The sequence below is a fragment of the Neovison vison genome, chromosome 7, assembly GCF_020171115.1.
Source record: "Neovison vison isolate M4711 chromosome 7, ASM_NN_V1, whole genome shotgun sequence".
Classification (NCBI taxonomy): Eukaryota; Metazoa; Chordata; class Mammalia; order Carnivora; family Mustelidae; genus Neogale; species Neogale vison.
This window is the reverse complement of record NC_058097.1, coordinates 191,124,349-191,268,527: the sequence shown is the minus strand read 5'-3', so window position 1 is coordinate 191,268,527 and position 144,179 is coordinate 191,124,349. Positions and strand designations below refer to the sequence as shown.

Below are 144,179 nucleotides of genomic sequence, written 5' to 3'. Positions count from 1 at the left end.
AGTTCTAAGGCTCTAATATACAGCATGGTGGCTCTCCTTAATAATACTGTATTGTTTACTTGAAATTTGCTAAGAGTACATTTTAAGTGGCCTTCATGAAGAAAAAAAATTATGTGAGGTAATAGATGTGCTCATTAGCTTGGTAATGGTAACCACTTCACAATGAATACATATATCAAATCATCACATATTGCATCTTAAATATATACTATTTTGATTAGTCAATTATACCTCAAAAAGCTAGAATAAAAAAGAATTTTATACTGTATGATTCAATTTATATAACATTTTGGAAAAGATAGAATGATAGGAATAGAAAGGGATCAGCATTTGTCAGCATAGGGTTAGAGGCTAGGGTAGAAGGGGAGTACAATGATGCATGGGGAATTATTTGGGGTGATGAAACATTTGTACATTGGTTGCGATGTGGTTACATAACTGTATGTGTCAAAATGTGCAGAACTTAGACTAAAAAGGATGAATGATGTACTGTGAAGATTACATCTTATATAATAGTGAAAAAAGGCAGATTTTCCACATTGAAACAACAGACACTTGGAAAGTAGAAGATAAGATTCTATTTGCAAAACAACATAAAATAAGTTTACTTAAAAAGACTAAATTTACAAAGAAACATACTGGGTCTATATGAACACCAAAGAAATCTTGTTAGGTGAAAAGAACTACCCGGTTTTTGGATGAGAATTTTTAATTCTCTAAAGCTAGTAATTATTCCTAAATCAACTCATACTGAAAACACAAACTAAACATAACTTTTACTAGAGTGTCCTAAAAATTTTATTTTCAAACATAAAAAGTTTAAAGAATAAATATGGCTCTGATAAGGAATGGTAAGAAGGAGTACTAAGCTTATCAGATATCTAAGTGTCTTCCAAATTAAGTGTAATTACATTATGTCTTAAATGGCAGGACAAAATCAGTATATATCTCTACAAATGCCTACCTAGAAAAATAAGTAAAATTTAATCCCTAATTGAGAACTTACATCAAAGTGTAGATGGATCAAAAATTTAGCATATAACACCACAAAACAATTGAACAATTAGTATATGTGCTGCCGAAGCGAGCACACAATTGAACAATTAAATGTTGAAAATCATGTGGAAGAATATTTTTTAACATTGAAATAGGGAAGTCTTTCTGAGAAAGATACAAGGTCAAAGAAAGTATTAATAGATTTGATTATGTATATATAAAAGTATTTCTACATGGCTAAAGATATTCTGTACAATATAATAACATCCAAATTAAATCATAGACTAGAAAAACACTTACACAATGGTGAAAGGGATAATGTCTTTAGTGCATGATTAAGTCATAAAAATTCATATGGAAAAGAGCAGCAATCAAACAAAACATGTAAATGTCAATAATAGATAATTCACAAAAGATGAATACAAATAATTTTAAATACATGAATCAAATTCAATTATATTTACTGAATTTCAATTACAGTAAACAAATAAAATACAATATTTTTAGCAACCAGAATCTCAAATACTAAAAACATTCATCAAGAACTTGTTGAGAATGTGCACAAACTCTAAACTGAGGGAAGTAGCATAGTTTGGTATAAGCTTATGGATGGCACTTTGGCAATAACTATGAACAACAGCAATTTTAAATATATCTACCAATTGATCAAACAATTGCACTGCTAAAAACTCATAATTAGAAAATCTCTAAAAGAATTCACTGCAAAGCTATTTATCATAGGAAAAGATTCAGGAAAACAGGACAAGTACTGGAAACACTAATGTAGCTATATCTTTATTAAGAATTTTTAGGCAGTAGAAGGAATCTAATAATGAGTTATATCTGTGCACTGGTATGGAAAGATCTTCAGGAGGCCAAGTAGTAATTACAAAGGTTAGACACAAAGACAAACACATGAAAATGTGATTTTTTATTAGCAAAGATTATTAATTGGATAATCTTAGGAACAATAACAATCTTAGTACAATGATGCATATGGAAGAACAAGGAGACTGGTGAGGGACAGATAAAATGTTCATTCCATACCATTTCCTCTTTGCAAGAATTCTATTTTTAATATTTATTTTATCTATTTTTTGCTCAGGTATATCTTAAAAGTAAAATGTTACACAAAAACTTCATATGAAAAGAAATTAAATAGAGAAGATAGTCTATATAAAAGAAATATTTTAACAATGAAAAGAAAGAAGATAAAAGACAAGATACTGACCAGAAATAGAATTATGAATGAGACAAAAAGTAACAAAAGTAAACATAGCAATTAATTATGAATTAGTAAAACTCTATAGATATTTGACTCTTTCACTGCACATTATTTGTTGACTATGACTGCAAATGCATTTACAGTAAAATGGACTTTAACATTTGTGGAGATTGACACTAATGTTAAAATGCTTCATTCATGATAGATGATGCACTTACTTACTTCACAGCATTTGTCATCTCATAATTTCTCAGTGTTAGATCAGTGAGTTCAGTATTGGGGTTATGACTCTAAAATATACACTTGTCGATGAGGAAGGTCTTAGCAGGTCTTACATACATGAAAATACATGGAACAAAGAATAAGACCACCACAATGATGTGGGAACCACAGGTCTTGAGGACTTTCTGCCTCCCTTCTGAACTAAAGTTCTTTAGAGAGTGCAGGATGACACCATAAGAGATGAGCAAGAACACAAACAAAATAGTGCAAATCTTCCCTCCATTGGCCACCACTAATGGGTCAATGACATATGTGCCAGTACAAACCAATTTCATTAAGGGGTAGATGTCACAGGCATATTAAAAATACAGACTTATTAAAACTTAATATAACCATATAAAAACTTCCTCACTAATTCATTACCTATTGTTGAATCCCTGCTATAAAGGCATTACACCCTTACATGAAGTCTTACAAGGTATTATGAATCTGACATTCTAGCAGGAAGTAAAACTTATTATAACACAATCATCCAGTTCAATCTTTAATTATAAATAACTTAATTACTTTGAAAAAAAAAAAGGGAATTCAGAATCATTTTGGGAATACTTCTGCATTCTCAGAAAATGGACCCAATGTAGAGATTCTTCTTGTGGTAGATAATATACTTATCTACTAAAAGATATAACATTTCTACTCCAGAGCTTCTTCATAGCATTTGTCATCTCAGAGTTTCTCAAAGTGTAGATCAGTGGGTTCAGCATGGGGGTTATGACTGTAAAAAACACACTCAATGACTTGTCAATGGGGAAAGTCTTAGCAGGTCGTACATACATGAAAATGCATGGAACAAAGAAGAAGACCACCACAGTGATGTGAGAACCACAGGTCTGGAGGGCTTTCCGCCTCCCTTCTGAACTAAGATTCTTTAGAGAGTACAATATAAAACCATAAGAGATGAGCAAGAACATAAACACAATAGTGCAGATCATCCCTCCATTGGCCACCACTAACAGGCCAATGACATATGTGTCAGTACAGATGAGTTCCAGTAAGGGATACATTTCACAGATGAAATGATCAATGACATTAGGACCACAGAATGGGAGCCCATAAACAGTGCTAACCTGAATTACTGAATGCAGAAAACCTCCAACCCAGGACACTACCAGCAGCACAACACACACCCATTGCCTCATGATCACCAAATAATGCAAGGGCTTGCAGATGGCCACATAACGGTCATAGGCCATCACTAGTAGAAGAAAGACCTCTGAGCCACCAAAAAGGTGTTCAGTAAATAGTTGAGTCATACAAGATTGGAAGGATATGGTATTTTCTGCAAACAACAAACCTGAAATCAATCTGGGGCAAATGCAAGAGGAATAAGTGACATCCATAAAAGACAAATTAGCAAGAAACAAGTACATAGGAGACCCCAGGGTCTTACTGACTGCTATAGTCACCACAATGAGCACGTTGCCCACCACAGTCAAAATATAGAAGAGCAAGAACATAACAAAAAGGACCTTCTGTTCCTTTGGATCCTGGGTGAGACCCAAGAGGACAAAATAAGTTACATTGTTTCTTGGGTCCATCTAGTCTGGATGGGAGTGACTTCTTGTATTAGAATCAGGTGATCTACAAAACAGGGGAGAAAGCCTTTAAATGTGTTATAAGGTTAATCTTTTATTGATTCATTCCATTAAAAGATTGTGTAAAAGATTGTAAAAAAAAATAGGCAGGAGTACCTATTTGTGTCACAGACAGTGTGATTTCCAAGTTGAACAAGTCATGGTTTCCTACACTCAATGATAGCATACATAACAATATTCAATGAAATAAGTGCCAATATAAATGTAGTCATAGAGTGCAAAGGTCAAGGGTAAGAATATATCAACAAAACAGCAATCAAAGATGGCTTCCAAGAGGAAGCACTCCTTCCTGAGATTTAAAGGAGAAGTGGAAGGATAAGAGGGCAATGGATCCATGCAAGAGTGCACAGTTTATAAAGTCACAAAAGTGAAATACTTGAGACCCATTCAGGGTAACTGACATATTCAAAGTGAGTGGAACAAATTAGGAATAGAAGTTGCTGCCCTGAATTGTTTCTTCCCTCACTGAGATTTCTTTCTTAGACTTCTTCTTTGGTTGGATATGCCCTTTTTCCTTGACCAGTAAATGTGGAACCTTTCCAATGTTGGGTCTCTCCTTCAATTTTTAAACTTCATATGTGCAGCATCTCCAACTCTGAACATCTCCAATTGGATATTAATTCAGAAATTATAAAACTAAATTTCTAATTTTCAGTCACAAATGTAGGTGTTTACCATCTGACTAAATGGTACCACCTTCCAAATCATTTTCCAAACAAGAAATATCACCATGCATTTCATGCCTTTCTTGCTCTCATATCACATATTGATAACTTTAACAAATCTTATTATACCCATTGAAATAGATCACAAAGTTGGTTATTTCCCTTATCTTCCCACTTCTGGCCCACTGCACTAGACATCTGCATTTCATTCTGGCCTCCACCAATTTTTTTTTTCCTAACACAGCCCAAGTGATCCTGTTTAAATCTGATACTGATCTGATCAGTCCACTGCTCACAACATCTGCAGTGGATTCTACTCACTCACTCACAATTTAATAAATCACATTTCATATTTACAGTAACAGAAACTGTAATCCCCATTCCACAGTTGAACAAACTGAGATTCTGAACATCTATTTTTCCCAAGTTCACCCATTTTGAAGTGGTGAAACTAGAATTAGAACCAATTGTGCTTTATCTCAAAGTGATCTAACTTTTACATAATGAAGGTACTCACACAATTGCAAAGCCTGGCTTCCACTATTTACTGTTAGTCTTACCTTAGGAAGACAAGTCCACAGTCTGAAGTAACACTTTTTACTCATTCACAAGAACCTAGAATTTTTTTGTCATCCAGTTTAACAAGAGTGGACAGAAAGCTGCATTGTTATTTGAGGACCTATTTTATTTCATTCAGTTGTCTGTCCATTCTCTCCGTGGAGTCTTCCGGTTATTCAGAAGATTGCTTTTATTTATATTGTAGATTACTTCCTAAGAATTCCAGGTTCCACAGAGAAAAACAAAAATTTAGCACAAAAATTTTGGATGATTTATCTAAAAGACAAGGAAATCCTATCCTTACATAAAAAGATAGCAACCAGACATTTCCAACGGAGATTTTTCTCAAGTAATTTCTTTCATACTAATTTCTTTATTCATCTTTACTCTGTCCTTTTGCTTAGCTCAGATTGGTAGACCTGGTATTTTTAAGAAACATTCTTGTGTTTTTTCATTAGATAATGCTTTAAACCTAACAGAAACCTCCTCAAAAATGTGTACCAGTTTTTAGGAGCATAGCATATCTTCCCAATATGAGCAAAGAACACTGGGCATATTATCCCTTCTAACCACATTCCTCGTTAGGCCTAGAATTGGAAAGTCTCCAAGACTGATTCTTCCTTAATTAAATTCACTGGGAATTTCCAGAAAAACTCTAAAAAATATCTCTATAAAAATACTAGGAGGCCAAATCACATAATTAGGGTCAGAAAGATGTAACATAAAAATACAGCTTTAGAACCATTGTAAAACTACTTCTAGTCAAGAATAAAATTTTAGCCCAGTCATACTGTGTTAGGGAAAAAATTTTTCATATATTTTCCCACTTGTCATAGTAAGTTTTTCTTTCCTTTCACTTAATAGTAAATTTATCTTGCCCTAACGTGTGGTTAGATGTTCTAGATATGTGTTTATATATAAAATAACTATTAAACTATTAATTTCTTTAATTTGGAGCTCCAATCTACTCCAGAAACCGTGTTACGAATGGGGATACAGTAACTAAAGAAATAGGAAAATTATGTAAATGTTCCTTCATGCATGGACCTTATATTCTTATACTAGAGTCAGACAGTAAATATGGGGACAATTTACTAAACTAAACATAGTCTTCACTATGGCTAATAACAGAGCAAACAAAGTATACTCAAGGAGATTACTGCTATGGAAAAGGTGACCAGGGAAGGCCTTTCTTCAAAGGTCATGTTAAAGCTGAGATGTAAAGCTAGTAGCTACCATCAGAAACACTATTTTAGGTTGAAAAATTAAGTGAACATTCTAAGTAATGTGTTCTCACTTCACTGATGGCATGACCTATATGTAGAAAAAGCTAAAAATTTCATAGGGATTTTATTCCAATGTTATTGTGAAATGGAGTGGTGAGCAGGGACACTCTTATCTTTTCCTTGATTATAGTGGAAAAGCTTTCAACCTTTCCTTGCTGAGTGTGATGTTAGTTGTGGCTCTGTCATATATTACCATTATTACATTGAAGTACATTCCTTCCATACCCAATTTGTTGAGAAGTTTTTTATTTTAATCAAGAAAATAAATTGAATTTCTGTGCGACCATTTAATAATCCATAGAGGATTAAAAAAACAATTTCTTTTACTAGAACATCAAAAAGAACAAAATACTTAAGAATAAGCTTAAACAAGGACCCAAAATTCTTCTACACTGAAAAACTGCACAGTGTTGTTGAAAGATATTCTAGAAGACACAAATAAAAGGGAGGAAAGACACTCGTGAATTTATATGGTTCATGGTACTAAGTTGTAGTGTTAGCTAAAGCAATCTACAGATTCAAAGAAATTCCTCCTAAAATAAAAAAGAAGTGTTTTTGCAGAAATAGAAAAATCTATCCTAAAATTCAGGTGGAAACTCAAGGCATGCCAAGCAGACAAATAACCCTGGGGTAACAAACAAACAATTGGAGGACTTCCTGGTTCTAAAACTAACTACAAAGGTATGGGAATCAAAAGGCAGACACAACAATGGAATAAAATACAGATCCTAGAAATAAACCTTTGCCTGTGTGTCCAAATGATTTTCACAAGTGACAGAGCATTCATTGGGAAAGGACAGATGATTCCAAAAATAGTATCATGAAACTGGATATCCACATGCAAAAGAATGAAGTAATTGAATCAAAATGGATAAGAGACCTAAACTACTACCTAGAACTATGAAACTCTTTAAAAAAAACTTCATAACTTTGGATTTGATAATGATTTCTTGGGTAGGACACCAAAACCACAGACAAGAAAAGAAAAAAACACATGAATTACACTTTATCACATTTAAGAACTTTTGTACATCAAAACACACTATCAACAGAGAGAAAAGGCATCCCACAAATGAGATAAGATATCTGAAATTGATTTATTTGATAATATGCTGGTATCCAGAATATATAACAAACACACATCTCAAAAACACACATAAAAAAGAAAAAAAAAAAACACCCTGATTAAAAATGAGCAAAGGACTTCAATAGGCATTTCTCCAAATAAGATATGTGATGCCATATAAGCACATGAAAAGATGCTCAATGTCACTAATCATGAGGGAAATGCATTTCAAAACCATAATGTAATACTACTTCACACCCAACAGGAGAGTTATGACCACAAAATGTAAAAATTGTAACACACGTAAGACAGTGGAGAGATCAGAACAACTCTCCATTGCTGGTGGGAATGCACAATGATGTAGCTGCTATGGAAAATGCTATTGTACTTCCTGAAAAGATAAGCAAAAAAAAAAAAAAATCATATGATCCACAATTCCACTTTGGGGTATATATACAAAATAATGGACATCACAGTCTCAAATAGGTATTTCTGTAGCCATTTTCATGGCAGTATTTTTCATGATAGCCAGAAAGTAGAAGCAGTCAAAGTGTGTACAAAGTGTGATAAATGTATGAACAGAATGAGGTATATTCACATAATGGATTATTATTCACTCTTAAAAATGAAGGATTATGCTGAGTGAAATAAGTCAAGCAGCGAGAGACAATTATCATATGGTTTCACTTATTTGTGGAGCATAACAAAAAGTATGAAGGACAAGGGGTGTTAGAGAGGAGAAGGGAGTTGGGGTAAATTGAATGGGGAGGTGAACCACGAGAGACTATGGACTCTGAAAAACAATCTGAGGGGTTTGAAGTGGCAGGGGGTTGGGAGGTTGTGGTACCAGGTGGTGGGTATTAGAGAGGGCACAGATTGCATGGAGTACTGGGTGTGGTGAAAAAATAATGAATACTGTTTTTCTAAAAATAAATAAATTGAAAAAAAATTAAGAAAATTCTGACACAGATTAAGACATTGATATCCTGCAATTCACTCTGCCAAGTGAAATGAGACAGTCACAAAAAGACAAATATTGTATGATTTCATACACACAGGTACTTAAAGTAGCCAAATTCATAAGAAATAAGAAAACAGAACGGTGGCTGCCTAAAGCCTAGAGAGAGGGATTGGGGAGTTAATGTTTAATGAGTGTGGAATTTCAGTTTGCGAAACTGAAAAGGCTCTGGAGGTGGGTGGTACTGGTGCTTGCATTACAAATGTCAATTAAATTAAATTAAATTAATAAGCATCATGACGATGTAAATTGACTCAATGTCACTAAACTATGCTCTTACAAATGGTTAAAACCGTAAGTTGGAGTACCTGGTGTAGCAGAATAGTAGGAGAACCCTAAATTCGCTTCATCCATGGAACACATCCATATAACCTTCAAATCATTCTGAATGCCCAAGAATTGACCTGAGGACTGATAGAAGAAATTATACACAGCTGAAGGGAGAGAAGAAGCCATATAAAGGAAGGCAGGAAGTGTGAAGACATGTTTTGTTTTGTTTTTTTAAATTTTTTATTTTTTATAAACATATATTTTTATCCCCAGGTGTATAGGTCTGTGAATCGCCAGGTTTACACACTTCACAGCACTCACCAAAGCACATACCCTCCCTAATGTCCATAACCCCACTCCCCTTCTCCCACCACCCCCCCCCAGTAACCCTCAGTTAGTTTTGTGAGATTAAGAGTCACTTATGGTTTGTCTCCCTCCCAGTCCCATCTGGTTTCATTTATTCTTCTCCTACCCACTTAAGCCCCCATGTTGCATCACCACTTCCTCACATCAGGGAGATCATATGGTAGTTGTCTTTCTCCACTTGACTTATTTCGCTAAGCATGATACGCTCTAGTTCCATCCACATTGTCGCAAATGGCAAGATTTCATTTCTTTTGATGGCTGCATAGTATTCCATTGTGTATATATACCACATCTTCTTGATCCATTCATCTGTTGATGGACATCTAGGTTCTTTCCATAGTTTGGCTATTGTGGACATTGCTGCTATAAACATTCAGGTGCACGTGCCCCTTTGGATCACTACGTTTGTATCTATAGGGTAAATACCCAGTAGTGCAATTGCTGGGTCATAGGGCAGTTCTATTTTCAACATTTTGAGGAACCTCCATGCTGTTTTCCAGAGTGGTTGTACCAGCTTGCATTCCCACCAATAGTGTAGGAGGGTTCCCCTTTCTCCGCATCCTCGCCAGCATCTGTCATATCCTGACCTGTTGATTTTAGCCATTCTGACTGGTGTGAGGTGATATCTCATTGTGGTTTTGATTTGTATTTCCCTGATGCCGAGTGATATGGAGCACTTTTTCATGTGTCTGTTGGCCATCTGGATGTCTTCTTTGCAGAAATGTCTGTTCATGTCCTCTGCCCATTTCTTGATTGGATGATTTGTTCTTTGGATGTTGAGTTTGCTAAGTTCTTTATAGATTTTAGACACTAGTCCTTTATCTGACATGTTGTTTGCAAATATCTTCTCCCATTCTGTCAGTTGTCTTTTGATTTTGTTAACTGTTTCCTTTGCTGTGCAAAAGCTTTTGATCTTGATGAAATCCCAATAGTTCATTTTTGCCCTTGCTTCCCTTGCCTTTGGTGATGTTCCTAGGAAGATGTTGCTGCGGCTGAGGTCAAAAAGGTTGCTGCCTGTGTTCTCCTCAAGGATTTTGATGGATTCCTTTCTCACATTGAGGTCCTTCATCCATTTTGAGTCTATTTTTGTGTGTGATGTAAGGAAATGGTCCAATTTCATTTTTCTGCATGTGGCTGTCCAATTTTCCCAACACCATTTATTGAAGAGGCTGTCTTTTTTCCATTGGACATTCTTTCCTGCTTTGTTGAAGATTAGTTGACCATAGAGTTGAGGGTCTATTTCTGGGCTCTCTATTCTGTTCCATGATCTATGTATCTGTTTTTGTGCCAGTACATGCTGTCTTGATGATGACACCTTTGTAATAGAGTTTAAAGTCCGGAATTGTGATGCCACCAACTTTGGCTTTCTTTTTCAATACCCCTTTAGCTATTCGAGGTCTTTTCTGGTTCCATATAAATTTTAGAATTATTTGTTCCATTTCTTTGAAAAAGATGGATGGTACTTGAAAAGGAATTGCATTAAATGTGTAGATTGCTTTAGGTAGCATAGACATTTTCACAATATTTATTCTTCCAATCCAGGAGCATGGAACATTTTTCCATTTCTTTGTGTCTTCCTCAATTTCTTTCATGAGTACTTTATAGTTTTCTGAGTATAGATTCTTTGCCTCTTGGTTAGATTTATTCCTATGTATCTTACGGTTTGGGGTGCAATTGTAAATGATTGACTCCTTAATTTCTCTTTCTTCTGTCTTGTTGTTGGTGTAGAGAAATGCAACTGATTTCTGTGCATTGATTTTATATCCTGAAACTTTACTGAATTCCTGTACAAGTTCTAGCAGTTTTGGAGTGGAGTCTTTTGGGTTTTCCACATAAAGTATCATATCATCTGCGAAGAGTGATAATTTGACTTCTTCTTTGCCGATTTGGATGCCTTTAATTTCCTTTTTTGTCTGATTGCTGAGGCTAGGACTTCTAGTACTATGTTGAATAGCTGTGGTGATAATGGACATCCCTGCCGTGTTCCTGATCTTAGTGGAAAATCTTTCAGTTTTTCTCCATTGAGAGTGATATTTGCGGTGGGTTTTTCATAGATGGCCTTGATGATATTGAGGTATGTGCCCTCTATCCCTACACTTTGAAGAGTTTTGATCAGGAAGGGGTGCTATACTTTGCCAAATGCTTTTTCAGCATCTATTGAGAGTATCATTTGGTTCTTGTTCTTTCTTTTATTGATGTGTTGTATCACATTGACTGATTTGCGGATGTTGAATCAACCTTGCAGCCCTGGGATAAATCCCACTTGGTCGTGGTGAATAATCCTTTTAATGTACTGTTGAATCCTATTGGCTAGTATTTTGGTGAGAATTTTCGCATCTGTGTTCATCAAGGATATTGGTCTATAGCTCCCTTTTTTGATGGGATCCTTGTCTGGTTTTGGGATCAAGGTGATGCTGGCCCCCTAAAATGAGTTTGGAAGTTTTCCTTCCATTTCTATTTTTTGGAACAGTTTCAGGAGAATAGTAATTAGTTCTTCTTTAAATGTTTGGTAGAATTCCCCCGGGGAAACCATCTGGCCCTGGGCTTTTGTTTGTTTGGAGATTTTTAATGACTGTTTCAATCTCCTTACTGGTTATGGGTCTGTTCAGGCTTTCTATTTCTTCCTGGTTCAATTTTGGTAGTTTATATGCTTCTAGGAATGCATCCATTTCTTCCAGATTGTCAAATTTGCTGGCAGAGAGTTGCTCATAGTATGTTCTTATAATAGTTTGTATTTCTTTGGTGTTAGTTGTGATCTCTCCTCTTTCATTCATGATTTTATTTATTTGGGCCCTTTCTCTTTTCTTTTTGATAAGTCTGGCCAGGGGGTTATCAATTTTATTAATTCTTTCAAAGAACCAGCTCCTAGTTTCGTTGATTTGTTCTATTGTTTTTTTTGGTTTCTATTTCATTGATTTCTGCTCTGATCTTTATGATTTCTCTTCTCCTGCTGGGCTTAGGGTTTCTTTCTTGTTCTTTCTCCAGCTCCTTTAGGTGTAGGGTTAGGTTGTGTACCTGAGACCTTTCTTGTTTCTTGAGAAAAGCTTGTACCACTATATATTTTCCTCTCAGGACTGCATTTGTTGTGTCCCACAGATTTTGAACCGTTGTATTTTCACTATCATTTGTTTCCATGATTTTTTTCAATTCTTCTTTAATTTCCTGGTTGACCCATTCATTCTTTAGAAGGATGCTGTTTAGTCTCCATGTATTTGGGTTCTTTCCAAACTTCCTCTTGTGGTTGAGTTCTAGCTTCAGAGCATTGTGGTCTGAAAATATGCAGGGAATGTTCCCAATCTTTTGATACTGGTTGAGTCCTGATTTAGGACTGAGGATGTGATCTATTCTGGAGAATGTTCCATGTGCACTAGAGAAGAATGTGTATTCTGTTGCTTTGGGATGAAATGTTCTGAATATATCTGTGATGTCCATCTCATTCAGTGTATCATTTAAGGCCTTTATTTCCCTGTTGATCTTTTGCTTGGATGATCTGTCCATTTCAGTGAGGGGAGTGTTAAAGTCCCCTACTATTATTGTATTATTTTTGATGTGTTGCTTTGATTTTGTTATTAATTGGTTTATATAGTTGGCTGCTCCCACGTTGGGGGCATAGATATTTAAAATTGTTAGATCTTCTTCTTGGACAGACCCTTTGAGTATGAAATAATGTCCTTCCTCGCCTCTTATTATAGTCTTTGGCTTAAAATCTAATTGATCTGATATAAGGATTGCCACTCCTGCTTTTTTCTGATGTCCATTAGCATGGTAAATTCTTTTCCACCCCCTCACTTTAAATCTGGAGGTGTCTTCAGGCTTAAAATGAGTTTCTTGGAGGCAACATATAGATGGGTTTTGTTTTTTTATCCATTCTGATACCCTGTGTCTTTTGATTGGGGCACTAAAATCACATCTCTCAATAGTTACATTCAGGGCAACTATTGAGAGATGTGATTTTAGTGCCATTGTATTGCCTGTAAGGTGACTGTTACTGTATATTGTCTCTGTTCCTTTCCGATCTACCACTTGTAGGCTCTCTCTTTGCTTAGAGGACCCCTTTCAGTATTTCCTGTAGAGCTGGTTTGGTGTTTGCAAATTCTTTCAGTTTTTGTTTGTCCTGGAAGCTTTTAATCTCTCCTTCTATTTTCAATGATAGCCTAGCTGGATATAGTATTCTTGGCTGCATGTTTTTTTCGTTTAGTGCTCTAAAAATATCATGCCAGCTCATTCTGGCCTGCCACGTCTCTGTGGATAAGTCAGCTGCCAATCTAATACTTTTACCATTGTATGTTACAGACTTCTTTTCCCGGGCTGCTTTCAGGATTTTCTCTTTGTCACTAAGGCTTGTAAATTTTACTATTAGGGGATGGGGTATGGGCCTATTCTTATTGATTTTGAGGGGTGTTCTCTGAACCTCCTGAATTTTGATGCTTGTTCCCTTTGCCATATTGGGGAAATTCTCCCCAATAATTCTCTCCAGTATACCTTCTGCTTCCCTCTCTCTTTCTTCTTTTTCTGGAATCCCAATTATTCTAATGTTGTTTCGTCTTATGGTGTCACTTATCTCTCAAATTCTCCCCTCATGGTCCAGTAGCTGTTTGTCCCTCTTTTGCTCAGCTTCTTTATTCTCTGTCATTTGGTCTTCTATATCGCTAATTCTTTCTTCTGCCTCATTTATCCTAGCAGTGAGAGCCTCCATTTTTGATTGAACCTCATTAATAGCTTTTTTGATTTCAACTTGGTTAGATTTTAGTTCTTTTATTTCTCCAGAAAGGGCTTTTATATCTCTGGAGAGGGTTTCTCTAATATCTTCCATGCCTTTTTCAAGCCCAGCTAGAACCTTGAGAATTGTCATTTTGAACTCTAGATCTGACATATTACCAATGTCTGTATTGATTAGTTCCCTAGCCTTCGGTATTGCCTCTTGTTCTTTTTTTTGTTGTGAATTTTTCCGCCTTGTCATTGTGTCCAGCTAAGAGTATATGAAGGAGCAAGTAAAATACTATAAGGTTGGCAACAATCCCAGGAAAATATGCTTTAACCAAATCAGAAGAGATCCCAAATCGTGAGGGGGGATTTCTCCCTCCTCACGATTGAGTGAGGGATCTCCTCTGATTGGATCTCTTCTGATTGGGATCTCTTCTGATTTGGGGATAAAAAGAGGTTCAAAAAGAAAGAAAGAAAAAAAAGAATTAAAAAAATGAGATTGAATTAAAAATTCAATCAAGAATTTAAAAAAGAATTAAAAAAGAGATTGAAGAGATTGGGATCTCTTCTGATTTGGGGATAAAAAGAGGTTCAAAAATAAATAAAGAAAAAAAGAATTAAAAAAAGAAAACGAATAAAGAAAAGTATAAAAAAGAATATATATATATATATATATATATTAGATAAACTAGTTAAAAAAGAAAAGAGTAAAAGTTAAAAAAAATTTTAGCAGAAGAGGAGAAAAAAAATGAAAAAGAAAAAAATTAAATTAACTGCAAGACTAAAAAATCACAGGGAGAAAGCCATGAGTTCCGTGGTTTGTTTTCCCCTCCTCTGGAATTCTGCTGCTCTCCTTGGTATTGAAACTGCACTCCTTGGTAGGTGAACTTGGTCTTGCCTGGATTTCTTGTTGATCTACTGGGGGAGGGGCCTGGTGTAGTGATTCTCAAGTGTCTTTGCCCCAGGCGGAATTGCACCACCCTTATCAGGGGCCAGGCTGAGTGATCCGCTCGGCTTTGCTTTCAGGAGCTTTTGTTCCCTGAGCGCTTTCCGTAGAGTTCCGGAGGACGGGAATACAAATGGCGGCCTCCTGGTCTCCGGCCCGGAGGAGCCGAGAGCCCGGGGCCCCGCTCCCCAGTGTGCCCTCAACGAACAGCTCCTAGTAACTCCTGTCTGCCTGACCTCCGGCCGCGCTCTGAGCTCACCAAGCCTGCGACCGGTTCAAGGCAACACCGAGCTGTGAGCTTACTGTCGGCTCTGTCTCTGTAGCCGGCTTTCCCGTTCCAATATCCACAAGCTCTGCAACACTCAGACACCCCCGATCCTTCTGTGACCCTGCGAGACCTGAGGCCACGCCGACCCCGCGTGGGCTTCGCCCCGGTTTAGCCTCTGGAGCGATGTCCCTCAGCGGAACAGACTTTTAAAAGTCCTGATTTTGTGCTCCGTTGCTCCGCCGCTTGCCGGGAGCCAGCCCCTCCCCCCAGGGTCTATCTTCCTGTCGCTTTGGATTTACTTCTCCGCCAGTCCTACCTTTCAGAAAGTGGTTGTTTTTCTTTTTCTAGAATTGCTGTTCTTCTCTTCGATCTGCCGATGGATTTGCAGGTGTTTGCAATCTTTAGATAAGCTCTCTAGCTGATCTCCTGCTAGCTTAAGTAGTCTCAGCCTGCTACTTTTCCGCCATCTTGACTCCTCCTCCGAGTCTTAATCATTTTAAGAAGACTTCTACATATTCTGAAAATGGGATCCAATGTAAAATAATTCTCTTCATGGTGGATAATACATTTATCGACTAAAAGACATGATATTTCTTCTCCAGACCTTCTTCATAGCATTTGTCATCTCAGAATTTCTCAAAGTGTAAATCAGTGGGTTCAGCATGGGGGTTATGACTATGTAGAACATACTCAATGATTTGTCAATGGGGAAGGTCTTAGCAGGTCTTGCATACATGAAAATACAAGGAACAAAGAAGAAGACCACCACAGTGATGTGGGAACCACAGGTCTGGAGGACTTTCCACCTCCCTTCCAGACTAAGGTTCTTTAGAGAGTACAGGATGACACCATAAGAGATGAGCAAGAACGCAAACACAATAGTGCAGATCATCCCTCCATTGGCCACCACTAACAGGCTAATGACATATGTGTCAGTACAGACCAGTTTCAATGAGGGGTACATGTCACAGGAAAAATGGTCAGTGCTATTGGGACCACAAAATGGAAGCACATAAACAGTACTAACCTGAATTACTGAATGCAGAAAACCTCCCACCCAGGACACTACCAGCAGCACAACACATACCCACTGCCCCATGATCACCAAATAATGCAAGGGCTTGCAGATGGCCACATAGCGGTCATAGGCCATCACCAGCAGAAGAAAGATTTCTGTTGCACCAAAAAGGTGCCCTGTAAATAGCTGAGTCATACAAGCATGGAAGGATATTGTATTTTCTCCAGACAACAAGTCTGAAATCAATCTGGGAGAAATAGAAGATGAATAAATGACATCCATAAATGATAAGTTAGCAAGAAATAAATACATAGGTGAGCCCATGGTCTTACTGACACAGTCACCACAATGAGCAGGTTTCCTACCACAGAAAAAATATAGAAGAGCAAGAACATAACAAAAAGGAACTTCTGTTCCTTTGGATCCTGGGTGAAGCCCAAGAGGACAAAGTAAGTTACATTGTTTCTTGGTTCCATCTAGTCTGCATAGGAGCTGACTTCTCCTATTAGAAGGAAGTGATCTACAAAACAAGGGGGAAATCTTTTAAATGCATTACAAGATTAATCTTCTATTGACTCATTCAATTAAAAGAATGTGGAAGGCGTATCTGTTTGTGTCAAATGTGTAATGGACGTTATAATTTCCAGTTGAACAAGCCATGGTTTCCTCCCCTTGGTGATAGCATACATAATAATCATCAATGAAATAAGTGTCATTACAATAATAGTCACACAATGGAAAGATCAGGGGTAGGAATACATTAACAAACATCAGTCAAGGAAGGCTTCCCAGAGAAGCAACGCTTTAGCTGAGTTTCAAAGGAAAAGAGGAAAAACAAAAAAAGAAGGCAAAGGAATTCCACACAAAGGTGCACAGTTACAAAAGTGAAATACTTGAGACCGATTTAGGGTAATTGACATATTTAAAGTGAATGGATCAACTAGGAATGGAAGATCACTGCCTTCCCATGTCTCATCCCTCACTGAGATTTCCTTCTTATGGTCTTTGGTTGGATATGTCTCCTCTTCCTGACCAATAAATGGGAAAGCATGTCAGTGTTGTGCCTCTCCCTTAATTTTTGAACTTCATATATATATCTCTACCTACGAATATCTCCAACTGGATATCATTCCAGGACTTATGAAATTAAATTTTAATTTTCTACGATAAACATAGGCGTTTTCGGCTCACTAAATGGTACCACTTTCCACATCATTGCTTAGACAAGAAATATCACAGTGTCCTTCATGTATTTCTTGATCTCATATCACATACTGATACCTTTAACAAATCCTTTTAACTCCCTTTAAAATATATCATGAACATAATCATTTCCCTTCCCCCCTCACTTCTCTCTCACTGTACTCTGGATCCTGCCACATCTTTCACCTGGCATTCTGTCTTCCTTCAGTTTGTTGTACTGATGCAGCCAAATGGTCCTTTTTAAATCTGATTCTGATGTATCGCTCCACTGCTCACAATACTACAGTGGATTCCAATCACTCACTCACAACTTAATGAATCACATCTTCTATTACAGTAAAGGAATTGTAATCCCTATTAACTTCTCCAATGTCACACAGTTTTGAGTGATAAAACTAGTATTAGAATCCAACTTGGCTTTATCTCAAAGTTATCTACATTTACATAATAAAGAAAAGTTATACAATTGCAAAGCCTGGTCTCTGCCATTTTTTGTTTGTCTTAACTTGTGTAGGCATATCCACAATCTGAAGGAACACATTTTACTCATTCACAGGGACCTGGGATCTTTCTATCATCCAGTTTGACAAGAGAGGGCAAAAAACCTGCATTATTACTTGAGGATATATTAATTTCAATCAACTCTCCAGCTATTTACTCCATGAAGCCTTCCAGTTATTCAGAAGGTTGCTTTCATTTACATTGTAGATTACTTCCTAGGAATTCCAGGGTCTGCAAAGAAAAACAAAAAATTGGCACATTAGGATAATTTATCAAAAAGACAAGTAAGCCCCATACTTACACAAGAAGGGAACAGCTAGTCATTTCCCAGGGAGATTTCTTTCAAGTAATTTCTTTCCTACTAATTTATAAATAGGAAAGATGACACTTTAGTCATCTTTATTCTGTCCTGTTGGCTTGCTCAGATTAGCTGATTTAAGATTTTTAAAAGACATTCTTGTGCTTTTCATTAGGTAATGCTTTAAGCCTAACAGAAACCTCCTAAAAAATGAGTATCAGTTGTTAGGAGCATAGTATCTTCTTCCCAACACAACCAAAGACCACTGGACATTTTATCCCTACTAATCACATTCTTCATTAAGTCCTAGAATTGGAAAGTGTCCAAGACTGATTCTTACTTAATTAAATTCACCGGAAATTTCCATTAAAAACTTTTAAAAATATCTCTAGAAAGATACTGTTAGGCCAGGTGCCTGGGTGGCTCAGTTGGTTAAGTGTCTACCTTGGGCTTAGATCATGATCTCAGGGTCCTGGGGAGCTGGCATCCTGCTCCCTGCTCAGGGAGAAGCCTGCTTCTCCCTCTCTCACTCTCCCTGCTTGTGTTCCCTCTCTCACTATGTCTCTCTCTGCCAAATAAATAAAAAAAATCTCCAAAAAAAAAAAAAAAAAAAGATACTATTGTAAGGGCCTGCCCCTCCCAGAGGAACTTGCTTGTGGACCCCAGATGTAGGGGCAGGGCAGGCCCGGTGGAGACGTCCAATCGGTGGGGCACATGTATATCCACTGGGGTGAATTGAGATTCGATTGGCCACCTGTGTAGGGGCGGGGCTCAACATACCCCCTAAAGGTTGGTGTGTGAGGCTGTCAGGGGGAAGAAGCAGGAGAGCTGTCGGAGGAAGAAGGTGGAAGCAGGGGAGCTGAAGAGTCGGCGGGAGCAGAAAAGGCTGTAATAGCTCTTGTAAGAGTTATAACCGCCACCAGCAGTCCCACCTCTGGCGGCCCAGAGCCACCTGCCACCCCGACCTGCCTGCAGTCGAGCCTCCAGCAGCCCTGAGCCGCCTGCAGCCTCCAGCCACCTGCAGCCCCGAGCCACCAGCGGACCCGCCTCCAGCGGCCCCAAGCCGTCTGTGGCCTGGCCATTAGCGTCCCGATGCCTGCAGCCCTGAGACGCCAGCGGTCCCAACACGCCAGTGGTTCCCAGACACCAGCGGTCCCGACACGCCAGCGGTCCTGACACCAGCAGCCTCGGACACCAGTGGCCCCTAGCCGCCAGCAGCCTCACCATGAAATGCCTCGTCACCCTGAGCCGCAGCCTGGCCAGAGCTGCATCGTTCCGGGGAGTGGCTTGATCCTTGGTGAGCGGCCCTGTGGGAGCAGCATCATCAGGGAAGAGGCTTCCTCCAGAGTGGCCTCTTTTTGGGAGCAGCCTCATCCGGAGCAGTGGCCTTCTCAGAGTGGCATCATGGGGAGCAGAGTCTGTGTCATCGGGGTTGTCCTTGTCATCGTCGCTGTCATCGTTGCCTCTTCATCGTCGGGAGCAGCCTCGTCCTGGGAATGGCCTCGTCCAGAGTGGCCTCTTCTTGGGAGCGGCTCCGACGGCCTCATCTGTGGAGCAGCCTTCTTGGGAGTGACCTTGTCGGGATCATCATCTTCGCCTTTTCGTAAGAGACAGCCCTGACCGGTCAGTTTGATTCTTGATGCTTGGTGCAAAATAAAGCTTTGCTTGACCTTCGTTTTGTATCAGTCTTGTTCCTTTGATCACGGACCCTAACACTATTAGGCCAAATCACATGATTAGGATCAGAAAGAGGTAACATAAACAAACAAACAAAAAACATACCTTTAGAACCATTGTAAAGCTACTACCAAGTCAAGAACAAAATTTCAGCCCAGACATTTTGTGTTAGGGAAGATTAATTCATCATGTATTTCCCCTCTTATCATAGCAAGTTTTTCTTTCCTTTTATTTAATAGTCAATTTTAGTGTGGTTAGGCATTTTATTTATTCACAGATTTAGGCATAAAAACTATTTGTTAAATTAATAATTTATTTAATTTGGAGTTCCTATTTACTGCCAGGAAACATGCTGTGTTTATATATATATATATATTTATATTTATATATATTAAATATATATATAATAAATTATTATTTAATAATATTATTATTTAATATTAATAATTAATAAAATAATAATATTATTAAATAATAATATTAATAATATTAAATAATATTAAATAATATTATTAATTATTAAATATAATAATTAAATTAAATATTAAATATTTATATTTAATATTAAATAATATTATAAATATTATTTAATATTATATAAATATTAAATAATATTATAATATTATATAAATTATATATATTATATATATAATTATATTATATAATTATATATATTATAATATTATATAAATATTAAATAATATTATTAATATTAATATTAAATAATATTAAATAATAATAATTAATAAAATAATAATATTATTAAATAATAATTTATTTAATTTGGAGTTCCTATTTACTGCCAGGAAACATGCTGTGGCAGTTTCCTGGCAGTAAATTTTAGCAACTAAAGAAATAGAGGAAAAAATTATACAAATGGTCCTTCCTACATGGACCTTATATTCTCATGAGAGTCAGACAGTAAATAAGGAGACAATTTACTAAACTAAGCACAGTCTTCATCAAGGCTAATAAGCAAACAGGGTACTCGGAGATTTCTACTATGGAGAAGTTGATCAAGAAAGGCCTTCCTTCAAAGGGAATGTTAAAGCTGCAATGCAAAGGATAGATAGTGGCTATGATCAGAAACACTGCTATAGGTAGTAAAATTAACTAAACATCCTAATTTGTTCTCATTTCACTGATGGCATGACCTATATGTACAAAAGGCTAAGTTTTCACAGGAATTTTTAGCCCATTGCTATGTGAAAAGGAGGTGGGAGCGTGGGCTCACTCATCTTGTGCCCAATTATAGTGGGAAAGCTTTCAACCTTTCCCTGTTGAGTATGATGTTAGCTACAGATATGTCATATATAGCCTTTATATGTTGAAGTAAATTCATTCTATACCCAGTTTGTTAATATGGGGTTGTTTTATTTCTCTCTGTAAATGATTTTTATTTTACATTTTAAAATGTTTACAGAGCATCTAATTTCTTGTTCTACTGGCAAAAATATAGAGAGTTTAAATTATTTTTGAAACTTCTTTCAAAGTTTAAATTTATTTTTAAGATAAATAAAATATTTTATTTTGCCTTAATTTACCTCTTCTCCTGTGGATTCCATTTCTTTATGTAAATTGGTTTCTTTTTATTTCTTTTTTCTTTTATTTCCCTTTTAAGTTTTTAAATTTAAATTCTAGTTCGTTAACATACAATATAGTATTAGTTTCAGGAGTAGAATTTAATGATTCATCACTTACATATAACACCCAGTGCTCATCACAAGAAATGCCCACCTTAATACTAGTCACCCGTCTAACCCATCCTCCACCCTCCCCCCATCCACAACCCTCAGTTTGTCTCTATAGTTAAGAGTCTCTTATGGTTTGCCTCCCTTTCTTATGTCTCCCCTTCCCTTATGCTCACCTGCTTTGTTTCTTAAAATCCACATATGAGTGGAATCATATGGTATTTATCTTTCTCTGACTGACTTATTTCCTTTAGAATAATGCACTCTAGATCCAACCACCTCACTGCAAATGGCAGAACTTCATTCTTTTTGGTGGCTGAGTAATATTTCATTGTGTGTGTGTGTGTGTGTGTGTGTGTGTGTGTGTACCCACACCATATCTATTTTATCCACTCATTAATCAATGAATATTTGTGCTCATTCCATAATTTGGCTATTGTTGATAATGCTTCTATAAACATCAGGATGTATGTGTGCCTTCAAGTCAGTGTTTTTATGTCCTTTGGGTAAATACCTAGTAGAGCAATTGCTGTATCATAAGATAGTTCCATTTTAAGTTTCTGAGAAGACTTCATACTGTTTTCCAGAGTGACTGTACCATTTTGTGTTCCACCAACACTGTAAGAGGGTTCTTTTCTCCCATCCTCACCAACACCTGTGTTTCTTGTGTTGTTCATTTTAGCCATTCTGACACGTGTGAGGTGGTTTTTCATCATGGTTTTGAATTGTATTTCCCTAACGATGAGAGCTGTTGAGCATCTTTTCATATGTCTGTTAGACATCTGGATGTCTTCTCAGCATTTCTTGACTGGATTATTTTGTGTGTGCTCAATCTGATAACTTCTTTATATATTTTCAACACTAACCCTTTATCAAATACGTCACATACAAATATTGTTTCCCATTCCAGAGGTTGCCTTTTAAATTATTTCCTTTGCTTGCAGATGCTTTTTGGTGAAGTCCTAATAGTTCATTTTTGCTTTTGTTTCCTTTGCCTCTTGACATGTGTCTAGTAAGAAGTTGCTGCATCAGAGGCCAAGGAGGATGAGCAATGGTCATTGCTGCCCATGTTTCCCTCTGGATTTTGATGGATTCCTGCCTCACATTTAGGTCTTTCATCCATTTTGAGTTTATTTTTGTGTATGGTATAAGAAAGTTTCATTCTTCTGCGCGTGGCTAATTTTCTCAACAACATTTCTTGAAAGACTGTCTTTTTCCCTTAGATATACTTCCCTGCTTCGTTCAAGATTAGTTGACCTAGAATTGAGGTACATTTCTGGATTCTCTATTCTGTTTCATTGATCTGCTTGTCTGTTTTTATACAGGTACCAAACTGTCTTGATGATTATAGCTTTTTAATACAGCTTGAAGTCTGGAATTTGATGCTTCCAGTTTTGGTTTTCTTTTTCTTTTTTTTTTTTCTTTTTTCTCTCTTTTTTTTTTTAAGATTTTTTATTTCTTTACTTGACACACAGAGAGAGAGAGCACAAACAGGGGGAGTGGCCGAGGGAGAGGGAGAAGCAGGCTCTCTTGGTATTCTTTTTCAACATTACTTTGGCTGTTTGGGGTATGAACCCACTGTTGACACCAACAAAGAGACCAAGAGGGAGCACCTGGGTGGCTCAGTGGGTTAAAGCCTCTGCCTTCAGTTCAGGTCATGATCCCAGGGTCCTGGGATCGAGCCCCACATCGGGCTCTCTGCTCAGCAGGCAGCCTGCTACCCCCTCTCTCTCTGCCTGCCTCTCTGCCTACCTGTGATCTCTGTCTGTCAAATAAATAAATAAAATCTTTTTTAAAAAAAGAGAGAGACCAAGAGAATGAGTGTCCATGTAGATGAGTTTCAGCCAAAGGTTTATGTCATGCACGAGTGGTCTATGACAGTGGAGCCACACACAGGCAGCCACACTGTGAAGAGAACCTGAATGGTTGCAAGGGCAAAGCCTCCAGCCCATGCCAACTGAAAGAGGAAGCCTTATCCCCATCACTTGTGATAATTTCATAATACAGAGGTTTGCATATGGCCACATGGATACTCAGCAAAGACGTCAGCCACCCACTTCCTGAAAGAGATGGTTTTTCTTAAAGCAAAAGTGCAAAGCAGCATTTCAGGGGCCATGGATGAGCAACAGCAGATACCTAGAAGGCATAACTCACACAGGCAGAAATGGAAGCAGTACACAAGGTCATGAAAGATAACTTGTTGATGAAAAGACCTACTCATGGATAGCAGTTCTCAGTACTAGAAAGCAATAAACTCTTCCTAAATTAATCTTCTTAAATTGAATCTTCTTAAAAATAAAACTGTTTTGTATCTAAACTATTTTAAACTTAAATTTTAATTATTTTATTTAGACTTGTTTTAATTTGTCAATTTATTTTAATGTTAAAAAAAATTATTTATCTTACTTATTTCAATATAAAATCATTTTTTTATTTTAAACTTCTCTTTGAAATGTAAATATACAAGAATAGGCATAAATCTGAATAAAGAATGAGGTATATACAAAATGTGTTATATATGAAAGCAATTTTATTGTGTACCAACTGGGAATGAATAGAGATCAATGAAACAGAATTAAATCTTAGATGGGATCCAAGTGTATATGGAGCTTTAGATATAATAGGACTTCAAGTCAATGGCAAAAAGAAAACTGTGAAACTATTTTTAAAAACCCTGAAATTTAGAAAACCAACTAAAAAATCCATACCTCTTTAATGCCTATATAAAAATAAATTCTAGATGGATCAAAAGTTTTAATGTAATTATGCAGGCTCAACAATGCTTTAAAATTAAGAGCTAAAAAAGCAGTTGAAGAATATTTTGGTGGGTGCCTGGGTGGCTCAGTGGGTTAAGCCGCTGCCTTCGGCTCAGGTCATGATCTCAGAGTCCTGGGATCGAGTCCCGCATTGGGCTCTCTGCTCAGCAGGGATCCTGCTTCTCTTTCTCTCTCTCTGCCTGCCTCTCCATCTACTTGTGATTTCTCTCTGTCAAATAAATAAATGAAATCTTTAAGAAAAAAAAAAGAATATTTTGGTATGAAGGAAATGGGGAAAGTCTTTTTAAGCAAGATATATAAGCCAAAAATAACTTAATATTAAATTAATAAGGACATTACTTACATGCTAAAAGCATTCTATAATGTATACAAGTATTAAAACACATCACAGGTTCAATTACTTGAAAAATATCAATTACTTATACAACAGTAGAAGAGATCATTTCCTCAGTAAAAGACAGCACTCACTAATATCAGTATGGAAAAGATCAACAATTACACAAAACAGATTTTAAAAAAACAGATGATTCACTAAACACATGAAAAGACACCCAAACTCAATAATATGAGAAAGATTGAAAGTTTTTTGGTTGCCTTATACCATAAGTATGTATCTGGGGGTGGTTGTGGAGAATATGGACAGAAGTACTTTCACAGACTGAGCAACAGAGTAGCTATTAGTACAATCTCAAGGACAACGGTTTAGCAATAAGCTATGAAATTCAACATTTAGCTATCTGACCATTGACTCAAATACATTCCTAAAAAGTCCTCTCCTACGAACTCATATTTCTCATATTCACAAATACACAATTATAAAATTCTTCATTACAGAAAAAAGTAATAACATGAACAGGAATGGAGATATTTATTTTAGTATATATTTGCAAGTGAGTAACACGGAGTATAAGAAAAATGAAGAGATCTATATAGACTAGTATGGCATATCTTCAAGATGTCACAAAAGATTTCACTTTTATGTGGAATTTAATCAACTCACCAAAACAAACAAAAACAGACTCATAAATTCAGAGAAAAAATGCCTGCTGCCAAAGGGAAGGGAGAGGAGGGATTGGGGAAGTAGGTGAAGGGGCTGAAAGGTACAATATCTGGGGAATAAAATAAATAACTCACAAGCACGAAAAGTACAGCCTAGTGGGTATAACCGATAATATTGTTGCGACTTTGGCTGGTACCAGATGGTAACAGATGGAAGCTACACTTTTCATGATCAGCAATCTGTAATGTACTTTTTGGTTTATTGCGTCCCAGGTTTCTTTAAGAACAAAGTGATGATGCAGGGATTAAAAAAAAGAGCATCCTTGAACTTTGACTTCCCTCCAAATAGACCTCTCAAACTTCCTGCCCCCACATCTTTTGTGTTCCCAAATCCTTTATCAGTAAATGAAGAACTTGATCCCAAAGACCTGAGACAAACCCCAGGTACTTGTTCCCTAGCTCTCCCCTCTCCTCTGCCTCCCCTCCAATTCCTGGGAAGGGCACCTCAGTTTGAAAGCACGGGAGAGCCCAGAGTGGTGACAGACACTGAGGGAAAGGCTCCACCCTCAGGGAAACGAAGCGAGGAGTATAGGGTAGTGAAGTGGGGGTCCCATAGCCTGGGCTACCTAGCCGGGCCATGGTGCTGGAAGAAAGGATGCGGGTACCCCTGAAAAAAGAGACCCAGCAGCAAAATCCTATCCTGGCCAGTAGTCCCTACTGAAGACCATTGCAGAAGTATACTCAGACCACATTCTTCTCATGCCCTAGCTTCTGGGCAATGGGGCTGATCTGCACCTGGGTGGGTTTCAGGCACTACAGGAACATGTTCTCCAGGTTACCTCATATGGTGCTCCAGACTTGTTCACTTGCTCTTTCATTCCTGCACAGGGGTCCCTGCTTTGTATATCTCCTGCAGATTTTTGTTTTTGTCAGCTTCCACCACCCACTTCTACAGCAGGGGCCACAGCGTACATGTGTTGTAGAAACTGAGCTGCTGAGGCTCAAAGGGTCAGATAAGGTTATTTGGCAAAACACCTTCCCAAAAGAATCTTCAGGATGAGCCCCACATGGGCCTGGGTATATCCTAGAGTGATCCTCTTCTGCCTCAAGGGCTTGGCAAATTGCTTCAGGTCTTTCAGCAGAACTTTGATGTCCTGGGACTCTGCAGGGTTTAGCTCCAGCTTTTCCTCTGCTCAGGGAAAGAATCCTTGGAGCTGGCTTTCCACTTCAGCTCCTAACTTGCCCTCCCCCTGAGAGGTCTCCAGTCTGCCTTGATGCACCCACTCCACCTTAACCTCATGGCCACAGAATGCTGTCCTTCTGCAGAACTCATATGGCAGGAAGGCATAGGGGAACCCCCCAAAATTCCACATCTGACCCAAACCCTGATTCTATTCCTGACCCACCAGGAGGGTAACAGATGGTCAGCCAGGTGAGAGGATCAACCCAGTAGGGCTTTAGCACTCCTGGCCCATCCGATCCACTCCCATCCCCTTGTGGATACAAGCATGCCAAATCAGAGGCCAGACATCCTGCCATGGGGAACAGAAGGAGCCCAAACCAAGGGGTCTGGAAAAATGAGGGATCTCCAAGAGATTGTTCAACACCTCTCTCCCTCCCTAATCCCACACACTATCATAATGTACATAACTGTTGAATCACGATGGTATAAACCTGAAACTGGTATAATATTGTATGTCAGCTATATTTCAATCAAACATAAATCAATAGGGGTGCTTGGGTGGCTCAGTGGGTTAAGCCTCTGCCTTCCACTGGTCATGATCCCAGGGTCCTGGGATCTAGCCCTGTATCAGGTTCTCTCTCAGCAGGGAGTTTGCTTCCCCCTCTCTCTCTCTGCCTGCCTCTCTGCCTACTTGTGATCTCTATCTGCCAAAATAAAATCTTTTAAAAAATCAATAAACAAAGCTATTATAAAATTAAAATTTTATAAATTTTATTTGTAGAATTTATAAATATTTATTAATAAATATTAAAATAATAAATTTATAATTTATTATAAATTAATAATATGATAATAAAAATAATAAAAATTATTTTTATTTATAAAATTTTATAGATTTATAAAAATTTCTATAGGAAAGCATTTACATACACATTGAAAGACTCACACATAAATATTTAAATTTACACTTGCATTTGTAAAGATTACCTGATGAGTTTAAAGATACAGATCAAGCAACTGCCTCTGGAGAAGAGAATTGGAAACAATGCTGAGAGTAAAACAGAACTTACTCTTACACTGTATCTCTTTTTGTAAGGTGTTCAATATTATTATTTTTATCTATTTTTGGCTATTAACTTCAATTTTTCTTATGTAAACTAAAAGTATTAATCTAAATATTTTTATGTAAAGCAACCAAAAATTAATAAGGAAAACTCTACATAGCATTATTTCAAATAATATAAAAAGGATAAACTTAACTGATTGAATCTAAAAAAAAATACTGTGTCAGAAAAAATGTTTTTAAAAAAATTTTAAATAACTAAAAATTAGTGTAATCATATAAAAATGTCCTCAGTGATTCATTACCTAGTATGAATTCCTTGCTATAGAAGCATCACACATTTCTAATTAGAGATTGACAAGGTGTTATGGACCTTACATTCTAGCTTCAAGGGAAATTTTTCACTTTAGTAATAATTTACTTATAATTCTTACAAATAAAGGAAGTAAAAATCAAACTTAAGAGGACTTCTGCAGTCCAAAGATATAGATCCTAAAGGCAAATAATTCTCTTCATGGTGAATGATACATTTATTTACTCAAAGATATAATATTTCTTCCCCAGAGCTTCTTCATAGCATTTGTCATCTCAGAATTTCTCAGAGTGTAGATCAGTGGGTTCAGCATGGGAGTTATGACTGTATAAAACACACTCAATGATTTGTCAATGGGGAAGGTCTTAGCAGGTCTTACATACATGAAAATACATGGAACAAAGAAAAAGACCACCACAGTGATGTGGGAACCACAGGTCTGGAGGGCTTTCCGCCTCCCTTCTGAACTAAGGTTCTTTAGAGAGTGCAAGATGACACCATAAGAGATGAGCAAGAGCACAAACACAATACTGCAGATCAGCCCTCCATTGGCCACCACTAACAGGCCAATGACATATGTGTCAGTACAGACAAGTTTCAATAAGGGATACATGTCACACAAAAAATGATCAATGACATTGGGGCCACAAAATGGGAGCCTATAAATAGTGCTAACTTGAATTACTGAATGCAGAAAACCTCCAACCCAGGACACTACCAGCAGCACAACACACACCCATTGCCTCATGATCACCAAGTAATGCAAGGGCTTGCAGATGGCCACATAGCGGTCATAGGCCATTGCCAGCAGAAGAAAGACCTCTGATCCACCAAAAAAGTGTTCTGTTAATAGCTGAGTCATACAAGCATGGAAGGATATTGTATTTTCTGCAAACAACAAGTCTGAAATCAATCTGGGAGAAATAGAAGATGAATAAATGACATCCATAAATGATAAGCTAGCAAGAAAAAAGTACATAGGTGAGTCCAGGGACTTACTGACAGTTACAGTCACCACAATGAGCAGGTTTCCCACCACAGTCAAAATATAAAAGATTAAGAACATAACAAAAAGGATCTTTTGTTCCTTTGGATCCTGGGTGAGGCCCAAGAGGACAAAGTAAGTTACATTGCTATTTGGTTCCATCTAGTCTGCATTAGAAACTGACTTCTTTTATTAGAAGCAAGTGATCTACAAAAGAAAGGGGAAAATTTTAAATGCATTATAAGATTACTCTTTTTTGACTCATTCAATTAAAAGATTGTGGCAAAAGTACCTGTTTATGTCACATGTGTCACAGACATGGTGATTTCCAAGTTGAATAAGCCATGGTTTCCAACACTCAGTGATAGCATACGTAATACTCACCAATGTAACAAGCGATACTATAAAGATAGTTGCACAGTGTGAAGGTCATAAGCAAACAGCAGTCAGAGAAGGCTTCCCAGAGGAAGCAATGCTTTAACTGAGTTGCAAAGGAAAACTGAAAGGACAAGAAAAGAAGGCAAGGGAATTCCATGCAAAGGTACACAGTTTATAAAATCATAAAACTAAATACTTGAGGCCCCTTTAAGGTAACTGACATATTTGAAGTGAGTGGATCAAACTAGGAATGGAAGCTTGCGGCCCTGGATTGCATCTTTCCTGAGACTTCTTTCATAGGATTGGTTGGATATGCCCTCCTTTCATGACCAATAAATGAAAAAGCACTCCAGTGTTGTGTATCTCCCTTAATTTTTAAACTATATATATAGATAAATAGATAATCTGTATTTTTATATATAATATACATATTATATACGTATATAATTATATACGTATATAATATGTATATTATATATAAAAATACATACTATCTAGATATCTATCTATATAGATATAGATATAGATGATATAGATATAGATATAGATATAGATAATCTCCAGAGTTGGAGACTATATATATATATATATATATAGTTGGACATTTCCACTTGGATATTAATTCAGTACTTTTGAAGCCAAATTTTTAGTTTTCATCAATAAACGTATTGTGTTTCCCATCTAATTAAATGGTACAAACTTCCATATCATTGCTCAGACAAGAAATATCGCCATGTCCTTCATGCCATTCTTGCTCTTGTATAGCTTACTGATACCTTTAATTAATCTTATTCACCCCATCTAAAATATATCACTAACTTAATCATTTCCCTCCCCGCACCACTTCTGGTCCACTGCACTAGCCTCCCACAACATCCCTCCCCTTTCATTCTGGCTTCCATCAGTTTGTGGCCCTGACGCAGTCCAAATGATCCTTTTTAAATCTGATTCTGATCTGATAATGCCATTGCTCACAACAACTATAGGGGATTTCTCTCACAGGCTCACAACTTAAGGAATCACATTTCTATTATAGTAACAGGAACTATAATTCTCATTTCATAGTTGAAAAACAGAGGCTCAGAACATCTAATTAATTTTTCCAAAGTCATTCATTTTTAAGTGATAAAGCTAGAATTGCAATCCAAGTTTGCTTTATCTAAAGTAATCTTTTACAGAATAAATATACTCACACAATTGCAACGCCTGGTTTCCACTATTTACTGTTATTCTTACCTTAGGTAGGAAAGTCCACAATCTGAAGGAACACTTTTTACTCATTCACAGGAACATGGAATTCTTCTATCATCCAGTCTGACAAGAGAAGGTAAAAAGTTGCATTATTACCTGAGGACATATTTTATTTCATTCAACTGTCTGTTCGTTCTCTCCGTGGGGTCTTCTGGTTATTCAGAAGGTTGCTTTTATTTGTACTGTAAAATACTTCCTAGGAAATCCAGGATCCACACAGAAATCAAAAATTTAGCAAATTAGGAGAATTTACCAAAAATAAAAGGAATTCCTATTCTTAGATAAGGAGATAGCAACCAGACATTCCCGAGGGAGTCTTTTCTCAAGTAACTTCTCTCCTACTAATGTCTAAATGGAAAAATACCATTCAACTCTTTAGTCAACTTCATTCTGTCCTGTCAGTTTGCTCAGATTAGCTGACTTGATATTTTAAGAGACATTCTGTGCTTTTCTTTAGGTAATGCTGTAAGCCTAACAGAACCCCCCTAAAAAATATATATCGGTTGTTAGGAGCATAGCATCTTCTTCCCAACACAAGCAAAGATCACTGAACATTTTATGCCTTCTAACCAAACTCCTCATTAAGTTCTAGAATTGGGAAGTGTCCAAAACTAATTCTTGCTTAATTAAATTCGTTGGGAATTTCCACAAAAACTTTAAAAATATCTTTAGGAGGAAGGTATTAAGTCAAATCACATAGTTAGGGTCATAAGAAATATATATATCCTTAGAACCATTGTAAGACTACCACCAATCAAGAATAAAATTTCAGCCCTCCCATGTTGTGTTAGGAAAAATTAATTTATCATGTCTTTCCCCACTTGTCATAGCAAGTTTTTCTTTCCTTTCACTTAATAGTCAATTTATGTTACCTTGCAGTTTGGTTAGATGTTCTAGATATTTATTCACAGATTTAGATATAATAATTATTCAATTGTTATTTTTTTATTTTAAAATTTTTAATTTTAAATTTGGAGCACTTATTTACTGCCAAGAACCGTGCTATGAGTGAGGACACAGCAATTAATGAAATAGGCAAAAATTATGCAAAGGGTCCTTCCTCCATGGACCTTATTTTCTCATAATAGAATCAGACAATAAATAAAAGAACAATTTAGCATACTATTCATAATCTTTTCAGTGCTAATAATAAGGAAAACAAGGTACTCAGAGAGAATTCTACTATGAAGAAGATGATCACTGAAGGCCTTTCTTCAAAGATAATGTTTAATCTGAGATAGTTGCCAACATCAGAAACACTGTCACAGGGGCGCCTGGCTGGCTCCGTGAGTTGGGGCTTCTGCCTTCAGCTGGGGTCATGGTCAGGGGGCCTGCTTCCCTCCAATATCTGCCTGCCTCTCTGCCTACCTGTGATCTCTGTCAAATAAATAAATAAAATATTTAAAAAGAAAAAAAAATAAAGAAACATAGTCACAGCTACTAATTTTAAGTAAAAAGTAAGTGAACTCACTTCACTGATGGCCTGATCTACATGTAGAAATTGCTAAAAATATCACAGGGATTTTTATTCCAATGCTTTTGGGAGAAGGAGAGGTGAGAGTGGGCACTCTCATCTTATTCCTGAGTGTGGTGGGAAAGCTTTCAACCTTTCCTTTTTGAGTGTGATGTTACACATGGATCTGTCATATATGGCTTTTTATGTTGAGGTACATTCCTTCTCTACCCAATTTGTTGAGAGGTTACTTTTTTCATGAAAATATATTGAATTTCTATGTTACCAATGAATAGCCTAGAGAGGATTAGGAAAACAATTCCTTTTACGACAACATCAAAAATAATAAATATTTAAGAAAAAACATAAGTAAGGAGGCAAAAGTCTTCTTCAGTGCAAAACTATAAAATGTTGCTGAAAGATAATCTGAAAGGTACAAATAAATGGAAAGACTTTCATGGACTGATATAGTTAATGCCATTAAGATGTCAATGCTACCTAATCTGATCTATAGATTCAATGTAATCCCTATAAACTCCCTATCAAAAAAGAAATGTTCTTTGAGAAATAGAAAAATCCATCCAAAAACTCACATGGAATGTCAAGGAACACAAACAGAGAAAATAATATTGGAAAGAAAAAGAGGGAAAAAAAAGAACAAAGCTGGAAAACTTCCTGGATCTAAAACTTACTACAAAGCTATGGTAATCAAAAGAGTGTGATACTGACATAAAAACAGACATAGTAATGGAACACAATTCAGAGCCTAGAAATAAACCTTTGCATATGTATTCAATGATTTTCAACAAAGATATCAAGAGTAGTCATGGGGTAGAGACAGGTGGTTCAAAAAATGGTGCTGTGAAACTGGATAGCCGTATAGACAGGAATGAAATTGAACCCTTAATGCATATCATATGCAAAAATTAACTCAATATGGATCAAGATCTAAAATCTAGCTAAAACTATAAAACTCTTACAAGAACACATAGAAGAAAAACTATGACCTTGGATTTGGCAATGATTCCAAAAACACAGACAAAAAGAAATAGATAAATTGTACTTTATCAATATTAAGAACTTTTGTGCATCAAGCAACACCACCAACAATGTGAAACAACACATAAAAGTGAAGAAAATATTTTCAAATAATATATTTGATAAGGTATTAATATCTAGAGTACATAAGGAATTTCTGCATCTTAAAACACAATGAAGGGCACCTGGGGGGGGGTGATTCAGTTGGTTGAGCATCTGCCTTAGGCTTGGCTCAGGTCTTGGTCCCAGGCTTTTGGGATTGAGCCCTGCATCAGGCTCCCTGCTCAGCGGTGAGTCTGCTTCTTGCTCTGCCTTTTCCCTTAGTTTGTGTGAGCTCTCTCTCTCTCTCAAATAAATAAAAAACTTTAAAGAAAAATAAATAAATAAATAAAATTAAAAATATAATGAAATAAAGAACTAGATTAAAACAAAGAACTTGCATAGACATTTCTCAGAAGAAAATATATAAATGGCCTGTGGGCACAAGAAAAGATCTCAGTATCATTAATCATTAGAAAACGGATTTTAAAATCATAATGAAATATCACTTCAGACCAACACAGATAACTATTAAAGAACACACAAACACACATAAATGTAGGAGAGAATGTGGAAAACCTGAATAATTGTGCATTACTGTTTGGAATGTCAAATGATATTGCTCTATGGAAAATGTTATGGTAGTTCTCAAACACTTAAAGAATTATTGCATGATCTAGCAATTTCACTTCTAGGTATAGTCCCAAAGTAATGGAAATTAGGAATTCAATCAAATATTTCTACACTCATTTTCATGGCAGTATTCACAATAGCCAATAAGAAGAAGCAACCAAAGCATTTACTCGCAGGTAACTGTATAAATAAAATGAGGTGTACACACACAGTGGAATACTATTAAGCCCTGAAATATGAAGGAAATTCTGACACACAACAAAACATACTAACCTATAATAGATTCTGCTAAGTGAAATAAGGCAGTCACAAAAAGACAGGCACTGTCTGTTCCTACTTACACGATGTACTTAGCATATCAAATTCACAGATCATATGTAGAACAGTGGTTGCCTAGGCCTCAGGGAGAGGGAATGGCAATTAGTATTTAATGGGTGTCTGGTTTCAGTTTGGGAAAATGAAAAAGTACCAAAAACACATGGTGGTTATGTTATTATAACATAGTGAAGTAACTTAATGCCCCTGAACTATGAACGTACAAATGGCTAAAACTGTACCTTTGCCACATATAGTTTACCACAATTTAAAAGCTAAACTTAAAAACTAAGATAACTTCGATAAGCAGTAAATGAAATATCTATAAAAATCAGTCAAGGAATTCGCAAAATAAAAGGATGTAAATTATGAGGTATCACAATCCCAGCTATGAAGATATACTACAAAGCTGTAGCAATGAGAACAGTATGTTACTGGCACAAAATTAGACACATAGTTCAATAGACAGAATAGAGAACCCAGAAATAAACTCATGATTATTGGAAGTTAATCTACAAGAAAGTAGGTAAGAATATGTTGTGAGGAAAAAACAGTCTCTTCAACAAATGGCACTGGGAAAACTGGACAGCAGCTACATGCAAAAGAATGAAACTGGACCACTTTCTTACACTATACACAAAAATAAACTCAAAATAGATTAAAGGCCTAAATGTGAAACCTGAAAATGTAAAAACCTTAAAACAGAGCAATGGCAATACTGTCTACGGCACTAGCCACAGTTACATTTTTCTAGATATGTCTCCTTGATGAGGGAGCAGAAGACTAACTGAGGACAGGCAGAAGCTGACAGTCCACAGCCCACCACTCCATGGGATATATGTGACAGTCCTCAGGCATTCCTGGCTGCCCTAAAGGAAAAACAAAATAATTTATAGAGTTTGCAATACAATCCTGCAAGACATGAGTCTCCCTAAGTTTACAAAAATCTTAGCAATTTACAGGAACGAAACATTTCTATCAACAGTATAGCTTCAAGAAGTGAATGTAAATACAATTAAAGGTCCTCATAATCTGCAGCCCATTGACAGAAACTTGAAGCAGGTGAAGTGAAATTTTTGTTCCTCCAGGAAGCTCCCAACTCTTTTACTGTTAATGCCTTACTAGAAGGGAAAACAACTTTAATTTCACAAGGCCTCTGGTATCCTGTGAGTCTTCTTTAACATACAAAAATCCTTTTGAAACCACCTTTTTCCTTACCTCCCCCAACTCCCAAGTACATAATCAGCCACAGCTCACAAACCCTGGGCAGATTTTTCTCCCTATGGGTCCTGTCCACATGTTTTAATAAAACCGCCTTTTTGCACCAGAGACATCTCAAGATTTCTTTCTTGACTGACAGCTCCAGAACTCACCCCACCAAATTTCACCTATATTCTAAAACCCGACCATCCTGAGGCAAAAGAAAGAAAACCATAAATAAACTACTGGTATTACATCGAAATAAAAATCTGCACAATGAAGAAAATAATGAACAAAACTAAAAGACAACTTAGGAATGAGAAAAGATATTTGCAAATGACATATCTAATAATGGGTTAGTATCGAAAATACATAAAGAACTTATACAACTTAATGCCAAAAAAAAAACCACACACACAAATAATCCAACTGAAAATAAGCAAAAAGCATGAACAGATATTTCTCCAAAGAAGACATAAAGATGGCCAACAAACAGATGGAAAGATGGTTAACATCACTCATCATCAGGGAAATCCAAATCAAAAATACAGTGAGATATCACCTCACACCTGTCAGAATGGCTAAAATCAAAACACAAGAAATAACAAGTGTTGGCAAGGATGTGAAGAAAAGAGAACTGTTGGTGAGAATGCAAACTGGTGCGACCACAGTGGAAAATAGCATGGAAGCTCTTTAAACAATTGAAAATAGAATTGTCATATGATCTAGTACTCCCACTACTGAGGATTCACCCAAATAATATGAAAACAAAATTTTTTGAAGATTTATTTAGTTCTTTATTTATTTGAGAGAGGGAGAGATAATAAGAGAGAGCATGAGCTAGGAGAGGGGGAGAAGCAGGATCCCTGCACCAGAGAACCTGACCCAAGGCTAGATCCCAGGACCCTGCATCATGACCTGAGCCAAAGTTAGATGGGTAACTTGATTGAGCCACCCAGACACCCCAACAAAAACACTAGTGTGGAAAGATAAATGCACCCCTAGGTTTTTTGCAACATTATTTACAATACCCATATTATGGAACTGTCCATTGATTGATGAGTGGATAAAGAAGTGGTATATATATACAATGGAATATTATTCAGCCATAAAAAAGAATGAAATCTTGCCATTTGAAACAACACAGATGGATCTAGAGGTTATAATGCTAAATGAAATAAGTCAGTCAGAGAAAGACAAGTACCATATGATTTCACCCATGTGGAATTTATGAAAGAAAACAAATGAGCAATGGGGGAAAAAGAGATAAACAAAACAGACTCTTAAATATAGAGAATTGGTGGTTACCAAAGAGGAGGTGGGTGGGGTGATGGGTGAAATAGATGAAGGAAATCCATAATACACTTATTGTGATGAGCACTTAGTATTGCCTAGAATTGTTGAACCACTACAGTGTACACCTGAAACTAATATAACACTAAATGTTAATTAGCTGGAATTTCAAAAATACATAAACAAAATGGGAAAAAAAAATTTTAGAGTACCACAAAAAAAGTTGATCTCACTGATAGGTTCATGATGTGAACACAAACTATAGCATAATAGCTAAAGTATATGCAAAGATTACTGGCTTCAGAGACACCTGAGTAATTTTTCCAAAAGTAAATATGTCCTCCAACAACAAAACTGGTAAATTAAAATCTCCAGAGCTGTATCCTGACAATCTGGATTTTATGAGAACTCTAATTCTCTCAGTATATTAAACTTTGACAGTCAATTCAACAATACATGTATCTAAAATAGGGTATTTTTACAATGATAAATAATTTGTCCCTGACCCTTCCTCCCAGTGTCTATATGCTAAAATAAATATACTTCGGACAAATAGTGTTCATGTGCCTCTGTAACATAGAAATTACCTTTTCTCTGTTCCATTTAAGAGACAAATTTATCTTATAAAGTTATGGATATCTCTTAAACTTACCATTTTTACCCTAGATCTTCCTCATGACATTTTTCACCTCCAAATTTCTGAGTTTTCAGGTTTAAGTTTAACAAAGGAGTTACCATGCTATATTACACAGCCACAGCTTTATCAGTGGAGAAGATGGTGACTGGGTGCAAATATATAAATATTCAGGACACAATACTAAGACCACCACAGTGATGTGAGAGACACAGGTGGACACGGCTTTATGTCTCCACTCCAAGCTACAGGTACTTAGTGAGCATACGGTGACCACCTAGGAGACCATCAAGAGGAAAATTTTCACAGGCAGATGAACCCACTGTTGACATCAACAAAGAGACCAAGGGTATGAGTGTCCATACAAATGAGTTTCAACCAAGGGTTTACATCATGCATGAATGGTGTATGACAATGGAGCTGCACACAATGCAGCCACACTGTGAGGAGGACCTGAATGGTTGCAAGGACAAAGCTTCTAGGACATGTCTCCCCAAAGAAACAGCCCTATCCCTGTCACTTGGAATGATTACATAGTACATGTGTTTGCAGATGGCCACATGGATAGTCAGCAAAGATGTCAATCACACACTTCCTGAAAGAGAAGGTTTTTATTGTAGCAAAAGTGCCAAACAGCATTTCAGGGTCATGGATGAAAAACAGGAGATATCTAGAAGGCATAACTCATATAGGAAGAAAATGGAAGCAGTACCCAAGGTCATGAAAGGTGACTTGTTAAATGAAAAGACCTGCTCATGGATAACAGTCTCAGTACTGGAAAGCTATAAACTCTTCTTAAATTAATCTTAAACTGAAACATCCTAAACATAATAACTGCCTTTGTTATGTAACTAAACCATGTTCAACTTTTTTTAACTTTTTTTAACATTTTTAATGTTAAACATTTATCTTATTTACATATAAACTTATTATTTTAAACTTGAATTTGACCCAAAAATATGCAAGACTAATTATAAATCTGAAAAAGAACAGAAAAGAGACACCACTAGGCTCATCACATATCAATATGTGTTATATATATGAAACATATATTGTATCTCAACTGGGACTTGAATAAAGACATCAATAAAACAGAATAGTCCTAAATTGGATCCAAATACCAATGGGACATTAGAATATAATAGGATTTCAGGTCAATGGTAAAAAGATAATTATACAACTATTTAAAAGAACAACTAAAAATTAGAAAAAAAATTCAATCCCCAGTTAATCCCTTTATCACAATAAATTCCCAATGAATCAACAATTTTAATATAAGACCAAAAGAAGTACTTAAAAATTAAGTGCTAGAAATAGCTGAAGAGTATTTTGGCATGAAAGAAGTAAGGAAAGTATTTTTAAGCAAAATACAAAGCAAAAAAAAACATTAAATGTAAAATGTAAGACAAAATATAGACTTTGGACTCTGGGAAACAAACTGACAGTTACAGAAAGGTTGGGGGGGGTGAGGTACCCCAGTGATGGGTATTAAGGAGGGCATATGTTGTGATGAGCACTAGTGTTATACAAAACTCATGAATCACTGAACACTATATCAAAAACTAATAATGTGCTACATGTTGGCTAACTGAACATAATAAAAAAAAAGTAGTATACGGAAGTTAAAAATATCACATATACCTAGTATAAAAAAAGTTAAAATATCACAAGTCAGAAAAATAATAATTATATATACAACAGTAAAAAGGATCATTTCTTTAGTACACAAATGACTCATAAAAATCAGCATGGGAAAGGTCAACAATTGAATGAAATAAGCTTTAATAGATGATCCACAGGAAAAAAAATACAAATCGTGCTAAATATATGACAAGGTGCTCAAACTCAATTACACTAAAAGGATTTTGAAAAAAAGGATATAAAAATGAAATAAAATAATTTTAATCAGATTGTTCAAACAATTATATGAGAAGGATTTTAAAGAAAAGGATTTTTATTAAAGCATAAAAATGAAACAAAATATTTCTAATCAGATTGTTCTATGCCTTAAGTATTTATAGGCACACGTTGTTGAGAATGTGGATAGAAGGACTCTCAGTTGCAGCAATGTAGCTGTAAGTATCACCTCAAGGATGGCAGTTTGGCAATAAGTGTGAACAATGAGATTTAACTATGTGACCATTGATTGACTCAAATACATATAGCAACAACTGTACTCCTAGGAACTCATCTTTGCACATATTCAAAAATATATATGTATTGCAAAATTGTTTGTCATACTGAAAGTTTAGGAACGATCCAAAGAGAAATGCATACATTAATTTCAGTATATATTTATATGGCAGTATTACCAAGTATAAAAAAAACTAGATTTAGATCTGTATTGAATGGTATGGAATGTCTTCGATGTTGCAGATGATTTCACTTCTACCGAAAATCTGAAATAAAAAAAATAGAAACAAAAACAGACTCAAATACAGAGAACAAACTGATGACTGGAAAAGGGGAGGTGCTGAGGGGACCAGCAAAATAGGTGAAGGTGATTAAGAGGTACAAACTTCCAGTTATAAAATATTCAAGCCAAACGGTATAGTGCAGCATAAGAAATATAATAAATGCTGTCCTAATACCTTTGTATGGTGACAGATGGTGACTAAGCTTATCACGGTGAGCATTTTGTCATCTGTATAATTGTCAGAGCACTATATTACTTGAACCTAAGACAGTATGGCAAGTAAATTTCAATTAAAAACAAAAATAAAAAGTATATTAAAAAATCATAAAATTAAAAGTGTATTTAAAAGCAGATGTTGCATAAGCAACAAGCAGGGCAAGATGTAATGAGCACTGGGTATAATATGCGATTGATGAATAACTGAACTCTCCATCTGAAACTGATGACATACTATATGTTAATTAATTGAACTTAAATAAACTAATAAAGAAATATTTTAAAAGATGTTACATAGTAAAAGAAAACATTTACATACACAGAAAAAATACACATACGTATAATTAAATGTACAGGCATTTGTAAAAGATTATTACCTGACAAATTTTAAGAAACTGATGAAGTGACTGTCCCTAGGGAAGAGAACTAGAGACCATGCTGAGAAATAAGTAAGAAATTTATGCTACACCTTATCTTATTTTCTAAGATTCTCATTTTTGCTATTATTAGCTATTACACTTCAACTTTTCTTATATAAGGTAACTGAAATTTAACAAGGAGGACATTCCATCCATGACTGAATATTTTAAATAGTGTAATAAAATGACTAAATGACAAGAATATAATTAAAAGGGCACCTGGGTGGCTCAGTGGGTTAAGCCTCTGCCTTCAGCTCAGAACTTGATCTCAGGGTCCTGGGATCGAGCCCCACGTGGGGCTCTCTGCTCAGCAGAGAGCCTGCTTCCCCCTCTCTCTCTCTGCCTGCCTCTCTGCCTGCTTATTATCTTTGTCTGTCAAATAAATAAATAAAATCTTTTAAAAAAATTTAGTGCAATCTTATAAAAATTTCCTCAGTAATGCATTACCTAGTTATGGATTCCTTGCTATGAAGGCATTACTCCATTCTAAGTGAAGTGATACAGAAGACATTATAGACCTTATATTCCAGCAGGGAAGAAAGCTTATTATAGTACAGTCATCTAGTCCATCCTTTAATCATAATTATCAGAAATTCTTTGAAGAAAGGAGAGTCAGAATCAGATATAAGAAGACCTCTGCATTCTAAGGAAATGAACCCTAATGCCAAATGACTCTCTTTGTGGTGGAAGATATGATCATTTACTACAAGATATGATATTTCTTCCCCAGAGCTTCTTCATAGCATTTGTCATCTCAGAATTTCTCAGGGTGTAGATCAGTGGGTTCAGCATGGGAGTTATGACTGTATAAAACACACTCAATGATTTGTCAATGGGGAAGGTCTTAGCAGGTCTTACATACATGAAAATACATGGAACAAAGAAAAAGACCACCACAGTGATGTGAGAACCACAGGTCTGGAGGGCTTTCCGCCTCCCTTCTGAACTAAGATTCTTTAGAGAGTGCAAGATGACACCGTAAGAGATGAGCAAGAGCACAAACACAATACTGCAGATCAGCCCTCCATTGGCTGCAACTAAGAGGCCAATGACATATGTGTCAGTACAGACCAGTTTCAATAAGGGGTACATGTCACAGAAAAAATGATCAATGACATTGGGACCACAAAATGGGAGTCTATAAATAGTGCTAACTTGAATTACTGAATGCAGAAAACCTCCCACCCAGGACACTACCAGCAGCACAACACACACCCACTGCCTCATGATCACCAAGTAATGCAAGGGCTTGCAGATGGCCACATAGCGGTCATAGGCCATCACCAGCAGAAGAAAGACCTCTGAGCCACCAAAAAAGTGCTCTGTAAATAGCTGAGTCATACAAGATTGGAAGGATATGATATTTTCCCCAAGGAACAAACTTGAAATCAGTTCAGGAGAAATAGAGGAGGAATAAATGACATCCATAAATGATAAGCTAGCAAGAAAAAAGTACATAGGTGATCCCAGGGTCTTACTGAAAGAAACAGTCACCACAATGAGCAGGTTGCCCACCATGGTCAAAATGTAGAAGAGCAAGAACATAACAAAAAGTACTTTCTGCTCCTTTGGATTCTGTGTGAGGCCCAAGAGGACAAAGTCGGTAACATTGTTCTTTGGTTCCATTCCTTGGCTCTCTCTATTCCTTATAGGTGCTGATTTAAGTTATCAGAAACAGCTTCCCTTTAAAAAAAAAAAGGGGGGGGAAATGTTGTTTAACATATTATAAACTTAATTTTTTATTTATTCAATAAACAATGCACATGGAAAATCTATTTATGCCAAACCTGTCATAACTGAATCACCCAGTTGAACACAACATGGTTTCTTCCTCTCGGTGATTTCCTATATAGGGGACAGATCATTACATACCAGTTTAACAGTCACTGTAAGTACATTCATGTAGACTAAGGGTTCTCTGTGCCAGAATATATAAATCAACATCGGATCTGGGAAGGCTTCCAGAGAAAGCAGTACTTGAGTTGAGTTTATTTTTTTTTTAATTGTATTACGTTAGCCACCATACAGTGTATCATTAGTTTTTGGTATAGTATTCCAAGATTCATTTTTACATAACACTCAGTGCTTTAGCTGAGTTTTGAAGGAGACATGAGAGAAAAAGAGAGGACAGAAAGGAAATTCCATGAAAGATGCACCATGTAAAAGTCATACATAAAGTGTAATTCCTAAGTGAAGAATCACTTAAGGTAACTTACACATGCAAAGTGGGAGAACAATTTATGAATGGCTCTCTGTATACAATTACATAACTGACATTTCCAAATAGGTATCAATTAATTATTTATTAAGATAATCTTTTCATTTTCCACAATAAACCTATTCCTTCCTAAATGACCTCCATCTCATTATATGGTACAAAATATTTTTCATCACATTATATGTGTACAAAATACACACTATGTGTGTGTTTATAATATATACACACCTATACATATATATATCTAAATTTATATATGCACATTTATATAGAATCACATTTAATGTACCACATTTTATCTTTACAGTAGCAAGTATTTTCATCCCCATTTTATAGTTGAAGAAATGGGCTTAAAATACTTAATTTTCTCAAAGTCATACACCCTTCAGTGACAGAGATGGAATTAAAAACTAATGTCAATTGACTTCAGATCTCCTGTGATTCCAAAGAACCTTTCAACTTTTCAATTCTTATAAAATCAGGTTTTTTTTAAATTTTATTTTTTTCCAATTTATTTATTTTCAGAAAAACATTATTCATTATTTTTTCACCACACCCAGTGCTCCATGAAAGCCGTGCCCTCTATAATACCCACCACCTGGTACCCCAACCTCCCACCCCCCCCGCCACTTCAAACCCCTCAGACTGTTTTTCAGAGTCCATAGTCTCTCATGGTTCACCTCCCCTTCCAATTTACCCAAATTCCCTACTCCTCTCTAACTCCCCTTGTCCTCCATGCTATTTGTTATGCTCCACAAACCATATGATAATTGACTCTCTCTGCTTGACTTATTTCACTCAGCATAATCTCTTAAAATCAGGTTTATAAGAATTTATTTGTTTATAAGAATTTCCTGCATAATAAAATAATTCACACAATTGAAAAACCTGGCTTCCACTATTACCCCTCCATGGCTTACTTTTTGAAGGCTTGTTCACACTCAGCAAGAGGACTTTTTAACTAACTAATAAAGACCTGGCAATGTCTCTTCCATTTGGTGTCACTACCAAGGACAAAAATCTTCATTAGTCCTTACGAATATTTTTGGCTTCACATGACTATGTATGTCCATTTTCTACACAGAGGCCTGTAAGTACATCAGAAAATTGTTATTATTTATTGTAGATCTATTTAAAAGAAATTCCATGATGCAAACAGAAAAACCAAATATTCCACATTATTATTAATTAGTAATAATAATAAATTATATGATAATATAATTATTATAAAAATATTAGGGTAATTTATCAAGGCAGGCAAACCTATGTAACACAAGAAGTCAATAACAGGCTCTTTCAAAAGGGAAATTGTTCCCTAGAAATGAACTTATTTTTAGTACTCTCAAAAAAGAAAAATCACCATCCACATTTTGGAGCCATTTTATTCTGTTAGTATGGCAAAACTAATTGGACTGAGATCTTGAGAGGACATTCATGAAATCTCCTCCTGAAAGAGTTGTAACAGTCCTGAAGAGAACAGTGTCTTATCCCCAGTAAAGATAAGTATGACAGGTCATTTTTCACCTTCTAACCAGATATATCATCGAGTCATACAATTGGGAGTATGTCCAAGACTGACTCTTGCTTTATTTTATTCACTATGATTTTCCCCCAAATTTAAAAAATTTAAAAGAGCATCTGTATGTAAAGATACTTTCAGACCTATTACATTACGGAGAAGTTGGACAAGAATTACTGCTGAACTATACAGTCCCAGAAAAAGAAACCAGAACAAATTATGCAAAAAAGGTGGGACAACTATCCAAGGGGTAACATACATGTAATGGGAATACCAAGAAAAGAAGAAAAAAGTGAAAAGAACAGAAGCAGTATTTGAAGCAATATGACTGAGAATTTTCCCCAAAATTAATGTTGAACCCAAGTCTCTGGAAGCTCAGAGAATACCTCATAAGATGAATGTCAAACAAACAAAACACCATATAGATGTATGTCATAATCAAACTTCAGAAAATCAAAATAAATTTTCAAATCATGAAAGCAGCCAGAGGAAAAAAGTTCTTACCTGTAGAAGGGTGAGTATCTGACATTAAGCTCTTGTAGTGTAAGTGCTTGACATTAAGTTTTTGATTGCCAAAGCATCCACTTCAAAAGGCATCCGTCGTGAATAAACATATTGCCAGCTTATGACACAGCTACTAGCAAAGCAACAGGATAAGGAATTAAGTCACCTCCATTCATGAAGTTCCCTCTTTCAGAAAGCCCTGGGTAACTTCAATAAATGACCACTTGAATGACCCTGCTTCTCCTTTTCCATGCTCTAATTCCCACTCTTATACTTTAGCCAATAAAGACTGAACCCACGAAACCCTAACTACCTCCCCACCACCTCCAGACCCTAATAAAGGCAGAGGACCAGGTCTGTGCTCTCCTGCTCTCTTTACTTGCAACCTGCGGTGTGGCACTCAGATATGCCATGCACCCTCTGGGACTAGTGCAAAATAAATCATACTTTGAAGTTCCCTGATCATTTCTACTGCAGTCAAGTGTATCCTGCAATCATAATAAGAACCACAAGAGCCGCTCTAGCCACAACACCTCAGCAGGGGAAATGTCTGTGGGGAATTACTACAAGTAATATGGGCCCAGGTGAGTGCCACAGGCATTCCTGGACAACATCATCACTAGCAGTAGTTTGGGACCACCACAAAGAGCAGAGGCAAGGATTATATACAGCTTTTCCTCAGAAACCACGGAGGAAAGAAGTGGATGGAGTGAAGTATTTAGTGTTGAGAGAAAAAACAAACACCAACCAAAATTTCTGTGCTCTGTGTATTATCCCTCAAAAGTGAAGAAGAAAAGTCAAACTCAGAACCAGAGTAGAACATTGGTTGCCAGGACCTGGAAATAGGGAAAGGGGAAGATGTTGATCAAAAACTATAAACTTCCAGCTTAAGATGAATAAAGTCAGGGTATCTAATAATTAGTATGGTAACATAGTTAACAATATTGTGTTATATATTTGAGAGTAGATCTTAAACATTCTCACTCAAAAAAAGTAATTATGTGAGGTGACCAATGTTTTAACTTAACTTTTTGTGGTAATAATTTCACAATATGTATGTATAACAAATCTCATTGTACATGTTAAACTTATAAAATATTATATGTCAATTATATTTTAATCAAGTTGAGAAGAAAAAAAATCTATACCTGGATGTTTCTAGCAACTTTATTCATAATTGTCAAAACATGAAAGCAACCAAGACACCCTTTGGTAGATGAGTGGATAAACAAGCTGTGGTACATTCAGACAATAAATATTATTCAGCTCTAAAAGAATGAGCTATTAAGTCAGGAAAAGACATAGATGAAACTCAAATGTGTATTACTAAATGAAAGAAGCCAATCTCAAAAGGCTACATACTGAATGATTTCAATGACATGAAATTGTGGAAACTATGGAAATGTGGAAAACTATGGAGACAGTGAAAATATCAGTGGCTATCAAGGAGTTAGGAGAGAGGGAAGGATGAACAGGCAATGCACAGAGCATTTTTAGGGCCATGAAACTACTCTTTATGATACTACTGGTGGGTACAGGTCATAATACATGTGTCCAAACCCATAGAAGGTACAGCACCAGGAGAGAACCCTAATGCAAAGTATGGACTTTGTGTGATAGTAATGTTTCCATATAAGTCCATCAGTTGTAATAAATGTACCCCTGTCATATGAGAGGTTCATAGTGGGAGAAATTTGCATGTGTGGGAACAAGGATTATACAGGAACTCTCTGTACTTTCTTCTCAAATAACAAGAAGCTGAAAACATTCCTAAAAATAAAGTTTATTAGTTTTTTAAGGTGATGTGTGTCCAGTAAGAGGAAGCATGTAAGTGCATGTGGGTAAGCTGGACGGCCTGGGGACCTGCATTAAGTGCCAAGGTCCAAACAGACAGAGATATGAGGCAAGATGGAATGAGTGTACCATTTTGAACTTAGCCATTGTGGATTTTAAACAGAATCCCAAATATGTTGGGGAGAGTTGACCAGGATTAATTAGTCTTCTTAATTATAATAGCATAACTTTGAGAACCTTATTTTAAATATCTCTAAGCCTCATTTTTTAGCTTTAAGAGAATAGTATGTACTTCTGGGAATTATAATGACTGGATGATATAATGTATGCAAAGTGCTTGATGCATGGTAGTACACAATATATTTGGGGGTGATTTTTTAAAGGATTAGGGTCACTAAAGTAAGACAAGCATTTTGTTTCTTATTGAGGAAATCTTCCTCCTAATAAACAGCTCAAAGTTAAGGCAGAAGAGATATTTGGGAAGTGCCACTGCATCAAATGCTACACTATACTAACGAACAAGGTGAAAGACCATGCTGTCCATTTGTGTTTCTACTTCAGCACTAACCACAATTAAGCACAGCCCCTATTTGGGAAAAATAAATGATATGAATAACTGTATGGTATCAACAATTTTCCTGCTCTCAGCTTCCTTGTGGTCCTTTATTTCTGCTCTTCCCCCTAGATGTAGGACAGAGACTGGGACATCCTTAAATTCTGTGGAAATTAAAAACTATGGGAGAAATGAAATCCATTTTGTGACCTCCCATCTTCCACTGTGCACATCCAGAGTATGTGGCTGCCCAAATATCTCTTATAAGCATCCTGCACATGTTAGTTTCCAAAATATTATCCACTTTCCAATGTAAAATCCAAAGAACCTCATTTGCTTTCCCTGTCACCCTGCCACTTTGGTGCAGGCATGTGATGGGTTCTGTCAACCAACAGTATGTGTGCAAGTCTTGGATTGGAAGTCAGTTATCTAGGGCTAGATGGTTCCAAGCATCAGAGTGGCTCTCAGGTCAGTAATGTGTGTACCATCACAGGGCTGGCTGATCCTGATTACGGGACAGGCAGTAGCTACCTTAGCATGCCAGTCCAGTCAGCTGTGCTTCTACGAGTACTTCCTGATAGCTCAGCCTAGAATCTGTGATTCCCACTCTTCCAAATAGCCATAAGTTATTTAATTGCATATTATATATCCCTTCTACTTAAGTTAGCTACAGAGATTCTGCATCATTAGCTAAGAACCCCAGCTGATCTACTAACTGATGTAAAATTCTCCATTTCAATTTATCACCAAGAATGAAAAGTCACCAATTTCAGGAGCTCCCAGTTAACAAGGGTACCGTTTAAAAATGCATTTATTCTTAAGGGAGTTAAGTGGAGATGGTGGCCTTTTATTCAGTAAGCATGTAGGAAGTATTTACTATGTGTCAAATCTACTCTAGTTGCTGGAAATACAGTAGTGAACAAAACAGCCAATGCATCTTGTTTCATGGAACTTACATTCTAATTGGAAGAGAGAGAGAATAAATGAGTAAATCAGATAATCAGATGGTGAAGATGCTATAGAGAAATTGTGAGTGATGTGACAAAATAACTCAGGGAGATAGAGAGTGGCTTTACATGGTGGTTAAAGAAGACCTCTAATGAGGTGCAGTTGAGTTGCGGACTGAGTGGGGATAATGACCCAGGCATAGGAATGTCTAGAGGAAGATCACTGGGGAATAAAGAACTAGTTCAAAGGCCTAAAGGCAAAAATGAGACCATTGCAGCAGGAACTAGTGAAAAGGGGAGAAAATAAAATGATAGGGTCAAAGAGATGTGCTTGAGTGGGACAACTGTACATAAATGTACCATTTAAGCAAATGCTTTCACATGGGAAAAAATTGCAGAAAATAAAGAAGCTATGAAGAGGCAAAGTGGAGATCAATGTCATTGACTATACCAAGTCCGCCAAAGAAAGCATCTGCCAAAAGCACACGCAAGTTCTGGGGAAAGGTCACTGCTTGAGTACAGATGTTTTATTTCACTTATCCTGATTTTTTAAATGATTTTATTTATTTATTTATTTGAAAGAGGGAGAGCTTGTGAGGAGAGTGAGAGAGAGAGAACAAGCAAGAGGGAAGAGGTAGAGGGAAAGGAAGAAGCAGGCTCCCCGCTGAACAGAGTCCGACATGAGATTCGATCCCAGGACCCTGGGATCATGACCTGATCCGAGGGCAGATGCTTAACCGTCGAGCCACCAAGGCTCACCTCACTTCATCTTCATTTTAATTATCACTAAAATAATTGTAAGGTTAAGGTGATCTCCAAGTCAGAAGAGAGTAGTTAATGGCACTCACCCATGTCAGATAGAACTCCTCTTCCTGCATACAGAAACTCCTCTCTAATGGTTTTACTTGTGACCTTTCCGCTCACTTTCACGCCTAAATACAGATAAACACTATAAATTCTTGCTTTGAGGTCTTTCTTGAACTCAAAGCTTGGAGAGGGACCCTGCCTTCTGATTCACTATCATATCACATCCTTCAATTTTTAAGCACTTTTCTCCTTAAATGTAACATTTTTATATATGTTAACTTGCTTATTGCCTATTTCCCTCCACTAGAAAATGTTATGTCATCTGTCAGTGCTTTGAAGTACATCACAGTGTTTAAGAGTGCAAGTTCTAAATCCCATCTTGGGCATTTTCTAGTGTGACCTACCATAAATTATTGAAATTTTCCACACTTCAGTTCTTCTAGAAAGCAGAAATAACATCACCTCTTTCATAGAGATCTTAGGGGATTAAACAGTAACTTGCCTTTGTAGCATCAGCCAAATTGTAATAAGTAGGGAATCACTTTTACTATAATTACTAATTTTTGCACTACAGATTTTTATTTGTCATAAAAAGTGTATTAAATTTTGGTATCTTTCTTAACCTAATTGTAACTTTGGAGACATTCACATTTTTAAGGTGAATTTTTTAGAGTGAATCTCATCCATCTTGTGTAATTCTGCAGGCTTTACTCTCAGAATTTTGAAGTGCCTCATGATCTCTTAACAGAAATATCTACATGGAGCTGAATAACGTGTATAAATCAGAGGGTTTTTTTTTAAGTCAGATAGAAATACAACACAAACTAATTAGTGAGGGAGCAACAAAGACAATGACATTTATTAAGTAACCGAGTGACAAGCATTGCCCTGGATATTTCAGATACAATGTCTCATCTAATGCTTAAAACTATAGTATGAAAAACGTATTACCATTTCACTGTCCATGTGAACTAAGGTTAAAATAAAATCCTGAGAGTTGATGAAATTCACATGTAACAAAAACCTAATAAGACAGAATTCACTACTAATTCTGTTTACTCCACGTCACCCAAAACTGCCACTAGCACTAACTTTCAGAGGCTGAATGATAACCTAAAAGTCAGTAACACTCTTATGTAAAGTTCAAGGGAAACGTTATCTAACATAGTATTGGTCATACAAGGAGATGTCATTTTCACCTAAAAAACAGGGACCAAGGCAAGATCCATAGAGGTCCTGACCCAGACATTATAAGGGTCTTGCAAGTTCAAGAGATATAAGCAAAAATCTGTCCATATTAAGAGTAGGGCCAACACGAGGATTTTTTCCCTTTTAAATATACTTTTTTTTAAAAGATTTTATTTATTTGACAGAGAGAGATCACAAGTAGGCAGAGAGGCAAGCAGAGAGAGAGAGGAGGAAGCAGGCTCCCTGCCAACTAGAGAGCCCACTGCGGGACTCGATCCCAGAACCCTGAGATCATGACCTGAGCTGAAGGCAGAGGCTTAACCCACTGAGCCACCCAGGTGCTAAATATACTTTTTTAATGTATACTATGTGCCAGGAACTTTCATAAGCACTTAACATATATAAGCCTACGTAAATATCCCAAAATATTATGAAATAGGTATTATTTTTGTTACCATTTTTACAAATAAAAAAATGTTATAGAAAGGTAAAATAACATTGCACTAACACACCACCTTCTCTAAACAAATATCTCACTTAATTCCGTTCATATAGCAGTTGCCTGCTATTGTTGACCTCAGGTCCATAATAAAATGACTTCTTTGGCTCTTCAATTCAGACTTGTCAGAAGAAAATCATACCCATAAATGGACCACCCCAAGGCCTAGGAAGCATAAGGACAATGGAAATGAGAAAAACAGGAGATTGTGGGAAAGTAATGGCAAAGGATGTTGGGAAACATTCCAGCCCCCAAGAATTTTATAAGGCCAGTGAGCTCCAAGTATTATTCCTCAAAGAAGGTATAAAGAAACTATGCATTATCCATTCTAATGCTTAAAAATAGACTAAGTAATTCTGTAATATTATAGAGATTCCAGTAATAAATTTCATAATAGCTAACAGTTATCAAGAATTTATTGGTAATAAGAGATTCACAAGAATTATTTATTAATCCTGATAATATCTCTAACACAATCCTTTAACTCAAAGAATTTATGATTAGCTAAAATTCACACTGTATGTGGCAAAACTAAGTTTTGATCTCAGAACTATCTTACTTAGAACTATTCTCTTAATGATTTTAATATACTAAACCCATTCTTCCAAATGTGCATATAAAATCTCCTTTACATAGCAAAATCATGGAAAGAATGTTCCCAATGTAAATGACTAGTTACTATTACAACAGCAATGAATTTTGGTCCAAATAATCCAGCAAGAATAATAGACCTTCTCTTTGGATGTAAAAGAGGAAAAGAGAGAATCAGACCAGATGTAGCAAAAGATTCAAAAGTATAGAAAGTGAAGATAAAGGATACAGAAAGCTTTTATACCTTCACAGAATACTACATTTTTGGCAAAGGCAGAGATCTTGCATTGCATGACTTATAAAGAATTGAGTTTCATGAGGCTCATAGCATCTGCTATGGAAGATACTTCCCAGGAAATGCTTTAACAAGGTGATCTGTTAATAGGCCAATGAAGCAAACATAATCTAAAGCAATATTGCTCTTAGTGTATGTATACATCACCTGCTTAGAAACATCTGCATAATTTGTTTAAAATGCAAATATGCCAATCCAGGAACAGTCCCACTGAATTAAAATCTCTAGAGCCTGTATCCTGGAAATGTGCATTTTAATAAGAATTCCAACTGATTCTGAAAGTAATCAAAGTTTGCCAACTAAATGGGCAATAAATAATCTAAAGGGGATATTTTTAAATGATAATTTCCTGCCAGGGCCTTTCCTCAGAGAATTTATATGCCAACATCAAAATACTTTTACTTATAGTGTTCGGTTGGCCCTGAACCATACAAATTATATTTTCTCTTTCCCGTTTAAAAGATAAAGCCATTTTATCACAAATCGCCATTGTGATTATTTCTCCACTGAAGTCAACTTTTGATCCAGAGCTTCTTTATAGCATTTTTCACCTCTGAATTTCTCAAGGTATAGATTAAAGGGTTTAACATGGGAGTTATCATGGTATAAAACACAGCCACAGCTTTATCAATGGAAAAGGTGATCACTGGACGTAGATACACAAATATGCAGGGCACAAAGAATAATATTACCACGGTGATGTGAGAGACACAGGTAGAGAGGGCTTTATGCCTCCCCTCCAAGCTATAGGTCCTTAAGGAGTGCAAAATGACTACATAGGAGACCACCAAAAGGAGGAAGTTTAACAAACAGATGAACCCACTATTGGCAGCAACAAAGAGACCAAGGATATGAGTGTCCATGCAGACGAGTTTCAACAAAGGATTTAAGTCACACATGAAATGATCTATGACATTGGGGCCACAGAAGGGCAGCCAGACTGTGAAGAAGAGCTGAATGGTTGCATGGACAAAAGCTCCAGCCCAGGCCACTCCCACAAGGAGGCTACACACCTGTTGACTCATGATGGTTGTATAGTGCAAGGGTTTGCAGATGGCCACATAGCGGTCATAGGCCATCACAGTAAGAAGGATAATCTCAGCAGCACCAAAAAAATGCTCAGCAAAGACTTGAGTCATACATCCCCTAAAAGAGATTATTTTTCTCACAGTAAGAGTGTCAGCAAGCATTTTAGGGGTCATGGAGGTAGAACAGCAGCCATCTATAAGAGATAAGTAACACAGGAAGAAGTACATGGGAGTTTCCAGGGCCCTGTTGGTGCTGATGGTGATCATGATGAGTAAGTTGCCTCCCAAGGTGACCAAGTAGACAATTAAAAATACAACAAATGAGAATTTCTGAAGGTCCACATTTTGAGTCAAGCCCAGGAGGATGAATTCTGTCACATTACTCATCTTCTCCATCAATTCAGTTTAAGCGACAAGCGACTTCCCTGAAAAGAAAGTCACACTCATCCTCAATAAAGACATCTTTACCTAATGAATAAATATTCATGAAGTGCCTTATTTTTTCTAGTTTTACAGAAGGCAAAAACAAGCACAAAACTCTATCAACTCTCTCATCTTCTTATATTATTACAAATAACAATATAGATGGTATTTTTTTGTTCTTTATAATTTCCTGATTTTTTTTTTTTTTACAGAGAGAGACAGAGAAAGAGAGAGACAGCACAAGTGGGCAGAGGGAGAGAGAGAATCTTAAGCAGGCTCCATACCCAAGGCAGGTTCAATCCCATGACCCTGAAATTATGACCAAAGCTGAAAACAAGAGTCAAAGACTTAACCAACTGAGCCACCCAGGCACTCCTTGTTTTAATTTTCTACAACAAAAATGTATAACGTTTAAAATCATAAAAATATCATGCAACAATATGGAAGAACCAATCCATGATATAGCCATACATGTGGTACCTTCACTTATACCCAAAGATTTACCTATTTTACCTCCAACATTGCTGGACGTGTTTACCAGTGAAAAATCTAATTTGTTCTAATTGAGGTCAAATGAAAAGACTCAAAGACATATAAAAATTCTTTCGCAAGACATATTTATTTCCTACTTTCTCTCTTTGGTAGCTTCTCAGCTTCCTTGGGACTAAAAACGGTATTGCTAGCACCTCCCAATATCAGAGAAGGTGGCAAATGGCCCTTAGAGTACTAGCCACATTGTCTCCTACTCATCTCTTTTTCTTCAACAGGGTGTATCCTTGAAGGCAAAAATGTACTTACTGAAATTGTAATCTTACTCATTTTTGTATTCCCAAAAAGTAAACACTCATAAAGCATTCTCTGAGAAAGGGAGAAGAAAAACAAGAGGCAAAGGAAAGAGGGACAGAAATAAAGGAAAAAGAGCAAAGAGAAATGGGTTTAAAATCCAAAGACAGCTTGGAATCTGGGATGCACCCCTAACTGACTAACTATACAACATCAATTTATTTTATCTCTTTGTGCCTCAATTTTTTTCATCTGTGTAAGTAGGGACTAAATATATCTGTATTTAGGAGTGTTGTGAGGTTAAATAATTTTAAATTTTAAATTTTCACAGAAGTGAGAACAATAAAATCATATTAGCAATAATAGTAAAATTTAAAATTATTTAACCTCACAACACTCCTAAATACAGATATATTTAGTCCCTACTTACACAGATGAAAAAAATTGAGGCACAAAGAGATAAAATAAATTGATGTTGTATAGTTAGTCAGAACCATCACCAAAGAAATATTTCAAAATTGTCTCTGAACATCTCCAAAAGGCAACGATTCTGAAAATGTAAGCTGAACAAGTGAGAAGAAACAGGAGAATAAGAAAAATAGTGACAGGGATGCCTGAGTAGCTCAGTCATTTAGCATCTACCTTCAGCTCTGGACATGATCCCAGGGTTCCAGGATCAAGTCCCTTATTGGGCTCCCTGCTCAGCAGGAAGCCTGCTTCCCCCTCTCCCACTTACCCTGTTTGTGTTCTCTCTTGCTATCTTTCTTTCTGTAGAATAAATTAATAAAATCTTCAGAAAAGAAAGAAAAAAGAAAGAAAAACAGTGACAAATGTCAAAAAGAAAGGTCATCAGATTAAAAAAAATTTTTATGGGGCACCGGGGTGGCTTAGTGGATTAAAGCCTCTGCCTTTGGCTCAGGTCATGATCCCAGGGTCCTGGGATCGAGCCCTGCATGGGGCCCTCTGCTCAGCAGGGAGCCTGCTTCCTCCTCTCTCTCTGCCTGCTTCTCTGCCTACTTGTGATCTCTGGCTGTCAAATAAATAAATAAATAAATAAAATCTTTTTTTTTTTTTTTTCTCAATTTATTTATTTTCAGAAAAACAGTATTCATTATTATTTCACCACACCCAGTGCTCCATGCAAGCTGTGCCCTCTATAATACCCACCACCTGGTACCCCAACCTCCCACCCCCCCGCCACTTCAAACCCCTCAGATTGTTTTTCAGAGTCCATAGTCTCTCATGGTTCATCTCCCCTTCCAATTTACCCAAAAGCACATACCCTCCCCAATGTCCATAACAATAAATAAATAAAATCTTAAAAAAAATTACAGCAAGTGACTAAAAGAACCTTTAATATAAATACTTATTTTTTATTTGCTTGCTTTGTTTTTGGGATTTATTGTCTATTCATTAATTGATTTGCTAAAGACATATCCTAAACATAAAATAATGTACTCCTTCCAAATTTGACTCTAAGACTAAGTATAGATTTTTCCAGGAAACAAAAATCTAAATGTAGATCCTGTTCACTATTCAAATAAATGCTTTGTACAGTGTTGTGCTTTACTAGTTTTATACTCCTATTCAATTTTACATCCACAGTGATAGCCAATATATTAGAAAGCATTTGAGAGAGAGAGCATCAAAGGGAATATAGAGACAGAAAGGGAAAAGAGGAGAAAACATAAAACCAAAAAGGAAAAGAGAAAAAAAAAGACAAGCAGAGAAAAGTAGACACACTACGAAGTCATCTAAGAAAGACTTAATAAGTATATTGTATATATATATAAAGTATATTGTAAAATTTCCAATAACCGCTGTACTTGAAGTCTGAACTTTTTATCAAACTTGTTTGCTGATTATGGCCCTCAGGATCAACATCAGAGAAAAATGCTGACAAATCAAGAAGTCATAGATTGTCCTTAGATACAAACTTATCAGGAAAAAAAAAAAGTTATTTTTGCCTAACTCAGTGCTGAGGGCTGTAAACAATTGTCTTGTCAATAGTTGGTCCTTTGCAGACACAAGAATACTTAAACTCCATTCAATCCAAGGTATATAAACCAGAGTCTTGGTCATGTTAATTTATGTAAACTTACAGTTAAAAAAAAAAAAGTGTTTCCAGAAAAGAAAATTCTGAAGTAAAATCAAAAAGAAGAAAATTATGGGGTGCCTGGGTGGCTCAGTGGTTTAAACCTCTGCCTTTGGCTCTGGTCATGATCTCAGGGTCCTGGGATCAAGCCCCACATTGGGCTCTCTGTTCAGTGGGGAGCCTGCTTCCCCCACCTCTCTCTGCCTGCCACTCTGCCTGCTTGTCTCTCTCTCACTGTTGAATTAATAAATAAAAAATCTTTAAATAAAAAAAAAAGAAGGAAATTGTGCTCTTCTTACATACCAATCCTCCCCATATCTTGTATGTCTGGGACTTGTCACCCTGGCCTGACTCGTTCAGATAATAAGCAAACCCAGATAGTAGACACATTCACTTTGTATTTAAATGTAATTTGAGTTGGGGGTGTGGGGGAGATTTCAGCAACTTAGCACATTTCTATTTCTATGATATTCACAGAAATCTATAGGTTTTTTAGTTTTTTCTGCAGAACTTGGTGTGAGAGACTTAATATAGACCGTAAGAACATGGCAGCCATTTCTAGAGCCAAAAAGAAAATCCAATTACCAAAACATCAGCAGTTGACTAAAAGTCTCTGGGATGAGGAATCTCTTGAAGCCAATTCTTCTGAGCCTTTTTTCAGAACACCTGTGCTCAGTGCTGAGCTACATACTTTGGTCCTGAGGATGCTCCCCCCCTTCTCCCATCATTTCACTAGCTCCCCATGTCTAGCCACAGACATAGCCAGGGAAAGGCACTGCCTTTGTGGTTCACTCTGCCAAAGAATCCACAGAGTCCTGTTTCTCAACTCTTTCAGTTCTCACAGTCAAAAGGCACCAGTTTTATTTAAGTGGTGACTCACCTCTATGCTGTTTTCCCAAGGGAAGAGTGGTTAATTTTATCAGCCTTCGCCAAAATGGCAGCAAAATGCTTCTCCCTTCCTCCTATAGTCTCTCTGACCACAGAAGGACATTTTTTGCAAGGGTTAGAATTGATCTACAGGAATAAGATAATTATCAAGCTACAGTTAGAACCTAGATGTTTCCATTTTTTTTCCAATAAATGTTCATGGAACATCTAAAATGTACCAAGCACAGTGTTGTTCAATGCTAATAATGACAGTAACTAACTATTGAGTGCTAAACACATTAAACATTTATTAAATGCATTACATGAGGTACCCTTTATGATGGGCACTATTATTATTTTCATTCTACAGATGAGGAAACTGAGGCATTGTGAGTATGGTAATATACCCAAGATCAGAAGTGAGTAGCGGCAGAACTAAAATTTATTTGTTTATTTATTTCTTTATTTAATTTTAGACAGGGAGAAAAAGAGGGCATGTGTGGAGTGGGACAAGGGGCAGAGGGAGAGGGTGAGAATCCTGAAGCAGACTCCCCACTGAGTGAAGAGCCCAACATAGGTCTCAATCTCAGGACTCCAAGATCATGACCTGAGCCAAAATCAAGATTTGGAGGCTTAACTGACGGAGCCACCCAGGCACTCCATAAAACTAGTATTTAAATACATATCTTCCCCCATAGCCCAGAGATTGTCGCTGCCCTCACATGCAAGAATTCAACTATTAAAAAAAGACAATGGTGAGCATTATAAAAAAGAACACAGTGCTGTGATGGGAACATGCATTAAATTGGGGTGAAGGTAGAATGTTCAGGGATGAAGTGATGTTTAAGTTGAAGCCAAAAAAAAAAAACACTACCCAAGGTTGAGAACAGATATATAGGAGAGGGGATTGAGCTGAACTATACCATGTGGTGAATGTGACCAATGAATAAGGTCTCTGTGTGAGCCCACCAAGAGCATTTGTGATTTCATTCTGTTAGAGTTAAGTCCAATCAATTATACTTTTCCAATCACATATTCAAGTTGACTACAAGCTTTCATTGTCACTATCAATTAGCTGAAAATTACTTGAGCAGAAGAGTTAAAATACATCAAGCAACTGAAAAACCACAGTTATAACTGGCTCATTTGAAAGAGGAACAAAGACAACTCAAAGCACTTGGACCTCACATAAACACAGACCCAGCCTCCAATTTAAGCAGTGTCCAGTGTCTCCTTACCTTGAAATAAGTTATTTAGCTTTTTCAGACTTAATTTTTCTCATCTCCAAAAAGGGACTAACAATACATCTTATTGTTTTGAGGGTTAAAGAGACCCATGGGAATTAATAAATGAATGAATGGCAGCCATATTTCTTTTTCTTTCCTTTTTTTAAAATTTCAATTCAATTAGCCACCTTATCGTACATCATTTGTTTCAGATGTAGTGTTCAATAATTTATCAGTTTCATATAACACCCAGTGCTCATCACATCATGTGCCTCCTTAATGCCATTACTCAGTTACCTAATCCCTCACTCACCTCCCCTCGAGCAACCCTCAGTTTCTTTCCTATAGTTAAAGAGTTTCTCATGGTTTTTCTCCTTCTCTGATGACTTCGCATTTGTTTTCCCTCCCTTCCCCTATGATCCTCTGCCCTGTTTCTTATATTACACATGTGAGTTAAGACCTTATGATACTTGTCTTTCTCTGACAGACTTGTTTTTCTCAGCATAGTACCCTCCAGTTCCATCCACATCAATGTAAATGGTAAATATTCATCCTTTCTGATAGTTGAGTAATATTCCATTGTGTATATATATGCCACATCTTCTTTATCCATTCATCAATGGACAATCTTGGCTCTTTCCACAGTTTGACCATCACTGTCAATGGACATTTCAGTCCTTTCCACAGTCTGACTATTGTAGACATTTGACAGTCATATTCCTACCAGAAGAAAAAAATCTCAAAGTTGAGATGAAATTTCCACCAAAATTTTAAGAATCTGTTTTCAGCTGATGTTGGTTGACAGACTTCTGTGTAATTCCAGGTTTTCAGTATTACTGGCAGACTGCTGTGACAACTCTGGTACACAATTACAGATGGGCACATGCCAACTATTGCTTGAGTATGTAATGTAGGAGTTGAACCTATAAATCAAGGTTATAGGAAGTTCAAGATTATTAGATAATGCCTAATTATTTTCCAAAATAGTTTCATTAATATATACTTCCAGCAGAGGCACCTGGGTGGCTCAGTGGGTTAAAGCCTCTATGTTCTGCTCAGCTCATGATCCCAGGGTCCTGGGATTGAGCCCCACATCGGGCTCTCTGCTCAGCAGGGAGCCTGCTTTCTCCTCTCTCTCTCTGCCTGCCTCTCTGCCTACTTGTGATCTCTTTCAAATAAATAAATAAAATCTTTAAAATATATATATATATATATATATATATATATAAAAATATATATATATATATAAATATATATAAATATATATAAAATAAAAATATATAATATATAATATATATATATAATATATATTTTTATATAAAATATAAAAATATATAATATATAAATATATATAAAATATATATATATATATATATTTCCAGCAGCAATGTAAAATACATCCCATTTGTTCATATCCTCTGGATCACATGGTAGTCTCGAACTTCTTAAATTTTGTAAATTAAATGAATGTAGAATGTTATCTCATTGTGGGTTTCCTTGGGATTTCCAAAATTACTAATAAGCTGATTATCACTCCACCTGTTTATTCACCACATCTTTCTTTTGGCTGAAATGCCTGTTAGTATCATTGGCCCATTTTCCAATTGTCTCTGTTTTCAACTTACGTAAGGTCATTATTATTGTAAGCAATAATCATTTGTAACTTAAATATCTTGCAAATGTTTTCTAGTCCTTACATTTATTTTAAGGTTCTTCCCATTAACAGCATTTCAGAGTTTAAATATTGGTGTTTATATATCTTTTATTTATGAAAAAAGTTTTTTTTGTTTTCTTTGAGAAAAAAATTGCACACCTCAAGGTCACAAAGATATTCACCTGTATTTTCTTCTAAAATAATTGATGTTTCGCTATTGATATTTAAATTCTAAAACTAACTGATGTTAACTTAAATCTTTGTTAAACCCAAGTCTTCATAGATATGCTCCAGCTTTCTTCTAGAAGACTTATAGCTTTTACTCTTATGTACATGATTTACCTCAAATTAATTTTTTATGTGATGTGACTTACAAGGTAAGTTTCATTATTATCCATATGAATATTTACTTATTCCAGCACCTTTTGGTGGAAAGACATTTCCTTTCTCCATAACTCTTTTGACAATGTTTTGTGAAAATCGATTAATTCTGTGTGTGCTGGCTTATTTGTGAACTCTCTATTCTGTTCTATATATCTATATATTTGTATGTATTTATCTTATGTTGATTGTTGTATCTTTATATGAAGTCTTGAAATCAGGCAGTATAAACTTTCCAAAGCTCTTTTGCATAATCTGTTAAGTTTATTCCTAAGTATTTTCATTTTTATCTAATGTCAATAGTGTTTTGCAATTTAACTTTCCAATGTTTTTATTCTTGGTACAGAGAACATATTTTCATATATTGACCTTTTATACACCAATATGGCTACATTCACTTATTATGCAGTCATAATTTTTCTACATAGAAAACCACAAAGTTTGGAAATGCATAGTTTAATTCCCTTCCAAACTATATCATTTTTTTCTTCTTTATTGCAGTAAGACCTCCAGTCTTTTCAAAAATAGTTCAGAAAGACACTAAACCAGCAAACAACTACACCCCACCAAAAAGCCTCCTTCATAAAGTCAGGACAATACAAGAGTGTCTACTCTAAATACTTCCATTCAACATTTCATTACAAGTTCCTATCATGGAAATTAGGTTTAGAAAATAATAATAAAAGGCACCCAAATTGAACAGAAAGAACCATCTGTATTTGCAAATCAGGGGAATTCAAATAAAACTCACAATAAGATACCAGTTTACATCTTTCAAGTAGCCATATTTTTTTTTCCACAAAAGGAAATTAATAAGTGTTGGCAAGGAAGGAGTAATTAGAAATCTGATACAGTACTTATAGGAATGTAAAATGGTCTAGAGGGACAACTGCCTGGCTCAGTCAGTTAAGCATCTGTCTTTAGCTCAGGTCATGGTCCCAGGGCCCTGGGATCAGGCTTTCTGCCCAGTGGAAGCTTTCTTCTTCCTTTTCCTGCTTCCTTCCCTGCTTTTACTCTCTCTCTCTCTCTGTAAATAAATAAATTAATTAAATATTGTAATAAATAAATAAATACATAAATAATAAAATGGTCTAGAGATATGGAAAAACAGTTGGTGGTTCCTCAAAATTTAATATAAAATTATAATACCACTCAGCAATTCTACTTCTAGATAAATGCCCAAAATAATTAAAAACAGGTATTCAAACATATTTGTACAAAAATTTTCATAGCAGCAACATTCATGATAGCTAAAAGGTTAAAACAGTTCAAATTTCTATCAACTGATCAATGGATAACTTAATTGTAGTATACCCATACAGTAGATTATTATTCAGCCATAGAGAGTAATAAAATACTGTTACATGCTACAACATGGATGAAACTTGAAAACATTATGCTAAGTAAAAGGCAGACACAAAATCTATATACTGTACGATTCTATGCATATAAGATATCTATAATGAACAAATCTGTAGAAACAGAAAACAGGTTAGTGACTACAAGGGGCTAGGGAAGGGGAGAAATAGAAATTGACTATTTAACTGGTATTGGGTGATAAAAATATTCTGCAACTAGGTAGTTGGTGATGATTGCACAACATTGTAAATGTACTACATTTGTGATGAATTGTAAAGTTTTAAATGTTTAAAATAACTCTTATGATATGTGAGTTTTACCTCAATTTAAAAAGAAAACCATAAGACAAAAAAAATTTTGAAAGAAATAAAATTGAAAACACAACATATCAGAATATCTAAAAGTATTAAAAGCCCTTAGATGAAAACTTGGACCATTAAATGTATATATTAGAAAAAATAATTTCTAAAATCAATTATCAAAGATTTTGACCTAGAGAGGTAGAAAAATAAGAGGAAAGTAAGCAGAAAGTAGATGATAGGAAATAATGAGGATAAGAATAAAAACCGATTAAACCAAAAATGAAAAACAGTAGAAAAAAATCAATGAAACAAAAAGCTGGTTCTTTGAAAAACTTAAATAAAATTGACAATGTCTTAGCCAGAATAATGAGGAGGCGGGGACAAGGAAGGAGGAAATGTGAGAAAGGATAAGAGAGAAAAATATAGGCAAATTACTCATATCAGGAATAAAAGATGGGATGCCTGGGTGGCTCAGTCAATTAAGTGTCCACCTTTTGATTTCAGCTCAGGTCATGATCTCAGTGTTGTGAGACAGAGCCCAGGTTAGGACCCACTAGGTGTGGAGTCTGCTTAAGATTCTCTCTCTCTGGGGGCGCCTGGGTGGCTCAGTGGGTTAAGCTGCTGCCTTCGGCTCAGGTCATGATCTCAGGGTCCTGGGATCGAGTCCCGCATTGGGCTCCCTGCTTGGCAGGGAGCCTGTTTCCTCCTCTCTCTCTCTCTCTCTGCCTGCCTCTCTGCCTACTTGTGATCTCTCTCTGTCAAATAAATAAATAAAATCTTTAAAAAAAATAAAATAAAATAAAAAGATTCTCTCTCTCTTTCTCTCCCTCCGCCCTTCTCCCAACTACTCACACATATGCACACACACTCTCTCTTAAAAAAAAAAAAAAAAGAATAAAAGATAATACAGCATTACAGATTCTACAGACACTAAGAGGATAGTAGGAAATATTATGACAAATTAAAGCCAAAAAATCCAACAACATAAAAACCAATTATTTTAAAAGTATTACAAAATCTGGGGGCGCCTGGGTGGCTCAGTGTGTTAAGCCTCTGCCTTCGGCTCAGGTCATGATCTCAGGGTCTTGGGATCGAGTCCCGCATCGGGCTCCCTGCTTGGCAGGGATCCTGCTTCCTCCTCTCTCTCTCTCTGCCTGCCTCTCTGCCTGCTTGGTCTCTCTGTCAGATAAATAAATAAAATCTTTGAAAAAAAAATAAAAGTATTACAAAATCTGACTGAAGAAGAAATAGAAAACCAAAATAGTCTTATATCAGTAAAGAAATACAATGTGTGGTTAAAATCCTTCTCAAAACCAACTCCAGGCCCAATGGCTTCACTTTTTAATTACATATTTTTTTACTTACTATATATTTTATAAAAATAAGTATTACAGTTTTCCTTAGCTACTGCTAAGATTCTCAGTCATTCAGAAGAGGGTAATTCTACATTGTGGTGAGGCCCTAACTTCATGCTGCAACTAGCACCAAACTCAGCAGGGCCCACCCAGCACATGCACACACTATCACCTGTGTTTAGGCCTTACCTGCATCTATTCAGCCCTCATCCTGCACCACAATATGGTGAATGTGGAAAAGATCAATGACATCATTTAAGCAGTCAGTAGAACCTTTCTGGCCAGGCTTGTTTGTAAAGGCCCTGGCCAATGTCATCAGGAGCTTCGCCTGCAACATTAGGGCAGATGAACCTGCCCAGCAGCTCTCTCTGCATCAGCAGGAGGTCCTTCTCTCTCTGCCATCACTGCCTCAGCTGAGGAGAAGAAAGTGGGAAGAGAAAGAAGAATCTGAGGAGCGTGATGATGACATGAACTTTGGTCTTTTTGACTAAAACTTTTTTGTAACATGTTTGATAAAAAACTGACGGACCCAATAAATAAATAAATAAATAAATAGAACTAATCCCATACAAACTCGTTCAAAACATAGAGGATAAAACATTATGCAACTCATTATATGACCCTGAATTCCCTAAATACTAAATGACATTACAAGAAAAACATTGACAAACACATATCCATTATAAACATGTTCAAAAGACATTTAACAAAATACCAGTTAGTCGATTCCATCAGTAATTTCTATAAATAATAATGCACCATAATAATAGAGAGTTTGAACATCCAACCATCACTCAGTATAAGTCACTACAGAATAAAGAAGAACTACATGATCACGTCAAAAGATGCATAAAAATTGGTAAATTTCAACCCAGATTTAAGATTTCTTTTAGAAGTTAGCAAATGAACAATAGAAAATTACTTGTTTGACCTGATAAAGAACATCTTTATAAAATCTGTAACTGTCATCCCATTAATGATGAATACTCTCTCCCTAAGAGCATGCCACTCTTGATCTTGGAGACAGGTAGAGATATACACTCACTATTACTATTATATATTGTACTCTAGGTCTAGCCATTGAAACAAGAAAAGAAAAAGGAATACAGAGATTAGAGATTAGACACAGAGATTAGAAACGAAGAAGCTGGGACACCTGGGTGGCTCAGTTGGTTAAGCATCTGTCTTCGGCTCATGTCATGCTCTCTCGGTCCTGGAATCAAGCCCCACTCAGCAGGCATTCTGCTGGTCTTTCTCTCTCTCCCTCTGCTCCTTCTTACCACTGGTTCTCTCTCTCTTTCTCTCTCTCAAATAAATAAGAAAAGAAGAAGCAAAATTATAAAAATGTTTTTGTGCAGATGGCATAATTGTGTGCAGAGAAAATATTAAGTGTGCTAAGGTAAATAGTTGATCTAATCAGTGAACTTAGCAAAATCATACTTTGTGAATCTATATAAAAAATAAACTATATTTCTGAATAATATTAAACAATTAGAAATTGAAATTATGTCCAATACTATTTTTTAAAAATGAAATATTAGGGTTACATTTTTTAAATATATTCAACATCTGTGTATGTAAACTAGAAAACACTGCTAAGAAAATTAAATACATAAGTGGAGAGATGTACCATGTTGATAGAATAGAAAACCCATTTTTTACCATTTTATTTCTAAATTTTCAAAGCAATTTCAATCAAGACCCCAACAGGATTATTGGAAAAATTGATAAATATGTTCTGAAATTTATACAAAAATGTAGAATTTCAAAAGTGCCTAGAATAGCTAATCACTCTCAAAAACACACACACACACACACACGTTTAGGGAATTTATTCTACATCTAATTTCATTCATGATGACCAAGATATGGAAGATACAGAAACAACCTGTATGTTCCTTGATGGATGAATGGATAAAGAAAATGTGAAACAAATATACAATGGAATATACAACCTTTAAAAAAAAGGCAACTTGCCATTTGTGACAACCTGGATGAACCTGCAGAACATTATGCTAAGTGAAATAAATCAGAGAAAGAAAGTAAAATACTACATTATCCTGCTTAGATGTGTAATCTAAAATAGTCAAACTTGCAGAAGCAGAGAACAGAATGAGTGTTGCCAGAGGCTGGGGGAGGGACAAATAGAAAGATATTGATCAAGGGAAAGAAAGTTTCACTTATGCAAAATAGATAATTATACAGCAATGTGATTGTAGTTAACAATACTCTATCGTATATATGAAATTTACTGAAAGAGTGGATCTTAAGTGTTCACTACACAAACACACACATATAGTAACCGTGAGTGATGAAAATGTTAAATAGCTTCTTTGTGATGATTATTTCACAATGCATTCTTATGTTAACATATCAAGTTATACATCTTAAATGCACACAATTTTGTTTGTTCATGATTCTTCAATAAATCAAAGAAAAAGAGCTATTAGAGCCACAAACTTTAAAATGGCAACCGTTTCCATTTGCTTTCACTGCTCTAGCTGTTCAAGCAATCAGTTGTGGTTTTCCAATAAAGGTTTAATATAGATGAGAAAAGAGATACTTCTGTGACATTAGCCTGTAGGGAAACTACATCACAGCACTGCTGGAATTATGGCACCTTGCTATTCACGTGGCATTCAGCTTTCTTAAAAATCCAGGACATAGAGGAAGGAGACTTACAGGCTTAGTTTCCAAGTGTAGGGAATACAATTCCCCACTTAAGAATGAGTGTTTCTCAACATGTCTCTTTAGAATACTGTTTCTTAAGACAAAGCCCTTCCATCAAAAGAAATAATTAATTCCTGGGAGAGGAAGCAAGAACTACAAGACAAGGTCCCTGAACCTTGATGGAAACCTCTTTAACTATCCATACAGGGCAAGGTGAAAATGTTTTTCTCCACCTCTCCAGAGCAAAATTCATTGTGGGCAGAGTGAACAACCTGAATGTGATTTCTCCACACTGTTTGCCTCTTGCTTGCCCTGCAGGACCAGAGCTATATATAGATCATTTCTCTGTAGTGTCTTAAATGAATCAATTCTAAATTCAAAACCAGGAAACACATTTCAAACAAATTTTCTGTGAAAAAGTTTTAAGGCTTTAGGCTAGATGTAAAGATTTGGACTCATAAGAACACTCTCATTTTAGTAGACTCATGGAGTTATAAATTATATAGCCCCCTAAAGTGAATACATTCAATGTATACAATTACTTAATAACTATTGAGCTGAGAGTGAATTATCTGAATAGGCTCTTCCTAAGTGTGACACATTTCTCATACTGAAAATTACTTATTACAAGAAGAGGTCAGTTTGAAGACGGGACTATTTCTGAATACCCTCAAACATCATTAAGATCATCTAAGAGAGCTGAGGTAAGTTTTTCAATAGTGCTGATGCTTTATTAAAGATTGTTACTTTCCACATATACTACTCATTATTTTCCAACTTTTCAGACATAGTAATAAAATAATTTATCATTATCCCAGCGCCTCAAAAGATAATTCATGAATATCATTAGCTAATTGGACAGTTAAAATATTGGGGGCTCATAGAGATTAAGCAAGTGGTAGAACCCAACTTTCTGACACCAGTTACCATGCTTTGGCCAGGAGACACCTCCTAATAATGAAGAAAAATCATGAGAATGAAAACAAAAATTTACTACATTTCAAACACACAAATACAAAAATTAAATGATATAGGTCACCAGCTATTTCACCCAAGCACAAACATAGAGAACAGTTTCTGGGATCCACTGCTAGGTTTGCACAAGTCTCTATCTTTCCTTTGAGAGTAAAATTGGTGATGAACCTTCCTAAGTTCAATTGCATAGTTGAATGTTCCTCTGTATTATTGCCCAAACTGACAATTCTTCCTATCTTATAGGGGCATTCACAGTCATAAAATTAAATGAAAATCCTGTGTACATCCTAAACAGGTGTGGTCAATGTCTCAAATAATTGTTGTGATAACCTTTTATGTGGGTATTATCATTCTTGCTTTATAGATGAGGAAACAGAGATGTAAGGTCTAAAGTAATGTAGCCCAGATAAAAGAAACTACAAGTGGAAGAACAAGGATTCTACTTCAGTCTTTCTGATTTCCAAACCAATACAATTAACCACAAGATCATTTGTTTTGATATTTTGCAGAAGAGTCTGGTGGCCCATTTTATCTATATCATCTATATCTATATCTATATCTATATCTATATCTATATTACAACAAGAAACACTTAGGGCTAGGGGAGAGGCCAAGATAAAAGGGTTATTCAATGAAAGCTGTGCCACATTTTTCTTAATATTCGAGAGTTCCAATATGCCACTGTGTGTGTTGTGTGTTTTCTGATGAAACTGCTCCACATGGGCTTGACTCTAAATTAGTATTAAAGTAATTACAGGTATCATGGTCATATCAAAAAGAGATTACTAGTTCAACATTGTTTATTATAAAGTAACAATATAGGGCATGGATTAAAAATTGGCAGGTAAAACAGTTAGCAAGTATAACCTGAGTTTTCTTGGCTCCAGTCTTTATTAGCTGCTCAGTCATCTTGGGCAAGGTCCTTAACTTCTTCTCTATGCTTCTATTCCCTAATGTGTAAAATAGGGATAAAAATGATAGTAGTAACCATTCTGTAGGTTTGTAGTGAGGATTAAATAACCAAATGTCTGCAAAAATACTTAGAGTACACTACTAACTTTTCAGTAAGCCTTAGTTAATATTGCCATCATTATTATAATTATAAATATTAGACTCTGAGATTGTTTCCTCTTCTGCAAAATGAGTGATATAACACCATCCACACAGGTTATCATACTAAAAGTTACCACGTATACAAAGCATTTGTTACATGCCACGCACGCAGCAATCAATCATTCAAAAGTATATTATTACTAGCTATTTTAAAGTTATTTGACTTGGGAAACATACATTATGAGTACTTTTAAGTAGCTCTTGTATCCATTCATTACATTCCCATCACCAATGCCCTGTTACTCTTTATTCAACTACTATCAATAGTTTGCTACTGGGATTCCTGTGTCTTCCTTCTACCCCCTCACTGAACCTCAACCCATTTCAGCCAAAGAACACAAAGATCTTTAGGAGAATAAAAAATGTCTAAATTTCCCCCCTTCACATTCTTCTTTATCCTCCCACTCATATTCTTAATAATCTTCCATCGTTCCCCATTTCCTAGAGATTAAAGGGAAAATTCTGAAGCTCTGCATTTGGAAGCTCTACATCCATCTACTACCGCTTTTTCAGTTTTGGCTAGCACAATGTGCACAATCTACCACTACAACGTAGACTCTTGGTCATTTGGGATGACTAAGTGCACACATGGCCTCCTGCCTATGTGTTTACAAAAGTTCTTCATGTCCATAATCTTGACAATAACTTCGGTGGGGGCAGTTTGATTAATTTCCAATAACTCAGAATCTTTATTTCCAACACACACAGAACCTCAAAAGCATTCACGATTCAATAGAATCCAAGAATGCATTATATATTAAAATGGGAAGTTTAGTAAATTCAGGGTTGTGTTAATAAAAATTATTTTCTTTTCAGGCAATGTAATTAACTATCAGGTGAAACACATGGAGAATAGGAACAATGTGACAGAGTTTGTTCTACTGGGGCTTACAGAGAATCCAAAGATGCAGAAAATTATATTTGTTGTGTTTTTTGTCATCTACACCATCACTGTGGTAGGTAATATGCTCATTGTGATCACCATCACTGCCAGCCCATTGTTGGGGTCCCCCATGTACTTTTTCCTGGTCTATCTCTCCTTTATTGATGCCTGTTATTCCTCTGTCAATACTCCCAAACTGATTATAGATTCCCTCCATGAAAAGAAGACTACAGGATACAATGGATGCATGACCCAAATATTTGGGGAACATTTTTTTGGAGGTGCTGAAGGCATCCTGCTTACTGTGATGGCCTATGACCGCTATGTGGCCATCTGCAAGCCTTTACACTACACAACCATCATGAGTCGGCGAGTGTGTAGCCTGCTAATGGGAGTAGTGTGGGTGGGAGGCTTTCTTCATGCAACCATACAGATCCTTTTCATCTTCCGGTTACCCTTCTGTGGCCCTAATGTCATAGATCATTTTATGTGTGATCTGAACCCCTTGCTCAATCTTGCCTGCACTGATACCCACACTCTAGGGCTCTTTGTTGCTGCCAACAGTGGATTCATCTGTCTGCTAAACTTCCTCCTCTTGATGGTCTCCTATGTGGTCATTCTGCGCTCCCTCCGAAATCACAGCTTGGAGGCAAAGCGCAAAGCCCTCTCTACCTGTGTCTCCCACATCACAGTGGTCGTCCTATTCTTTGTGCCCTGCATATTTGTGTACATGAGACCCGCAGCTACTTTATCTATTGATAAAGCAGTCGCAGTGTTCTACACTATTATAACTCCCATGTTAAACCCTTTAATCTACACCTTGAGAAATGCCCAAATGAAAAATGCCATTAAGAAATTGTGTAGTATGAAAATTATTTCAGGTGACAAATAAATGTGCCTGGAGCTCAACACTGATCCAGTGGAAAGAAAGCTCAAAAGGACATTTTGCATGATTTCAGCAAGTAATAGTTAAAGGATGGAGAAATAAACTAACCACTATTAATCATAAATTTTGCATTGAGGATAACAGAAATAAATGCAAGAAAAGAGAGAAAACATAAACAAGAACCACTGCTTATTCAGAAAATTCTACCAATTTGGAGTTTAGTTTTGCTAGCTTCAACCAAATATATGGATTCATATGCCTTCCTTCTAATAACAACTTAAAGAAATACTAGAATTTATTGCTATCAAGCAATAATCTCTTTAACAATCCAAGGAGGTAGGCACTGAAATTATTACCACTTTACAGGTGAGGAAACTGATAGAAATGGAAAGGTACCAAAGCAGATATATTGGAAAACCAGCAACCAGAATTGACTGATTTCCCAGATCATGTCCTTAACTGCTGTTAACTGCCAGGCAATGATGATCAAAAGAACCAATAAATATACTAGTTAACATTTACTGAGCCAGAGACTGCACTGGACACAATGTATATATTAGTTCATTATCTATAATAAAAACCTAATAATTTTTTATGAATAACTGCTTGGTTTTTACATATCACAATTAATTTTATATGTTGCCTATAACATTATGGTAGGTACCTATTTAGATCTATAAAACCATCAGCAGTTTAACCTCTGAAGGGTAGGTAATAAAGACTATGCCAGGTTTCCAGGTTCTCTTGTAGGCTTCAGAACCATTTTGCATTGTTCATATCACTCATTTTATGCTGATACCCCATCAGGAAGAGTAATGACTCAAAAATTTTGATGTCGGACAGAAATTTCTTATTACTGAATATACAGTCATACTCTGTAAGGTACTTACCTACTGTGTAACAATAGTCTCCCCACGGTAGCATAATGTCTGTTGCACAGTAAGTATTGAATTAATTACTTAATTAATTAAAAGTATAAAGGAAGATGAATAAATTCAAAAATAAAGAGCAAGAAAGCAGTACTGGAGACTAGGGAATTCTTTCCCACTTTTATCTGATTCAACTCTAAGGAGAATTCTGGCTAGACCTCTTGGGGAAACTAGCTTGTTTTCACTCTTGCTTATACTAAGGTTGAGAAAGAAATTAAAACTACATTTCACAGCATATTAAACTACAATATGCAAAATAGTTTACCTTGATACTCTCCCGCTTTCAGTGACATTTTATTACCTTATGAATGTGGCCTGCTTATATTGTGTTTCTGTGTTAATCAATTTACTTTTTGGTACCATGCCATTATTAAAATATGTGGCTCTTTCTACACACAAAACTATCTCAGGATATTTTCCATTCATCCCTTTTGTCGTATCTTCATAATCAACAAATATTTTTGAGCCCAAGAAATGTATCAGACAGGTTGATAGTTGCTGGCCCCTCAGTGGTGAACAAAAAGAGAACCAGTTTCTGCCTCCACAGAGCTTAGAATCCATTGAAAGTCTCCCAGGATGAAGCAGAAAATTACAACAAGTTTAAATTATAAGATAGCAGAATCACAAGGTGCTGTGAAACCACACTGGAGGGATACAGGATCAAAAGAAGATGCCTAGATGAAAAGATGTAAAAAAAAAAACAGAAAGCAGTGGTAAAAATAAGTCCGCTGGTACAATGAATAGGAATGGGATTGGTGGACTGTCTTAGAAGATGGAATACATAACAAAGGCCAGGAGGTGAAAAAGAGTACACAGGAAACCTAACCAATTCAATATGGTAATCAATTCAAAAACACTGGAAGTTTGATTTTAGCTAGTGAATGATGCAGTTAGATTTGAATTTTAGTGGGGGTGCCTGGGTGACTCAGTTGGTTAAGCATCTGCCTTTGGATCAGGTCATGATCCTAGGGTCCTGGGATCAAGTCCTGTATGGGGCTCCTAGCTCAGTAGGAAGTCCGCTTCTCCCTCTGCCTCTGCCTGCCACGCCCCCTGCTTTGTGCTCAGTCACTCCCTGTAAAATAAATAAATAGGTCATGATCTCAGGGTCCTAGGGTTAAGCCCTGCATCAGGCTACCTCCTCAGCTGGAAGCTTGCTTCCCTCTCCCACTCCCCCTGCTTGTGTTCCCTCTCTTGCTGTGTTTCTCTCTGTCAAATGAGTAAATAAAATCTTTAAAAAAAAAAAAAGCTTTGAGTTTTAGAATGGTAACTATGGCTACAGTGTGGGAAATGGTTTGAAGGGGATGAGACTACCCACAGGAGAGTAGTTAGAGGTCACAGTGGTGATTTGGGTGCAAAAGGATTGATGTCTGAAGTCTGGTGGTGCCAGTGAGGAGGCAGAGTTTGGTGGACACAACTGTGTCCAATTCCCATCTCAAAGTCTGCATCTGGGGAGCCCAAACTAACACAGAGATAGAAAAGTGTTCAAGAAATACTTGGGGGGCACCTGGGTGGCTCAGTGGGTTAAAGCCTCTGCCTTCAGCTCAGGTCATGATCCCAGATTCCTGGGATCGAGCCCCACGTCGGGCTCTCTGCTTGGCAGGGAGCCTGCTTCCCTACCTCTCTCTGCCTGCCTTTCTGCCTACTTGTGGTCTCTGTCAAATAAATAAATAAAATCTTAAAAAAAAAAAAAAAGAAATACTTGGTACTACAAATAAAAGAATTTGATACAGGATAAAGATTTGAGAGAGGATTCATCGATGATACCCAGTTTCTAGAGTAGATTACCAAATGCATGGAACAGAGAAAAGATTGTATTTTTAATGTGTTGGATGACCTTTAAGTAACAATGTACAATTAAATATATGTTTCTGATCCTCAGAAAGATGTAGGCCACAGATATGTAGAAAACTTGAACATATAGATGGCCAATAAAACCATAAAAGTAGAGGCACCTGGGTGGCTCAGTGGGTTAAGCCTCTGCCTTCAGCCCAGGTCATGATCTCAGGGTCCTGGGATTGAGTCCCACATCCCGCTCTCTGCTCAGTGGGGAGCCTGCTTCTCCTTCTCTCTCTCTGCCTGCTTCTCTGCCTACTTGTGCTCTCTGTCCCTCTGTCAAATAAATAAATAAATCTTAAAAAAAAAAAAACATAGAAGTATTAGATATCAGCTATGGAGAGTGTGATTTGGTCAACTATGGGTGGTTTTCAGGGGTCTATCAAATAGCCATTTTGATATTTTTAGAAAGAAAACAAAAAAAAATTTTTTTGATTCTAAAATAGAACTCTAGAGGTGCCTAGGTGGCTCAGTGGGTTAAGTCTCTGCCTTCAGTTCAGGTCTCGTTCTCAGGGTCATGGGATCAAACCCCACATCAGGCTCTTTTCAGCAGGGAGCCTATTTCTCCCTCTCTCTCCCCCTCTCTCTCTCTGCCTACTTGTTATCTCTGTCTGTCAAATAAATAAATAAAATCTTAAAAAAAAATGCCTGTGCCTCAGGCCATCACTTTAAAAAAAAATAGAACTCTAAAAATGTCAGTTTGTCTATTATTAGAAATTCAGTGAAACACCAAACCTATAAAATAAAAACAGGCTATGAAAGAAGTTTTTAAAAATCAGACAGACATCAAAATTTTTGCCAGCAAAAGTAGAAATTGGAAGTTAATGAAAAAATTTTTTAATGTTCTCAAGGGAAAGGACTGTAACAACTAATTCCATATCATGCAATACAGAATTCAAATAGGAGAATAAAATAAATAGATTTTCAACACACAAAGACTCATAAATTTAATTGTTCAAGAACTAAACCTCTGCAAACTGAATTCAATGGATTCAAAAGATCATACACCATGACCAAATGGGATTAACTCTGTGATGCCAGGTTAGTTTAAAATATACAAAAAAATTAATCTGATACATCACATTAAGATCATATGATCATCTCAATAGAGTCACAAAATTTTTTTTAAAGATTTTATTTATTTATTTGACAGAGATCACAAGCAGGCAGAGAGGCAGGCAGAGAGAGAGAAAAGGAAGCAGGCTCCCTGCTGAGCGGAGAGCCCGATGCAGGACTTGATCCCAGGACTCTGGGATCATGACCTGAGCCGAAGGCAGAGGCTTTAACCCACTGAGTCACCCAGGCACCCCAATTCACAAAATTGTATTAACAAAATTTAACAATCTTTCATGATAAAAATTCTCAACAAAATAGATTTGAACGAAATTGCCTCAACACACATGCAAAAAAAAAAACAAAAAAACAAAAAAACCATCTGTGAAAATCTCAAAGCTAACGTGATGATCAGTGGTTAAAACTGACACCTTTTCCCCTAAGATCCAGTACAAGGCAAGGAAGCTCATGTCACTTTTATTCAACATAGTACTAGAAGTAGCAGCAAAAGCAACTTACTTCAGACAAGAAAAATAAATAAGGGCATCCAAACTGAAAAGAAAAAGGTAAAATTATCTGTTTGTAGATGACATGATCATATATATAGAAACCCTAAAACCTACACACACACACACACACAAACTATAAAACTAATAAATGAATTCAATAAAGATGCAGAATACATACAAAAATTATTCACATTTCTTTACACTAACAATAAACTATATAAAAAGGAAATGAAGATTATTTGACCATAGAGTTGAGGGTCCATATCTGGGCTCTCTACTCTGTTCCACTGGTCTATGTGTCTATGTTTATGCCAGTACCATGCTGTCTTGGTGATCACAGCTTTGTAGTAAAGCTTGAAATCAGGTAACGTGATGCCCCCAGCTGTATTTTTGTTTTTCAACATTTCCTTAGCGATTCGGGGTCTCTTCTGATTCCATACAAATTTTAGGATTATTTGCTCCAGCTCTTTGAAGAATACCGGTGGAATTTTGATCGGAATAGCATTAAAAGTATAGATTGCTCTAGGCAGTATAGACATTTTAACAATGTTTATTCTTCCAATCCAAGAGCATGGAATGGTCTTCCATCTTTTTGTGTCTTCTTCAATTTCTTTCATGAGTGTTCTGTAGTTCCTCGAGTACAGATCCTTTACCTCTTTGGTTAGGTTTATTCCCAGGTATCTTATGGTTTTTGGTGCTATAGGAAATGGAATCGATTCTATAATTTCCCTTTCTGTATTTTAATTATTAGTGTATAAGAAAGCCACTGATTTCTGTACATTGATTTTGTATCCTGCCACATTGCTGAATTGCTGTATGAGTTCTAGTAGTTTGGGGGTGGAGTCTTTTGGGTTTTCCATATAAAGAATTATGTAATCTGCAAAGAGAGAGAGTTTGACTTCTTTATTACCAATTTGGATACCTTTTATTTCTCTTTGTTGTCTGACTGCTGCTGCTAGGACTTCTAATACTATGTTGAACAAGAGTGGTGAGAGTGGGCATCCTTGCTGTGTTCCTGATCTCAATGGGAAAAAATATGCAGTGGAAAAAAGACAGTCTCTTCAATAAATGGTGCTGGGAAAACTGGGCAACTATATGTAGAAGAATGAAACTCGACCATTCTCTTACACCGCACACAAAGATAAACTCAAAATGGATAAAAGACCTCAATGTGAGACAGGAATCCATCAGAATCCTAGAGGAGAACATGAGCAGTAATCTCTTCCATATCAGCCACAGCAACTTCTTTCAAGATATGTCTCCAAAGGCAAAGGAAACAAAAGCGAAAATAAACTTCTGGGACTTCATCAAAATCAAAAGCTTCTGCACAGCATAGGAAACAGTCAAGAAAACAAAGAGGCAAACCATGGAATGGGAGAAGATATTTTCAAATGACAGTACAGACAAAAGGTTGATATCCAAGATCTATAAAGAACTCCTCAAACTCAACACACACAAAACAGACAATCATATCAAAAAATGGGCAGAAGATATGAACAGACACTTCTCCAATCAAGACATACAAATGGTTATCAGACACATGAAAAAATGTTCATCATCAGTAGCCATCAGGGAGATTCAAATTAAAACCACATTGAGATATCACCTTACACCAGTTAGAATGGCCAAAATTAGCAAGACAGGAAACAACATGTGTTGGAGAGGATGTGGAGAAAGGGGAACCCTCTTACACTGTTGGTGGGAATGCAAGCTGGTGCAGCCTCTTTGGAGAACAGTGTGGAGATGCCTTAAGAAATTACAAATAGAGCTTCCCTATGACTCTGCAATTGCTCTCCTGGGTATTTACCCCAAAGATACAGATGTAGTGAAAAGAAGGGCTATCTGTACCCCAATGTTTATAGCAGCAATGGCCATGGTTGCCAAACTGTGGAAAGAACCCAGATGCCCTTCAACGGACAAATGGATAAGGAAGATGTGGTCCATATACACCATGGAGTATTATTCATCCTTTCTGATGGATGAATACCCAACTTTTGTAGCCACATGGACGAGACTGGAAGAGATTATGCTGAGTGAAATAATTCAAGCAGAGAGAGTCAATTATCATATGGTTTCACTTATTTGTGGAGCATAACAAATAGCATAGAGGACATGGGGAGATAGAGAGGAGAAGGGAGTTGGGGGTAATTGGAAGGGGAGATGAACCATGAGAGACTATGGACTCTGAAAAACAATCTGAGGGTTTTGAAGGGGCGGGGGGGGTGGGAGGTCGGGATACCAGGTGGTGGGTATTATAGAGGGCATGGATTGCCTGGAGCACTCGGTGTAGTACAAAAACAATGAATACTGTTATGCTGAAATTAAATTTTTAAAAAAATTTTAAAAAAGGAAATGAAAATAGTTCCATTTATGATAGCATCAGAAAGAAAAAAATATTTAGGAATAAATGTAATTAGTAAGTGAAAATTCTTCACACTGAAAGCTATAAGAATTTGATTGAAAAAGACACAAATAAATGGAAAGATCCCATGTTTGTGGATTAGAAAAATTAATATTGTTAAAATGTTTATATTACTCAAAGCAATCCATAGATTCAATAAAATGCCTATCAAAATGCAAATGGCATTTGTCACAGACATGGAACAAAAAATCCTAAAATATATCTGAAACCACAAAAGACCTTGAATGGCCAAAGCAACCCCAGAAAGGACAGAAAGCTGGAGGCATCACACTTTCATTTCCTGATTTCAAACTACTATATTTCAAATCAGTAGTAATCTAAACAGTATGGTACTAGAATAAAAATAGACACCTCAAAATGTTGAAAATAGAACTGCCCTATGACCCAGCAATTGCACTACTGGGAATTTACCCTAAAGATACAAATGTAGTGATCCAAAGGGGCACGTGCACCCGAATGTTTATAGCAGCAACGTCCACAATAGCCAAACTATGGAAAGAACCTCGATGTCCATCAACAGATGAATGGATCAAGAAGATGTGGTATATATACACAATGGAATACTATGCAGCCATCAAAAGAAATGAAATCTTGCCGTTTGCGACAACATGGATGGAACTAGAGCGTATCATGCTTAGCGAAATAAGTCAAGCGGAGAAAGACAAATATCATATGATCTCCCTGATATGAGGAAGTGGTGATGCAACATGGGGGCTTAAGTGGGTAGGAGAAGAATCCATGAAACAAGATGGGATAGGGAGGGAGACAAACCATAGACACCTAAATAAATGGAACAGAATTGAGAGTCCCGAAATAAACACTTCCATATGCAGCCCCTTAACATTTGACAAGGATATCAAGACTTCTCAATGGGGAAAGGCTTGTCTCTTCAATAAACAGTATTAGGAAAACTGGATATTCACATGCAAAAGAACGAAATTGGATCCTTATCTTGTACCACATATGGCGGGGGGGTGGGAGGTTGGGGTACCAGGTGGTGGGTATTATAGAGGGCACAGCTTGCATGGAGCACTGGGTGTGGTGAAAAAATAATGAATACTGTTTTTCTGAAAATAAATAAATTGGGAAAAAAAAAATCTATTGAAAATCAATTAAAGACTTAAATGTGAGACCTGAAGCCATAAAACTTCTAGAGGTAAACATATGGAAAAAGCTTATTGACATTGGCCTGGGTAATGATTTCTTGGATATGCTTCTCATCTCAGCTTGTTCTACATAGTTTCCAAGAGTGCCTGCTTGGGGGAGGAGCCTGGATAAACATCTGGTGGTGCTGACACTGCCACCTCCATAGATGATTTCCCAATGAGTTTCAGTGGCACTTCTGCAGGCAAATTCCAGTGAATCACACAAGCACTCAGAGATCAAGTTCTCAGTTCAGTGGATCTGCACCTTAGTTGGGGTGGTTTCCACCAGCCTTGGTCCATCTGTGCCTTAGAGGGTTGTTTCCCTTTTGCCAGTCCAGGCCATAGTCCTCTGCTCAGCAGCCTCAGACTATCAGCAGCCCAGAGGGAAGTTCCCAGCTTACCAGTCCATTTTTTTTTTTCCTGTCAGTCTCTCTCCAGCTACCATAAACTCTTTCTGGCCAAGACAACCGAGTGAACTTCACCATCCAATGGGCAACAACTACTCCTTCTCCAAAAGATGAATCCCAGTTTTGGGGAGGAATTCTACCTTTTAAATGTACTCCTTCCTTTGATATTCACCTCTTAGTCGCAGGGAATTCTTTAGAGTAATCATTAGCCCTTTCCAGTTAATGTTCTGCTATAATGAACATGAAGGTATGTAACCCTTCCCTGTTCAAATTACTGTGTTATCTGTCTCCTAATTAGGCCCTGAGATACAACATGGAAAATACCTAATACGACACCAAACTTACAGGTATTTGATAAATAGTATCTCTTTTTACTGTACAACCAAGATTTAATGGACAAGAAAATTCACAAAGGGAAAAATTTATAATGGTGCTAGAGTCCAAAGTAAAGAAATATCATTAAACCTATTATTTTATAATCAGTAATAACCAGTATCTTAATGTTATATAAGATTATTTTAAAACCAGTACAATATTCTAGATTCATATATTTTAGTTCTAAAGATATTTGAGATTCTAAGTAATAAGTAAATATTTATGGATTAAGAAGCAGTAAATTGTAATGATACGAGTGTGGGATGGGAGACAGTAAGTATGGATTCCAGTTCAACCCTTAGCTTTGCATTTAAGCGGCTATTGGCAAGCGTTATCCAAATTCTTGTTAGAGCCGATGTCCTCAAAATGGATAAAAGACCTCAATGTGAGACAGGAATCCATCAGAATCCTAGAGGAGAACATAGGCAGTAATCTGTTTGATATCAGCCACAGCAACTTCTTTCAAGATATGTCTCCAAAGGCAAAGGAAACAAAAGCGAAAATAAACTTCTGGGACTTCATCAAAATCAAAAGCTTCTGCACAGCAAAGGAAACAGTCAAAAAAAACAAAGAGGCAACCCACGGAATGGGAGAAGATATTTGCAAATGACAGTACAGACAAAAGGTTGATATCCAGGATCTATAATGAACTCCTCAAACTCAACACACACGAAACAGGCAAACACATCAAAAAATGGGCAGAAGATATGTCCTCATCTATATATCAAGAAGCTTGCATTAGATTACTTCTATTACTTCTGTATCAAAGATTTATTTAATTATTATCTGAAATCACTTTTTTTCTCCAGAGCTTCCTCATAGCATTTTTTACCTCAGCATTTCTGAGGGTGTAGATTAAGGGATTTAACATTGGGACCACCATAGTATAAAAGACAGCAACAGCTTTATCAATGGACAGAGCGATCACTGGGCGCAGATAGACAAATATACAGGGCACAAAGAATAAGACAACTACTGTAATGTGAGAAACACAGGTGGAAAGGGCTTTGCGCCTCCCCTCCAAGCTATAGTTCTTTAGGGAGCACAGGATGACCACATAGGACACAACCAAGAGGAGGAAGTTTAAAAGACAAATGAAACCACTGTTGACAGCAACAAAGAGACCAAGGGTATGAGTGTCCATGCAGACGAGTTTCAACAAAGGGTACAAATCACACATGAAATGATCTATAACATTGGGGCCACAGAAGGGCAGCCAGACTGTGAAGAGGATCTGAATCGTTGCATGGAGAAATCCTCCAGTCCAGGCCACTCCTAGCAAAAGAAGGCACAGCCTGTGGTTCATGATGGTTGTATAGTGCAGAGGTTTGCAGATGGCCACATAACGATCATAGGCCATCACTGTCAGCAGGATGATCTCAGTAGCACCAAAAATATGTTCTGCATAGACTTGAGCCATACATCCATTAAAGGAGATAGTTTTCTTCTCATGAAGGGAGTCCAAAATCAGCTTGGGAGCTGAAGAAGAAGAATAAATTGTGTCTATCAAGGAAAGATGAGTCAGAAAGAAGTACATGGGAGAGTTCAGAGCCTGGCTGGTGGTAATGGTAACCACAATGAGTAGGTTGCCTGAGAGTGTTACCAAGTACAGAACCAAAAATCCCAGAAACACTATATTCTGCATCATGGGGTTCTGTGTAAGACCTATTAAAATAAATTCAGTCACATTTCTTTTATTCTCCATCTATGTGCTGTGGGGGATAAAAAAACTTCAGGAAGGAATGCTTTACTTCTAAAAAACAAAAAGGAAAGAAACAAGGAACCATAAAATCATCAAACAGTACATAAAACTCTGACTTTTAACAGTAGTCTGACAATCTCAGATGATCCCTTCCCTTTCCAAAACTTTCTAGGAATAGGTAGGTCAAAACTTCTCTTAGTGGACATGGAATTAAATTTCAATATAGTATTTAAAGCTAAGTTTTGCCATTGTTAATGCTCACTTTTTCCTGGACCTCAGGTTGCTTTATTCTCTGTATCTCAATGTATTCTTAAATCATAAAGGCAGAGAAGGTTAAGATAAACTATTCCTCTTATATATGGGCAAGTTACATAATGAGGTACATGGAAAGAACACCTCTTCCAGATGATCCCATAAGTGCTTTACTGAAAAGGTAGTTTAAGAGTCCAAGCCCCAAGACAGTGGTCTAGCTTCTGGAGGCCCAATGCATCAGATAATCCTTCCAGGGATGAGAACCCTTGAGAAGAAAATTGAGTTCACTTCTAATTGTCAACTCTTCTCTAAAGGAGAAGACCTTTGGGAGAACCAACAACCAACTAATATGTTTTTATAGCTTCCTGAAGGTCCAGGCCAAAAATTGGGTTTTATGATCAAAATCAAACAGAAAACCCCAAATTTGACTCATTCATTACTATTATTTCACTTACTTGTTTCTTGCAAATCTTGAAGTAATTTGAGTATGTTTTTAAATGCTTGTCTTTTATAATTTTCATCTACCCCTTTTTGTTCCAAGCCATACAGAAACAAACATACAAACAAAACTTGGTCTTATGTCAAAATTAATGTGTTTGATGCCCTCTATTAATTGACAGACTCAAGCACAGGATCAGTTTCTTTTCTTGTCCTAGTCCAAAGACCAATAATGTACCTATTACTACTCAAACCCTCTAATACTCATATTTTTGGATAAGTGAGAAATGGAGAATAGTGTTGATCAAACAGAATGAACCTGGTCTTCCATAAAAGAATCCTCAGACTGCAATTAAAAGTAAGGACTTACGGGGATGCCTGGGTGACTCAGTGGGTTAAGCCTCTGCCTCGGCTCAGGTCATGATTTTAGGGGTCCTGGGATCGAGCCCCACGTCCACGTTGGGGGTCTCTGCTCAGTAGGGAGCCTGCTTCCCCTCCTCTCTCTCTGCCTGCCTCTCTGCCTACTTGGGATCTTTGTCTGTCAAATAAATAAATAAAATCTTTTTTTAAAAAAGTAACGACTTATTTCTTATTTCAGACAAATTTCTTCTAAGCACAGAAATCTTTGTTACTTGTTTAAATTCACATACTCAAACATTTTGAAATGGAAACTTTTATTACAGCTCTGTTTTACTCCATTATTAATAGCATGTGGAGATTTATTTTCACAACATGTAGTTCCTACAATAATAGTTCATTTTTAATGTGTGGTGGTCATGTGCTAGGCGCCATACGAAATACTTCACATGCGTTGTTTCACTTAATCTTCATAAAAGTGCCAGTTATGAAGATAACAGTATGTGTATGTATATATAATGAAACTCTGGTCAAGAGAAGGTAAAAGGGGGTGCCTGGGTGGCTCAGTGGGTTAGAGCCTCTGCCTTCGGCTCAGGTCATGGTCTCAGGGTTCTGGGGTAAAGCCCCCACATCAGGCTTTCTGCTCAGCAGGAAGATCTCTGTCTGTCAAATAAATAAAATCTTGGAAAAAAAAAAGAGAGAGAAGGTAAATGACTTGCCGAAAGTGATAATGATTTTAAAAATGGGCGGGGGGGGAGACTGCTTTTAAACCGAGGATGTCTGCCTCTAGCTCATCAGCACTAAGTGCCTCTCCAATACAGATCCAGTTTACTTCTGAGAATCAGCCAATGTCAGAGTTTGGACAAGTGGGTTGGTAACTAAAGCCACCACCGGAGACCATATAAAATCCATGGCATTTATTTCACTAAACTATGAAATGTAGAGTCAGATTCTAATGATTTCAAGGGTCCATTGAATGCTAAAATTGTTGTACAGTAAAAATGCTCTAGTTCCTTGCAATGAAAACATATATGCTCTTTAAAGATGAGGACACTAAGTTGCAGAGAGATAAAGTCCAAGAAAACACAGCTGTTTAGATCAGACCACAGGAAAAAAGTCTTCTAGTGCCCAATGCAGTGATTTTTTTTTCTACCATCACATCTTGCTTCCCTTGAAATGAATGTTTACAAGAAAATGTCACCCTAAGGTAACAAAGAGAATTAACTTTCATCTCTTATCTTTAGCAATGCCTGCCTTGAATCTCTAAAAACAATGGGGAAGGATGGGGGGAGCTAACTGTGAGTTAAGGACGCAAAAATGCCATCATACTGTTGGGACTATATCCATTATAGCAGAAATAAGGTCTTACCTAAGTTAGAATGAAATCCAAGAACGGTTAAGAGTCAGAATAACAAGTGCTTCCGAGCCTGGGATTTAGTGTAGTTTCCCAACTGTGCAGGAGGTACATTCCTTCTTGCAGATCTTATATATTAATGCACCCTCCTCATGGTTCTCAGTTTTAGGGCTTAAGATTTCCTTTAAGAAACAGAATCCAAACATTGTCCTTTCTCCTCTCTTCCATGCTGACCTATCTTAATGATGGTAAAAGTCATACAGCCTGTCTTGGCTTCACCTCAAATTTATCTTTGTTTCTTTTCAGTTGCCTCTCATATCTGCTCCTATCATTAGAAGAGATTTTTCCCCCTCTTTCATCCCTAGAAATTATGAAAATCAGAGTACTACTTCAATGAAATGAGTGACCACACATAAACCAGTCGCTGCCTATCCCATACTATATGCCCTAACGCTGAAGGAAACCCTTCAGTGACCATCCAGTTCCAATTTGCTGTTCTACTGCACTGTTTCCACATTCAAAATCCTAGCAATTGACTCAGGAATCCATAAAATGTAAAATTATTCCTGATATATTATGGATATTTCCATATAGAGTGAAGAGAACAAATATTTCTGCAAAATATCCTACAATATCTAAAAGTGGTCACCCATAAAATATCAGAAAGCAATATTTCAACGATTTTAATTTCAAAACCCCTTGAGGGAAAATGGAAATGTAAGAAACTGGATTAAAAACCAGCAATTCTAGTTAACTTACCTGGTTACCTCTGTTGTTAAGGAGAATGCCCAATGTATTCAGGAAAAAGAAATAACCATTATGCATAACTGTTCAAACATCATGCCATGTACATGTATATTTCTCAAGTCCCCACCAACAGGACAATGGCATTTTCAAAGCTCCAACGCTTTAGATATTCAAGTCAAAGGAAAATAAATTGTTATCTCGAACATGGAATTCAAAGTCCTTAGGTACTGAGAATCTTCTGATCTTCAGCACCTGGCTCTATGGCTATAGAAAAAAACACACACATATTTCTATCCCTTTATACAACTCTCTTATTCTGCCCTTAAAATAAGAAAACAACTTCCTTTTGAGTCATCATGTTTAGAGATGATACTGGGAGCATCAAGGCTTTCTATCTAAGGCTTTGCTCTCTCGGGAATTAATTATCTCTGTTTTTTGAAGATTTGCCTTAGAAATAACTATTTGAGAGAATGCATCTGTGAACAACATATCTTCACCCAAATGTCTCTTTTCCCTGCAGTTTATGCCTATGTGGCATAAACTACATTCTTGGTCTATAAATTATGTAATAAAGCATTCCTCCTCCCAGCCCTTGGGTATCACAAAATGGGCACTAAAGGCTGTAAAAACAACATGGGGTTTCATTTAGATTGCTTATCCCCATGGAAATAACTTCCTTGGCTGAGGGCACCAGAGAAGGTTAAGATAGTAAGTCAACCTCTCGACTATACTATAAATGAACACATAAGAACAATTGGACTTGATATATTTTCAAGCAGACTAAGATGTAGAGTTGGAGGCCAAATGGAGGTTAAAAGTTCTTGTCCAACTTGTCTGATGTAGAAGTCTAAAAAACACAGATTTTGATGCCTTTTCAATGGCCTTTTTTTAGAAATCTGGAGTTCTATTGGCCACTTGATAATGGAAATCTTTCCTAAGCAAACAGATTTCTTCAAATTTTCTTCACACACAGTATTCTCAGGTCAATGGAGATCAGAATGTTCTGTGGTCTTGCAAACATATACTGTAGCAAGTACTCTGCAGCCTGAAGGAAATAGGTATTATTAAAATCACATATCATGAGAACTGAGAGTAGCTATATTTAAATGTATGGCTATGCAGTAGATGGCAGACCAGCTATCCTTTTTTTTTTTTAAGATTTTATTTATTTTTTTTAATTATTTTTTATAGGTTATTTATTTGATAGAGAGAGATCACAAGTAGGCAGAGAGGCAGGCAGAGAGAGAGAGAGAAGGAAGCAGGCTCCCTGCTGAGCAGAGAGCCCGATGTGGGACTCCATCCCAGGACCCCGAGATCATGACCTGAGCTGAAGGCAGTGGCTTAACCCACTGAGCCACCCAGGCGCCCCAATAGCAGCTATACTTACTAAGCCCTATGTCCTTTCTTCCCTCACTTTGGTGTAGTACCTTGATTGATTTTCATATATTAAACCAAACTTGCATTCCTGAGATAAATCCCACTTGCTCTCAGTATATAATTATTTTTATAGACTATTGGATTCAGGTTAGTAATATTTTTTTGAGGATTTTTTTGTCTTTACATAAGAGATGTTGGTTATAGTTTTCTAATGGTATCATTGTCTAGTCTTGATATTAGGGCAATACTGGTCTTATAGAATGTGTTCCCTCCTCTCTTATTTTCTGGAAGAGTTTGAGAAAGAATGGTGCTAATTCTATCCCAAATGTTTGATGAAATTCACTTCAAAATGAAGCCATCTTGGCATGAGTTTTTCTTTGTGGCAAGTTTTTTTTTGTTAATCCAATCTCTTGTTATTTATATATTCAGATTATCTATTTCACTTGAGTCATTAGTTTGTATCTTACTTAGAGTTTATTCATTTCATCTAAATTTTATAAACTGCTGGCATACAACTGTTCATAGGATCCCCTTATGATTTTTTTTTTATTTTTGTAAGGTTCATAATAATGTCCCCACTTTTATTCCTGATTTTAGATGTTTAAGTCTTCTCTCCATTTTTTTTTTTCCTGGTCAATCTAGCTAAAGGTTTGTCATTTCAGTGTTTTTTTTTTTTTTTTCAAAGAACCCCCTTTTGGTTTGATTGTTTTTCTATTCTCTACTCTTTTTCCTACTTCATTTGTTTCTGATCTAATCATTGTTATTTCCTTCCTCTGTTTACTTTGGTTCTAGTTTGCCCTTCTTTTTCAAATGCCTTAAGGGGGAAGGTTAAATTATTTGAAGCCTTTCTTTTTTTTTTTAATATAGGTATATGCAGGTATAAATTTCCCACTAATCACTGATTTAGATGCATTCTACAGGTTGCAGTATGTGGTGTTTTCATTTTCATTCCTCTCAAAATATTTTCTAGTTTTCCTCATGATTTCCTCTTGGACCTCTGGTTATTTAAGAGTATGTTATATAATTTCCACACATTTGTAAAGTTCCCAAATTTCTTCCTATTATAATTTCCAATTTTGTTACACTGTAGTCAGAGAACATACTTTGTAGGATCAATATTTTTAAATTTATTAAGTCTTATTTTATGTCTTCATATATCATCCAACCTAAAGAATGTTTTCCATGAGGTTGAGAAGAACTTACAGTCTGCTGTTGTTGAAGAGCTATATTAGTTATCTGTTAGGTATAGTTGGTTTATAGTATTAAGCCTCTTGTTTTCTTGTTGAACTTCTGGTAAGCTCTCTATCCATTATTGAAAGTGGGATATTAAAGTCTCCAGCTACTAGTGTTGAAGATGTCTGTGTATTCTTTCTTCTGTGTCAGTATTATACATGTATTCATGAATTCTGGGGCTCTATTAGCTGCATATAAATCTATAATTATCATATCTTGATTAATTGACTATTTCATCATTATGAAGTATCTTTTTGGTCTCTAGTAATTTACATCTCAAAGTCTATTACATATTATGTTAATATAAAATAACCTATAACAATTTCAGCTCTCATTTGATTACCTTTTGCATGGTATAGATTTTTCATACTTTCCCTTCCTAACTTATTTGTGTCTATGAATCTAAACTATATCTCTTATAGACAAAATATACAGTTGGCCCTTGAAAAAAGTGGGGGTTAGGGACACTGATACCTCAGTCAAAAACCACATATAACTTTTGATTCCCCCAAAACTTAACTACCAATAGCTTATTGTTGACTGAAAGCCTTATCAATGACATAGTCAATGAACACATATTTTTATATGTGTTATATACTGTATCATTACAATAAGGTAAGCTAGAGAAAAGAAAATGTTAATAAAATCTTAAGGATGAGAAAATACATTTATAGTACTGTACTATATTTATTGAAAAGAATCTGCCTGTAAGTGGACCCACACAGTTCAAACCCATGCTGTTCAAGGGCACTGGGTGTTACATGTAAGTAATGAATCACTAAATTCTACTCCTGACACAGATATGACACTATATGTTAACTAACTAGAATTTAAATAAAAACTTGAAACAAAAAAGAAAAATAACAACAAAAAAAGTTTCAACTGTATTTAGATCATATTTTTATATCCATTCTGTGAATCTCTGCCTTTTAAATGAAGTTCCAAAATGTATATTTTATGTAATTACTGTTAAGACAGAATTTACATCTATTTTGCTATTTGTTTTCTACTGTCCTTTCTTTTTTACATCTTTATTCTTTGCTACGGCCTTTTTTGATGGGCTAAATAGATATTTCATAGTGTTCTATTTTTTCTTATTGCTTATTTTACTGTTTTTTAGGGCTTTTTTAATTGAACTTTTTATAACAAAGTTATTTTGGTTTCTCTGGAAAGTATAGTTAAAATCTTAAACAATACAACTCAGATTAACACTAGAGCAATTACAATAACTGCACAAGAACTTTATTTCTGTGTAGCTCTAGTCCCTCTCTCCTTTTGTGTTTTTATTGCCATACAATGTGCATGTTTATACACTGTAAGCCCATTGCCACAGATTTGTAATTACTGCTTTATGCAGATCCCTTTTAAATCAGATAAAAGGAAAATGGAGATACAAAATAAGTACACAAATATTGTCTTTTATATTTACCTATGGACTTATTTTTACCAGAGTTCTTGATTTCTGCAAGTAGATTCAAATTACTGCCTGGTATCAACTTCATTTCAGTCTAAAGGACTCCCTTTAGTATTTGTTGGAGAGCAAGTCTGCTGGTGATTAAACCTTTCTGGTTTTGTTTATCTGGAAATTTCTTAATTTCACTTTCATTTTTGAAAGATACTTGTATTAAATATAGAATTCTTAGTTGACAAAACTTGGAATATACCATCCCATTGTTTTCTGACCCCACCATTTCTGATGAGAAATCAGCTGTTTGTCTCAATGAGAATCCCTTGTACATGGTGAGTTGCCTCCCCCTTCTACTTTCAAGATTCTCTCATTGTCTTTGGCTTCAGGTCATTTGATTGTTACCTTATATTATGTGTGTTTTTATCCTATTTTGAGTTTGTTGTTGGATGGTAGATTAATGTTCTTGGAAGATACAAGCCACTATCTCTTCAAATACTCTTTCTGCTTCTCTATATTCTCTCCTTCTGGAACTCCCATTATGCTCCTGTTGGTACTCTTGCTGGTATTCCACAGGTATCTGAGGCTCTGTTCATTTTTTTTCTTCATTCATTTTTCTCTCTGCACAAATACTACCATCTGGAGGATTTATAAATATCTAGTACCTAGTATTTGCTGAAGATTCTAATCTAAAATAGTCATTAATTTTATCACATTTTTTCCACATCTGTTGAGATGAATCTACGGATCTTCTCACTTATTCTACTAAGGTGATAAATCACATTGATTAAATTTTTAACACTGTAACAATCTTGTATTCTTGGAACAAATACAATTTGGCCAAGTTGTGTTACTCTTTTGAATGTTACTGGATTAAATTTACTAATATTTTATTTAGAATTTTTATATCAAAATCATCCTGTAATTCTTTCTTGTAAAGTTTTTGTCAGGTTTTAGTCTCATGGTTATACAATCCTCACCTTTTCTTTTTCTCTTGAAAAATTTTCCCTTCAATATTTTGTAAATTCACCAGGGAAGACATCAAGCCTTTAATTTTTGAGGTAAGGCTTTAATTAGAGAATTAAATGAATATAAAGAGAAATGTTCAAATTTTTATTTCCTCTTTTATAGGTTTTGATAAGATCTTTAATTTTTTATTTCATCTAAAATTTCACTTTTATTGTCATAAAGCTTTTATAAAAGCCTCTTATTTTAATTTCAATTTAAAAATTATAGTAATTTTCTCATTCCTCATATGGATAACTTTTTCTGCCTCTCCCTCTCTCTCTTTTTTGTTCTTGACTAGTCTTGTTCATAATTTATCAAGTTTTTAAGTCTTTTCAAAAAATAAACATCTGACTTTATTGATTGAGAAAACAGAATCAGATTGCAAGGTCAAATGTACAAAAATTAAAGATCTTATCTGGTTTCACGTTTTATTAATAACTAAAAGGATACAAGTAATTATGAGATACTGTAGAAAACTGGAGACGTTTAGGACTATCAGTATCACTCTTTAGGCCCTTTCTTACTGTATTCAAGTGCTCTCTGCTTGATGCATAACATACGATTTCTGTAAGTAATGCATTCAGCCATCATTTACATAAAAGGAAACTATTTTGGTCATGACACTTTATATTTGAATAGCCACACAGCTTATGCAAGATTTTCCAGAAAGCAGGGCACCTGGGTGGCTCAGTTGGTTAAGTGTTTGCCTTCAGCTCACGTCATGAATTCAGAGTACTAGAATCGAGCCCCACATTGAGCTCCCTATGCCGGAAGCCTGCTTTTCCTTCTCCCTTTGTCATTATCCCCACTGGTGCTCTCTGGCTCTCTCTATCTCTCTAGCAAATAAATAAAATATTTTTAAAAAATTAAATTAAATTAAAAGATTTTCCTGGGAGGTGGGGAGATTTTCCAGAAAGCCATGCCCCATAAACCCACAGAATTCTAGGTTTGTTTTCCATTAGTAATTCTAGGTAAATGAGATAAATCCTGCTTCAAGCATTCCATAGCATCCTGCTTCAAGAATTTTCCCCCTGGTAAATAACATGAGTGTGTTTCCCAAGAGCTCATTAACATGTTTCTATAGTCTTTTAACTGAATCAACTAATCCTCTTGCCTGAGGCCTGTGTATAGAGAGAAAATGTGTTGCTAACAAACTTCTAACTCTTTGCTTCCCAGTCCAACCTATGATCTCAGTCAATATCTCCTTTCTACATATTCTCATGCATCTTTTAAAATTTAGCTCATAACACTTTCAACAATAAATTATATTAAAAAATAATCCTACTAATACTTTAGTGACCACCAGGATTGGCCACATTCAATACAAAGTTAGAAATTCTGTGAACAAAGCATGCCACTCATAATTAGTAATCCCTACAAAAATCTGAATACTTTTTGCAGCTCAGTTAGGCTTTTCTTACATTATCCAGTTATTTAAAATGTTTTTACATATCAATGGCATTTCATACAGTTTTAATTTCTCTAAGAACAAATTCACTTCTTTTTTGCTCAATCAAATTCCATGGGTATTATAACAATTGTGGGCATCAAATCAATGTTACAAAATATGTTTTCATCAACAAACTCACAAATCCTTTGTTCTACCAGAAAGCCATGTCAGGAAGATCAGTGTTCCACCACCATAAAGCTAGTGAACTTACAGGATCATTCTCTCTTCCTTCCCAACAAATTTTCCCATGCACTACATATTCCCAGTGACTGGAATAGTAATTGGAGGCCACCTTTTATTAAATTCTGGATTCCTACTGGTGTTTGTGTATATAATCAGATTCCAGACATCATAGTACAGGTTTAGTTTCATACACTGGCTTCCAAGTATCATTGTGTAACACTATCCATCTGCCACCCCTTCCCTAATAGGATCAACACAATCTATTTCCTCTATCTGTTCATTCCCAAACAATCAAACCACAGGGGAAATAAAACTGACAGATATATCTGTGGTATCAGGCCATTACAAAACAATAAAGGCAACACTGCGAAATAACATCCTGCCATAAATTAAGCTTACCATAATGTTCCTATAAAAACCTCCTCTTTGCCTTGGACCTCTAGCTCTTCTGGCCATTAGACTTTACAGACACTGGATTACGTAGTGATTAAAATCGTCAATATGTTTTCCTGCATAAGGTGCAAGTTTTCTCCCATCAACAGTGATAGATATGGTATTGCATTATAGCAATTACCCACTTTCTCCACTCACTACAGTTTTACCTTATCCCAACCCAATTTCAAGCCACAGTCTATCTCCTGCAACAGAGAGCCCTCTGGTGGCCCTGTTTGGGGGAGCAAATCTTTCTCATCATGATTAGCCTCTGTGAACATTATTTTAGATAGATTCAATACCCCCAAAATCAGAGACTAAAATTCTTGCAGATTATAAAGCAAGGTGGTAATTAAATAACAGTGCTAATTAAATCACCAGATCTTTTGTTGCCATTAGACATTGATTGTTTTGTGCAATTTGGGGAAAAGGTTTCACAAAAAAGTATTGCATGGCTCTATTAGATTATCAATTGGCTCTGTTCTATCCCAAATACTGCTCCATCTGGTGTGTCATAGCATTTCCCAGGAATGTCCTTTACATACCTCCAGAGGAGAAAAGTCAGAAATATGGGGCCATTATATCAAACCAAAGTTGGATTCCCTCAGGTCTGTCTGGGTTTTATTTCTGCTTTCCTAAACACATTCATTCTACTTCCACATCTGGTATATTCAAAGGAGCAAATGAAGTTCTGCCAGCTCTGGAAGTCAGCAATAATCTACCTTCCATTCTATCTGTAAGATTAGCAATTTATCATATCCACTTGTGACCACACAGAATGTCTATTATGCAACATTCTATCTCGTGTATGATTTATTGGTAGTGTTTCTCAGATCATCTGAAAAATGACCACATGGTAAATATAACTTATAAAGCTCAAGCCAAACTATACCTATAGTCATCTACCCGTGAATGGAGTTGTCAATGTGTAACCTCACTTCTTTTCTCCAAATTATCCAGTTGGGGGGTTTTAGGTAGAGCCTGAGCAGGAAGGCAAGTTCACTACTAAGGAGAAAACAAGTCCACAGGATTTCTCTAGTAAGTCTTTCATCAGTAGCCTATGATAGAAGTGGTAATAGTACTAATTCTTTTTCCAAAGTTGTCTCTTGAAAATAGCATGATTTTCTTCTCTGGAATTATGATCCACTTATAAATGTTTCTACATGTTTCCATTTATTACTATTTTTGTCCCACAATCTCTCCCTATCACCAGATCTCCCAGCTCAACCATACTATTTTCCACATGGCTGAATATGACATCAGTTGTGTTAACACATCTTTAGGCACACACCCAAGCAGATATCCTAAGCTCTGATAGGGAAAGAATCACATTATTGAACTTGTCATTTGTAACTGGGCTACATTTGTAGTAATCTGTAATTTAGCTACATGAGATGAAGATATGGTCCACCCTAAAGTACCTGAGGAATACATGTTTTCAAATTTAATTGAAAAGATACTATGTCTGGGGCGCCTGGGTGGCTCAGTGGGTTAAGCCTCTGCCTTCAGCTCAGGTCATGATCCCAGGATCCTGGGATCTAGCCCCGCATCGGGCTCTCTGCTCAGCGGGGAGTTTGTTTCCCTTCTTCTTTCTCTCTGCCTGCCTCTCTGCCTACTTGTGATCTCTGTCAAAGAAATAAATAAAAATATTTAAAAAAAGAAAAGAAAAGATGCTATGTCTTGGGCATCAGTATTAGCTTCCATCAATACACGTAAGTTTAAACACATAATGCTCATAGGGTCAGGCAACACCAAAGAAAAATTTTGTGAAATGGTGAAGATATAAACTGTGGAATTGCATAATTGTTCATCTCATTCTATCCTACCTATCCTGCAAATACTTCTAGTGGAGTCATTAATGGCAAAGGTTTTGCAAGTTTATATATCTGAAAGGACTCACAAGACCTCAGAAAGCATTCTCACATAATATATTTAAGACCACTGTTACTGTGAAACAAAAAACAGGATACAGGAAAGCACTGAATATTCTATAAATGTCCAAACAATCTCCCATGAGTCCTTATTCACAGAGAGAAATAGGCTTCATCTCCTTTTGAACCACCAAAATCACCATGAGATAAGTCCTGGCTTCAGGAAAGCAAAGGCAGAAGTTTGTAATAAGGTGTTTATGTCCTTCTGGTCAAGCCAGTTATGTTAAGTAAAGGCCATTGGTAAAAAAAAAAAAAAAATGATTCTTGGTGTGTTTGGGACTATCAAAGGAGTTTGGGACTTTACAAAAATGATCAAAACTCCCAGTGGTCTTACCTTAGCCAAGAGTCAAAGCCAGGCATAACCAGAGATCAGGTTAGACTTTCCTGTTGTGTAGTAAATGACTCATATACAGTGCACCCTCAGACTCTTGGTCAAGACTACAAATCACTCATAGTCATTCCTTCTCTTGCATATTTTGTACCATTTATAGGACAGGGGAAAAACATACAGCTCCCAAAATGCCCATTACTTATATCATCAAATAAGAGATGGGTATTGTTTAGATAAGCACTTGAGTTAACCAAATATTCTACCACAAACTTGTTGATAATCATGCCCAAGTTGAAGGACTATTCTATCTTATCACACTACTGAAATTAAAATTTTATGAAAAGTATAAATATGTTGATTTAGTATAACAATTAATTGATTGTTAACTAATTCTAGTTCCTACTCTAACCAGACTTCATTGTATGAATATCATGGAAGGTGTTAATTTAATTTCCTAATAAATTTAATCATTAATAATAGTATTATAGATTTTGTGGAAATCAAATTAAATCTACCTTATACCAGTATTAAACCAGATAACAGTAACATTATTATTGATTGACTGGTTCCCTCATTAACAGCAATTACTTCTTACTACTGAATTAATTTTCACTCAAATCCTTCATTTGATGTAACACTGGGTTTTCCACATCTTCCCATCATCCAGGAACCCTGAAGCAGACTGCATTAACCCGTAGCTCAATCCACGAAGTATATTTATCTTTTCCTCTTCAATTAATTGACCTCTATGAAGCTACTTCCCAGACTGAGTGATGGCTCTCCACACCAGAGCCGCCATCTATAAACTAAACTGCTTGTTAGGAATCCACCAAAAATTGGTCACAGAGAAGGATCTATTCAGCTATGAGAGTAAGTAACTCCTCAGAAGGATCTAATAGGGCTCAAGGCAGTCTCTTGTTCATGTGTGCAATGGGTTCCCTCTTTCACAAATCCTATATTTATATTTTATTTAATAAAAGAAATTTTCTGTTCATTTCCCTTTCTACTAGAATAATTATCTGATATAACCCAGGACTTATGGGTATTTCACATCTCATAATGTTATATCCTTCAGTAAAAATAAAAGCAGTTTCAAGTAAAGTCCAACAACAAGCGAGCAATCACCTTATAAACAGTGTACACTCTTTGGCTGTTTGAGACAACTTCTTAGTTCAAAAGCCCACTGATGCATCTCTAGGTGGCAATTCTGGCATCCCTTACTGAAGGCATTACTAGGAAAGAGAATTTGTTCTCCTGATTCTCTTTTTAGGAACAGAGAAGCATCACCCAAAAGAAATCTCAAAGTTTTTCTTGTCTCCCATTGGTCAAAATTTTGTCACATGCCAGCCCTTAAATTGATCACTGAAAAGAGGAGGACATTACCATAATTGTTTTAGACTAATCCAGGGTCACAACTGTGGCCTGGGAATGGACCACACTTTCCTCTGAACACCTAAAGAAATGGAGTTTTCTTAGAAAGAAAGAAGCTGGGAAATAGCCACCTGTGGGTGACAGTGTCGGCCACACCTAATGTGCCTCCACTGACGGCTCTCCACATACATCTCTAATCAATCTCTCTCTCTCCCCTTGCCCCACACTTCCTTCTTAGCTCTGTCCCCTGGCATTTCAACATACCAAGTTTCTCCCATCCTAAAAAATATTCACACATATGCTGATGTTCCACGTAGTGACTAATTTCATTCTTGTAACAACTCTATGAAAAAATGTTATCTCTATTTTGCAGAAAAGGAAACTGACACATGTGGAAGGTAAATAACATAGCCAAGCTCCCAAAGTTAGACAGGATTCAACAAATACTAGCCAACAGTACCACAATAGTAGAAAATAAAAAAACTTCTCTCAATTCATTTCAGAAAAGTATTTTCTAAGTTCTGTATAACACATTCATCAGATGAACTTTTACACAATTTTTCAGTATTCTTCCCAATAATGTCAATTTATATAGGGCTCTTTTTCAGACTCTAGCAAGTGAAATGAAATACATAGAGTCTTGCAAATAGAAGAACTGGGTTTCACACCCAGGCTCATCGCTTTGATGTATTACTTCTCTGGGAACCTACCACACCCCATTCATGTAGAGGATGTCCCTGCTCCTCAGTCTGAACATCTACTTGGTCTTCCTTCCACTCTGCAAGAAATTTTCAGAGAGAAAATTTCCAAGATAATGTTTAGGCAGATCTCTCAGATTGGAGCCAAAGGTAGGAAAGGAAGATAAATGTCCTCCTTTCTCTGCGGCTCTCCTCATGGCCACTGAGGCATCTGGGATCTGTTTGAGGAATGTGTCCTTCCTGCCACTGCTGGGAGAACCAGAGACTCTACATAATCCCCCAGAGTCTGTATCAGCACCCCCATGCCGATCATTCCCAGTGCATGAGACCCATCACAGAACCAGTGTCTACCTGGTACTACAGCATAATTGTTAGAGCTCGGGCTTAGAATTAGATCCTTGTATTTAAATCTAAGCTCTACCAACGGTTAGCTTCTCGGATCTTGACCAACAATGCTCACAGTGAACATTGACCTCTTTACACATAAAACAGAATTAGCAGTACTGTCTTCTTGGGATTATATAAGAATTATATAAAATACCATACTTAGCAGAGTGACATTAATTTATTACTTGTCAGTCCTCATTGTGTCCCTTTTTCCTTTATTCCTACAACTTTTTTAGGGACTCCCAACTTCACTGTCAGATTTCTTTAGTGGTGAAAAATCAAATTTTCATAGAAAGATTTTAAAATTATAATGTCCTATGAATCAGTATTTGCTACTTTAAATAGATCTTCTTTACTTTCTGTATGTGTACAGAGTCTAGCAACCAAAAGAATCATGGAGAGTATATATATATATATATATATATATATATATATATATATACTAGTTGAAACAATTCTTGCCAGGAATCCAAACAAACTGGTCATACCATGAGCTTTGATATCTTTACAGAAAATAACAGACAGCAGTGAATCTCTGCTCTTTATCTTATAGAACTCTACTACAGTCCTCTGATAGGTACCATTATCAACCCCTTTTTACAAAAGTGGGAATTCAGGTATAAAAAGGCTAAGGAACTTGTCCAGTGTCACACAGTTAGCAAATAGATGAGCCAGCAAAGTTTTTCTCTTCAGCATGATTCAGATGTCTATTATTAAGAGCACCTTCTCTAGCCTACAGGTGTAAACCATTGGGGCTTTAGCATTAGAATAGCATTTTTCACTGGCTTAGAGGTTATCCTGTATCACCTTGCTCAACCCCTCCCCTCCCCGAGAGCTCTGTGAGATAGGTATTATTAAGGCTATTTTATAGACTCTGACTGGCTCATGCACCCATGCCCCAGTGAACAGAACATTCTGTGCCTTTCATCCCAGGCCCTAGGACCACTTCCTAAACACAATCACAGAGGGGCTGCTAACCCAGCCCAGCTGGCTCTCCCCCACCCCTTTGGTCACAGGTGGCATGACCCCCAGAGAGAAATGATAAATTGACCTGGCCGCCATCTTGGTTGAAGATGCTAATATTAATCCTCTGGGAGCTGAGAGATTGGAGCCTCCCTAACACCTAATACCCATTTTAAAACTTCCCTAATGGGGTGCCTGGGTGGCTCAGTGGGTTAAGCCTCTGCCTTTGGCCCAGGTCATGATCTCACCGTCCTGGTATCAGGTCCCGCATTGAGCTCTCTGCTCAGCAGGGAGCCTGCTTCCCCCTCTCTCTCTGCCTGCTGCTCTATTTTGATCTCTCTCTGTCAAATAAATAAATAAATAAAATCTTTAAAAAAAATAAAACTTAAAACCATCCATGAAAATATTAATAAAGATGGACCCAGGAAGACCACTAAAAATAAGAAGCCACACGTCACAGAAGCTGTTTGGTTCTGAGTTTCCAACATAGCTGGATCCAGACTCCCAAGGACCAAAGAAAATAACTCTGGGCTGAGCACAGGCTTACTAAGAAAAAGACTTGTAAGAGCTAACTGCAGTTAACTTGCCTGCTACTTCAGGGACCTTGCATTTGTTGCTGATTGTGTGCTGCTTGTAATCCCTAATGTTTGTGCTTTAATAAAGTATGCTATTTTCATAGCTTTATATCAGTGTGGATCTCAGATCAAGTAGTCTTTACAATATAATTCATCTTGTCACCAAAACAAACAAACAAACAAACAAACAAATGGCAAATGTGAAGTACGGTGTGTTAGAGAGAGATGTCCCCCCAGTTGTTTAGGGGACAATTTCTTATGAAGTCCAACTCTTTAGAAGCTAAGTGAAGAATAAGGGTCTGGGGGTGCCTGGGTAGCTCAGTGGGTTCAGCCTCTGTCTTCAGCTCAAGTCATGATCCCATTGTACTGGGATTGAGCCCCTCATCAGGCTCCCTGCTCAGCAGAGAGTCTGCCTCTCCATCTCTCTCTGCCTGCCTCTCTGTCTACTTCTGCCTATTGTGATTTGTCTCTCTGTCAAATAAATAATTTTTTTTAATCTTTAAAAAAAAGAAAAGAAAAGAATAAGTATCTCACCTGGGATACTCATGCATGGCACTCACAGGAAGGTGTGACTCTAGAATCCAAAAGTAAACCCAGCTGATAAACTCAATTATTTAGGAAGTCTCTCTCAGCAATAATTTTCAAGGAACTAAGTGAGCAAAAGAAATAAACCTAAGATAAAAATGGTTGAACTTGCAGAGCAGTTGCTGGGAATGGGTAGTGACATGCCAAGTGTGTTCTTAGAGAAGACACCTGTTCTGGAATGAAACTGTTACTTCTTTCTCAAAGGCATCAGACAGGTAGGTACACTGATTTTTTTATTAGTAGTTGGTTCTCAAGTTAATACTAGGTCCCTAAGGTGAGTTAGATTTAAATATGTGTACCTACTTTCACAGAATTTTATGCATAATGACTATATTTAGTCTATTTAAAAAAAGCACAGTCACTCAGGAGATTATGAACCCACACCAGAGATAAGAAAATAATATTACTTTTACTAAATTTTTTCACTGGTTATGAAGGTAATCTACTATAGAAAACTTGGTTCAAAAAAAAATTTTTAAAGAATGTAAAAATGCCCTTAACTCGTAACTCAAGTAAACACTATTAATCTCTATAGTGTATTTTTTACAGATACCTTTCTATGTATACATGTCATTTTGGACATTTTAGATCATAATACATAAACTGTTTTATATTTTATGGTTTCCACTCAATATTATATTGGAAGAAAAATATTTTCACACTACAAACTCTTGAAATAACTTTAATGTCCACCTGATATTTCATTACTATAATTCACTTAATTATTCATATTAATGCAAATATTTGGAATATGCTCACTTATTTATTATCATCAAAAAATTATGGAATACAGGGGCACCTGGGTGGCTCAGTGGTTAAAGCCTCTGCCTTCGGCTCAGGTCAGGATCCCAGGTCCTGGGATCGAGCCTCACATCGGGCTCTCTGCTCAGCAGGGAGCCTGCCTCCTCCTCCTCTCTCTCTCTGCCTGCCTCTCTGCCTACTTGTGATCTGTCTGTCAAATAAATAAAAATAAAAATCTTTAAAAAAAATTATGGAATACAACCTGCATGATTAATTTTTATCCATTTTTAAAATCTGGAATAAATTCCCAAACTGAAGGAGTACTAGACATAACCAGTTATAAAGCCCTTATTACATGGAGTCAAACTTCTTTCCAGAAGAATTTATATCAACACACAGTCACCAGCACTGGGTAATGTAACTATCATAAATCTTGGACAACCCGTCAATCAAAATCATTTCACTATTTAAACATACTTCTTTGATGACTATGCCCTTATTTTCACAATGGTATAAGTAGATCTTTTTTGCAAAAACCATTTGCATAAAAATGGTTACTTATTGTACTTGTTTCAAGTATTTTTCCAGTGTGTTACATAACTTTATGTAACTGAATCCATTAATTTGTCCTGTTTCTCATACCATTGTATCTGCTTTAGATGCTCTTCTTCAGCCAGAAATTACATATAAACTTTTTTTATTTCTCTTTTTGAACAAATATATATCTTGTTTGAAGGCATTAATACACTCTATTCCATCTGTGTGTGTTGTGTGTGTGTGTGTATGTGTGATGGCATGAATATCCAACCATGTGTAAATGTGGGAAGGGCTGTGCATTTGTAAAACTCATAATCTGGATGAGTGTGTGTGTGAATGCATGCGTGTGTGAATATGTTTGTGTGTCAGTCAGAGGGTGAAGAGGCAATGTGTTCATTATAACTAGTAATAAGGCATAACTTTAAGTCTGAGTTTATCTGCCTGGAGTTGCCTTCAGTCTGAAAGAAAACAATTCTGACAGAAATGATTTGCTTGATCAAAATTCACCTGCCACAGTTGCAATCCCTGTGATATTCATAGACAAATCAATTATCCATATACCAAAGTGGATTTACGAACAAATGAACAATGTGACAGAATTCATCCTGTCTTGCCTGACACAGAACCCAGATGTGCAGAAACCAGACCAGAGAAGAAACAAAAACTTCATTCATATATTAAAAACAACATGACTTATAGAAAGAATGATGGCCTTGATGTCAAACTACGTGAATTTAGTTAGTTTAAGTATAGTGTGCTCCCCTTGCTTTCTTTAATCTTTAATGGTTCCTCTTTCATATCAATATGTGACTAAATGATGACTCTAGGTTCTTCCAATTAGAAACCTCTATGCATTTACAAGCTGCTGATCAAAGGGACATTGCTAATTAGCATAAAAATGTCACATGTATAGAAAATCTCTGAGTTATATATTTAGTGGAACAATTCTCTGTAAAGCTTTGAATTAGATTGTATACACATGGCACAGTTAATATACATAAACAAAAGGCATAATGTCTAAGTATTCTCCTGAAAATTCATAGTTTCACTCCCAACTATGTAGTCAAAGAGTATTTATTGGGTTGAGAAATAAAGATTAACCAGAAATGAATGAGTATTGAATAATGCAAGAGGATTCATCCCAAAATTAAAGCTGCCTTGCTGCACAATTCCATGGGCACCATTTATACTGAAATCTGGGCTCTTCCTAGAACAAATTATTTTCTCTTCCTGAAGCCAAAAAGAAATATAAAATTCTTCTTGATATAGCAATGACACAATCTTGCACATTTCCTATGCAGAAGACAACTGTAGAATATTTTTATCAAAGACATACTCTAAACAACTTCACCTCTGAACTAGCTATTATTATAGGGATTTCTGCCTTAGGTGATAGGAACAAAAGCATTGGGGTACAGATGGCCCTTCTTTTCACTACATCTGTATCTTTGGGGTAAATACCCAGGAGTGCAATGGCAGGGTCAAAGGGAAGTTCTATTTTAATTTCTTGAGGAATCTCCACACTGTTCTCCAAAGAGGCTGCACCAACTTGCATTCCCACCAACAGTGGAAGAGGGTTCCCCTTTCTCCACATCCTCTCCAACACATGTTGTTTCCTTACTAATTTTGGCCATTCTAACTGGTATAAGGTGATATCTCAATGTGGTTTTAATTTGAATCTCCCTGATGGCTACTGATGATGAACATTTTTTCATGTGTCTGATAGCCATTTGTATGTCTTCATTGGAGAAGTGTCTGTTCATATCTTCTGCCCATTTGTTGATATGATTGTCTATTTTGTGTGTGTTGAGTTTGAGGAGTTCTTTATAGATCCTGGATATCAACCTTCTAGAAAAATTTCGAATGCAACTTCTAATACATCAAAATATACCCTAAATCTAGCACAGGGCTTTGTTCTAGTCTCCAGCCTGAGAAAACTCTCCACTTTCTTTTCCTTTCTTTTACCAAACAACATATCTTATCAACTCCTTTTTTAGAATTTTTTTAATTTTAATCTTTATAGTCATATTCCATCTTTTCCTCGTGTTTACACTTATTTTTGTCTGTGAGTATATATGTATGTATATTTTTTTCTTTCTTTAAAATTTTGTGAGATAATTTCTTCTAAGAGACCCAAATACACCCAAAATCAAGTGGGTGGCTCTGCTCTATTCACTGTCTAATATATATATTTCTTTTAATTCTTAAAAAAATTTTTAGAACTTTTTTTACCCCCTTTCTTCTCTTCTACTTTGGTTAACCCACTTTTCTGGGGTCTTTGCCTCCCTTTTAGTATTTTATTCTCTCATTCATATATTCTTATATGGATAAAATGACAAGGCAGAAAAACTCACCACAAAAAAAAAAAAAGAACAAGAGGAAGTACTGAAGACTAGGGACCTAATCAATACAGACATTGGTAATGTGTCAGATCTAGAGTTCAGAATGATTATTTTCGAGGAGCTAGCTGGCCTTAAAAAAAGCAGATTTTAGAGGTATATATAGAGGTATTATAGTACCTCTATATATAGAGAGAGGTATATATAGAGATATTAAAAAAGGAAGATATTAGAGAAACACTATCTGGAGAAATAAAATCCCTTTCTGAAGAAATAAAAGCCCTTTCTGGAGAAATAAAATAAGGCTGAAATCAAAAATGTTATTAATGAGGTCCAATAAAAAATGGAGACTCTTACTGCTAGGATAAAAGAGGCAGAAGAGAGAATTAGTGATATAGAAGACCAAATAATGTAGAATAAAGAAGTTGAGCAAAAGAGAGACAAACAACTACTGGACTACAAGGGGAGAATTTGAAAGATAAGTGATAACGTAAGATGTAACAATATTAGAATAATTGGGATTCCAGAAGAAGAAAAAGAAAGAGAGAGGGGGCAGAAGGTATATTGGAGTAAATTATTGTAGAGAATTTCTCTAACATGGCAAAGGGAACAAGCATCAAAATCCAGGAGGCGCAGAGAATCCCCTTTAAAATCAGTAAGAATAGGTCCACACCCCTCCATCTCTAATAGTAAAACTTACAAATCTTAGTGACAAAGAGAAAATCCTGAAAGCAGCGTGGGACAAAAAGTCTGTAACATACAATGGTAAAAATATTAGATTGGCACTAGACTTATCCACAGAGACCTGGCAGGTCAGAAAGAGCTGGCATGATATTTTCAGAGCACTAAACGAGAAAAGCATGCAGCCAAGAATACTATATGCAGCTAGGCTATCACTGAAAATATAAGGAGAGATAAAAACCTTCCAGGGCAAACAAAAACTGAAAGAATTTGTAAACACCAAACCAGACCTACAGGAAATGCTGAAAGGGTCCTCTAAGCAAAGAGAGAGCCTAAAAGTAAAGTAGTAGATCAGAAAGGAATGGAGACAGTATATATATATATATATATATATATATATGAAATTATATACAGTAACAGTCACCATACAGTCAATACAATGGCACTAAATTCATATCTCTCAATAGTTACCCTGAGTGTAAATGGGCTAAATGCCCCTTCAAAAGAATCAGGGTATCAGAAGATTAAAAAAAAAAAAAAAAAAAGACCCATCAATATGCTGTCTGCAAGAAACTCATTTTAGACCCAAAGAGATCTCCAGATTTAAAGAAAGGGGGTGGAAAGCAATTTGCCATGCTAATGGACATCAAAAGAAAGCTGGGGTGGCAATCCTTATATCATATAAATGAGATTTTAAGCCAAAGACTATAATAAGAGATGAGGAAGGACATTATATAATACTCAAAGGGTCTGTCCAGCAAGAAGATCTTACAATTTTAAATATCTATGCCCCTAACATAGGAGCAGCCAATTATATAAACCAATTAATAACACAATCAAAGAAACACAGCAACAATAATACAATAATAGTAGGGGATTTTAACACTCCCCTCACTAAAATGGGCAAATCATCGAAGCAAAAGATCAATAAGGAAATAAAGGTCTTAAATAACACACTGGGCCACATGGACATCACAGATATATACAGAACATGCTATCCCAAAGCAACAGAATACATTCTTCTCTAGTGCACATGGAACATTCTTCAGAATAGATCACATCCTGGGTCAAAATCAGATCTCAAATGGTACCAAAATATTGGGATCATTCCCTGCATATTTTCATGCCACAATGCTCTAAAGCTAGGATTCAATCACAAGAGAAAATCTGGAAAGAACCCAATACATGGAGGCTAAAGAGCATCCTACTAAAGAATGAGTGGGTCAACCAGAAAATTAAAGAAGAATTTAGAAAATTCATGGAAACAAATGATAATGAAAACACAACTGTTCAAAATCTGTGGGACACAGCAAAGGCAGTCCTGAGAAGAAAGTACATAGTGAAACAAGCCTTTCTCAAGAAACAAGAAATGTCTCAAGTACACAACCTAACCCTAGACTTAAAGGAGCTGGATAAAGAACAGAAAGGAAAGCCTAAATCCAGAAGAAGAGGAACAATAAAGATCAGAGCAGAAATCAATGAAATAGAAAACAAAAGAACAGTAGAACAAATCAATGAAACTAGGAACTGGTCCTGTGAAATAATTAATAAGATTGATAAAACCCTGGCCAGACATATCAAAAAGAAAAGAGAAAGAACCCAAATTAATATAATCATGAATGAAAGAGGAGAGATCATAACCAACAACAAAGAAATAAAAAGAATTATAAGAACATATTATGAGCAACTATACACCCACAACTTTGACAATCTGGAAGAAATGGGTGCATTCCTAGAGATATATAAACTCCCAAAACTGAACAAGGAAGAAATAGAAAACCTGATTAGACCCACAACCAATAAGGAGATTGAAGCATTAATCAAAAATCTACCAAGAAACAAGAGCCAGGGCCAGACTGCTTCCCAGAAAAATTCTATCAAGCATTTAAAGAAGAATTAATACTTATTCTCCTGAAACTGTTCCAAAAAATAGAAATGGATGGAAAACTTCCAAACTCATTTTATGATGCCAACATTACCTTGATCCCAAAACCAAAGACCCCATCAAACAAAAGAATTACGGACCAATATCCTTGATGAACACAGATGTGAAAATTATCACCAAAATACTAGCCAGTAGGATCCAACAGTACGTTAAAAGGATTATTCACCACAACCAAGTGGGATTTAATCCTGGGCTACAAGGTTAGCTCAATATCCACAAATCAATCGATGCGATACAATACATGAATAAAGGAAAGAATAAGACACATATGATACTCTCAATAGATGCTGAAAAAAAAGCACTTGACAAACTACAGCATCTTTTCTTGATCAAACTCTTCAAAATGTAGGGATAGAGGGCACATACCTCAATATCATCAAAGCCATCTATGAAAAACCCACAGCCAATATCATTCTCAATGGAGAAAAACTGAGAGCTTTTCTGTTGAGGTCAGGAACGTGACAGGGATGTCCATTATAACAACTGCTATTCAATATAGTACTAGAAGTCCTAGTCTCAGCAATCAGACAACAAAAAGAAATTAAAGGCATCCAAATCAGCAAAGGAGTCAAACTATCAGTCTTTGCAGATGATGTGATTCTTTATGTTGGAAAACCCAAAAGACTCCACCCCAAATCTGCTAGAACTTGTACAGGAATTCAGTAGTGTGAGGATATAAAATCATTGCACAGAAATCAATTGCATTTCTATATACCAACAGCAAGACAGAAGAAAGAGAAATTAAGGAGTCAATCCCATTTACAATTGCACTGTAAACCATAAGATACCTAGGAATAAACCCAACCAAAGAGGCAAAGAATCCGTACTGAGAAAACTATAGAGTATTCATCAAAGTAATTGAGGAAGATGCAAAGAAATGGAAAAATGTTCTATGCTCATAGATTGAAAGAACAAATATTGTGAAAATGTTTACGCTACCTAAAGCAATCTACACATTTAATGCAATCCCTATCAAAATCCCATCCATTTTTTTTCAAAGAATTGGAACAAATAATCCTAAAATTTACACAGAACTAGAAAAGACCTCAAATAGCCAGAGGAATGTTGAAAAAGAAAGCCAAAGTTGGCGACATCACAATTCCAGACTTCAAGATCTATTACAAAGCTGTTATCATCAAGAGAGTGTGGTAGTTATGCTCCACAAATAAGTGAAACCATATGATAATTGACTCTCTCTGCTTATTTCACTCAGCATAATCTCTTCCAGTTTCGTTCATGTTGATACAAAAGTTGGGTATTCGTCCTTTCTGATGGAGGCATAATACTCCATAGTGTATATGGACCACATCTTCCTTATCCATTCATCTGTTGAAGGGCATCTTGGTTCTTTCCACAGTTTGGCGACCGTGGCCATTGCTGCTATAAACATCGGGGTACAGATGGCTCTTCTTTTCACGACATCTGTATCTTTGGGGAAAATACCCAGTAGTACAATTGCAGGGTCATAGGGAGGCTCTATTTTTAACTTCTTGAGGAATCTCCACACTGATCTCCAAAGAGGCTGCACCAACTTGCATTCCTACCAACAGTGGAAGAGGGTTCCCCTTTCTCCACATCCTCTCCAACACATGTTGTTTCCTGTTTTGTTAATTTTGGCCATTCTAACTGGTGTTAGGTGATATCTCAATGTGGTTTTAATTTGAATCTCCCTGATGGCTACTGATGATGAACATTTTTTCATGTGCCTGATAGCCATTTGTATGTCTTGATTGGAGAAGTGTCTGTTCGTATCTTCTGCCCATTTTTTGATATGGTTGTCTGTTTTGTTTGTGTTGACTTTGAGGAGTTCATTATAGATCCTGGATATCAACCTTTTGTCTGTACTGTCATTTGCAAATATCTTCTCCCATTCCGTGGGTTGCCTCTTTGTTTTCTTGACTGTTTCCTTTGCTGTGCAGAAGCTTATTTGTGGAGCATAACAAAAAGCATGGAGGACATGGGGAATTAGAGAGAAGGGGGTTGGGGTAAATTGGAAGGGGAGGTGAATCATGAGAGACTATGGACTCTGAAAAACAAACTGAGGGTTTTGAAGTGGCGGGGGGGTTGGAGGTTGGGGTACCAGGTGGTGGGTATTATAGAGGGCACGGATTGCATGGAGCACTGGGTGTGGTGAAAAAATAATGATACTGTTATGCTGAAAATAAATAAATGAAGAAAAAAAAGAAACTATCAACCACAAAGCAAAAAAAAAAGAGTGTGGTAGTGGCACAAAAACAGATACATAGATCAATGGAACAGAATAGAGGACCGAGAAATGGACCCTAAACTCTATCATCAACTAATCTTTGACAAAGCAAGAAAGAATATCCAATGGAAAAAAGACAGTCTCTTCAACAAATGATGTTGGGAAAATTGAACAGCCACATGCAGAAAAAGGAAACTGGATCACTTCCTTACACCACACACAAAATAGACTACAAATGGATGAAAGACCACAATCTGAGAAAGGAATCCATTAAAATCCTCGAGGAGAACAAAGGCAGAAACCTCCTTGACCTCTACCAAAGCAAAACTTCTTCCTAAAAACATTGCCAAAGGCAAGGGAAGCAAGGCCAAAAATGAACTATTGGGACTTCATCAAGATCAAAAGCTTTTGCACAGCAAAGGAAGCAGTCAAAAAAACCAAAACACAACTGACAGAATGGGAGAAGATATTTGCAAGCGACATATCAGATAAAGGGCTAGTATTCAAAATATATAAAGAACCCATCAAACTCAACACCCAAAGAACAAACAATCCAATCAAGAAATGGGCAGAGGACATGAACACACATTTCTGCAAAGCACATGAAAAGCACATGTGGAACACATGAAAAGGTGCTCCACATAACTCAGCACCAGGGAAATACAAATCAAAACCACAGTGAGATTCCACCTCACACCAGTCAGAATGGATAAAACTAACAAGTCAGGAAATGACAGATGCTGACGAGGATGCAGAGAAAGCGGAACCCTCCTATGCTGTTGGTGGGAATGCATCTGGTGCAACCACTCTGGAAAACAGCATGGAGTTTCCTCAAAAAGTTGAAAATAGAGCTACCCTATGACCCAGCAATTATGCTACTGGGTATTTATCCTAAAGATACAAATGCAGTGATCCGAAGGGGCACGTGCACCGGAATGTTTATAGCAGCAATGTCCACAATAGCCAAACTATGGAAAGAACCTAGATATTCATCAACAGAGGAATGGATCAAGAAGAGGTGAGATATATATATATATATATATATATATATATATATATACACACACACACACACAATGGAATACTATGTAGCCATCAAAAGAAATGAAATCTTGCCATTTAATGACATGGATGGAACTAGAGGGTATTATGCTGAGCAAAATAAGTCAATCAGAGAAAGACAGTTATCTCCCTGATATGAAGAATTTGAGAGGCAACATGGGGGGGTTGAGGGGTAGGGAAGGAAAAGATGAAATAAGATGGGATCAGGAGGGAGACAAACCATAAGAGACTCTTAATCTCACAAAACAAACTGAGGGTTGCTGGGGGAGGGGGGTAGGGAGAGAGGGGTGGGGTTATGGACATTGGGGAGGGTATGTGCTATGGTGAGTGTTGTGAAATGTGTAAACCTGGTGATTCACAGGCCTATACCCCTGGGGCTAATAATACATTATATGTTAATAAAAAATTAAAAATTAAAAAAAACTTGAGCTTGAAATCCTACAAAGATATCTTTTCTGAACACAGTGAAGTGAAACAAAACCAATAGCAGAAGGAAAACTGAAAAATTCACAAACACATGGAAATTAGATAACACATTATTGGACAACCTTTGTGTCAAAGAAGAAATAAAAACCAGACTTAGAAATATGTCAAAACAAAATAAATTTAAACTACAGACTAAAACCTATATGATGCAGCAAAAGCAATACTAAGACAAAAATTTATAGCAATGAACACCTACATTTAAAAAGATCTCAAGAGACCAAACATTATGCTTCAAGAAATAAAAAAAAAAAAAAAACTAAGTCCAAAGTTTCCAGAGGAAGGAATAATTAAGATGACAGTGGAAATCAATGAAGTGGAGACGAGGAAAACAATAGAAAAATATCACCCAAACCAAGAGCAGTTTTTTTTTTAATATTTTATTTATTTATTTGACAGAGAGAGATCACAGGTAAGCAGAGAGGCTGGCAGAGAGAGAGAGAGGGAAGCAGGCTCCCCGCTGAGCAGAGAGCCCAATGTGGGACTCAATCCCAGGACCCTGAGATCATGACCTGAGCTGAAGGCAGCGGCTTAACCCACTGAGCCACCCAGGCGCCCCAAGAGCAGTTTTTAAAGTAAAACAAAATTGTCAAACTTTAGCTGGTCTAAGAAGAGATCACACATGGAACAGAGGACATTAAAACTCATGCCACAGAAATAAAAGGATTATAAGACACTACTCCAATTATATGCTAAAAAGGTTAAACAATTATAGCTAATTATATGCTAAAAAGATTAACCTGGAAGAAATAGATAAATTCCTAGGAACATAGAATCTATCAATTCTGATGCATGAGGAAATATATAACCTGAACAGATCAATAATGAACAAGAAAACTAAATTCATAAGGAGAAACCTCTGAAGAGAGAAAATCCCAAGACTAGAGGGCGTCACTGGTGAAATCTACAACACAACACTTAAGGAGAATAAATGCCAATCCTCAAATACTTCTAAAAATTGCAAAGGAAAAACACACCTGAACTTCCTTAATAAGGTCAGAATTACTGCTACAAAAAAAAAAAAAAAAGAAAAAGAAATGAAATACATATAAATAAACTGAACTAAAAAATTTAAAAGATTTGCAAACTGAAAACAACAAAACATTTATGAAAGAAAATTAAAACAAAAAAAGCGCAAATAAATGGAAAGACATCATGTCTTTCTAAAATGTAGGAATCAATGTTGTGAAGATGTTCATACTATCCAAAGTGATCTAGAGTCTGTATAATCCCTATCGAAATCCCAATCCAATGTTGACTTTTTCAAGGTGATTTGGTGCAGGATTTCAACCAGCTCCTCAACACCCCAGAAGCTGAGGGAGAAAAGCCTCCTTTCTGTAGTTTTTCCATCCTCTACCTCTGAATGTCTTTATGTATAATGTTTGGCTCAGTGGGATTTTCTCAACCCCTACCATGTGGAAATACTGTTCTTTACTGTAAATCTGCACAATTCCTTCTGTGAGCTATAGAGAAAAAAGCTATATTCCCAATAACAAATCATGAGAATCCTTCATCTCGATACACACACCAAAGGAAGTTGATGGATCTATGGATCATAAATTATCCAATCTCTGATATCTGAGAATTCTGCCATATGAGCCTCCATTGTTGCAACTAATAAAAATGCCAGTCTCCCAGAGTTACATAGCACATGACCTTGAAAACTGGCATTTCCTTTCTCAGGACCACTATAATCTTAGAACAGTGACATGTTCAGAGAGAAGTCCATCCTCTGAACTCTGACCTCTGCCTAAACCATTCCCATCCTGTGCCAGGCTCAACAATGTCGAAATGAGCAGCAAAGCCCTATCAGGAAGCTTTCCTACTTGTCTTAACAAAATCTCACCCTAATCTATAGCCACAGACACATGTCTCACCAAAGCACACCCCCACTTCTAAAACTGGCTTCTAATGATATTTGTGAGTGCCAAGGGGGAGTAAGCAAAAAACTGTGGCTGAGGCTTCCAGCAAAGATTCCAGCAGGACCAATTACTAATCCACTGAGGACTTAAGAGGTCAATGCACTATCAAATCCTGCACTTCGTGAAAGTCTATTTAAATATTTCTCTAGAGTCTATGAAGAAAGAATTACAGGACATTTAAGTAAATGACAGAGGCAGAGCATGTACCAACAAGCTTAAGATTCATAGAGGAGACATGCTCTCAATCTCAGCAGATTAAAGGTAGAAATTAAAAGAATTCTCTCCACACTACTCTTGGACTTGCTGGGAACATAATTTGGCAAGATTTGAAAAAAAAAAAAAATATATATATATATATATCCAATCAAGTGGTTGCACTTCTACATGTCATAGTTCTATATACTAGCTTTTTTGATGAATTTTTTGTTCCATTATTCTTACTTTAGATTGAATGTACTTCTGATCTTTGAAAAATAAATGTATTATGAAGATGCATTTATACTTTCAAAGGAGGCCAAGAAAGTAAGTAGAAATTTATCCTAAAGTATTGAAGTTTCCTAACTAAAACAGCTCATTTTCTGGGTAAATTCTGACTGATAATGGGAACTAAAGTAGACTAAAATGACCAAGACTGGGAGAGTTCTCAGAGGGAGAATTCCAGTGACCCACTTGTTAGTTCATAAAGTATATTTGCAGCTATGGGGCTATGCTCTCAGGGGAAGAAAACAATGACTGGGTGCAATGTAAAAACACTGGAATCCACAACAAACTAGATCCAAGTCAGTAATAACTCAATCTTTTTCCACAAATTTTAAACAGATTAACTTAATTTTCACAAATTACTTTTACTGAATAGATTTTAAAGCTAGATTCTGTGAAATAAACCTTTTTCTCTTAATATGAATTTGAACATGATGACATGAAAATACCAGTAAAATGTGATCTGTAATGCTGCCACACAAGATGCTGTTGAGAACAACTAAGGTCACTTTTTAAAAATTGTAGTTAATGTATATGTAGAAGTAGATTGCTTTGGTAGGTTTCTATATGTGATTATTTCAAGCTGGGTCCCCTTTTCATGACTTATGTTACCACACTGAAGTTAGAATTAGTGGAGTAAATCTATTAGGGATGATGAAGCACATAGTTCCCACCTATAGCCCCCATGGATAGAGAAGAAACTAAAGAGACTGAGCTTTCTGAAAAACACAAGATACTTTCCTCACTCTTATTTCTTTAATATTTTATTTATTTATTTGAGAGAGAGAGAGAGAGAGAGAGAGTAAAGCACAGTGGAGGTCAAAAGGAGAAGTAGACTCCCTGCTAAGCAGGGACCCCAGTGCTGGACTCAATCCAAGGACTCAGTCCTGGGACTTCAGGATCATGACTTGACTGACTGAGGCACCCAGGCACCCCTCTTCACCTTTACTGGAGTTGAAAGGTCATGATGCTGACTGCTGACTTCTTTGTCCAGAAACTTTTGAGGAAAAATAAGTTGTTACATTTGTCAGCAGGGATAGGGAAAGGAGAAAGAGAAGGGTAGAAGGAATTAAATATCCTATGATCATGTGTAAGATGTACTCACTATTGAAAATTCCTGTATAGATCATTCAAAAAAAGAATATATTCTTGTATATATTCAATTTTTCAACCAATCAGAAATGAAACTTTCAAGTTCATCTCACATGATTAAACTTAGTGTCAAAAGAAAAACTTCTATTATCTTAGATAACATTTTTCCCAAAACAATAGGAAATTCAGGGAAACTTCATGATTCACTTCATTCCATTTTTAAAATATGGCTAGGATTATTAATTATTATTATTAATAATTACTAATTATTATTAATAATATTTATTAATCTATTTCAGTGGTGGGATATGGGTGACAGGAAGCTCCCAAATGTCTTTTTTTTTCCAATTTATTTAATTTCAGAAAAACATTATTCATTTTTTTTTCACCACACCCAGTGCTCCATGCAAGCTGAGCCCTCTATAATACCCACCACCTGGTACCCCAACCTCCCACCCACCCACCCCACCCCCCCCCACACTCCCACCCACCCCCCATCCCCCCACCCCACCCCCCCACCCTCCCACCCACCCCCCCCCCCCCCCCCCCCCGCCAATTCAAACCCCTCAGATTGTTTTTCAGAGTCTATAGTCTCTCATGGTTCCCAAATGTCTTAATGTTAATGCCTTGCTAGAGAGAAAAACAACCTTAACTTGACAAAGGCAAAGCCTCCAGGATCCTCTGAGTCTTTAACATAAGAAAATCGTTTTGAAACCTCCTTTCTCCTTACCTCCTCCAACTCCCAAGTATAAAAGCAGCCACCCCTCACAACCCTGGTGCAGCAGTTCTTTCTGCCCACAGGTCACGTGCCCGTGCTTTAATAAAACCACCTTTTCTGCACCAGACCATTATTCTATGTCATGAAAGATCAGTGCACAGAAAATTAACTTAAGAACTACTGAGGAGTATTCAGTGGACTTTGGACCACTTCCATTTCTGCATCCAAAGATGTGAGAAGAGTGAGTGTGTATCAGTCTTGTAGAGTCAGATACAATATCCAGGGCAGTGGAGTGAATGCAGATCAAAGAGCTGTTATAAAGATGGGCCCTTAGCATCCTAAATGGAAACATACCATCTGCAGGTCTGTTTCTCAGTGTGCATGTGCATTCATTTGACAGAAAGGAATCCTAGCTCAAAAAGCACTGCTGGTGTAGATATAGGAAGGATAGCACTTTCCTGCTGTATATTTTACATTTTAAAGAATATTGTGTTCATATGCCCATAAATATTCATGTCAATGGGCAACTATAACCTCAGAATAATTGCTATTGATGAAATCTGTACCAAAAGCAGAGGGAAAAGAGCCATCCATAAGATTTTAGAGCCAGAGCTTTGAAGTCAATCAGGAGTCAACTGTCATAATAACACTTTCCTTTTTTTCTGGTGTTTGAAACATATTGACATTATAAGATTTAGATGAGTAAGAGAAAATTAACCTCTATCTACTTCTACCTATTCTCTTTTATAACAGTCTCCAAAGTGGTTGAGTTGAGTGGAAAGTGTGGCTTCAGCAACCCCAGAGGCCAGGACTAAAGAGGTGATGGAAGATTTCAGTGTTGAATTCAAAATACTACTCAGAAATTGTGATCTTTCCAGATGAACCATAGACTCATAACTCAAGCAGACTTCATGGAAAGGAAGAGCAATGTGACAGAATTCATTCTGCTGGGCCTGTCCCAGAATCCACAACTGAGGAAATTCCTATTTGCTGTGCTTTTAATCACCTACTTGATCACACTGGCAGGTAACCTCCTCATCTCCATCACCATCTTCATCAGCCCAGCCCTGGGATCTCCCATGTACTTTTTTCTGTCCTATTTATCCATTATAGATGGTTTCTACTCTTCATCCATAGCACCCAAAATGATCTTTGACTTGCTCTCTGACATGAACACCATATCCTTCGATGGCTGCATGACTCAGCTCTTTGCTGAACATTTCTTTGCGGGAGCTGAGATCATCTTATTAATTGCCATGGCCTATGACCGCTATGTAGCCATCTGTAAGCCCTTGCATTACATGACCATCATGAGCCGATTTGTCTGTGCTTTCTTGGTGGGAATGGCTGTGATTTTAGGTTTTATTCATGGAGGAATCCAGGTTCTGTTCATGGTCCAGTTACCATTCTGTGGCCCCAATGTTATTGATCATTTTATGTGTGACTTAATACCTCTCCTGGAACTAGCCTGTACAGACACTCACACTTTGGGGCCCATGATTGCTGCCAACAGCGGGTCACTATGTCTGCTCATTTTTTCTATGCTGGTTGCTTCTTATATTGTCATCCTGCGCTCCCTGAGGACTAAAAGCTCTGAAGGGCGCCGCAAAGCCCTGTCTACCTGTGCTTCTCATGTCACTGTTGTCATCTTGTTCTTTGTACCTTGTTCATTTCTGTATCTGAGACCCATGACCTCCTTCCCTGCTGACAAAGCTGTGACTGTGTTTTGTACCCTAGTCACTCCCATGTTGAACCCATTAATCTACACCCTCAGAAATGCAGAAGTGAAAAATGTCATGAAGAAACTCTGGAGGCAAATAACAAAAATTGGTGATAATGAATCTTGGGATTAGAGTATTTACATTAAAATATCTAGTGAAATTTTAGAGAGATTTATTCCCCTTCTTACTTGATTAAATGTGGGACAGTCAATTGTCCTGTTTGGATCGCTTTTCTTCAGGATCATATATTTTATGGGCAAGGTCAACATATCCACCCAGGAATAGTAGGCACAGTGCATAGAGCCCACAATAATTCTAGGATCCCTTGAAATGCTTAAGGTCTTTTAAAATAAGATGAAAAAAAAATGAATATAATCCAAATCCAAGTTGGAGTATGTCATCATTATACCAATGCATTCATAAAATATGATCTTTAATAATTTTTATGGAGAAGGACTCATGAGGTCAAAGTAGGAAGGGTCCACAGAAGTCATAATGTTGCCCTGATTGTTAGTATGAAAGGGTTCTGCAGCAATATTTTCAATGCTCTCTATACCCTGCACTACAGCTAGAATAAAGTTTTATTTTATAAGAGGAAAAGTTCTATATATGCAATAATGTATAGAAAGCCAGTGAGTCTTGACGAAGTACTTCCATTCAAATATACTTTTTCTTATCTTCCTGAATTTGAGAGGTTAATAAATATCCCTGCACCACAGCAACAAAGCATTCTTTACTTCTTACAGTCCCAATAAGAAACACTTGCACATGAAGGTACATTTTAAAACTTACATCACCACCATTCCCTGCAGTATACAATTTTCTGCAGAAGAATTAGAGGCAGAATTGGCTGATGCAAAAGAATTATAACTGATCAAGTTTGTAGAGTTAAGGCAGAAAACAACTGTATGTCAAAGTTGTGTTTTAAATGGAATATTACTCAGCCATCAGAAAGGACGAATACGCAACTTTTTCATCAACATGGTTGGAACTGGAAGAGATTATGCTGAGTGAAATAAATGAAGCAGGGAAAGCCAATTATCACATGGTTTCACTTACTTGTGGAGGGTAAGGAATAACATGGAAAATATTAGGTAAGGAAAGGAAAAGTGAAGGGTAGAAGCAGAGGGAAAGACCAACCATGACAGACTGTAGACTCCAAGAAACAAACTGAGGGTTTTAGAGCGGTGGAGAATGGGGGGATGGTGTCTGGTGGTGGGTATTTAGGAGAGCATGTATTGCATGGGGCACTGGGTGTTATATGTAAACAACCAATCTTGGAAAAATACATCAAAAGCTAATGATATATTTTATGGTGACTAATATAATTAAATGAATAAATAAATAAATTGCATTTTAGACATGGACAAAGGAAGAGTGAATAGCTGGGACAGGAAATTACCAGTGATGTAGAAATAAGTCTGTATCACAAACCTGAACAACAATGACCACACATCTGGATTACAGAAAATAATTCATAATATTTGTATGAGGAAATTCAAAGATAATTCAGAAATAGATGCTTTGAAGTCAGAGATTAAAAGCTTTGGATCAACCAGATTTGATTACTCATCTTGTCTCCTGCATTAATTACCCTTGTCAATGTAACCATTGTGCTTCATCTCTCTACTGATTTTTTCAACCTGTAAAATGGAAATAGCATTGCATACTCTCAGGCTGTAAAAATTAAACAATTTAGATTGAAAAAAATGAATCAGCTAAAAACTAGTGATATTGCTCAGATATCGTTACAGCTTTCAGAGATGTCACCAGCACAGAAAGTAAGCCAGGGTCAATGGTTGCTGACAAGAGGAGCCCCAGAACACCACTACTAACCGTCATTCACTAACCATGATCACAGGAAGACCAAACATCTATGCCAGCCTCACTGTACTTCAAATGTCATAAAAGGCATCTGTATATGAGTAGGAACTGCATAGCAGTGAGTTTTCTCATCAAGGAATCTAATGGAAACTGTGAACAGATCCCTGGACACTAAAAGCCAGCCCCCCACCAACTCCCTAGTCCGCAACACAAATGCCCTTAAACATCTCTGCAATAACCAATGGGGAGCTGGCTGGAGCAACCGTGACATGTCTGAGCAGAACTTATTTCAAAAACCTCTCCCTGATGATGGATCTCCTTCTGCCGCTCTGGGAGGAGAAGGGAGAGCCCAGTGCCAGAAACCAACAGACCTATCTCTGCACAGAGCTTGGGATTCCTGAGGAAGAGCTCAGAAACTTGTCTTCAGAGGGTGATTTCACAACCAGGGATTGAATATCATGTGATGTTGACATTTTTCATGTTCTCAGACTTTAGATCAGGTTAGATCTAACTGTACATGAAGGCCTTTTAAAAATATATGTTGTCCCGGGTGCCTGGGTGGCTCAGTTGGTTAAGCGACTGCCTTCGGCTCAGGTCATGATCCTGGAATCCCTAGATCGAGTCCCACATCAGGCTGCCTGCTTGGTGGGGAGTCTGTTTCTCCCTCTGTCCTTTTCCCTTCTCATATATATGTTGTCCCAAAACAAGCAAACAAACTCAAGTAAGAGAACAAAGTGCTGGTTACCAGTGGTGGATGCCAGAGGTGGTTGTGGGGAGAAGAGTGAAATAGGTAAAGGAGATTAAAAGGTACAAACTTCACTATAAAATAAATACATCAAAGAGTTAAAAAGTATAGCATAAGGAATATAATCAATAATACTGTAATACTGTTGTATGGTGACAGATGGGTGACTACACTGACCTTGGTGAGAACTGAATATAGAACTTTCAGATCCCTTCATGGTACAGGTCAACCTTGATAACATTTTACATCAGTTACACTTCAATAAGAAAAATTCTTTTTTCTTTTTTTTTTCTAAGTGGCTTATTGCTCACTTTTTTAAAAATTTCATTATTATTCTGTTTTGTTAGTCACCATACAGTACTTCATTAGTTTTTGATGTAGTGTTCCATGATCCATTGTTTGCATATAACAGCAGTACTCCAGGCAATATGTGCCCTCCGTAATACCCATCACTGGGCTAACTGATTCTCCCACCTCCCTCCCATCTGAAACCTTCACTTTGTTTCCATGAGTGCATAGTCTCTCATGGTTTGTCTCCCCCTCTGATTTAACCCCTTCATTTTCGAGCTCAACCATACAATTTTTCCATGTTTCCACAGGACTGACTATAACAGGAGCTATGCTAATACATCTCTGGGCACACACCCAGGCAGATATCCTCATCTCTGGTAACAAGGGGATCAAAGGACTGATCTTGACATTTGGAAATGGGGCTACATTTGCAGTTGAAATGAGGTTATGATCCACCCTAAAATATCTTGGGAATACTTTTTCAAATTTAATTTTCAAATTTGATTTTCAAATTTAATTCCAAAGATATTGTGTGTTGGGCATCAATATTAGCTTCCCCCAATATACATAAATTTAAACAAGTAATGGTGATCTGTGTCAGGCAACACAAAGGAATAATATTGTGCAATGGTGAAGAAGTAAAATTGTGGAATTGTATCTTTGTTCATCTCATTTTATCCAAACTAACCCCAAAATCATTTTTCATGGAGATATCAACTGCAAAGATTGCACAAGTTGGCATATTTGAAGGGACTCACAAGAAATCACAAAGCATAATCATATAATACAATTTTTTGAATACCAATGATACTGAGAACTGAGAAACAGAGTACAGGCAAGCACTGAAGGTTGAAGAGATGTCCAAACAATAGCCCTAGAGTGTTTGTTCACACAGACAAACAAGCCTCATCTCTAGTTGAACCACCAAGACCACATGAAATAAGTCTGGGCTTCGTGAAAGCTCAGGGAAGAAGTTTGCCATGAGGTATTCATGTCCCTATGGTCAAGTCAGTTATGCTAAGTAAAAGCCAACAGTAAAAAAAAAAAAAAAAAAAAAAAAAAAATTCTTGGCATTATCAGGGGAGTTTGGAACTTTAAAAATACATCAAAAATTCCTCTGGTCCTGTCTTATGCAATGGTCACAACCCTGCATGACCAGAGTTAAGACTTTCCTATTGAGTAGAAAAATAACCCTTTCCTACACACTCCACTCTCTGACCCTTGGTCAAGACTAAATCACTCATAATCATTCCTTCTCCTGCAAGTTTTGCATGATTTATAGAACAGGTAAAATAAGAGACCACGTGCAAAGTGTTAATATCTTGTATCATCAAATAAAGAATTGGTATTGTTTAAAGAAGCATTTCAGCTAACCAAATATTCCACCACAAACTTAATCATAAACAAGCACAAGTTGGAGAACTATTTAATCTCCCTTGAATAGAGAAATTAAAATTGTATGAAAAGTATCAATTGGTAGATTTACTGTAACAATTAACTAATCCTAGTTCCTCCTCTAACCAATCAGATTTCATTGAATGAACATCATGGAAGATGTCAATTCCACTTCCTAATATATTTGATCATCAATTTAAGTATTATAGATTTTGTTGAAATCAAATTAATCCTACCAATTATAAATGATAATATTAAACCAAATAACAGTTACACTATTATTGATTGGATGCTCCCTTTATAACAACAATTACTTCTTGCTATCAATTTAATTTTCACTCAGACCCCTCATTTGATATAACCCTGGGTTTCCCACATCTTCCAGTTATCCACGTCCCCTGTATCAGGCTTCATTGCCAGTCCATTGACTATTGCCAAAACCTAAGAAAAGTCATACTATATCACTATAGTTATAACCCGGATCTTCTGGTACCTAAAGAACACCGTTCTTAACACACTGAGTGGATTTATAGTTTCCTTTTCAATAATCAGCTTCCATTCAGCCACTTTTCAGACTGAGAGATGGATCGCCACACTGAAGACACCATCTATACACCAAATAGGCACCAACCATAAATTGATCATAGGGAGGGACCCATTCAGCTAGGAGGGTAAGCCACTCCACAGGAGGATCTAATGTAGGGCTCAAAGGCAAGGCAGTCACTTGTTCATGTGTGCAATGGGTTCCCTCTTTCACAAATCCTGTGCTTATATTTCTAATTAAGAAAATAAATTTTCTGTTCATTTTCCTCCCTAGTAGAATGATTATCTGATATATCCTGGGACTTATGGGTATTTCACATCTCAAAATAATGTTGTATTCTTCAGTAAAAATAAAAGCAGTTCGAATAAATTCCAATAACAACCTAGCAATCACCTTGTAAACTATACACTCTTTGGCTGTTTGAGGCAATTTCCCAGTACAAAAGTCCACTGATGCATCTCCTGGTAGCCATTCTGGCATCCCTTATGGAAGGCATTACTAAGAAAGAGAAATTATTCTCCTGATTCTCTTTTTAGGAACAGAGAAGCATCACCCAAAAGAAATCTCAAAGTTTTTCTTGTCTCCCATTGGTCAAAATGTTGTCACATGCCTTAAATTGATCACTGAAAAGAGGGGGACACTACCATAATTTTTTTAGACTAATCCAGGGTCACAACTATGGCTTGGGGATGGACCACACTTTCCCCAATACTGGAAGAAATGGAGTTTCCTTAGAAAGAAAGAAGCTGGGAAATTGCCACTCTGTGGGTAACAGTGTCGGCCACACCTAATGGGCCTCCACTGACCACTCTCCATACATCTCTAATCAATCTCTCTCTCTCCCCCCTTGCCCCACACTTCCTTCTTAGCTCTATCCCCTGGCATTTCAACATATCAAGTTTCTCCCACCCCCAAAAAATTCATCCACATGCTAATGTTCCACTCAGTGACTAATTTCATTCTTGTAACAACTCTATGAAAAAATGTTATCTCTATTTTGCATAAAAGGAAACTGATGCATGTGGAAGGTAAATAACATAGCCAAGCTCCCAAAGTTAGCCAGGATTCAACAAATATTAGCCATCAGTATCACAAGAGTAGAAAATGCAAAAATTTCTCTCAATTCATTTCAGAAAATTATTTCTGAAAATACCTCTGAAAAAGTATGGTCTATGTATAACACACTCATTTTACCAATATTCTTCCCAATAATGTCAATTTATATAGGGCTCTTTTTCAGACTCTAGCAAGTGAAATGAAATACATAGAATCTTGTAAATAGAAGAACTGGGTTTCACACCCAGGCTCATCGCTTTGATGTATTACTTCTCTGGGAACCTACCACACCCCATTCATGTAGAGGATGTCCCTGCTCCTCAGTCTGAACATCTACTTGGTCTTCCTTCCACTCTGCAGGCATCAGGAAATTTTCAGAGAGAAAATTTCCAAGATAATGTTTAGGCAGATCTCTCAGATTGGAGCCAAAGGTAGGAAAGGAAGATAAAAAATGTCCTTTCTCTGCGGCTCTCCTCATGGTCACTGAGGCATCTGGGATCTGTCTGAGGAATGTGTCCTGCCTGCCACTGCTGGGAGAACCAGAGACTCTACATAATCCCCCAGGGTCTGTATCAGCACCCCCATGCCGATCATTCCCAGTGCATGAGACACATCACAGAACCAGTGTCTACCTGGTACCACAGCATAATTGTTAGAGCTCAGGTTTAGAATTAGATCCATTTGTATTTAAATCCAAGCTCTACCAAAGATTAGCTTCTCGGATCTTGACCCACGATGCTCACAGTGAACATTGACCTCTTTACACATAAAACAGAATTAGCAGTACTGTCCTCTTGGGATTATATAAGAATTATATAAAATACCATACTTAGCAGAGTGACATTAATTTATTACTTCTCAGTCCTCATTGTGTCCCTTTTTCCTTTATTCCTACAACTTTTTCAGGGACTCCGAACTTCACTGTCAGAATTCTTTAGTCATGACAAATCAAATGTTCATTAAAAGATTTTAGAATTATAATTTCTAAAATTAGATTTTAGAAAGATATAGAATTATATGAATCAGTATTTGATACTTAAATATATCTTCTCTACTTTCTGTATGTGCACAGATTCTAGAAACCAAAAGACTAATGAAAATAAGATAGTGTGTGTGTGTGTGTGTGTGTGTGTGTGTGTGTGTGTGTATGTTGTAGTTGAAACAATTCTTGCCAGGAACCCAAACTGGTCACACCATGAGTTTTGATACCTGCACAGGAAAAAAAACAGTCTTTGCTCTTTATCTTGTAGAATCCTACTACAGTCCTCTGATAGGTATCATTATCAACCCCTTTTTACAAATGTGGGAATTCAGGTATAAAAAGGCTAAGGAAATTGTCCAGTGTCACACAGTTAGCAAATAGAAGTGCCAGCAAAATTTTTCTCTTCAGCATGATTCAGATGTCTATTATTAAGAGCACCTTCTGTAGCCTACAGGTGTAGACCATTGGGGCATTAGCATTAGAATAGCATTCTTCACTGGCTTAGAGGTTATCCTGTATCATCTTGTTCAACTCCCCCTCCCCCCAGAGTTCTGTGAGATAGGTATTATTAAGGCTATTTTATAGACTCTGACTGGATCATGCACCCATACTCCCATGAATAGAACATTCTGTGCCTTTCATCCCAGGCCCTAGGACCACTTCCTAAACATAATCATAGGGGGGCTGCTAACCCAGCCCAGCTGGCTCTCCCCCACCCCCTTAGTCACAGATGCCATGGCCCCCAGAAAGAAATGATAAATTGACCTGGCTGCCATCTTGGTTGAAGATGCTAATTCTAATCCTCTGGGAGCTGAGAGGTCAGAGACTCCCTCATGACTAATATCCATTTTAAAACTTTCCTAAAACCATCCATGAAAATATTAATAAAGATGGACCCAGGAAGACCACATAAAAATAACCAGCCACACATCACAGAAGCTGTTTGGTTCTGAGTTTCCAACATAGCTGGATCCAGACTCCCAAGGACCAAAGAAAATAACTCTGGGCGGAGCACAGGCTTACCAAGGAAAAAGGACTTATAAGAGCTAACTAACTGCAGCGAACTTGCCTGCTACTCCAAGGCATCTTGCATTTTCTGCTGATTGTATGCTGCTTACAATCCCTAATGTTTGTGCTTTAACAAAGTATACCATTTTCAGGGCTTTATATCAGTGTGGATCTCAGATCAAGTAGTCTTTAAAATATACTTTATAAAAGTCTTCATATCTATAATATACTTTATATCTTTGATATACTTTAATATACTTTATATATTAATATATTAATAATAAAGTATGTTAATATACTTTAATATCATTTATATCTATTAATATATTACAATAAAGTATATTAATATACTTTAATATATTTTATATCCATAATATACTTTATAAAAGTCTTTATAATATACTTCATCTTGTCACCAAAAAAAAAAAAATACTGGCAAATGTGAAGTACAGTGGGTTGGAGAGAGATGTCCCCCCATTCTTAGGCTTTCCCCCTCAATTTCTTATGAAGTCCAACACTTTAGAAGCTAAGTAAAGAGTAAGTGTCTGACCTGGGATGCTCGTGCATAACCCTCACAGGAAGGTGTGACCCTAGAATCCAAAACTAAACCCAGCTGATAAACTCAATTATTTAGGAAGTCTCTCTCAGCAATAATTTTCAAGGAACTAAGTGAGCAAAAGAAATAGACCTAAGATAAAAATGGTTGAACTTGCAGAGCAGTTGCTGGGAATGGGTAGTGACAGCGTCCTCCATGCCAAGTGTGTTCTTAGAGAAGGCACCTGTTCTGGAATGAATCTGTTACTTCTTTCTCAAAGGCATCAGACAGGTAGGTACACTGATTTTTTTATTAGTAGTTTGTTCTCAAGATAATAATAGGTCCCAAAGGTGAGTTAGATTTAAATATGTGTACCTACTTTCACAGAATTTTATGGATAATGACTATATTTAGTCTATTAAAAAATCACAGTCACTCAGGAGATTACGAACCCACACCAGAGATAAGAAAATACTATTACTTTTACTAAATTTTTTCGCTGATTATAAAGGTAAACTACTGGAGAAAACTTGGATCAAAAAATTTTTCAAAGAATGAAAAATGCCCTTAACTCATATTTCAAGTAAACACTATTAATCTTTATAGTGTATTTTGTCTCAGATACTTTTCTATGTATACATGTCATTTTGGACATTTTAGATCATAATACGTAAACTGTTTCATATTTTGTGGTTTTGACTCAATATTATATTGGAAGAAGTATCTTTCCACACTATAAACTCTTGTAAATAACTTCAGTGTCCTCCTGATATTTCATTACCATAATTCACTTAATTATTCAAATTAATGCAAATATTTGGAATATGTTCACTTATTTATTATCATCAACAAATTATGGAATATACCTGTATAACTAATTTTTATCCATATTTTTTATCTGGAATAGATTCCCAAACTGAAGGAGTACTAGACATAGCCAGTTATAAACCTTATTACATGAAGTCAAAATTGTTTCCAGAAGATTTTATATCAACACACAGCAAACAGCACTGGGTAACAAAACTATCATAGATATTAGCCAAGTTTTGTGTCAAATGCATTTCACTGTGTTTAAATGGTACTTCTTTGATGACTTGTGAAATAGAGGATTATTTTAGATCTATTCCTTAAATCTTAGAGTTATCTACTTATTAGTTTTGCCCTTATTTTCACAATGGTACAAGTAGGTCTTTTTTGTAAAAACCAGTTCCATATACTTGTTTTACTTGTTTCAAGTATTTTTCCAGTATGTTCCAGACCTTTATATAACTGAATCCATTAATTTGTCCTGTTTCTCGTACCATTGCATCTGCTTAATGTGCTCCTCTTCAGCCAGAAATTAAATATATACTTTTTTTGAAAAAAATATTTATTTTATTTGAAGGCATTAATGCACTCTATTCTTTCTTTTCCTTTTTTTTTTTTTTTTTTTTTGGTGATGGTATAAAGAGTATCCAAATATGTGTGATTACAGGAAGGGATGTGCATTTGTAAAACTGTATTTGGGGATATGAATGAGTGTAGGCATGAATGTGTGTACACATATGTCTATGTGTCAGTCAGAGGGTAAAGAGACAAAGTGTTCATTAAAACTAGTAATAAGGCACAACTTTAAGTCTGAATTTATCTGCCTGGAGTTGCCTTCAGTCTGAAAGAAAGCAATTCTGACAGAAATTATTTGCTTGATCAGAATTCATCTGCCACAATTGCAATCCCTGTGCTATCCATAGACAAATCAATTATCCAGATACCAAAGTGGATTTATGAACAAATGAACAATGTGACAGAATTCATCCTGCCTTGCCTGACGCACAACCCAGATGTGCAGAAACTCTAGTGCACTGTGTTTATAATCATCTACTTTCTCACTGGGGCAGGCAACATACTCCTTGACATGACAATCAAATCCAGCAGAGCCCTGGGATCCACTATGTATTTCTTTCTATCTTTCTTGTTCTTTGCAGACAGCTGCTGCTCTTCTATCATGGCTCTCAAAATGATACTTGACTTACTCACAGAAAAGAAAACTGTCTCCTTCAGTGGGTGCATGACTCAGCTCTTTGCAGAGCATTTCTTTGGAGGAGTGGAGATCATCCTGCTCACAGTGATGGCCTATGACTGCTACCTCGCCATCTGCAAGCCCCTACACTATAGGACTGTAAAGAACAGGCAAATGTGTGGCCACCTGGTAGCCATGGCCAAGGCTGGGGAATCTCCTCACACTCTGGTTCAAATTATTTTTAAGGTCTGGTTGCCATTCTGTGGCTCCAGGGTCAATGACCACTTCCTCTGTGACCTCTTCCCTCTACTAAAACTCTCTTGCACTGACACTCACATTTTTGAACTTCTTGTTGCCACCAATAGTGGGCTGATGTGTCTCCTCATTTTTTTCTACTCTTGTCACCTCCTATGTCCTCGTCCTTTACTCTCTAAGAACTAACAGTAATAAAGCACAGCATAAGGCCCTGTCCACCTGTACCTCCCATGTTACCATAGTTATCCTATTCTTTGTATCCTGCCTATTCATGTACCTTTGGCCCATGGTCACCTTCCCCATTGACAAAGCACTGGCGGTGTTTTATACCATATTAACACCCATGTTAATAATGTTAACATGTATAATGTTAATAAACCTTTAATCTACACCCTCAGAAACTCAGGGGTGAAAAATGCCATGAGGAAGCTCTGGAGCCACAGAGTAATCTTGGGTAATAATTCATGTGACCAGAGAAGAATCAAAAACTTCATTCATATATTAAAAACAATATGACTCATAGAAAGAATGATGGCCTTGACGTCAAACTACGTGAGTTTAGTGAGTTTAAGTATAGTGTGCTCCCCCCTTGCTTTCTTTAATCTTTAATGGTTCCTCTTTCATATCAATATGTGACTAAATGATGACTCTAGTCTCTTCCAATTAGAAACCTCTATGCATTTAAAAGATGCTGATCAAAAGGACTTTGCTAATCAGCATAAAAATGTCACATGTATAGAAAATCTCTGAGTTATATATTTAGTGGAACAATTCTCTGTAAAGCTTTGGGTTAGATTATATACCAATAGGACAGCTAATATATTTAAACAAAAAGCATAGTGTCTAAGTATTCTGCTGAGAATTCATAGTTTCACTCCCAACTATGTAGTCAAAGAATATTTATTGGGTTGAGAGATAAAGATTAACCAGAAATGAATGAGTATTGAATAATGCAAGAGGATTCATCCCAAAATTAAAGCTGCCTTGCTGCACAATTCCATGGGCACCATTTATACTGAAATCTGGGCTCTTCCTAGAACAAATTATTTTCTCTTCCTGAAGACAAAAAGAAATATAAAATTCTTCTTGATGTAGCAATGGCACAATCTTGCACATTTCCTATGCAGAAGACAACTGTAGAATATTTTTATCAAAGACATACTCTAAACAAATTCACCTCAGAACTAGCTGTTATTATAGGGATTTCTGCCTTAGGTGATAGGAACAAAAGTATCCAGTAAAAAAGAAAGAGTTAATGATAATTGAGTATGCAAGACAAAAAGTCTACAAATCCAAATTGGAAAGCCAGCATTTAGAACACTTGCAGATCAATGCAATGGGAAGTAATCTGAGATAAAGACCTAGTACCATTCCAAGAGAATGAACTCAAATAAAAGGAGATTCGAATTTGATCCACGACAAAATTTCTGCAAAAGAAAGAGAAAATCATGAAAGCATAACAATGCCAAAAAATCAACAAAATACAAAGTAACGAAGAAAGGAAGGAAGGAAAAAAAAAGGAGAGGAGAACTACAAGACACACAGAAAACAAAATGGCAAGACTAAGTCCTTACCAATAAATAATTATTTTATATGTAAATGGGTTAAACTCCCCAGTGCAAAGACTTAGAGTGGCTAAATGGATTTTTAAAATCCCATTCTATGCTGTCTGCAAGAGACTTACATAAGATTTAAGGACACACATTGTCTCAAAGTAAAGTGATGAGAAAAATTATTCTATGCAAATGGATAATGAAAGAGTACAGAAGGGCAGAACTATACCTATGTCACAAATAAGAACTTTATATAATGATAAAAGGGTCAGTTTGCCAGCAATATATAACAATTATAAATATTTATACACCCAACATCAGAATCCCTAAATACATCAAACAAATATTAACAGATATAAATGCATAAATAGACAACAACACAGTAATAGTAAGAGATTTCAATATTCCACTTTCAACAATGGATAGAACATATATAGAACTAACAGACAATCATATCAAAAAATGGGCAGAAGATATGGACAGACACTTCTCCAATAAAGACATACAAATGGCTATCAGACACATGAAAAAATGTTCATCATCACTAGCCATCAGGGAGATTCAAATTAAAACCACATTGAGAGATCACCTTACACCAGTTAGAATGGCCAAAATTAGCAAGACAGGAAACAACATGTGTTGGAGAGGATGTGGAGAAAGGGGAACCGTCTTACACTGTTGGTGGGAATGCAAGTTGGTGCAGCCTCTTTGGAGAACAGTGTGGAGATTCCTCAAGAAATTAAAAATAGAACTTCCCTATGACCCTGCAATTGCACTCCTGGGTATTTACCCCAAAGATACAGATGTAGTGAAAAGAAGGGCCATCTGTACCCCAATGTTTATAGCAGCAATGGCCACGGTCACCAAACTGTGAAAAGAACCAAGATGCCCTTCAATGGATGAATGGATGAGGAAGATGTGGTCCATATACACTATGGTGTATTATGCCTCCATCAGAAAGGACGAATACCCAACTTTTGTAGCAACATGGATGGAACTGGAAGAGATTATGCTGAATGAAATCAGTCAAGCAGAGAGAGTCAATTATCATATGGTTTCACTTATTTGTGGAGCATAACAAAGAGCATGGAGGACAAGGGGAGTTAGAGAGAGGGGGGTTGGGGTAAATTGGAAGGGGAGGTGAATCATGGGAGAATGTGGACTCTGAAGAACAGTCTGGGGGTTTAAAGTGGCGGAGAGGTAGGAGGTTGGGGTACCAGGTGGTGGGTATTATAGAGGGCACGGATTGCATGGAGCACTGGGTGTGGTGAAAAAATAATGATACTGTTATACTGAAAATAAATAAATGAAAAAAAAGAACATATATAGACAAAACGTCACTAAGAACAAAATGAACTTGAATAAAACTGTTCCTTAATGGACCTACCAAACATGTATAGAACACTTGATCCAATAGCAGTGGAAAATACATTCTTCTCAAGTGTACAAGGAAGATTATGAAAGATCATATGTTAGGTCACAAAATAAGTCTTCAAAAACTTAAGAAGGTTGAAACCATATACAGTATCTTTTCTGAACACAGTGAAGTGAAACAAAATCAATAGCAGAAAGAAAACTGAAAAATTCAAAAAGCATGGAAATTAAATAACACATTATTGTACAAACTTTGTGTCAAAGAAGAAATAAAAAGCAGACTTAGAAATATGTCAAAACAAAAAAAATTAAAACTACACACTAAAACCTATACAATGCAGGAAAAGCAATACTAAGACAGAAATTTTTAGCAATGAACACCTACATTTAGAAAAATCTCAAGTGAGCTAAGAGTATGAAAAAAAAAAAAAACACTAAGTCCAAAGTTTCCAAAGGAAGGAATAATTAAGATGACAGTGGAAATCAATGAAATGGAAACTATGAAAAAAGTAGAAAAATATCACTGAAACCAAGAGTAGTTTTTAAAGTAAAACAAAATTGACAAACTTTAGCTGAACTAAGAAGAGATCAACATGGTTGAGGGGACATTAAAACTCATACCACAGAAATAAAAGGATTATAAGACACTACTACAATTATATAATAAAAAATTATATACTAAAAAACCTGGAAGAAATAAATAGATTCCTAGGAACATAGAATCTATCAAATCTGACACATGAGGAAATATATAACCTGAACAGATCAATAATGAACAAGAAAACTAAGTTCATAAAGAGAAACCTCTCAAGAGAGAAAATCCCAAGACTAGAGGGCTTCACTGGTGAAATCTACAACACAACATTTTAAGAGAATAAATGCCAATCCTCAAACACTTCTAAAAAACTGAAAAGGAGAAACATACCTGAACTTCCTTTATAAGGTCAGAATTACTATCACCAAAAAAATGAAATACTTAGAAATAAACAGAACTAAAAAGTTTAAAAGATTTGCAAACTGAAAACAACAAAACATTTATGAAAGAAAGTTAAACCCAAAATAAAAAATCAAATAAAAGAAAGACATCATGTCTTTCTGGATTGTAGGATTCAAAGTTGTCTAAATGTTCATACTATCCAAAGTGACCTAGAGTCAGTATAATCCCTGTCAAAATCCCAATCCAATGTTGACTTTTTCGAGGTGATTTGGTGCAGGATTTCAACCAGCTCCTCAACATCCCAGAAGCTGAGGGAGAAAAGACTGTAGTGGAGTCTCTTTTCCATAGTGTTTCCATCATCTACCTCTGAATGTCTTCATTTATGATGTTTTGCTCAGTGGGATTTTCTCAACCCCTACCATGTGGAAATACTGTTCTTTACTGTAAATCTGCACAATTCCTTCTGTGATCTATGGAGAGAAAAGCTATATTCCCATGAACAAATCATGAGAATCTTTCATCTAGATATACACACCAAAGGAAGTTGATGGATCTATAGCTCATAAACTATCCAGTCTTTGGTAGCTGAGAATTCTGCCATATGAGTCTCCTATTAAAAATGTCAGTCTCCCAGAGTTACATAGCACATAACCTTGAAAACTGGTATTTCCTTTCTCAGGACAACTATAAACTTAGAACAGTGACATGTTCAGAGAGAAATCCATCCTCTGAACTCTGACCTATGCCTCAAACCACCCCCATCCTGTGCCAGGCTCAACAATGTCGAAATGAGCAACAAAGCCCTATCAGGAAGCTTTCCTACTTGTCTTAACAAAATCTCACTCTAAACTATAGCCACAGACACATGTCTCACCAAAGCACACCCCATTTCTAAAAATGGCCTCTAATGATGTTTAGAGGCCATCTAAAAAAAGTTTTTTGCTTTCCCCCACTTGGCACTCACAGAGTGCCAAGTGGGGGAAAGCAAAAAACTGTGGCTGAGGCTTCCTGTAAAGATTCCAAGAGGACCAATTATTAATCCTATGAGGACTTAAGAGGTCAATACATTAGCAAATCCTTCACTTTGTGAAAGTCTATTTAAATATTTCTCTAGAGTCTATGAAGAAAGAATTACAGGACATTTAAGTAAAAGACAGAGGCAGAGCATGTACCAACAAACTTAAGATTCATAGAGGAGACATGCTCTCAATCTTAGCAGGTTAAAGGTGGGAATTAAAAGAATTCTCTCCACACTACTCTTGGACTTGCTGGGAAACATGAATTTTGCAAGATTTGAAAAATATATATTTATATATATCCAATCAAGCGGTTGCACTTCTACATTATAGTTCTATATACTAGCTTTTTCTGATGAAGCTTTTTCTTTGTTCCGTTATTCTAACTTTTGATTAAATGTACTTCTGACCTCTGAAAAATATATGTATTTTGAAGATGTGTTTATACTTTCATTGGAGGCCAAGAAAGTGAGTAGAGATTTATCCTAAAGTATTGAAGTTTACTAACTAAAGCAGTTCATTTTCTGGGTAAATTCTGACTGATAATGGGAACTAAAATAGACTAAAATGACCAAGACTGGGAGAGTTCTCAGAGGGAGAATTCCAGTGACCCACTTGTTAGTTTTCAAAGTATATTTGCAGCTATGGGGCTATGCTTTCAGAGGAAGAAAACAATGACTGGGTGCAATGTAAAAACACTGAAGTCCACAACCAACTAGATCCAGGTCGGTAATAACTCAACCTTTTTCCACAAATTTCAAATAGATTAACTTAATTTTCCCAAATTACTTTTACTGAGTAGTTTTTATTTATTTTTTTCAGTGTTCCAAAATTCATTGTTTGTGCACCACACCCCACCACCCAAAAATCCCTCAATTTTGTTTTCTCAGAGTCCATAGTCTCTCATGGTTTGACCCCCAACCCTGATTTCTGCCAAATCACTTCTCCTCTCCATCTCCCAATGTCCTCCAGGTTATTCCTTATGCTCCACAAGTAAGTGAAACCATATGATAATTTACTCTTTCTGATTGACTTATTTCACTCAGTCTAATCTCTTCCAGTCGTGTCCATGTTGATACAAAAGCTGGGTATTCATCCTTTCTGATGGAGGCATAATACTCCATCGTATATATGGACTATGTCTTCTTTATCCATTCGTCCGTTGAAGGTCAACTTGGCTTTTAGCACAGTTTGGCAATTGTGGCCATTGCTCTATGAAAATTTGGGCACAGGTGGCCCTTCTTTTCACTACATCTGTATCTTTGGGTTAAATAACCAGTAGTGCAATTGCAGGGTCATAGGGTAACTCTATTTTTAATTTCTTAAGGAATCTCCACACTGTTTTCCAAAATGGCTACACCAACTTGCCTTCCCACCAACAGTGTAAGTGGGTTTCCCTTTCTCTACATCCTATAAAACACCTGTTGTTTACTGTTTTGTTGATTTTGACCATTGTAACTGGTGTAACGTGATATCTCAATGTGGTTCTGATTTGAGTCTCCCTGGGGGCTAATAATGATGAACAATTTCTCATGTGTCTGTTAGCCATTTGTGTCTCTTCTTTGGAGAAGTGTCTGTTCATGTCTTCTGCCCATTTTTTGACGTGATTATATGTTTTGTGTGTGTTCAGTTTGAGGAGTTCTTTATAGATCTTGATCAGTTCTTTGTCTGTACTGTCATTTGCGAATATCTTCTCCCATTCCGTGGATTGCCTCTTTGTTTTGTTGACTATCTCCATAGCTGTGCAGAAGCTTTTGATCTTGATGAAGTCCGAAAAGTTCATATTTTCTTTTGTTTTCTTTGCCTTTGGAGACATATTTTGAAGGAAGTTCCTGTGACCGATATCAAAGAAGTTACTGCCTATGTTCTCCTCTAGGATTTTGATAGATTTCTGCCTCATGTTGAGGTCTTTTATCCATTTCTGGTTTATCTTTGTGTAGTGTAAGAGAATGGTCAAGTTTCATTTTTCTACACATAGTTGTCCAATTCTCCCAGCACCATTTATTGAAGAGACTGCCTTTTTCCGTTGGATATTTTTACCTGCTTTGTCGAAGGCTATGTGACCACAGAATTGAGGGCCCATATCTGGGCTTTCTACACTGTTCCTTTGGTCTCTGTGTCTGTTCTTGTGCCAGTATAATGCTATCTTGGTAATCACAGCTTTGAAGCAAAGCTTGAAGTCAGGCAATGTTATTCTTCAGTATTGTTTTTCCTTTTCAACATTTATGAATAGTTTTTATAGCTAGATTCTATGAAGTGAAGTTAATCTTTTTCTCTTAAAATGAATTTGAACACAATGACATGAGAATACCAGTAAACCATGATCTGTAATGCTGCCACACAAGATGCTGTTGAGAACAAATAAGATCACTTTTAACATATTATGGTTAATGTGTATGTAGAAGTGGATTGCTTTGGTACATTTCTATATGTGATTATTTCAAGTTGGCTCCCCTTTTCATGACTTACATTGCCACACTGAAGTTAGAATTAGTGGAGTAAATCTATTAGGGATGATGAAGCACATAGTTCCCACCAATAGCAGCCATGGATAGAGAAGAAACTAAAGAGACTGAGCTTTCTGGAAAACAAAAGATACTTTCCTCACTTTTATTTCTTTATATTTTATTTATTTATTTGAGAAAGAGAGAGAACAAAGTACAGTGAAGGGCAGAATGAGAAGCACGGAGCCCAAGGCGAGACTCAATCCAAGGACTCAGTCCTGGGACTTCAGGATCATGACCTGACCCAAAGTCAGATGCTTGGCTGACTGAGCCACCCAGGTACCTCTCTTCACCTTAATTGAAGCTGAAAGGTCATGATGCTTACTGCTGACTTCTGTGTCCAGAAACTTTTGAGGAAAAATAAGTTGTTAAGTTTTTCAGCAGGGATAAGGAAAGAAAGAGAAGGGTAGAAGGAATTAAATATCCTATGATCATGTGTAACATGTACTCACTATTAAAAATCCCTGTACAGATCATTCAAAAAAAGAATATATTCATGTACATATTCTATTTTTCAACCAATCAGCAATGAAACTTTCAAGTTCACCTTAAAGGATTAAAATTAGTGTCAAAAGAAAAACTTTTATTATCTTGGATAATATTTTTCCCAAAACAATAGGAAATTCAGGGAAACTTCACAACTCATTTAATTCCTTTTGTAAAATATGACTAGGATTATTACTCTACTTCAGAGGTGGCATATGGGTGACATTCATCCAGGAAGCTCCCAAATGTCTTTTTTTTTTTTTTAATGTTAATGCCTTGCTAGAGGGAAAAACAACCTTAACTTGGCAAAGGCAAAGCCTCCAGGATCCTCTGAGTCTTTAACATAGGAAAATCTTTTTGAAACCTCATTTTTCCTTAACTCCTCCACCTCCCAAGTATACAAGCAGCCACCCCTCACAACCCTGGTGCAGCAGTTCTTTCTGCCCACAGGTCGTGTGCCCGTGCTTTAATAAAACCACCTCTTCTGTACGAGACCATTATTCTATAAGTGATGAGAGACCAATTGCACAGAAAATTAACTTAAGAACTACTGAAGAGTTTTCAGGGAACTTTGAACCGCTTCTATATCTGCATCCAAAGATGTGAAAAGAGTGAGTGTGTATGAGTCTTATAGAGTCAGATACAATATCCAGGGCAGTGGAGTGAATGCAGCTTAAAGAGCTGTTATAAAGATGGGCCCTTAGCATCCTGAAGGGGAAATATACCATCTACAAGTCTGCTTCTCAGTGTGCATGTGCATTCATTTGACAGGAATCGTAGCTCAAAGCACTGTTAATATAGATGTAAGAAGGATGGCACTTTCCTATCTGCTGTATATCTCATATTTTAAAGAATATTGTGTTTATATACCCATAAATATGCATGTCAATGAATAATTTCTCTGAATAATTGCTATTGATGAAATCTGTACCAAAAGCAGAGGGAAAAGGCCATCCATAAAATTTTAGAGCCAGAGCTTTGAAGTCAATCAGGAGTCAACCATCATAATAACACTTTCCTTTTATTCTGGTGTTTGAAACATATTGTCATTATAAAATTTAGATGAGTAAGAGAAAGTTAACCTCTATCTACCTTTATCTATTCTCTTTTATAACAGTCTCCAAAGTGGTTGAGATGAGTGGAAAGTGTGGCTTCAGCAACCCCAGAGGCCAGGACTAAAGAGGTGATGGAAGATTTCAGTGTTGAATTCAAAATACTACTCAGAAATTGTGATCTTTCCAGATGAACCATAGGCTCATAACTCAAGCAGACTCCATGGAAAGGAAGAGCAATGTGACAGAATTCATTCTGCTGGGCCTGTCCCAGAATCCACAACTGAGGAAATTCCTATTTGCTGTGCTTTTAATCACCTACTTGATCACACTGGCAGGTAATCTCCTCATCTCCATCACCATCTTCATCAGCCCAGCCCTGGGATCTCCCATGTACTTTTTTCTGTCCTATTTATCCATTATAGATGGTTTCTACTCTTCATCCATAGCACCCAAAATGATCTTTGACCTGCTCTCTGACAAGAACACCATATCCTTCAATGGCTGCATGACTCAGCTCTTTGCTGAACATTTCTTTGGGGGAGCAGAGATCATTTTATTAATTGCCATGGCCTATGACCGCTATGTAGCCATCTGTAAGCCCTTGTATTACACCACTACCATGAGCAGACCTGTCTGTGCTTTCTTGGTGGGAATGGCTGTGATTTCAGGCTTTATTCATGGAGGGATCCAGGTTCTGTTCATGGTCCAGTTACCATTCTGTGGCCCCAATGTTATTGATCATTTTATGTGCGATTTAATACCTCTCCTGGAACTAGCCTGTACAGACACTCACACTTTGGGGCCCCTGATTGCTGCCAACAGCGGGTCACTATGTCTGCTCATTTTTTCTATGCTGGTTGCTTCTTATATTGTCATCCTGCGCTCCCTGAGGACTAAAAGCTCTGAAGGGCGCCGCAAAGCCCTGTCTACCTGTGCTTCTCATGTCACTGTTGTCATCTTGTTCTTTGTACCTTGTTCATTCCTGTATCTGAGACCCATGAACTCCTTCCCTGCTGACAAAGCTGTGACTGTGTTTTGTACCCTAGTCACTCCCATGTTGAACCCATTAATCTACACCCTCAGAAATGCAGAAGTGAAAAATGTCATGAAGAAACTCTGGAGGCAAATAACAAAAATTCGTGATAATGAATCTTGGAATTAGAGTATTTACATAAAAGTATCTAGTGAAAATTTAGACAGATTTATTCCCCTTATTAGTTAATTAAATGTGGGACAGTCAATTATCCTGTCTGGGTCACTTTTATACAGGATCATATATTTTGTGGGCAGGGTCAACATATCATCCAGGAATAGTAGGCACAGTGCCTAGAGCCCACAATAATTCTAAGATCCCTTAAATGGTTAAATTCTCTTAAAATAAGAAAAAAATGAATATAATCAAAATCCAATTGGAGTATGTCATCATCATACCAATGCATTTATAAAATATGATCTTTAATAATTTTTATGGAGAAGGACTCATGAGGCCAAAGTAGGAAGGGGCCACAGAAGTCAAAATATTACCCTGATTTTTGGTATGAAATGGTTCTGCAGCAATATTTTCAATACTCTCTATACCCTGCATTACAGCTAGAATGAAGTTTTATTTTATAAGAGGAAAAGTTCTATATATGCAATAATGTATAGAAAGCCAGTGAGTCTTGACGAAGTACTTCCATCCAAATATACTTTTTCTTATCTTCCTGAATTTGAGAGGTTAATAAATATCCCTGCACCACAGCAATAAAGAATTCTTTACTTCTCACAGTCCCTATAAGAGAACACTTGCACATGAAGGTACATTTTAAAATTTACATCACCACCATTCCCTGCAGTATACAATTGTCTACAGAAGAATTAGAGGCAGAGTTGACTGATGCAAAAGAAATATAACTGATCAAGTTTGTAGAGTTAAGGCAGAAAACAACTGTATGTCAAAGTTGTGTTTTAAATGGAATATTACTCAGCCATCAAGAAGGACAAATACCCAACTTTTGTATCAACCTGGATGGAACTGGAAGAGATTATGCTGAGTGAAATAAGTCAAGCAGAGAAAGCCAATTATCATGAAGTTTCACTTACTTGTGGAGGATAAGGAATAACATGGAGGATATTGGGCTAAGGAAAGGAAAAGTGGAGGGTAGAAGCAGAAGGGGAGACCAACCATGACAGACTGTGGATGCCAAGAAACAAACTGAGGGTTTTAAATGGGTGGAGAATGGGGAAGATGGGTGAGCCTGATGGTGGGTATTTAGGAAAGCATGAATTGCATGGAGCACTGGGTGTTATATGTAAACAACCAATCTCTGGTGGTAAGAATTAAAAAATTTAGATTGAAAAAATGATTCGGCTAAAAACTAGTGAAATTGCTCATATATGGTTACAGCTTTCAGAAATGTTACCAGCACAGAAAGTAAGCCAGGGTCAACGGTTGCTGACAAGAGGAGCCCCAGAACACCACTACGAACCATCATTCACTAACCATGATCACAGAAAGGCCAAACATCTATGCCAGCCTCTCTGTACTTCAAATGGTATAAAAGGCCTCTGTATATGAGTATGGACAGCAGAGCAGAGAGTCCTCTCAGCAAGGAAACTAATGGGAACTGTGAACAGATCTCTGGACACTAAAAGCCAGCCCCCCACCAACTCCCTAGTCTAGGACACAAATGCCCTTAAACATCTCTGCAATAACCAATCAAGGAGCTGGCTGGAACAACCATGACAAGTCTGAGCAGAACTTATTTCAAAAGCTCTCACTAATGATGGATTCCCCTTCTGCTGCTCTCAAGGGAGGAAAAGGGAGAGCCACTGCAGTGCCAGAAACCAACAGACCTATCTCTACATAGAGCCTGGGATTCCTGAGGAAGAGCTCAGAAACTTGTCTTCAGAGGGTGATTTCACAACCAGGGATTGAATATCATGTGATGTTGACATTTCTCATGTTCTCAGGACTTTAGATCAGGTTAGATCTAACTGTACATGAAGGCCTTTTAAAAATATATGTTGTCCCGGGTGCCGGGGTGGCTCAGTTGGTTTACCTACTGCCTTTGGCTCAGGTCATGATCCTGGAATCCCTGGATTGAGTCCCGCATCAGGCTGCCTGCTTGGTGGGGAGTCTGTTTCTCCCTCTGTCCTTTTCCCTTCTCATATATATGTTGTCCCAAAACAAGCAAACAAACTCAAGTAAGAGAACAAAGTGCTGGTTACCAGTGGTGGATGCCAGAGGTGGTTGTGAGGAGAAGAGTGAAATAAGTAAAGGAGACTAAAATGTACAAACTTCACTATAAAATAAATACATCAAAGAGTTAAAAAGTATAGCATAAGGAATATAATCAATAATACTGTAATACTGTTGTATGGTGACAGATGGGTGACTACACTGACCTTGGTGAGAACTGAATATAGAACTTTCAGATCCCTTCATGGTACAGGTCAACCTTGATAACATTTTACATCAGTTACACTTCAATAAGAAAAATTCTTTTTTCTTTTTTTTTTCTAAGTGGCTTATTGCTCACTTTTTTAAAAATTTTATTATTATTCTGTTTTGTTAGTCACCATACAGCACTTCATTAGTTTTTGATGTAGTGTTCCATGATCCATTGTTTGCATATAACAGCAGTACTCCAGGCAATATGTGCCCTCCGTAATACCCATCACTGGGCTAACTGATTCTCCCACCTCCCTCCCATCTGAAACCTTCACTTTGTTTCCATGAGTGCATAGTCTCTCATGGTTTGTCTCCCCCTCTGATTTAACCCCTTCATTTTCGAGCTCAACCATACAATTTTTCCATGTTTCCACAGGACTGACTATAACAGGAGCTATGCTAATACATCTCTGGGCACACACCCAGGCAGATATCCTCATCTCTGGTAACAAGGGGATCAAAGGACTGATCTTGACATTTGGAAATGGGGCTACATTTGCAGTTGAAATGAGGTTATGATCCACCCTAAAATATCTTAGGAATACTTTTTCAAATTTAATTTTCAAATTTGATTTTCAAATTTTAATTCCGAAGATATTGTGCGTTGGGCATCAATATTAGCTTCCCCCAATATACATAAATTTAAACAAGTAATGGTGATCTGTGTCAGGCAACACAAAGGAAAAATATTGTGCAATGGTGAAGAAGTAAAATTGTGGAATTGTATCTTTGTCATCTCATTTTATCCAAAGTAACCCCAAAATCACTTTTTGTGGAGACATCAACTGCAAAGATTGCACAAGTTGGCATATTTGAAGGGACTCACAAGAAATCATGAAGCATAATCATATAATACAATTTTTTGATGACCAGTGATACTGAGAAATGAGAAAGAGAGTACGGGCAAGCACTGAAGGTCGAAGACAAATCCAAATAGCCAAAGAGTGTTTGTTCACACAGACAAACAAGCTTCATCTCTAGTTGAACCACCAAGACCAGCATGAAATAAGTCTGGGCTTCGTGAAAGCTCAGGGAAGAAGTTTGCCATGAGGTATTCATGCCCCTCTGGTCAAGTCAGTTATGCTAAGTAAAAGCCAACAGTAAAAAAAAAAAAAAAAAAATCAGGAACGGATGCTGGATTATGTCAAATGCTTTTTCTGTATCGATTGAGAGGACCATGGGACCATGTGGTTCTTCTCTCTTCTCTTATTAATTTGTTCTATCACATTGATTTATTTGTGAATGTTGAACCATCCTTGTAGCGAGGGATGAATCCCACCTGGTCATGGTAGATAATCCTTTTAATGTGCTGTTGGATTTTGTTTGCTAGGATCTTGTGGAGAATCTTGGCATCCATATTCATCAGTGTTATTGGTCTGAAATTCTCCTTTTTGGTAGGGTCTTTGCCTGATTTGGGGATCAGGGTAATGCTGGCTTCATAGAAAGAGTCTGGAGGTTTTCCTTCTGCTTCAATCTTTTGAAACAGCTTCAGAAGAATAGGTGTCATTTCTTCTTTGAAAGTTTGGTAGAATTCCCCAGGGAATCCATCAGGTCCTGGGCTTTTGTTTTTTGGGAGGTTTTTGATCACTGCTTCAATCTCGTTACTAGATATCAGTCGATTTCTTCCTGGTTCACTTTGGGGAGTTTATAGTTTTCCAGGAATGCATCCATTTCATCTAGGTTGCTTAGCTTATTGGCATATAACTGTTGATAATAACTTATGATGATTGTTTTTACTTCCCTGATGTTAGTTGTGATCTCTCCCTTTTCATTCAAAATTTTATAAATTTGGGCTTTCTCTCTTTTCTTTTGGATTAGTGTGCCCAATGGTCTATCGATCTTATTGATTCTTTCAAAAAACCAGTTTCATTGGTACGTTCTACTGTATCTCTGGTTTCTAACTCATTGATCTCAGCTCTAATCTTGATTATTTCCCTTCTTTTTTTTAAATTAATTTATTTTCTATTTTCAGCATAACAGTATTCATTTTCACGAATGAATTTATTCATTATTAAATTAATTTAACATTAATTTAATTAATATTAAATTTATTCATTATTCATTTTTGCACCACACCCAGTGCTCCATGAAATCCGTGCCCACCATAAGACCCACCACCTGGTACCCTGACCTCCCACCCCCTGCCCCTTCAAAACCCTCTGATTGTTTTTCAGAGTCCATAGTCTCTCATGGTTCACCTCCCCTTCCAATTTCCCCCAAATCCCTTCTCCTCTCTATCTCCCCATGTCCTCCATGATATTTGTTATGCTCCACAAATAAGTGAAACCATATTATAATTGACTCTCTCTGCTTGAATTATTTCACTCAGCATAATCTCTTCCAGTCCTATTGATGTTGCTACAAAAGTTGGGTATTCATCCTTTCTGATGGAGGCATAATACTACATAGTGTATATGGACCACATCTTCCTCATCCATTCGTCTGTTGAAGGGCATCTTGGTTCTTTCCACAGTTTGGCGACCGTGGCCATTGCTGCTATAAACATTGGGGTACAGATGGCCCTTCTTTTCACTACATCTGTATCTTTGGGGTAAATACCCAGGAGTGCAATTGCAGGGTCATAGGGAAGTTCTATTTTTAATTTCTTGAGGAATCTCCACACTGTTCTCCAAAGAGGCTGCACCAACCTGCATTCCCACCAACAGTGTAAGAAGAGGGTTCCCCTTTCTCCACATTATGCTGAGTGAAATAAGTCAAGCAGAGAGAGTCAATTATCATATGGTTTCACTTGTTTGTGGAGCATAACAAATAGCATGGAGGACATGGGGAGTTAGAGAGGAGAAGGGAGTTGGGGGAAATTGGAAGGGGAGGTGAATCATGAGAGACTATAGACTTTGAAAAACAATCTGAGGGGTTTGAAGTGGCGGGGGGGTGGGAGGTTGGGGTACCAGGTGGTGGGTATTATAGAGAGCACGGATTTCATGGAGCACTGGGTGTGGTGAAAAAATAATGAATACTGTTATGCTGAAAGTAAATAAATTGGAAAAAAAAAAAGAAATGCAATAACGCAATTATTGCATGATTTCACATACAGTTTTTCCAAAAACAAGTTTTTATTTTATTTTATTTTATTTTCAGTGTTCCAGGATTCATTGTTTATGCACCACACCCACAGCTTCATGCAATACATGCCCTCTTTAATACCCACCACCAGGCTTACCTAATGCCCCCACCTCCCTCCCCTCTAAAACCTTCAGTTCTCAGAGTCCACAGTCTCTCGTGCTTCTTCTCCCCCTCTGATTCCCCCAATTCACTTTTCCTTTCCTTTTCCTAATGACCTCCATGTTATTCATTATGTTCCACAATTATGTGAAACTGAATGATAATTGACTCTCTCTGCTTGACTTATTTCACTCAGCGTAGTCTCCTCCAGTCCCGTCCATGTTGTTACAAAAGTTGGGTATTCATCCTTTCTGATGACTCCATTGTATATATGGACCATATCGTCCTTATCCATTCTTGTACTGAAGAGCATCTTGGCTCTTTCCACAGTTCGGCAATTGTGGGTATTGCTGCTCTGAACACTGGGGTACAGATGGCACTTCTTTTCACTACATCTGCATCTTTGGGTAAATATCCAATAGTGCAATTGCAGGGTCATACTGTAACTTTATTTTTAATTTCTAAGGAATGTCCACACTGTTTTCCAAAGTGACTACACCAACTTGCATTCCCAACACGAGTGTAAAAGGGATCCCCTTTCTCCACATCCTCTCCAACACATGTTGTTTTCTATCTTGTTAATTTTGGCCATACTAACTTGTGTAAGGTGATATCTCAATGTGGTTTTGATTTATCCTTGGGATGCAAGGGTGGTTCAACATTCACAGATCAATCAATGTGATAGAATACATCAATAAGAGAGTGAGAAGAACCACACGGTCCTCTCAATTGATGCAGAAAAAGCATTTGACAAAATACAGCATCTGTTACTGATTAAAACTCTTCAAAGTATAGGGATAAAGGGAACATTCCTCAACTTCACATCTATGAAAAACCCAGAGTGAATATCATCCCTCAATGGGGAAAAGCTGATAGCCTTCCCTTTGAGATCAGGAACAGGACAAGGATGCCCACTCTCACCAATATCATTCAACATAGTACTAGAAGTCCTAGCAACAGCCATCAGACAACAAAATAAATAAAAGGTATTCAAATTGGCAAGGAAGAAGACAAATTCTATCTTTGCAGATGATGTGGTACTTTATATGGAAAACCCAAAAGACTCCAGCCCCAAATGACTAGAACTCATGCAACAATTCACTAATGTGGCAGGATAAAAAATGAATGCACAGAAATCAGTTGATTTCTTGTACACTAACAATGAAAATTTAGAAAGGGAAATTAGAGGATTGATTCCACTTACTATACCACCAAGAACAAATAACACCAATTTATTTAGGGTTCTTTTTCAAGCTCTCATATGTGAACTGGCATACACAGAATCTTGTAAATAGAAGAACTATCAGACCCAGTCTCATAGTTTGATGTATTATTTTTCTGGGAAACCACACAACTTCCCATTCACATAGAGATATCCCTGCTCCTCAGTCTGAACATCTGCTTGGTCTTCTTCTCCTCTGTAGGCATCAGGAAATTTCCAGAAACCAAACTTCCAAGATTATGCCTAGGCAGATCTCCCAGATTGGAGCCAAAGGTAGGGAAGGAACATAAAACATGTCCTCCTTTCTCTGTGGCTTTTCTCATAGTCACTGCTGCATGTAGGTTCTGTCTGAGGGATATGTCCTGCCTACCCCTACTGGGAGAACTAGAGACTCTACAAATTCCCCAGGGTTGGAATCAGCATCCCCTCACCCACACATCATTCCTAGTACATGAGACACATCGCTGAATCAGATTCTAACTGCTACCACAGCTTAATTGTTAGAGCTCAGGCTTAGAATTAGATCCATTTGTACTTAAATCCAAAGATTTAAATCCAAAGCTACCAAAGATTAGCTTCTCTAATCTTGACCAAATGATGCTCGCAGTGAACATCAACTTCTTTAGACATAAAATAGAATTAGCAAAACCGTCCTCATGGGATTAGGTGAGAATTATATGAAATACCATATTTAGCAGGGTGACATATTTATTATTTGTCACTTTCCATTGTCTCTTCATTTCCTTTATTCCTACAAACTTCTCAAGGACTCCCAAATTTACTGTCAGCTTTTTAGTGATGACAAGATCAAATATTCATATAAAGATTTTTAGAATAATAATAACTTATTAATCAGTATTTGATACTTTAAAATGTTCTTCCCTCCATTCTCTATGTAAACAGACTCTAGCAACCAAAAGAGTGAATTTATTATCTATTTATCTCTATGTATGTATGTATATATATTACATATATGTATTTATGTATCTGTGTGTGTTTGTGTGTGTGTGTGTGTGTGTGTGTGTGTGTAGACAAAGAGGGAGTGAGAGGGAGAGAATTCCTGACAGAACCCAAAATGTTCACACTATGAGCTTTGAGGTTCTGTACAGAAAACGGAAGGCAGCAGTGAGCTTTAGTCCTATACCAAGCACCATTCCAGCATGCCACACGATTACCTCACAGAACGCCTACAACAATGAGTACCATTATCACTTCCTTTTCATAGATGTGGGAACTCAGGTATGAGGAAGCTGAGGAACTTGCCCAAAGTCACACAGGTAGCAAAGAGAAGAGCCAGCAAAACTCACTCTCTTCAGCATGATTCAGATTTCTATTATCAAGAGCACTTTCTCCAGCCTACATGTGTCTATCCTTGGGGCATCCGCATTAGAATAGCAGGTTTTCACTGGCTTAGATGTTTCCCTGTGTTATCTTGCTCAATCCCCCCTAGAGCTCTGTGAGACAGGTTATTATAAAGGCTATTTGATAGACTCTGACTGGCTCTGGCACCCATACCCCCCAGACTAGAACATTCTGCGCCTTACACCTCAGACCCTGAGATCACCTCTTAACATGGTCAATAGAGGAGCTGCTAGCCCAGTCCAGCTGGCTCTCCCCAACCCCCTTGGTCACAGATGCCATGGCCACAAGAGAGAAATGATAAATTGGACTGCCTGACATTTGGTTGAAGCTGTTAATTCTAATCCTCAGGAGGTGAGAAGTCAGAGCCTCTTTCACTCGTTGGCCTTAGAACAAACACCCATTTAAATTCTTCCCTGAAACCACAATGAAAAGATTGGTAAAGACAGACCCAGGAAGAACACATAAAAATAACCAGCCCCACATCACAGAAGCTGTTTGGTTCTAAGTTTCCAACACAACTGGATCCAGATTCCCAAGGACCAAAGGAGGTATTGCTGGGCTGAGCACAGGCTTACTAAGAAAAAGACTTCTAACAGTTAACTGCAGCTAACTTGTCTGCTACTCCAGAGTTGTTTGATTTATTGCTGAGTGTATGTTGCTTGGGATCTCTAATGTTTCTGCTTCACAAAATCTGCTATTTTCAGGGCTTTAAATCAGTGTAGATTTCAGATCAAGTGGCTTTTATAATATACCTCATCTGGTCACCAAATTTTACTGCCAAATGTGTACTAGTTTGCATTGGAGAGAGATGTCCCCCAGTGATTAAGTTCCCTCCACCCCCTCAATTTCCTAGGAACCCTAACACTTCAGAAGCTAAGTAAAAAAAAAAAAAAAATGTATTATCTGAGCTGGGATGCTCATGCATAACACTCAAAGGAAGGTGTGAGCCTAGGAAGCAAAACTAAGCCCAACCTATGAACTCAGAACTATTTAGGAAGTCTCTCTCAGCAATCATTTTCCAGTCACAAAGTGTGCAAAAGAAAGACTAAAATGGATGAACTTGCAAAGCAGCCACTAGCAATGGGTCAGTGATGGCTACCTCCATGCTAAGTGTGCTCTCAAATAAGATGCCTATTCTGGAATGAATCTGTTACTTCTTTCTCAAAGGCATTCAGATAGGTAAGTACAGTGTGTAATGTTATTTACTAGCATTTTGTTCTCAGAGTGATACTAGGCCCTCTGATTTCAGTTAAGTTAGATCTAAATATGTGTATCGACTGATGCAGAATTTTATGAAGAATGACCATATGTAGTCTATTAAGAAAAGCAGTCCCTCAGGATATTATGAACCCAGACCAGATATAAGAAAATAATATTTATTTTACTAATTGATTCCACTTATTATAAAAGTAATCTGTTCTCTTTGTAGAAAACATAGATTAAAAAAAATTAAGAAAATAAGAGGTGCCCTTAATTCATACTTCAAGGAAGAATTATTTTTTAAAAAATTATACTGTAGTTTTTTCAGATATTTTTCTATGTATGTATGTCATTTTGGACAATTTCTATCATAGTACAGACTGTTTTATATCTCGTGGTTTCTACTCAATATTACATTGGAAGAATCTTTTACACTATGAACTCCTTGTAAATAACTTCACAGTCCACCTGACATTTTGTAATGATAATTCACTTAATTACTCATATTTATGAAGGTATTTGGATTTTGTTCACTTATTTCTTATAAAAAATTTATGAAATACAACCTGTATGCATGATCTTTGTCCATATTTTTATATTAGTTTATTTATTTTCAGCATAACAGTATTTATTATTTTTTCACCACACCCAGTGCTCCATGCAATCCATGCCCTCTATAATACCCACCACCTGGTACCCCAACCTCCCAAACCCCGCCACTTCAAACCCCTCAGATTGTTTTTCAGAGTCCATAGTCTCTCATGATTCACCTCCCCTTCCAATTTACCCCGACTCCCTTCTCCTCTCTAACTCCCCATATCTTCCATGCTATTTGTTATGCGCCACAAATAAGTGAAACCATATGATAATTGACTCTCTCTGCTTGACTTATTTCTTAATTTTATTTTTTAAGTGTTCCATGATTCATTGTTTATGCACCACATCCAGTGCTCCATGCATATGTGCCCTCCTTAATACCCACCACCAGTGTCACCCAACGTCCCACCCAACTCCCCTTCAAAGCCCTCAGTTTGTTTCTCAGAGTCCACAGTCTCTCTGTGCTTTGTCTACCGCTCCAAGTTCCCCCAATTCACTTTTCCTTTCCTTCTCTTAATGTCCTCCATGTTATTCCTTATGCTCCACAAGTCAGTGAAACCGTATGATAAATGACTTTCTCTGCTAGACTTATTTCAGTCAGCATAATCTTCTCCAGTCCCATCCATGTTGTCCATATTTTTTATCTAGAATAGATCCCAAACCTAAGGAGTTCTGGACACGACTATTTATAAAGCCCTTATTACATGGAGACAAACTTCTTCCCAGAAGATTTTATATTAACACACAGCCACCAGCAACTGGGTAACATAACTGTCATAAATCTGTGCCACTTTGCCAGTAAAATCATTCACTGCATTTAAATGGTACTTTTATGATGACTTGTGAAATAGAGGACTATTTTAGATCTATATTGCTTTACCTTTAGAGTAATCTTTTCATTATTTTTGCCCTTATTTTCACAGTGGTATGAGTAGGATCTTTTTTGTAAAAACCATTTCCATAATAATCGTTACTCGTAATACTCGTTGCAAGTATTTTTCCACAGTGTTCCAGATCTTTATGTAACTAAATCCATTAGTTTTTTCCTGTTTCTCATACCACTCCATTTTGTTTAACATGCTCTTCCTCCT

The 144,179-nt window shown here is 36.8% G+C and overlaps 8 protein-coding genes and 4 pseudogenes across 8 annotated transcripts; 5 read left to right on the top strand and 7 right to left on the bottom strand.

The window, feature by feature from the left end:
- Nucleotides 1-3,111: 3,111 nt before the first annotated feature.
- LOC122914337 (olfactory receptor 4A47-like) lies at nt 3,112-4,041 on the bottom strand. The gene has a single exon (XM_044260967.1). The coding sequence runs from the start codon at nt 4,039-4,041 to the stop codon at nt 3,112-3,114; it is 930 nt and encodes a 309-aa protein (XP_044116902.1).
- An 11,772-nt stretch (nt 4,042-15,813) lies between these two features.
- On the bottom strand, nt 15,814-16,739 carry LOC122914336 (annotated as a pseudogene).
- Nucleotides 16,740-25,914: 9,175 nt separating this feature from the next.
- Nucleotides 25,915-26,948, bottom strand: LOC122914335 (annotated as a pseudogene).
- Nucleotides 26,949-28,185: 1,237 nt separating this feature from the next.
- LOC122914334 (olfactory receptor 4A47-like) lies at nt 28,186-29,127 on the bottom strand. The gene has a single exon (XM_044260966.1). The coding sequence runs from the start codon at nt 29,113-29,115 to the stop codon at nt 28,186-28,188; it is 930 nt and encodes a 309-aa protein (XP_044116901.1). The 5' UTR covers nt 29,116-29,127.
- An 11,807-nt stretch (nt 29,128-40,934) lies between these two features.
- Nucleotides 40,935-41,870, bottom strand: LOC122914333 (olfactory receptor 4A47). The gene has a single exon (XM_044260965.1). It carries the CDS (start codon nt 41,862-41,864, stop codon nt 40,935-40,937), a length of 930 nt encoding a protein of 309 aa, XP_044116900.1. The 5' UTR covers nt 41,865-41,870.
- Nucleotides 41,871-51,665: 9,795 nt separating this feature from the next.
- Nucleotides 51,666-52,577, bottom strand: LOC122913614 (olfactory receptor 4C12-like). The gene has a single exon (XM_044260276.1). The coding sequence runs from the start codon at nt 52,575-52,577 to the stop codon at nt 51,666-51,668; it is 912 nt and encodes a 303-aa protein (XP_044116211.1).
- A 467-nt stretch (nt 52,578-53,044) lies between these two features.
- On the top strand, nt 53,045-63,117 carry LOC122913613 (annotated as a pseudogene).
- Nucleotides 63,118-68,214: 5,097 nt separating this feature from the next.
- On the top strand, nt 68,215-69,159 carry LOC122914331 (olfactory receptor 4C46). Its single transcript, XM_044260964.1, has one exon. It carries the CDS (start codon nt 68,230-68,232, stop codon nt 69,157-69,159), a length of 930 nt encoding a protein of 309 aa, XP_044116899.1. The 5' UTR covers nt 68,215-68,229.
- A 9,442-nt stretch (nt 69,160-78,601) lies between these two features.
- On the bottom strand, nt 78,602-85,638 carry LOC122914330 (olfactory receptor 4C12). The gene is made up of 2 exons (XM_044260963.1): nt 85,630-85,638; nt 78,602-79,531 (listed from the first exon to the last, which is right to left on the bottom strand). The coding sequence occupies exons 1-2, from the start codon at nt 85,636-85,638 to the stop codon at nt 78,602-78,604; spliced, it is 939 nt and encodes a 312-aa protein (XP_044116898.1).
- A 26,084-nt stretch (nt 85,639-111,722) lies between these two features.
- Nucleotides 111,723-112,664, top strand: LOC122913612 (olfactory receptor 4C45-like). Its single transcript, XM_044260274.1, has one exon. The coding sequence runs from the start codon at nt 111,723-111,725 to the stop codon at nt 112,662-112,664; it is 942 nt and encodes a 313-aa protein (XP_044116209.1).
- Nucleotides 112,665-122,549: 9,885 nt separating this feature from the next.
- LOC122913611 lies at nt 122,550-132,215 on the top strand (annotated as a pseudogene).
- A 96-nt stretch (nt 132,216-132,311) lies between these two features.
- Nucleotides 132,312-133,253, top strand: LOC122913610 (olfactory receptor 4C45-like). Its single transcript, XM_044260273.1, has one exon. The coding sequence runs from the start codon at nt 132,312-132,314 to the stop codon at nt 133,251-133,253; it is 942 nt and encodes a 313-aa protein (XP_044116208.1).
- Nucleotides 133,254-144,179: the final 10,926 nt, after the last annotated feature.

Excerpts from the sequence above, each read along its gene's own strand:
- LOC122913610 (XM_044260273.1), top strand. The coding sequence starts at position 132,312 with ATGGAAAGGAAGAGCAATGTGACAGAATTCATTCTGCTGGGCCTGTCC.
- LOC122914337 (XM_044260967.1), bottom strand. The coding sequence starts at position 4,041 with ATGGACCCAAGAAACAATGTAACTTATTTTGTCCTCTTGGGTCTCACC.
- LOC122913612 (XM_044260274.1), top strand. The coding sequence starts at position 111,723 with ATGGAAAGGAAGAGCAATGTGACAGAATTCATTCTGCTGGGCCTGTCC.
- LOC122914334 (XM_044260966.1), bottom strand. The coding sequence starts at position 29,115 with ATGGAACCAAATAGCAATGTAACTTACTTTGTCCTCTTGGGCCTCACC.
- LOC122914331 (XM_044260964.1), top strand. The coding sequence starts at position 68,230 with ATGGAGAATAGGAACAATGTGACAGAGTTTGTTCTACTGGGGCTTACA.
- LOC122914333 (XM_044260965.1), bottom strand. The coding sequence starts at position 41,864 with ATGGAACCAAAGAACAATGTTACCGACTTTGTCCTCTTGGGCCTCACA.
- LOC122913614 (XM_044260276.1), bottom strand. The coding sequence starts at position 52,577 with ATGGAGAAGATGAGTAATGTGACAGAATTCATCCTCCTGGGCTTGACT.